The 136881-nt window shown below is 53.9% G+C and overlaps 5 protein-coding genes and 1 non-coding gene across 10 annotated transcripts in view; 2 read left to right on the top strand and 4 right to left on the bottom strand.

Moving 5' to 3' along the window:
* On the bottom strand, positions 21802 to 22767 carry GPR32 (G protein-coupled receptor 32). Its single transcript, XM_018063196.1, is given in 5 exon segments — positions 21802 to 21837; positions 21840 to 21917; positions 21919 to 22079; positions 22082 to 22595; positions 22597 to 22767. Coding segments are annotated over 5 exon segments (960 nt in total).
* On the bottom strand, positions 22950 to 23022 carry TRNAK-CUU. The gene has a single exon. It is a non-coding gene; the product is annotated as a tRNA-Lys (tRNA).
* CLEC11A (C-type lectin domain family 11 member A) lies at positions 48453 to 50996 on the bottom strand. Its single transcript, XM_018062862.1, has 4 exons — positions 50430 to 50996; positions 50006 to 50195; positions 49490 to 49681; positions 48453 to 49128 (listed from the first exon to the last, which is right to left on the bottom strand). Exons 1-4 carry the CDS (start codon positions 50574 to 50576, stop codon positions 48683 to 48685), a joined length of 975 nt encoding a protein of 324 aa, XP_017918351.1. The 5' UTR covers positions 50577 to 50996; the 3' UTR covers positions 48453 to 48682.
* SHANK1 (SH3 and multiple ankyrin repeat domains 1) lies at positions 54276 to 106982 on the top strand. Of its 4 annotated transcripts, XR_001919543.1 has the most exons (26): positions 54276 to 54677; positions 57177 to 57474; positions 57718 to 57921; positions 58636 to 58707; positions 60265 to 60373; positions 60478 to 60629; positions 63247 to 63414; positions 63798 to 63914; positions 70974 to 71051; positions 71264 to 71330; positions 71594 to 71924; positions 72828 to 73021; positions 77351 to 77464; positions 77636 to 77711; positions 78202 to 78228; positions 85996 to 86078; positions 86315 to 86439; positions 87028 to 87163; positions 87611 to 87691; positions 88266 to 88289; positions 88496 to 88564; positions 89026 to 89144; positions 96187 to 96283; positions 98601 to 101727; positions 103177 to 103383; positions 103666 to 103747. XR_001919543.1 is itself a non-coding variant. In XM_018062835.1 (25 exons), the coding sequence occupies exons 2-25, from the start codon at positions 57220 to 57222 to the stop codon at positions 104381 to 104383; spliced, it is 6543 nt and encodes a 2180-aa protein (XP_017918324.1). In that variant the 5' UTR covers positions 54276 to 54677; positions 57177 to 57219; the 3' UTR covers positions 104384 to 106982. The 4 variants fall into 4 exon arrangements, 3 of the variants coding, with proteins under 3 accessions (XP_017918324.1, XP_017918326.1, XP_017918325.1); XM_018062835.1 differs by lacking the exon at positions 103177 to 103383 and having other exon boundaries at positions 96187 to 96284; positions 98602 to 101727; positions 103666 to 106982; XM_018062837.1 differs by lacking the exons at positions 78202 to 78228; positions 103177 to 103383 and having other exon boundaries at positions 103666 to 106982.
* On the bottom strand, positions 105451 to 116771 carry C18H19orf81 (chromosome 18 C19orf81 homolog). Its single transcript, XM_018062900.1, has 5 exons — positions 116705 to 116771; positions 109786 to 109858; positions 109562 to 109682; positions 108338 to 108477; positions 105451 to 107303 (listed from the first exon to the last, which is right to left on the bottom strand). The coding sequence occupies exons 1-5, from the start codon at positions 116769 to 116771 to the stop codon at positions 107108 to 107110; spliced, it is 597 nt and encodes a 198-aa protein (XP_017918389.1). The 3' UTR covers positions 105451 to 107107.
* Positions 125271 to 136881, top strand: part of SYT3 (synaptotagmin 3) — a 14562-nt gene continuing 2951 nt past the window's right edge. The window contains exons 1-7 of one of the 2 annotated variants that reach the window (XM_018062852.1): positions 125271 to 125997; positions 127478 to 127643; positions 130447 to 130972; positions 133171 to 133558; positions 133661 to 133879; positions 136220 to 136340; positions 136642 to 136813. In XM_018062852.1, coding sequence (XP_017918341.1) covers positions 127493 to 127643; positions 130447 to 130972; positions 133171 to 133558; positions 133661 to 133879; positions 136220 to 136340; positions 136642 to 136813 — 1577 coding nt within the window. In that variant the 5' untranslated portion in view covers positions 125271 to 125997; positions 127478 to 127492. Of the gene's footprint in view, positions 125998 to 127472; positions 127644 to 130446; positions 130973 to 133170; positions 133559 to 133660; positions 133880 to 136219; positions 136341 to 136641; positions 136814 to 136881 lie in introns of both variants that reach the window. The other variant, XM_018062853.1, reaches the window with a different exon arrangement.

Here is a 136881-nt window from a genome sequence, read left to right as displayed (position 1 = left end):
GTTCTAATAGATTGGGAGCCCCACTAGCTCACTGGTAATCTGCCTACCAATGCAGGAAATGTAGGAGACGCAGGTTCGATCCCTGGGTGGGGAAGATCCCCCTGAGGAAGAAATGGCAACCCACTCCAGTATTCTTGCCTGAAAAATCCCATGGACAGAGAAACCTGGCAGGCCACAGTCCATGGGGGTTGCAAAAAGTCAGACACAACTAAGCCACTGAGCATTCACGCAACGCAATGCAATATATTCGGCATTACTCCAAGGGTTTACAGAATGACTGCTCAATAGTGTCAGTGATTTATTGCTGGGTAACAGATCACTCTGAAACATTACGAGGACTTCCCTTGTGGTGCAGTGGATAAGAATCCACCCGCCAATGTAGGGACACGGCTTCCAGCTTCGATCCCTGGCCTGGGAAGATTCCACACGCCCTGGAGCAACTAAGCCTGTGTGCCGAGGAACCAGATCCCCGCACACCACAGCTAAAGATCCTGTGTACGGCGACTAAGACCTGGCACAGCCAAGTAAATAAAGGAGACCACAGAGAGCTCCCTGGTCTCTCCCATCTCAAGAGGACACATCAAGTGACTGGCCATCTGTGAACCAAGAAGCCAGCTCTCGCCAGACACCAAATCTGCCAGGACCTTGATCACTGGATCTCCAGCTTCCAGAACTACGAGAAAGAGATTTGTGTTGTTTAGAAGCCACCTCATCTATGGTGTTCTGTTAGAGTGGCCCAAACGGATTAAGACAAGCCCCAACTCAAGATCCTTAACGTAATCATTGCTGCAAAGTCCCTTAAGCCATGTGGGGGTTCTGGGGGTTGGGGTGTGGGCAGTTTGGGGTTATGACTCAGCCCACCACACAAGTAAATAAGGGGTGGCCTGCCTCACCCCTCTGACCCACTTTCTGCCCTTCTCCGCCCTGTATCATACCTTCAAGGAAGCGTCTGTCTTCAGCACCATCCTGGCCCCTCTGCTTTCTGGATCCCCTTTGGGGTCAGCCAGTGAAGGGAGCAGGAACTCCGAGGGTGGTGCTGGCTGTAGTACAGCTTTCTTAGGGGAGGGCCCTGTCTCTTGAGTGTCTGGTGACATGGATCTCACCCCTTGATGCCTATGGTGCATGTGATAAGTCGCTTCAGTCGTGTCCAACTCTTTGCAACCCTATGAACTATAGCCCACCAGGCTCCTCTGTCCATGGGGATTCTCCAGGCAAGAATACTGGAGTGGGTTGCCACGCCCTCCTCCAGGGGATCTTCCTGACCCAGGGATCAAACCTATGGCTCCTGCATTGCCGGTAGAGCCTTTACAGCTGAGCCACCGGGGAAGCCCCCCGATGCCTAGGCGTGTGTATTGATTCGCTAGGGCTGCCATAACAAACGACCGCAAAATGGCTGTTTTAGGCACCAAAAATTAATTAATTTTTAAAAATATTTGTCCGCTTATGCAGCTGTGTCGCGTCTTAGCTGCAGTGTGCGGGCTTCTCCCTAGCTGTGGAGTGCAGGTTTCGTTGCCCCCAGCTTATGGGGTCTTAGTTCCCTGGCCAGGGATCAATGCAGAGTCCCCTGCATTGGAAGGCAGATTCTTAACCACTGGACCACCAGGGAAGTCCCTAGCCATCAGAAATTTATTGTCTCACAGTTCTCGAGGCCAGGAGTCCGAAATCAAGGTGTTGGCAGGAAGTCGGTCCCTCCTGGGAGGAAGGATCGGTTCCCAGGCTCTCCCTAGCTTCCGGGGTCGCTGACAGTCCCTGGCTTTCGGGAGCATCACTCCAGTCTCTGGCAAAACGTGGGCTTCTCCATGTGTGTCTGTCTCTGGGTCTCTTCTCTTCTTATAAAGGACGCCGGCTATGACCTGATCTTAACTGGATTTACATCCACAAAGACCTATTTTCAAATGAAGTCACTTTCACAGGTACCTGGGGAGAAGACTTGAACTGACCTTTGGTGGGGATGGGGGGGATTCAGTTCAATTCCTACCAGGTGGCAGTAGCTCCCCGATCTTTCTAAGCCCAGCACTGCCCCATCCAGCCACCTGTGAACCTGAGCCCTGCATTAAATTCTCTCCAGTCAGACCTTTTGGAACTGCACCTGCCACTTTCTGCTGCAACACTGAAACGGAACATCCTTCCAGATTTTTCAACATATATATATTTTTTAATGTTATTTATTTGCTGTGCTGAGCTGTTATGTAAGATCTTAGTTCCCCGACCAGGAATCGAACCTGTGTCCCCTGCGTTGGGAGCGCAGAGTCTCACCTGCTTTGGGAGCACCATCTTAACCACTGGATCACCAGAGAAGTTCCAACACACATTTTAGAAATATCTGTGTGCTTTTTACTGAAATGAGATCCTGCAGTTTTGTAACAATCTCCTGCTTTTCACGTCAACGGTACTTTCACCGCATCTAATAGCCGCTCTCAGAGGACCCACATGTCTTCCCAAATATCGTGTACAGCTGATATATCCAAGCCAGAACCCAGTTCAAAATCACCCATCGAACCTGGTCATGTGTCTCGTATGGATTTGCTCAAGTGGAGCAAGCCCATGTGCCTTGGGTTTTTTTCTTTGGTTTTGTTTGGGGACACAGACTTCTTGAAGAGACCCTGCCAGTTTCCCTGTTGAATGTCTTATCTTCTTGGTAAGGTATCATTTCACAACCGATTCTTGACACTTCCAGGCTTTATGTTGTATAAATTCACTGGAAACTCTAGATTAGCAAGTACTGAATCATTGCTTCTAGGTGTGTGTGGTGTGTGTGTGTGTGTGTGTGTATCACATAGCTTATAATTTTAAATCCAGAAAGGTACTCATCTGGGCCTTCCCTGGCAGTCCACTGGTTAAGAAGCCACACTTCCACTGCAGGGGGTCATGGGTTCGATCCCTGGTTGAGAAAAGATCCTGTATGCAGTGTGTTATGGCCAAAAACTAGAAAAAAACAAGTATAAAAAACTACTCAGCCAGGTAGATGCTTTTTTTTTTTTTTTTTGCTTTTACTTTTTATTTATAAACTAAAATTTTGCCTAAGGCCACCCCACTCACAAGTGCCAGAGCTGGAATTCAAACCCATCCCATTGGCCCCTGAGCAGGAGTTCCTCCTAGCCCCGCCCTCCCCCTCTTCCTGTCTCCAGCCTCCAGGCTGCTCTCTGCTCACAGCTGAAACAGGAAAACAGAACTATCATCTGGATCAGCCACAACTGGGAACGTGCATGTCCTCAGACTCAAACTGTAGCCACTCTGGGTAGAGATGGAATTGTGGATAATGAGGGCTGACTGCACTGGTATCTCTGTCCTCTGTATCTCTCCTAACCTCGAAATTAGTCCTGAAGGATGGACCCAAAGAGATTCAGGTGTCTACAGACCCCACCTGCTGAGAAGGGGGGCTGGTGGAGTGAACAACAGGGACCCCCGGAGGGCCGTGGGAGTCCCGGCACATCACGGAGCCCTTGGCCCAGAGCTGGGGAAGTTGTTACCTGCGCCGTGATTTCTACCTTCATAACTGGGGCTCCCTGAGATGAAAAGATGCTTGCTCCTTGGAAGGAAAGCTATGACCAGCCTATACAGCGTATTAAAAAGAAGAGGTATCACCTAGACAACGAAGTTCTGTATAGTCAAAGCTGTGGTTTTCCCAGTAGTCATGTATGGATGGGAGAGTTGGACCATAAAGTAGGCTGAGCACTTAAAAAGTGATGCTTTTAAACTGTGGTGCTGGAGAAGACTCTTGAGAGTCCTTTGGACAGCAAGGAGATCCAACCAGTCCATCCTAAAGGAGATCAGTCCTGGGGGTTCACTGGAAGGACTGATGCTGAAGCTGAAGCTCCAGTATGTTGGCCACGTGATGCAAAGAACTGACTCATTGGAAAAGACCCTGAGGCTGGGAAAGATTGAGGGCAGGAGAAGGGGGCGACAGAGGATGAGATGGTTGGATGGCATCACCGACTCAATGAACATGAGTGTGAGCAAGCTCCAGGAGATGGTGAAAGACAGGGAGGCCTGGTGTGCTGCAGTCCATGGGGTCACAAAGAGTCGGGCACAACCGAGAAACTGAACAACTGCTGCTCCCGCCCCCAAAACTGGTGATGGGGCTCCGGAAGGCTCCCCCACTGCTGTGTCTCTCAAGCTTTCGTCTGGTGGACACCACTGGAGGAAATCTTGCTTGGGCCACCTCACCTGCTCTCCTGGCCTGCAGCCTCCTCCTGCTCCTACTCGGAGGTTTCTGCCACTTAGAGCTGATCCTGTTCCTCCCCAGCGCCCTCTGGGGTCGTAGGTCTGGCTTCTCCCATCTAAAATATCCCCATCTCAGAGTTCAGATGCTCCCTGTATCCATCTCCCCCAAAGCCTGCAGGGCCAGGTCCCTTCTACCCAGAATGCCCTTCTCTGGTCACCATGGAAACCATTCTGGTCTCCCCTCAGGGTTCCACCCGCTGGTCTTCTCTGTCTGGCTCAGAGGCTCAGGAAAGGGAGAGGGAGGCCAAGCAACCCAGAGTCTGGAAGTCATGGCCATGAACTTTCAGGAAGTGAGGAGGGGCCCAGCGGGCGGGAGGGTGGTGCCCCAGGGCAGGGGTGGGGGTGAAGGGAAGGGACGGGCCCTGACCTCTGACCCCTCCACCCAGAATGTGACCCTGGCCATGGCCGTATTCACCATCCTCGCTTCCATCTACTTCTTCAACAAGGTGAGTGGGAAGGGGGTGGAGGTGGCAGGCTAGATCTCGGGTGCTTCGGCCTCTGTGTTATCATTTTCGTCTCTCTTCCCTTCCTGTTTCTGTGGATCTTTCTGTCTCTTTTCGTCTTGTAGGCGCAGCAATGAGAAGACACAGCACCACCTAACCCAAGAGTCCTGCCTCTGTCCCGACCATGACTCTGGCCTCTGAGACCAAATAAATGTGACTGAGTCAGCACACCCTGCTCCATTTCACCAGGCCAGCAGGCACACCGCCTCTGGCCAGCTCTGTCTGAGGTCCAGGCTTCTGGGTCAGAGAGAGGAAGCCTGGACTCCTGGGTCTGGGGAAGTTGGGGACTAGCAAGATAGACTTTTAGATTTGAGGCTAGGAGTCCAGTCATCGAGCTGGGTTTTGAAGGATGAGTAGGAGTCTGTCAGAGTTTAGATGGGGGAAGGACATTCCAACCTGTGTGCAAGAGCACAGAGAGGAGAAATAACAGGGCTGATTCCCCACCTGGTACCAACACAGACTGCTGTGTACTTCAGATTTATTTCTTCTCTCTGAGCCTTGGTTTTCTCCTTGGACTCCAAAAGGCTGTAGCAAGGATAACCTGACATGAAAGATGTGAATGGAATTTGCAAGCTACGGAGGGTCTGTAGTGGTCATCTTCACTGTTTCATTGTATCAACACATCTTTCTCTTAGCAAACTCCTATTCAGCCTCACTGCAAATGCCCCTTACTATAAAAGTATCCAGACCTCCAAACACATAGCCAGTTACCCCCTCCCTCACTAGCTGCCTCCTCTCCGCTCCCTGTCTCCATCCCCAGTAGGTGGAATGCCCTGGGTGATACGCTAGCCTTTAGTTGAGCTTTATTCATTTTTTTTCATCAGATAAACATTTCATTTCAATTCAAGATTTGAAAAGGAGACTTCTGAGCAGAGTGACTGAACATCCTGGGTTTCCCAGGGAAGGCCTAGCAAATTCGAATTAGGAATTGATTTATAGTCTTACTATAATTTTGGCTTGCGGAATGCAAAGCACTTTGGGCCAGTTATTCCAGTATAATTGGGAACCGAATCCTCTTTATTTCTTCCTTTTTATTTATTTAGTTTTAGCTGTGCTGGGTCTTCATTGCTTTGAGGGATCTTCTTTAGTTGCAGCGAGCAGGGGCCCCTCTCTAGTTGTGGTGCACAGGCTTCTCATTTCGGGGGCTTCTCTCGTTGCAGAACACAGGCTCTGGGGCTCATGGGCTTCCGTAGTTGCAGCATGTGGGCAGCTAATAGCTGCAGTGCACAGGTTTAGTTGCTCCGCAGCATGTGGGAATCTTCCAGGACTGGGAGTCGAACCCACGTCTCCTGCGCTGGCAGGCGGATCCTTTACCACTGAGCCATCAGGGAAGCCCCTTTCTTTAAGTCTTGAAAGTGGTCTGATTCAAAAGGGAGTCTTACTTACAGAGGGGCTGGCTTCCCAGGTGGCACTAGTGGTAAAGAACCCGCCTGCCAGTGCAAGAGGCTTAAGAGGGCATACATTCGATCCCTGGGTGGGGAAGATCTCCTGGAGGAGGGCATGACAACCCACTCCTGTAATCTTGCCTGGAGAATCCTGTGGCCAGAGGAGCCTGGCAGGCCACAGTCTGTAGGGTCACAAAGAGTCGGACACAACTGAGGAGACTCAGCACACAGCACTTACAGGAGACCTTGTTTGCAAAACTGAGAATGACCACACGGGGGCGGTGTTGGACCATGTTCCCAGCCAGAACTTGGTTCCCCTGGTTAAGTTAGTTGATTTCCGCAAAACCAGAATTCTGTGACCTGGGTGGGGAAGCCTTCCTCGTCCCTGGACCTTCCCCCTGCCCCCCCATCCCTCTCCTCCAGTCCTCCTAAGGGTCCTTCTATAAGCAGAGCTGACCTGTCCTTCCCTGCTCACAGTCCCTCCCCCGGGATAGCTGTCCCAGCCCAACAGACTGGCATCGCAGCAAGGTGTATCTAACCTGACAGCCCTCCAGGCTTTCTTTTTAAAATCTCGCCCACTTCCCATGCCCCTCCTGTAGCACACCCTTGCCCAGCTGCTGAGTCGTGTCTGACTCTTTTGTGACTCCGTGGACTGCAGCCTTCCAGGCTCCTCCGTCCATTACTGGAGTGGGTTGCCATTTCTTTCTCCAGGGGATCTTCCCGCACCAAGGATCGAATCCAGGTCTCCTCAAGTGTGTCTCCTGCATTGGGAGGCAAACTCCACATGTAACTGAGATGGTTTAGAAAAAAGAAAAACACACCCCAGGGCCATTGCACATGCTGTGCTCCCAGCCTGGAGCATCCACCTCTATTTTGTGTCATTTCCACCTGAAAGCCTTCCTAAAACCCCTCCCGATCAGAATCAGGCTCCCTACCCCTCACACCTTCCCTGCTCATCCTTCTCGACAGTGACTGGGAGCCTGAGGGTGGGGCTGCAGAATAAGATCTGACTCCTGTTCAACCCCCAGCATGGGTCTTGGCTATCAGTGTTTGTGAAGCAAACAAATATTGACAAAGAAATTGATCTTTGTGTACTCCTTTACTCCCCCCTCCAGGGTTTTCAGCCATTGAGGGCTGGGTTTTCTCAGTCCCCTGGGAGCTATCGAGGTTGCATTTTCACAACCACAGGCACTTGGAGATGGATGGGGCTCAGCCCACAGCCCTGGGACTCCCTGGGGAGCTTTTGAAACTCCCAGAGCCCAGCTCTATGCTGGACCACTTAAACTACAATGCCTGGGGATGGGGCCCTGGCATTGATTCGCTTTTAAAAGCTCCCCCCAGAGATGCTAATGGGCAGACCAGGGTCAAGAGAGGCATCCCAGCAATGCGTTTTCCAAAGACGGAAGAGAGAGGTTTTCCCCACTGGGGCTTAGTAGGTTTCTAAAGTAGCTCTGTGGATACAACAAAGGACTCAGAATGTGGAGCAAAAATTAACCTTTAGTTTGGAAACATTAGGGAGTTCGAAAAGCAAAGGAGACCAACGACATGCTTCCCCAGAGGCTGGGCCACTGGAGAGATGCTTAGGAAGTGCATGAGTGTTTCAAAAGGCAGCGAGAGAAGGTGAATGATAATGGGTGTCCTGGGGGCCCAGAAAATCCGGTGGCCCAGAGCTGTCCTGTGATGCTCGGTCCTCCCTATGGGGGCCAGGACATCCCAGTGGACGTGAGCCTTACACGGTTTTAGCTCCGAAAGTCCTATAGCCCAGTATAGCATTGCTGAGTCCCGGCAATAACCAGGAGCTACCTGGGAAGCCCTAGCATGGACCACAGCCCACCAGTCTCCTCTGTCCATGGGATTCTCCAGGCAAGAATACTGGAGTGGGGTGCCATTTCCTTCTCCAGGGGAACCTTCCTGACCCAGGGATCAAAGCCGGGTCTCCTGCATTGCAGGCAGATTCTTTACCATCTGAACCACCAGAGAATGGTTGGTTTTGTCTTTAGATCCAGGCCCATGTCTGTGTGTCTGTCTCCCCCGTCCATCTGTCTCTCTCTCCACTCATTCTCCCCTCCTTCCCTTCTAGATGAGTTCTATGTCTACTTCCTCCTGGGTCTTCTGCTGTCCCATCTCCCGCTTGGTCCCTCCCAACAGCCTGACCCGTCTTCTCACCTCCTCTCCTTGCCGTGGCCCCGTCTGTCGCCCGTGCATGTGACGCGGTCACATCTGTGTCAGCGCCCCCTTCTCCCTCCCGGCATCTCTCCCCCCTCCTTGGACTGTTTTCTCTCTGCATCCCTCTCCCCCTCTCTCTAGGTCTCTGTCCTCCTCTCTAAACCTCTCTCTCTCTCAGCATCTCACATTCTCCAGCATTTGATAAGATGGGAGACACCACTCCTCTGTCCCCATAAAAGTCCCCAATCCCTCCAGGGATTTCCTTTCCAGTCCAAACACCAACTGCTTCGGTGCCAGGCCAGAGGATGAGGCTGGCTGACAAGGTTCCCCAGCAGGCGCCCTGTTAGAAGGGTCGGCCCGGCTCACCTGGCCCTCCCAGAGTTCGTAGAGCCTGCGTGCCCAGGACCAGAAGAAGGAAGCAGAACGCCCCGGCCCAGAAAACCGCCCTTCCGGCTGCGCGATGGCTCTGCGCCCAGGCGGGCTGGTGCATCGAGGAGTAGCAGTCCCTGGCCACCACCGTAGAGGGTCAGGAAGGCCAGGCCGGGGTCCAGGTGGCGGAAGATGCCACCCAGGGGCCAGCCAGAGCGCATCCACGTGAGGGTCAAGGGCGGGAGGACGGTGAAGGCGGCTGAACCTGGCAGCTGATGGGGGTGGAGGCAGGAGGGCCCTGCGGCTTGGACGGGCTGGGGCTGGCTACCGCCAGAAGCACGAGGTGAGGGCGGCAGCCGGGGAGTAGAGGAGGAAGAGGGTGGCCTCCGGTGGGCTTGGGGCTCCTGGGGGATGACGGCGGACGAGTCTCCAAAGGGTCCCCCAGGGGCGGGATGATGCTGTCAAGACCGACAGGCCTCCACATCAGCAAGCCCCACATCCAGCACCCCCACTGACTTCCCCATCTCAGGGCCAGCCCCACCATCCACCCAGGCCACAGGCACGGTCCTCCCTCCCTCCCTTCCCCTCTCCCCTCACAGCCTCACCCTGACTCTGTCCTGTACCCTCTGATCCGACCCCACCGTCCTGGCCCAGTGCAGGCTTCCAACTCACCTGGCTGGATGCTGAGCCCAGCCTCCTCCCGGGCCTCCCTGCCTCCAACCATCCCATCCAGTCCAGAGCAAGCCTGTCCCTCCTCCCCTGCTGAGAGACCTCCCCTGGCTCCCTGGGACCCCTGGCCAAAGCCCCAGCCCCTCATCCTAGGGTGGAGACCCCAGGGTGGTCCCCTGGCCCACCCTCCTCTGCAGGCCTTTTCCTGTCCTCAATGCATCGTCGCATCCAACCACTCCCAGAACTAGCGCCTCGCTCCAGGCTTGTGCGATTCGCCCTGCTGTCCTCGTCCATCCTCTCAGGAGACCCATATCCTTCCAGGACTGCAGGGCCCTGGCTGTGCCAAGCCCCACGGGGTGGCTGTACTCTTAACATCCCCGTTTTCCAGATGGGGAAATGGAGGCTTGGGGCAGGGGAATTCACTTGCTCAAAATCCAAGCAGACAAAGCAGAGCCTGGATGTGCACTCACATCTGTGCGACCTCTGAGGCCGGATGTTAGCTCTCGGGGGTCCTGCTCTGTTCGAGGGCCTCCGTCTCCCATCTCTGTCTCCATGTTGTCCTGAGCTCACCGGCAGTTGGGAGGCAAGGGTCTCCCAGGGTGTCTGAGCAGCAGCCCCAGGCCTGGTCTCTCCCAGAGGAGCCAGGATGGGACAGCTCACAAGTGGATAGAAATCAGATTGCTGGAAATCGGAGGGGCCACCACGGAGGTCTGAGCATGCGTCTCAGTTTCCCCATCTGTGAAAGGACGATCAGCTTGTGTGCCTGGGCACTGCCTTCCACCGTCCCCGGGTTGAGATCTGAGCTCCTCAGCCTGGCCTTTGCAGCCCTAACCTGCCGAGGCTCCACCCCCATCACCAGCCGCCAGGCTTACCTGGTCCCTTCCTTCTGCTCTGCAGTTCCTAGAACAAGCCGCGTGGTTTCATGCGCCATCCAGGCTTTCTCCTTGCCATTTCCTCATTCTGGACCACTTTACCCTATGGTTCCCATGCACAAACTCCTACTCAAGCTTCGGAACCCAACTGAGTGCCACCTTCCCTTAGAAACCCTTCCCTCAGAAACCCTTCCCTCCTGCCACACACCACACCTGACTAAACCAGGTATCAGACTTCACTGTGAAGTCTCTGAGAGGTTCAAGCTAAGCCAAGGCAGAAACAAAGTGTCAGCTACGTAGGGGGCAGTGTGCCTTCACAGGCCTCATGTTAATTTAGTCTCTCTTATTTTAAATAGTATACTTTATTTTTTAGAGTACACTTTATTCTTTTTAAAAAAGCTTTTTAAAAATAGCTTATTTGGCTGCATTGGGTCTTAGCTGAGGCATTCAGGATCTTTCATTTTGGACTCTCTAATTGTGGTTCTTGGGCTTAGTCGCCCCAGGTACGTGGGATCCTAGATCCCCCAACGGGGATTGAACCCACGTTCCTTGCATTGCCAGGCAGCTTCTTAACCACTGGACCATCAGGGAAGTCCCATTTTAATTTAATTTAATTCCAAGAACACTGTGAGGACAGTACTATTGCTGTCGTCATTTTATCAAGGGGGGAAGCTGAGGCAAACTTAAATAACTGAGCCATTCAGTCAATGAAACAACTGAGAAAAGAATCCAGGTTGACTGACTCCAGGATCTGAAATCTTAACCATTGTGTTATTTTCCCGAAACAAAGTTAGACTGAGTGAATAAATGCATGAATCATCCTTGAACAACCAACCCACACAATGCCTCATGACATGTTTGTAAAATGAATGAGTGAATGAATGAATGTATTCCCCTCTTTACTTAGCAAACTCCTATTCATACCTCAATTCCCAGTGCAAATGCTTCCTCCTCCAGGATGTTCTCCATGACTTTTCCAGGCACAGTCCTCCTACAGTCTCTCTTCTTCCCTCTAATCCCCTTAATCCCTCCAGACTGGAACTGTCTGTGCCCTATTTTTCTCCTAGAAAAATAGGCTCCCAGAAGGCCAATTCATATCTATGTCCCCAGTACCCCCCAGCTAAGGACCACCCTCGCAGGAAGCCTTAAGATGTATTTGCAGGTGCAGCTCAGGGTCTGGAGACCAACCAGAAGGAAAAAGAGGCTAGAACCCAATGATGAGGAAGACCGACAACACCTCAGGCTGGTCCTCCAGTGAGGAGGTGGCTGAAGCTTCAGGGCCCAGAGCAGGCTGAGTGAGCACTATGCCAGGAGTCCAGAGATAGCCGCCTCCTCATATGACCAGATGCCTCATCCCTGAGCTCCAGTTTTCTCGTTGAAGGGAAAAGGTCCATAGACAATTGGGTAGTGAATAATAAGCACATCACAGGGACTTGCCTGGAGGTCCAGTGGTTAAGAATCCGCCTTCTGATGCAGGAGACACAGGTTCGATCCCTAGTCAGGGAACTAAGATCCCATGAGCTGCATGGTGCAGCTAAAAACAATTTAAAAAAAGTTAATAATGGGCTTCCCTGGTGTCTCAGTGCTAAAGAATCTGCCTGCTAATGCAGGGGACATGGGTTTGATCTCTGGTCTGGGAAGATTCCCACGTGCCCCTGAGCAAATTAAGCCCATGCACCACAACTCGAGAGCCCGGGAGCTGCAACTACTGAGCCCACGCACCGCAGCTGCTGAAGCCCGGGTGCTCTAAGCCTGTACTCCACAAGAGAAGACACCACAGTGAGAAGCCTGTGCACAGCAACTAGAGATAAGCCCGCGCAGCAACCAAGACCCAGCACAGTAAAAAATAATTTTTAAAAATTAATAATAAATGAAGATGCTACCTGCAGGCTTTGAAGACAGAGGAAAGAGCCATGAGTCGCGAAATGAGGGCAACTCCAGGAGCTGGGAAAGAGAGAAAGTGGGTTGTCCTCCAGAGCCTGGTGACACCCATCTCGGACCCCTGGCCTCCGGAATCATGAGATAGATGGATGCTGTTTTAAGCCACTAAGTCCACAGGAATTTGTTACACTGACCATAGGAAAATAATACCCTCCTTTTGTAGACCAGCCACTGGAGCCTTGCTGAGGGCCACACAATTGCTGAGTAGGAGGGGGTAGGAAGTTGGGGACAGTCCTCCAGGAGAGGAGGATGTCTGGACCCCCAAATGGCCAAAGAGGAGGCCTGGAGGGGGTGGCCAGGCTGTGGTGGGAGGGGGGAGCTGACTGTGGAAAGAAGAAGCAGGAGCCAGGGAGGGTGGGTAGGGAGGTGGGGTACCTACTCTGCCAGGCTTCATCTTGTGGCTCCTGTGGGCTTCAAAGCACCCAAGACTGGGAGGCAGGGGTGAGAGGAGGGAGGAGGAGGGGGTCTTGGATTAGAGCCCACTGCCAGCCTCCCCCTCCCTTCCCCCCTCCAGCCCTGTCTGTCCTGCAACCCCCTCCTTCTCCATCCCCACCAGCCGGTCCCTGCTCAGACCTCCTCTTCCATCCCCGGACCTTCTCCCGGTTAGTGTCCATGCCCGCAGGACCGCAGATGGGTCTTTCTACACCCAGGGCTGGTCTCACCCCTCCCCTGCTCACGCTCTGTGGCTCCCCAGCGCCCCTGGACAAAGTCCCAGCCCTTTGGCCTGCTTTTCTCCCACTATTGCCCATCAGAGCCCTCGGTTTCTCTGCCCACGGCATCACCCTAAGCTCTGGGCGCTGCACCCCTGGTACCTGCTCTTTGACTGCCATGACAACCGCGGTCCTCACTGCCTGTGTCCACCTCTGTGGTGAGTCAGTCTCTCTGAGACCAAGGGCCCTGGCCTGACTCCTCCAGGGTCCCCAGCATCACCCACCACAGGGGAGGCATGTGAGAGGAGTGGGTCCCCATTTTCAAGTGAGTGAATCCTTTAACATTCTATAAACCCAGGTCCGGGGCTTCCCTGGTGGCTCAGTGGTAAAGAATCCACCAGGTTCGATCCCTGGGTGGGGAAGATCCCCTGGAGAAGGAAATGGCAACCCACTCCAGCATTCTAGCTGGAGGAATCCCATGGACGGAGAAGCCTAGTGGGCTATAGTCCCTGGGGTTGCAAAGAGTCAGACATGACTGAGCAACTAATACCACAACAACAAAAACAAAAAACAAAAACAAAGCCTAGGTCTGGGTCAGCGTGAATCTGAGGTGGCAGGGAGGGACAGCACACCCATGGACCATGTCCAGGCCTGGGGGACCCTGATGCTGTGGCTGCTCAGTAGCTCAATCATGTCTGACTCCATGTGACCCCGTGGACTGTAGCCCCCCAGGCTCCTCTGTCCAGGGGGAGTCTCCAAGCAAAATACTGGAGTGGGTTGCCGTGCCCTCCTCCAGGGGATCTTCCCGACCCAGGGATCGAACTCGCATCTATTATGTCTCTTGCATTGGAAGTCAGGTTCTTTACCACTAGCGCCACCTGGGAAGCCCACGGAGGACACAGAAACAATGATCGTGCCTTCACTTTATTCCACATGAACAAGAATGGGTGCCCGGAGACCCAGAGCACGGCTCACCGTGTCGCCCACGGTGCTGATTTGAACCCGATCCTTGACATCCTGACCCCGGCTGAGACCTCAAGGAAGTCTCTACCCCAGGTAGGCTGCATACGGACTGGAAAGGATTCGGGTGCTCAGTCAGCAGGGACAGAACCTATGACTCGGCAGCCGCGGAGGGAAGGTTTCAGGTGTCAAGGGGGTGAGCAGTCTCCTGACAGCTATTTTCCGACATGTGATGAGTCTGTCTGTCTCCCACGGCTGGGAACGTCTCAAACCAGGCCAGATCGGGGGCACCGCCTCCCGTCTCTGGGTGCTGAGAGACACAGAGGTGCTGATTAAAAGCGTGCCGTAACTGCATCCCTCCTGACTGGGGGGTAAGTCTCTTTCTGTGCAATCCTACTATTCAGGCTTCTTTCCTAGGCTGGGAGCTGCGTGAGGGGAGAGGCTACGGCCTTGAGAGGCATACTCGAATCCCCAGGAATGGCAGAGATTTATACCTACTGTGTGCTCTGTCAGTACTTTGTGGGAAAGAGCGTGGCAGTATGGGGTGGAGGTGGAGGTTGTGGGTTCTGAAGGGTGGAACCATAGCCCCTCCCCTGGAGTGTTGGCCCCTCCCCTTTGAATGTCAGCCCCGCCCCCCCAGGAATGTCTGCGCCTTCACAATTCGGGAAGTAAAAAAAAAGAATATTTATTTATTTATTGACTGTACAGGGTCTTGGGCTTCCCAGGTGGCGCTAGTGGTTAAGAGCCGGCCTGCCAATGCAAGACATGTAAGACTTGTGGGTTTGATCCTTGGGTGAGGAAGATCCCCTGGAGGAAGGCGTGGCAGCCCACTCCAGTATCCTTGCCTGGAGAATCCCATGGACAGAGGAGCCTGGCGGGCGACAGCCCATAGGGTCGCAGAGAGAGTCAGACAACGACGGAAGCAACTTAGCACGCTTGCAGGCGCCGGGTCTTAGATGTGGCGCGTGGGATCTAATGCCCCCACCAGGGATCAAACCCAGGCCCCCTGCACAGGGGACAGAGTCTGAGCCCCTGGATGACCAGGGAAGTCCCTCTTCTTCACCTTTTATTTTTAGTGCCTAGAACCACGCCCTTCGTCTGACAGGCATTCAATAAACATAAGCGGGTGGACTAGTGGAGACCGCTCAAGTCTTGGGTATCATTTACTTGCTGTGTGACCTCTGATAGGTTACTTTACCTCTCTGAGCTTCGTTTCCTCATCAAGGGGGCATAGTCGTCCGATCGCCCTCATAGGATCAAGTCGCTGGAATTCTCTTGTTTGTAAAGCTCTGCACTAGGACCTGGTATCCAGGACACGTTCAACACCTGTGAGCTCGTACTTATGGGGTGAATCAAGGGGGTGAATCACCCTCTTGGATCCTCATAGAAATCTTTTTAGCAGGATTTTCAGTCCCTGTCTGGCAGAGTGAGAATCCGAGGCTTGGGGCATCCTCCACTTCCCTCTGCCCCTCTTCACGGAGGCTGAACAAGGAAATGCCGATTCCCAAGTCAGGCCTCACCCCCAAAACCCACCTCGCCCACCACGACGGGCTCTCCTGATCAAAGACAACAATCTCCCCAGGAGAGTCCTGCAGCTGCTGTGAAAACCACAGAGTCTCCTCGGAAGACTGCGGAACCGATTTCATTAGGAAATCAATGCAAATTAAAAACCTCGCCCGGATCCCACTATTCTCTGAGAAGGCGGAGATCAAAGAGGCTGACTTCGCGGTTGCATTGGCGAAGCTCCAGGAAACCCGAGCTCCCGGTGGAGGAGTCTTGCTAGCAACATCTAACACGCCCTCTGACCCTGCCCGTCCCCGAGGAAAGATCTATTCTAACAACAGATGACAAGATTGAAGATACCAAATACGTCACACCCCCGCAGTGCCAGGCACGGAACTGAGCGCCTTACCCACAGTAACGCGCCGCATCGAGGCAGTGACTCTGTGAGGGCGGTGCTGTTCTGTTCCCATTTCACGGAGACCGAAACTGAGGTGTAGGGAATGAAAGCAACTTGACGGTGTCCCTGGTGGCTTAGACGGTGAAGCGTCTGACCGCGATATGGGAGACCTGGGTTCGATCCCTGGGTCGGGAAGATCCCTTGGAGAAGGAAATGGCAACCCACTCCAGTACTGTTGCCTAGAATATTCCATGTATGGAGGAGCCTGGTGGGCAACAGTCCATGGGGTTGCAAAGAGTCGTACACGGCTGAGCGACTTCACTCATGCCACTCTGCCTTCATGGAGTGTTCACCAACCTCCACAGGCAGGCGTGTAACAGGATGCTATTGTGGGAGAGAGAGAAAGAACCAATTTCTTTATCAGTTCAGTTCACTTCAGTCGCTCAGTTGTGTCCAACTCTTTGTGACCCCATGGACTGCAGCACGCCAGGCTTCCCTGTCCATCACCAACTCCCAGAGCTTGCTCAAAGTCGTGTCCATCGAGTCGGTGATGCCATCCAACCGTCTCATCCTCTTTCGTCCCCTTCTCCTGCCTTCAATCTTTCCCAGCATCAGGGTCTTTGCCAGTGAGTCAGCTCTTTGCATGCTAAACTTCTCTATGCATGCGTGCTAAGTCACTTCAGTCACGTCCGACTCTTAGCAACCCCATGGACTGCAGCCTGCCAGGCTCCTCCGTCCATGAGATTCTCCAAGCAAGAATACTGGAGCGGGTTGCCATGCCCTCCTCCAGGGGATCTTCCCCACCCAGGAATCGAACCAGCTTCTCTTAGCATCTCCTCCACTGGCAGGCGGGTTCTTTACCACTAGTGCCGCCTTTATATTATCCACGTCTTGTCTTTTTTTGTTGTTAATTTCTGCATTTATATCTATCCATGCTTTCTTTGAGCTTCCCTGGTGGCTCAGATGGTAAAGCGTCTGCCTACAATGCGGGAGACCCAGGTCCGATCCCTGGGTTGGAAAGATCTCCTGGAGAAGGAAATGGCAACCCACTCCAGTACTCTTGCCTGGAGAATCCCACGGACGGAGGAGCCTGGTAGGCTACAGTCCATGGGGTCGCAAAGAGTCGGACACGACTGAGCGACTTCACTTTCACTATGCTTTCTTTCAAATGTTAGTGCATTCAGGGGCTTTCCTGGTGGTTCAGCGGCTAACACTCCTCCCTCCCAATGCAGGGGGCACAGGTTCAATCCCTGGTCAAGCAACTAAGATCCCACAGGCCACATGGCAAATTAATAATAAGGATTCCTCCTATGAAAAATAAAATTTGTTTTAAAAAATCTATAGTGCATTTGCTTTATTGGTCTTTTCCTAGTCTGTTGACTTGTTTTGTTCATTTCTTGTGAGTATTTTTCCTAATTCTCATTTGCAGCTATAGCTTTTCCTCAGAGTTCAGCTTTGGCCCCGCTTCACAAGTTTTGCAGTGTTATATGCTCATTTCTAAGGGCTTCCCGGATGGCTCAGCAGGTAAAGAATCCACCTGCAAAGCAGGTGACAGTCTAAAGGGTCGCAAAGAGTCAGATACAATTCAGCACACGCACACATGCTCATTTCTAAATAACGGACCCTCCAGTTTTATTCTTCCTATTAGCCCAAGAGTTACTTAGAGGGTGTTTTGACATGTGTGAAACATTTGAATGCCTGTGGTTATTCCTTGTTATTAATTGCTAATTGTGGGCGTGGCCTGCACGGTTTCTGCTTTTGGCAATCAACCTGTGCTAAGTTTCTGACTCAGCCTATTCTTGAGGAAAATGGCGACTATCTTTGCAGGACTCTGATTTGTTTTAAGGCTATAAAGTTCATTATTGAGACAGCTAGGACATTTCAAATGTGGATTGGTTTCATTTCCTTCTTTCTTTCTTTTTTTTTTTTTTTTTTTTTTTGCTGCACGTGGACTTTCTGCAGTCACAGCGAACAGAGCTACTCTTCCTTGCAATGTGCAGGCTTCCTGCAGTGACCTCTGCAATTGTGGAGCACAGGCTCTAGACGCATGGGCTTCAGCAGTTTCTGCACATCGGCTCAGTAGTTCTGGCTCTTGGGCTTAGGTGTCCCTCAGCATATGCGGAATTTTCCCAGACTGGGAATCAAACCTGTGTCCCCTGCATTGGGAGGCAGATTCCTATCCACTGTATGACTGGAGAAGTCTGAATATGGATTGTTAATCAGATAATATCAGTGTTAAAGCTCTTGAGGGTGGTGATGATATTATGGATATCCTTAGGAGACTCAGATTACAGAATGTGCAGATAGAATGGCATGATGTCTGCACCTACTATCGAAAGGTTCAAAATATTCTAGAGGTGCCTCTGACCGCTGAGTCCATCAAGAGAGAGCAGCTGTGCTGTGGGCTTCGTCCCTTGGCACCCCCGGACTTCACATCTCCCTGCAGGTCTGTTCATCAGGGCGGATACGTCTCAGTGCGTAAGTGTGTGTGTGGAGAGATTAGATAGACAGGTGTATGTTTAAAGATAAAGATACACAGAGAAGTAGACAGAGAGGAGACACTGACAGAGAAAGACAGAAATAGAAGCAACAGAGAGATACACAGATGAGAAAGTAGTGGGGAGAGGGAGAGAGAGTGGAAGAGAATATAGATGGACATGGGCAAATATTAACGTTTGATAAATTTAGTTGTAAGTTATACTGTATTATTCTTGTAATGGTAGATTTGAGCTGTTTCAAATGAAAAATTTCGGAGGAAAAAGGCAAGCCAAAAAAAAGAAAAGAGAGAGAGAGAGAGAGAGAAGATTTAGGGGCTTCCCAGGTGGCATCAGTGGTAAAGAATCCACCTGCCAGTGCAGAAGACATAAGAGGTGCGGGTTCGATCCCTGGGTCGGGAAGGTCCCCTGGAGGAGGGCACGGCAACCCACTCCAGTATTCTTTCCTGGAGAATCCCATGGACAGAGGAGCCTGGCGGGCTGCAGTCCAAGGGGTCTCACATAGTTGAACACAACTGAAGCAATTTAGCATGCATGCACTGGTGGTCCAGTGGTTAAGACTCCAAGTTTCCAAGGCAGGGGGCATAGGTTCAATCCCCAGTCAGGGAAGTAAGATCCCACACACTGCATGGTGCAGCCAAAAAAAAAAAAAAAATTTTTTTTTCTTTTTTAAGATTTCTTTTAAAAGTTAGGATAGAGGTTATCTCTGAAGGAGATGGAGGAGTGGTTGGGAGGGAGAGGAAGAGGGATGCTGGGGCTGCTGACGGTGCAATTCCATAATGCAACGTTGCATGGATGTTCCGTTCAGTTCAGTCGCTCAGTCACGTCCGACTCTTTGCGACCCCATGAATCGCAGCACTCCCTGTCTATCACCAGCTCCAGGAGTCCACCCAAACTCATGCATGGATGTTCAGTTCATGATATATCAGTTCTCCCACTCCGGTTTCTGTGTTGTTCAAAATGTGGATAACATGGAATAATTTAAAGTTTCCAAGATTCACTGAAGCATACTCAAAGCAACCTAAATGCTCATCAGTAGTGGGTTGATGAAATACCTGTGGTCACAGTATATCCAGACCAGGAAACACTTGCCCATCAGTGCTGAAAAATAACGTCAGACCTCCTGTATTTACATCCAAGCATTTCCAAGATACACTTTTAATGAAACGCATGCACGCCCACAATGTAAGGTAACGTGCACACATGCTCTGTTTAAAAATGCTTATGCAGGCTTACCTAGGATATCTGGAAGGATACACAAGAAACTGACAATAGTCTCTAGTGAAAAGAAGAGGGAAAGGAGGATCTGGAAGGCAGGGGAGAATAATTTTCTTCATCTTTTTTTTTAAGGTTCCTGTATTTATTTTTGGCTGTGCTGGGTCTCCATCGCTGTCTGCAGGCTTTCTCTGGTTGCGGTCAGCGGGGCTTGCTCTTTGCGGCTGTGAGGGGGCTTCTCGTTGCGGTGCTTCTCTTGTTGCAGAGCGTGGGCTCTGGGTGCGAGAATTTCAGTAGTTGCAGCAGGTGGACTCAGTATTTGCAGCTCCCGGGCTCTAGAGCGCAGGCTCAGTAATTGTGGCGCACAGGATTAGTTGCTCTGGGGCACGAGGGATCTTCCAGCACCAAGGATCGAACCCGCATCCCCTGCATTGGCAGGCAAATCCTTAACCACCAGACCACCAGGGAAGCTGCTCATTTTCTTTTTCTTTTTTACTATGTGCCCACATTATCTTAAAGTTTTATTTATTTTTTGATAAACTGATTTCCCAACTTATTTTTAAGCTGCTTCTATCCTTCCTGATGCTCAGACATTGTATCGTTTCATCCTCTCCTTATCTGTGAAATAGGAAAGCATTTGGTCTCATTTTGCGGAGTTGAGAGAACTGAGGTTCCGGGTGGGGAGTTCTCAGGGCTAGTCACAGCAGGACCAGAGCTTGTGCTTCTGATTACAAATAAGGAGGATGCTCACTTTTGATTTGAGTGGGGAAAAAAAATTTTTTTGCCTCTACCTAGAAGCAAGGGAATGGTCCCCTGTGATCAACCACTAGGATTTCTGTTCCCAGAAAGGAGTATTTATTATATGTATCAATAGGCTGCTACTGGATTCCAGTAACAGAAAACCTGACTCCAAAGGGCTTTGACAGTAAGGAGATTTATTATGTCGCTCACACAAGTTCCGAGGTTGGCAGCCTAATAGTTAAGGAATAGATTCAGCAGCTGTAACAGTCACACAAAACAACAACCGCTTCAATGAGCTAGAAATGGAAATCTCTCTCTTCACGGCATGGATGTTAAGTATTCCAGGGCCAGTATGGGAACATGTCACTTTCCATACAGTTCACCAGCACGGATTCCATGGCAGATTGCAAAAATGGCCCCGGTTCTGCATGTTCTTCGGTATCTATACTCCTTTACAATGTCACTTTGCAGATTTTCCCGTTGTGAGGTGGACTCTCTTTTCCCACCCCTTGAAGCTAGTCACACTGAGCAAAGTGTCAAGTGTAGATCTTAGACTTCCCCTCTCACTCTTGTAACCCTTCCCAGCCACCATGTGAAAAAAAAAAAACCCCAGTCAGCCTGCAGGACGATGAGAAATATTAACACATGGCTTGAACAACTCCACCATCCTATCTGAAGGCCAGCCACTCTCCCAGAAACACTCTTAGCTAACCCATTTGTTGTTGTTTTTCAGTAACTCAGTCATGTTCAACTCTTTGCAACCCCATGGACTGCAGCACACCAGATTTCTCTGTCCTTCACTATCTCCCAGAGTTTGCTCAAACTCCTCTCCATTGAGCTGGTGAGGCCATCCAACCGTCTCATCCTCTGTCGTCCGCTTCTCCTCCTGCCTTCAGTCTTTCCCAGGATCAGGGTCTTCTAATGACTCGACTCTTCACATCATGCAGCCAAGGTACTGGAGCTTCAGTTTCAGCATCAGTCCTTCCAATGAATATTCAGGCTTGATTTCCTTTAGGAATAACTGGTTTGATTGCCTTGAAGTCCAAGGGACTCTCAAGAGGCTTCTCCAGCACCACAGCTTGAAAGCATCAATTCTGTGACACTCAGCCTTCTTTATGATCCAACTCTCACATCCATAGCTGACCACAAACGTCTGAGGAAGCCCAGCCAAAACAGAAAACTGCTCAGCTGAGCCCTGCCCAAGGGGATGACGCAACGAAATCACAAAAGGTTATTATCTCAACCCTCTAGATTTGGAGATGGTTTTTTACACTGCAGAGCTAACTGACACACTTTCATTCGACACAATGGAAAGGGTGAAATGGAGGAATGGAGGGCAGGCACCTTCCATTAAGGGCACTTCAAGGAAGTGACATTGATTACTTTCACTCACATGCTATTGGCAGGAAGTAGTCACAGGGCCATCTCTAGTTGCAAGGGACACTGGGGAATGAAGCCTTTTTTCCCTTGACTAACCTTGTGATTAGCCTGAAACAAGTAGGAGTCTCACTTTAAAGGAAGGTGAAATAGATACTGGGGGCGGGGGGGGGGCGGGGAAGCTAGATGTTTCTAATGGAGAGATTTAGATAAGAGATTGCCGGGAAGACTTCCTGAAAGAAGAGGCAGGATTTGGCAGAGTCTCGGAAGTCAGCCTGGGGAAGGGGCTGCAAATTAAGCAGAAGGGCTTCCAGCTTGTATCTGAAGGTTTCCATCATCCCCTGGGGGCTTCACCTTGGGGACAGGCTGATTGAAAAATCCCTCCTCGCCAAATGCCCGGGCCAAGACAGAAGGTAAAGACTGGAAAAACTTCTCTTGGAAATCTCTGCCCAATGAAGACATACAGGAAAGGGTTGAGGCAGCTGTTGAAACAACCCAGAAAGAAGGTAGCTCAGAGGATGGGCCGCAACTTGTATCTGGCTTGCCATTGCCACAGTCGGGCCACCAGCACTGTGTTAAGTGGGAACCAGAAGGCGAAAAAGGTGCTCACAGCACGAGCAGCAGCCTCTTTAGCCGGCGGGCATGGGCACAGCCTTCCTGCCGAAGCCGGGTGCGGATGAGATGGGCGCAGGTACGGATGATCACCAAGGGCGCCAAGAAGCCCAGCAGGATGTGGATGAGGGTCACCACGACTCTCCCCTCCACAGCCTTGGAGTCATTCCTGGCCCTTGTGGCAAACTTGAAGCTGCAGTATTCACATCCCTTCTGGTTTTCAACGTCTCGGAAAATCAAGTCTGGAGAGCAAGTGACAGGAGCCAGGAGCCACACACACACAGCCAGCCAGGCTGCTCGCTGCACGGTGCGGTGGCTTCAGGACCAGACCGGGTAAACGACGGAGATGCAACGGTCCAGGGAGATGAGGACCAGGAGCCAGATGCTGGTGAAGAGGCGGATGGCCAAGAAGGCCGTGTAGAGCTTGCAGGCTGCAGCTGTGAGGGGCCTCTGGCCAGTGACCACGCTGTATATGGTGATTGGCAGTGAGGCCATGAAGTCTGCGAAGGCCAGATGGGAGGAACCAGATGGTGGTGATAGTGCGAGGCATTCGGAAAGCCGTCGTCCAGAGCACCAGCCCGCTGGCCACCACGGCGACCGCAAAGGACACAGACCGCACAGCGATGGTCAGCTGGTGGAGGCCCTGGATCCTCTCAGGCTGGCACTCGGGCTTGGAGGTAGGATTCATCCTTCTAGAGGACGAAGGACCACACGTCAGAGCTACAAGTTCCCTTTCACTGCTTTTCAGAGCCCCAGAGCCCTCTCGGAGACCCTTCCATTCGTTTCTCTGATTCAATACATATTTAAAAAAAACATTTTATTTATTTCTTTAGGCCGTGCCAGGTCTTAGCTGTGGCATGTGGGATCTAGTTCCCTGACCAGGGATTGAACCTGGGCCCCCTGCATTAAGAGTACAGAGTCTTATCCACTGGGCTACCCGGGAAGTCCCCCAATTCAATATATATTTTACTGACTGCCTGTCATGTCACTCTGATACTGCTAGGTAATTGGAGCTGGAATCACATAACAAAACAGGCCGTCATAGAACTTACCTCCTAAAGGGGGTGTCAGAATGGAAATATGATGCATAGGCTAAAGAAATCCGGATGTACTACTTTAGAAGACTGCAAGCCCCGTGGGAAAAGGAACACAAAAGACGAAAAGGAGTGGCCTCTGACTTTCGGTTATGTCAGAGTAGCTTCGTCAGACCGTCTGACATTAAAAAGTTATAACATTCTGGCCAAAAACATTAAAACGTCAGCCCACTGTTTGAAGACATTGGAAACTGATCAAAATCAAGTATAAACTGGAAGAGAGCCTAGCCCTTGATAGGGGGACCTGGGTGAGGTCCCCAGTGTGACTTTGCATCTTTTGGGTGTGAACCTTTTGTAATTGCTGTGTCCTCGCTGGCTTCAGGTATGAGAGGAGAGAGTTGTAAGCCGGCAGACCAGTCAGAAAGTGAAAATAGAGGTAACTGTGGAGGGAAGGGAGGCCCAAGGGCAGGTAAAGTCCAAACTCTGCATATGACGCCATCCAAATCCTTGTTTGACTAAATTATTTAAGCTTGAGGGAGACCCCAGGATGCCTGGTGAAAAAACAAGAGCTGGAATTTGCAAGAACTAAACAGAGATTTCAGTCGTTTGCCCACCACAGAGGTTAGCGTTCGGAGTTTTGAGCAAAGGTTTGAAGGAGGCGAGGAAGAAAGCCGTGTGCATATCCGGAGGAAGAGTGTTGCAGGTAGCTTTAACAGCTGTGCGGAGACCCTAAGGCAGGACCACACCTTCTGAGTCCAAGGAGCAGTGGGAAGGCCAGTGAGCGAAGGGAGAGAGGTTGGAAGTGAGGCGAGAAAGGGGGTGCGGTCAGTTCACACAGCATCCTGGGCCACAGGGAGGACTCCCCCAGCTTTTACCGGGAATGAGGTGGGAGCCACAGGAAAACTCTTGGCAAGTGGAGGGACCGGTTCTCACTTAGATTTTAACAATCGCTGCAGCTTCTGAGTTGAGACTAGACTGAAGGGGGCTAGGATGGAAGCAAGAGACCAGTGAGGAGGTGTCTGCAAAAATCGGGGTGAGCGATGGTGGTGACTGTGATCATGGTGTAAACGTCATAGGAGGGGTGTGTGTGTGTGTGTGTGCGTGCGCGCACACGTGTGCTCAGTTGCATTCAACTCTGCTACCCCATGGATTGTAGCCCACCAGGCTCTTCTGTCCATGGAATTTTCCAGGCAAGAATACTGGAATGGGCCACCATTGGCTACTCCAGGGGATCTTCCCGACCCAGGGATCGAACCCGCGTCTCTTGCGTCTCCTGCATTGCAGGCGATTCTTTACCACTGAGCCACCTGGGACGCCCCATCAGAGGTGGCAGTGAGAAGCATATCTTGGCTGTATCTTGAAGGCAGAGCTGACCAGATTTGCCAATGGGCTGGGTGTGCAGAGTGAGAGGAAGAACAGAGTCAGGGGTGAGCACAAGACGGCTGAACAGCTGGAATCTGGAGCTTCAGTAACTGATGGGGAAGACGCTGTTGAGGTCGGGGTGGGGTGGGGGTGGTGCGAGTTTAGGACAAGACCAGGAGTTGAGTGTTGGATGCACTGAGTTTGCCTGTTAGACACCCAAATAGGTAGTTAGATATTGGCAGTGAGTTTCCAGCTAGAGATATGTGGGCATTATTAAAATTTGTGTTCGTTTTTTTTAAATGCTTTTAAAATTTTATTTACTTTTAACTGAAGGATAATTACAATGTTGTGTTGGTTTCTGCCACACATCACCATGGATCAGTCAAATTGAATATTCTTGTTCTTGAGGCCTTGAGCCTGACTGTGAACATCAAGGGTTAGTGTAGAGAGAGAACAGACATCTGGTGTTGGAGAAAGCATGTGAGCTTAGACGCGGGACAGTCATAGTTGAAATCCTAGTTGAGAGGCTGGCTGTGTGATCTTGGGCAAAGAGCTTTCCTTCTCTGAGCCTCAGTTTTGCTCACCTAAGAAAGGGGTTTAGAATCCTCGAACACCTTTCTCTCTTCCCCTAACTCTAATTCACCACAAAGCCTGGTTGATTTTCCCTCCAAAAAGCCTCTGTGTCTGTACACTTCTTCCTGTGTCCCCAGCCCCTCCATCCAATGGAGGGGAGTGGAGCCCCAGTGTCTCCCACTTACTACCAATCTTTCTGCTCCTATACTTTGGTCCCCTGCAAGCCGTTTGTCACACAAGCCAGAATGATCCTTCAAAAGCCCAACTCAAGGACCTCCCCTTTGGTCCAGTGGTTAAGACTCGGGGCGCTTCCACTGCAGGGGATGTGCGTTCAGTCCCTGGTCAGAAAACTAAGATCCCGCATGCCACGTGGTGCAGCTGAAAAGGGAAAAAAAAAAAAAAACTCCAACTCAAAAGCTGTGCTTTGGGGCTTCCCTGGTGGCTCAGTGGTGAAGAATCCGCCTGCCACTGCAAGAGGCATGAGTTCGATCCCTAGTCCTGGAAGATCCCACCCACCTCAGAGCCACTAAGCCCATTCGCCGCAAGTATTGAGCCTGGGCACTAAAGCCCACAAGCTGCAACTACTGAAGCCCTGACACCCTACGGCCCATGCTCTGTAACAAGAGAAGCCTGCACCCTGAAGCTGGACAGTAGCACCCCAGGCTCCTCTGTCCATGGGGATTCTCCAGGCAAGAATGCTGGAGTGGGTTGCCATGCCCTCCTCCAGGGATCTTCCTGACCCAGGGATCGAACCCATGTCTCCTGCGTCTCCTGCATTGCAGACAGATTCTTTACCCCCTGAGCCGAATGACTGGCAGCAATTAGACCTGAGTTTGTGGGACTCTCTGATTCACGTCTGTCTCCCCCACAAGATTCTGAGCTCCATAAAGGCGCGGCAAGTATGTGACTCATTCACGAGTCCCTAGCACATAGTAAGAACTCAATAAATAATTGAAAACTGATTGTCTAAGGAGGACAGTCTCTCCTTGTCCCCCAGAGGGTGGAGTCATTTATTTAAAAGTCTAAAAATACTCATTGAGCCCACAGCGTATGTCACAGGCTCTAAGCACCGGGGCAGCAGCAGTGATGAAAACAGATATCTCTTTCTTGGTGGAGCCGACATGAAAGGCACGAGAAAGCTCTTCACCTGGAGGAGGTGTTTCAGAGCTTTGCATCTCTTTTGCCGCCACCTCCTTGAACGCCGCCCCCCCCCCCCCCCGCCGCACTTCCCCTGTCCTCGCTGTCACACCTCCCACCCTCTGAGCCCCCTGAGGCTCTTCCCTCCAAACACTAGTTCCCCATGAGCATGACCATTTCCCGCATTCGAGGGCAGGGGTGTCAGGCTGAGGAAACACTCTCTCCTCCATCCGTCCTGGGAAGTCTCCAGCCTTGAGCCCGTGTTGGAGTCAGGGGGCATATGGTCAGAAGATGGTCAGTGAGTTTGGAGCAGATACGATCCAAGAAACAGTCTTGAGCAGGAATCGTGGTGGCCCCAGAGATCAACATGAACCCACGGAGCATCAGTAGATGCGGGTCCTGATAGACTGTGGAGGCTGGGAGCTTGGCGGGGCTAAGAGGAGAGAGGCTCCAGACGGATCATTTTGTTGCACGACTCCAGCCACCCTCGTGTGTCCTTTCTAACACCCCAGCGCCCTACCCCACCTCAGGAAGAAAACCCAGCCTGCCTATCCCTACTTTGGGACGCTCCAGTTGACCTTCTCTTAGGAAATAATAGTGGATGCAGTGGTGGGTAAGATTTTTCCTTGTTCAGCCGCTCAGTCGTATCCGACTCTTAGTGATCCCATGGACTGCAGCACGCCAGGCTTCCCTGTCCTTCACTATCTCCTGGAGTTTGCTCAAATTCATGTCCACTGAACCAGTGATGCTGTCTAACTATCTCATGCTCTGCCACCCCCTTCTCCTTTTGCCTTCCATCTTTCCCAACATCAGAGTCTTTTCCAATGAGTGGCCAAAGTGCTGGAGCTTCAGCTTCAGTGTCAGTCCTTCTAATGAATATTCAGGGTTGGTTTCCTTTAGGGTTGACTGGTCTGATCTCTTTATTGTCCAAGGGACTCTCAAGAGTCTTCTCCAACACCACCAAACTGATGTTTGAAAGCATCAGTTCTTTGGTGCTCAGCCTTCTTTTAAGGCCCAAATCTCACATCTGTCCATGACTACTGGAAAAGCCATAGCTTCGACCATACAGACTTTTGTTGGCAAAGTGACATCTTTGCTTTTTAATACACTGTCTAGGTTTGTCTTAGCTTTCCTTCCAAGGAGCAAGCATCTTTTGATTTCATGGCTGCAGTCACTGTCCACAGTTGGCTTTGTATAAGCCGACACAAAAAATACGTGTCCTCCCTACTAATTTTTTCCCATGCATGGGGTTGGTGGTCCATAGAACCCAAAGCTCGAAGAGGAGTTCCCCCAGATTCCTAGGGTCAGTAGGGCTTTGTAGCAAAGCCCAACACATCAGAACTTCCCACAGAATCAAGAGCAGGAGACATGGTTGTTGTTTTAAGCCGCTGAGTTTTGGGGTGGTTTGTTTGGTGGCAAAACTAACTGATACACATGGGGAACAGCCCCTTTCATTCAAACTTCATTGACTATGTGTTAAGCACCTGCCATGCGCCAGGCACTGGGCTGCATGTTGGGGAGAAGGGGGTAGACACGCAAATCCTGCCTCCAGGAAGTTTTGAGTACTGAGAAAGAGAGAGACATGAAATAATACACCGACAACAAACGCATCTGTTTACAGATGGGGTTAAGCGTCCTGAAGAAACACTTGTTGAGGGTTGCAACAAAGGAGATGGTATCAGGGCTGGAGGTCTGATGAGGAAGTGATACTCAGGGTGAGATCTGAAGGCTGATAGGTTTTCAACAGCCATAGGGGAAGGGAGCAGTGTCCCAGAGAGTGGAAACGGCACGTACAAAGGCCCTGGGGACAGCAGAGACTTCTCTCTTTTTTATCTTGCTGAGGTTTCTTTTATCAGCAGTTTGGGACAGCTGGAATTTCCAAAACCAAGCACCAAAATTGCCTTAGTTGAAAGTGAGAGAAAATAGCAAACCTATAAAGCTGAAAACACAAATCTGGGAAAGAAACACACAAAAGGGATTCCCGGCAAATAGAATACGAAGCGTGAAATGTTTTCATCCACCCAGGAGAAAGTCAAGAAGTCAGCCCTGGGAAGGTCCGATAGTTTAAAAAATCAATTGCCTTTCAGCAGAGAGAAACGTTGAATTGGGATAAGCCCAGCCAACAACAAAACAGACGAAACCTTGTCGGTCTGTCAAAAAAATAAATTCCATTGAGGTTTAATTTATATCTAATAAAATTTCCCATTCTTAGCATACATTCATTTTTTTTTTCTAAAGACATGCATCCATGTGAAAGAGAAACTATTAGTCATTCCACTGTGTCCCACTCTTTGCAACCTGATGAACAGTAGCCAGCAAGGCTCCTCTGTCCATGGGCGTCTCCAGGCAAGGATACTGGTGTGGGTTGCCATGCCCTTCTCCAGGGAATCTTCCTGACCCAGGGATTGAACCCATGTTCCCCACATAATAGGCAGATTCGTACCATCTGAGCCACCAGAGAAGAAACCAACACTGTAATTAAGATCTAGAACATTTCTGTTCCCCAAAGTTCCCCCAGGCCCCAAATGGCCGCTAATCTGTTTTCTAATATTATAGATTATATCAGAAAACTTTTTTAAGTTCCATATAAATATGCAGTCCTTTTAGTGTTTCCAGATTTAACAGGTGAAAATACAGGATGCCTAGTTACATTTTATTTTCAAGTAAGTAAAAATAATTTATTTAAAGATTTCATGGGACATGCTTTTTAACAAGTTGTTCATCTGAAATTCAACTTTAGCTGGACATTTTGTATTTTATCTGGCAACGCTTTTATCTTTATGGCCAGTTTCTTTCACTCAGTACAATGTTTTGAGATTTATCCATGCTGTGTATCAGGAAATGCTTCCTTTTTCATTGCTGAGTAGTATGCCACTATGTGGAGAAGGCAATGGCACCCCACTCCAGTACTCTTGCCTGGAAAATCCCGTGGATGGAGGAACCTGGTAGGCTGCAGTCCATGGGGTCGCTAAGAGTTGGACATGACTTAGCAACTTCACTTTGACTTTTCACTTTCATGCACTGGAGAAGGAAATGGCAGCCCACTCCAGTGTTCTTGCCTGGAGAATCCCAGGGACGGGGGAGCCTCGTGGGCTGCTGTCTCTGGGGTCGCACAGAGTCGGCCACGACTGAAGCAACTTAGCACCAGCAGCAGCATGCCACTATATGGACATAGCACAGTGTGTTTAGGCATTCTCTTGTTAGTGGATGTTTGAGTTGTTTTCAGTTTGAGGCTTTCAGTGGGCTGAACATTCGTGTCCTCCCAATATTCATAAGGGCTTCCCAGGTGGTGCTAGTGGTAAAGGACCTGCCTGCCAATGTAGGAGAGATAAGAGATATGGGTTGGATCCCTGGGTTGGGAAGATCCCCTGGAGGAGGGCATGGCAACCCACTTTAGTATTCTTGCCTGGAGAATCCCAGGGATGGGGGAGCCTGGTGAGCTCTGGTCCATAGTGTCGCACAGAGTCGGACACGACTCAAGTGACTTAGCATGCAATATTCTTATCTTGAAATCCTAACCCCCAAGGTGATGGTATTAGGAGATGATAAGGCCGTGAAGGTAGCATGCTCATGAGTGGGATCAGTGCCCTTATAACAGAGGGCACAGGGAGCAACCCCCACCCCCACCCCCGGCCCCTTTCACCAAGGAGGGACACAGCGAGAAGAAGCAGGAGGAAGCGCTCACCAGACACTGACTCTGCTGGCGCCTTGATCTTAGACTCTCCAGACTCTGAAACTGTGAGAAATACATTTCTATTGCTTATAAGCCCCCGACTATGGTATTGTGGTACAGCAGCCCAAGCTGACTAAGCTCTGAATTCGGCTCTGAATATCCAAGCTCAATATTTAATACCTTCCCCCCGCCCCCCAGATGATGCTGGCGCCCGTGAACTTGCGGTGACCACAGACACAGGTCGTGGAGGACCTGGGTAGTTGCAAAGACAGTGCCTAGAAAGTACACATGTGACTGCGCTCCTAACAAGCTCGTCACTCCCTCTGGCAGGCAGGGCCCTCCCTCAGTCCTGTATCTGCTTTCCCCTCTCTCTGTGCTTTCCGGGGCTGTCGTGACCATGAAATTAATTATTGCCTGCCGAGCGCTAGAACAGTGTCTGGCACACAGAAAGTGCTCAAAACTTGTCAGCTGTCATGATTAACATGAGTGTGTCTTCTGCAGAACATTTCATCAGCTGCATTTCAGCCGTTCTAAGTATGCAGGTCAGGAAGCAACAGTTAGAACTGGACATGGAACAACAGACTGGTTCCAAATAGGAAAAGAAGTACGTCAAGGCTGTATATTGTCACCCTGCCTATTTAACTTATATGCAGAGTACATCATGAGAAACGCTGGACTGGAAGAAACACAAGCTGGAATCAAGATTGCCGGGAGAAATATCAATAACTGCAGATATGCAGATGACACCACCCTTATGGCAGAAAGTGAAGAGGAACTCAAAAGCCTCTTGATGAAAGTGAAAGACGAGAGTGAAAAAGTTGGCTTAAAGCTCAACATTCAGAAAATGAAGATCATGGCATCTGGTCCCATCACTTCATGGCAAATACATGGGGAAACAGTAGAAACAGGGTCAGACTTTATTGTTTTGGGCTCCAAAATCACTGCAGATGGTGACTGCAGCCATGAAATTAAAAGATGCTTATTCCTTGGAAGAAAAGTTATGACCAACCTAGATAATATATTCAAAAGCAGAGACATTACTTTGCCGACTAAGGTCTGCCTAGTCAAGGCTATGGTTTTTCCTGTGGTCATGTATGCATATGAGAGTTGGACTGTGGAGAAGGCTGAGCGCCGAAGAATTGATGCGTTTGAACTGTGGTGTTGGAGAAGACTCTTGAAGGTCCCTTGGGCTGCAAGGAGATCCAACCAGTCCATTCTGAAGGAGATCAACCCTGGGATTTCTTTGGAAGGAATGATGCTAAAGCTGAAGCTCCAGTACTTTGGACACCTCATGCAAAGAGTTGACTCACTGGAAAAGACTCTGATGCTGGGAGAGGTTAGGGGCAGGAGGAGAAGGGGACGACCCAGGATGAGATGGCTGGATGGCATCACGGACTTGATGGGCGTGAGTCTGAGTGAACTCCGGGAGATGATGATGGACAGGGAGGCCTGGTGTGCTGCAATTCATGGGGTCGCAAAGAGTCGGACACGACTGAGCGACTGAACTGAACTGAACTGAACTGAATATATACCATTTTTTTTAAGGCTATACCATTTTACCAACTGGCCAGCTAGCTCAGTTGGTTAGAGCAAGGTACTAAGAACCCATGGTCCAGGTTCGATCCTTTTTGAGCAGTCCAGGTGGTGCTAGCAGTAAAGAACCTGCCTGCCAAGAGATGTGGGTTCGATCCCTGGGAAGACACCCTGGAGTAGGAAATGGCAACCCACTCCAGTATTCTTGCTTGGAGAATCCCATGGAGAGAGGAGCCTGGTGGGCTATAGTCCATGGGGTTGTAAAGAACTGGACATGACTGAGCAAATGTTTCAGTTACAATTACAGTCAGTTGGGCTCCATGAGGCATGAAAAGACATAGCCTGTAAAACAACAAGCACAATGCTTCTTATCACCACCTGCTGCTGCTGCTGCTGCTGCTAAGTCACTTCAGTTGTGTCCAACTCTGTGCGACCCCAGAGACAGCAGCCCACGAGGCTCCCCCGTCCCTGGGATTCTCCAGGCAAGAACACTGGAGTGGGTTGCCATTTCCTTCTCCACCTACACCTATACCTACGCCGCCAGGGAAGCCCAAACTCAGAATGTTACTTTATGTTTATTGAAAGATCTCTTCTAGATGAGTTTCACGCTTGCACAGAGGAAAATATAAGAGAAATTAAGTGTTTGTAGAATTTCGTCCTGATCGAGTGCTTCTTTTGTTGTTTGAAAATTTTCAGACACGTGAAAAGTAGTGAAAACAGTGTAATGACCCTCGCGTGTGCGGATCACTCAGCCTCAGCGATCTCATTTCATCTGTATTCCTGTCCATTCCTCTCCAGCTGGATTATTTGGAAGCAAATTCCAGATATACCATTTTATTACCAAAATTCCAACTTACGTCTCTCAAAGGAAGAGCACCTTTAAAAATATGTAATAGCACCATCACACCTAAAAAGTAACGAGAAACTTCCTTAATATATACAAAATAAGTTCTGTCAATGTTCACATTTCCAGTTGTGTCCTAAATATTATAACGTTTTTTTGAGGGGACTCAATTCTTCCGACGCGAAGAGCTGATTCATTGAAAAAGACCATGATGCTGAAAAGGATTGAGGGCAAGAGGAGAAGGGAATGACAGAGGATGAGATGGTTGGATGGCATCATCGACTTAATGGACATGAGTTTGAATAAACTCCAGGAGATAGTGAAGGACAGGAAAGCCTGGTGTGCTGCAGTCCATGGGGTCACAAAGAGTCGGACACAACTGAACAACTCATGGATCACCAGAGTCAGTAATGTCCGTATATTATAAACAACACCATCCTCTGTCTAGATTTGGTGAGGCAGTGTTTCTTTAAAGATGACCTGGGAAAACTAAAAAAACCCTTTGCTACCGGGCTCTTGAGGCAGCTTTGCAATTACGTACGCTGGCCCATTACTGATTTCTATTTCCAGGGCATTTCCAAACACGACTTGTTCATGACTGATCCCCCCACGCACACCCAGCTGGGTCCCGGGGGCTCAGAGTTGCCCTGCAGGACTTTCTTCCAGGCTTCAGACAGCCCTTCTGCAGAAGTTCGTGCCTTGCCAGGAGCGATCCTGCGGTGCCGGTCGTTGGAAGATGCCTCCTGGTTTCAGACGGGTCAAGATGTGAGGCAGTGTAATTCTTAGAATAGATCAAATACGATACCTTTCTGATGTTCTGCTTTATCAAAGCCAGTTCCTTTTCCCAAAGGGGAGCGCTGCGGGCAGCTGGTAAGATGCTAATTGTTCTCACCAGGTTGCTCTCTGCCTGGATTCAGGGGCTGCTTCCTGCAGTGGTGAAATCCTATATAATATATTCAAGTGGGTAGCTTTGTTCTACATAATTGATTTCCAGAAGTATTTCCCCCATTGCTATAGATGCTTCAACCTTAAAAAAAAAAAAAAATCAGACTGTCCCATGCAGTGATGGTGACATTCTCACACAGTTCCATCCCGGCACAAATTCAAGTTTTTCTCCCTGTCCCCGCCCCTACACCACCATCACAGCCACACCGTGGTTTGTTTTTCTTGGCCGGCTTGTGGGATCTTAGTTCCTCAACCAGGGATCGAGCCCTCAGCAGTCCTAACCACTGGACTGCCAGGGAACACCTGAACAAACTTTTTTTTTTTCCCCACCACGAGTTTTGCTCTTACAGAGAGTGCTGCAAACAGCCTCTTTGGGGATAAAGCTTTTTCCTCCATATTTAGGGTTATTTCTTTGGATTCCCAGAAAGTGAAAGAGGCTCATTCGTGTCTGACTCTTTAGTGGGTGGCCTTTCCCTTCTCCAGGGGATCTTCCCAACCCAGGGATAGAACCCAGGTCTCCCACATTGCAGGCGGATTCTTTACCAGCTGAGCCACAAGGGAAGATTAACAATACTGGAGTGGGTAGCGTATCCCTTCTCCAGGGGATCTTCCCAACCCAGGAATTGAACCAGGGTCTCCTGCCTTGCAGGCAGATTCTTTACCAACTGAGCTATTAGGGAAGCCAGATTGCCCTCAGAGAAGAAAAGACCTTACGGTTGTTTTCCACAAGGATGTACAATAGAGCAGGCCTCTCCTACCAGCTCTGGGTCTTCTAGTTTAAAAAATTTCCCCTGAGGGCTTGCTTCCCTGGTGGCTCAGTGGTTAAGAATCCACCTGCCAATGCAGAAGTGGGTTTGATCCCTGGTCAATGAGGATCCCTCTAACTGTGACTAGAGAGAAGCCCTCGCAGCAACTAAGACCCAGCACAGGAAAAAATAAAGAAATAAAATTATTTAAAAAAAACCTTTTTCCCTGGGTATTGACTTATTGGAATTTTTTAAGTTATTTATTTGCTTTAAATTAATTATTCATTTGTTTCTGGTTGTGCTGGGTCTTCGTTTCTGCAAGCTGGCTCTCTCTAATTGTGGTGAGCAGGCTTCTCTTTGCAGTGGCTTTCCTTGCTGCGGAGCACAGGCTGTAGGGCTTAAGGGTTAAGCAGTTGTGGTACACGCGATCAGTTGCTTCATGGCCCGTGGGATCCTCCTGGACCAGGGATCAAACCCATGTCCCCTGCATTGGCAGGTGGATTCTTAACCACTGGACCACCAGGGAAGTCCCCGGAATTTTTTGATTTCTTGTGTGATACACTGTCTTCCTCTAAGGCTGGTTTACTCCCTATAGTCTCTCTTTGGGGAACTGTCTCTTTACGTATTTTGCCCACTTGCATCCTGGAATCTAACTGTTGTGTTCCCTTTTTCTGTCACTTTATATGATAAGATTATTAACGTTATTTCTGTCACATGTTATTTCTGTACAATTTTTTTTTCAAGTCTGTTTCTTCTCTTTTAATTTTAATGTGAGCTGTTTTTTATACACAGAGCTTTTAAATTTAAGGTTGTCAAATCTGTATCCCTAATACGACGGGGGGAAAAGGAAAAAATCTACAGTAAGTATTTTTATCACAAAAGCATTATTTGCATACAGTACAATCCACGCTTTTAGATTCCGTTCTAGGGTTTTGACAAATGCATACGCTGTGTAACCACCAGCCCAGCCAAGACGCAGAATGGTTCCATCACCCCCGAAATTCCTTGCACCCTTTTCATACTTGTAAGTATTTTGAAACCCAAGAAAGCAAAATGAATTAACCTGATGAATAGGCAAGTCTTATCTTCTAGACACATTAAGTTTTTAGATATTGAACCAAGGACTTCCTTGGTGGCCAGTGGTTAAGAATCTGCCTGCCAGTGTGCAGGGGGGACACGGGTTCGATTCCTGGTCTGGAAAGATTCCACACAGCACGGGACAACTAAACCCGTGCGCCCTAGAACCGTGCCTGTGCAGTGGAAGTAGCCCCCGCTCGCTGCAACTAGAGAAAGCCCAAGCAGCAACAAAGGCCCAGCACAGCCAAAAATAAGTGAGTAAAACTTTAAAATACTGAACCCAAATATAGAAGGTCTCTAGTAGATGTCATAACAGTCCTTGGCATTATAGACACTATTACGCAGGCCAGGAGGAGAAGAGAATGGAGAAGAGTTGGACACAACTCAGCGATTCAACCATCACCACCAATTATGTAATTATAGAAGACAGTACAAATGCATAGTTTTTCTCCTGTATTCTCTCAACTCACTTAAAAACAATTATATAAAGTGGTACGTATCTAATGTATTGTTGGCTTATCACATATAGAAATGTAGTATGAAGTGAAGCGAAGTGAAAGTCGCTCAGTCATGTCTGACTCTTTGCGACCCCATGGACTAGTCCATGGAATTCTCTAGGCCAGAACACTGGAGTGGGTAATACTACAGTGGGTAGCCTTTTCCTTCTCCAGGGGATCTTCCCAACCCAGGGATCAAACCCAGGTCTCCCACATTGCAGGCGAATTCTTTACCAGTGGAGCCACATGGGAAACCCATACCTGCCTATAAAAGCCAAAGGAGGCAAGTGGGGAAAAAGCGATATTGGACTGAGGAAATGATCACAGACTGTAAAATATTAATAACAATGTACTGTTTGGTTTGTAGCATTAATATGTAGAAGAGTAATTTCACAGAAAGAGAAAATGAGGAAATAGAGCTATATAGGAGTGACAATTCTATATCTCACTGAAATTAACCTGGTATAAATCTGAACCTGCCGCTGATCCATTTAAATGTATATGGTAAGCCCCAAGGCAAGAAGTGAAAAAAAAGAATAAGAATACATAAAAAATTCTTACAATTCAATAACAAAAAGACAAGTGGCCTAATTAAAAAAAAATTTTTTTACTCTAGTATAGCTGATTTACACTGTTGTGCTAATTTCCGCTGTACAGCAAAGTGACGCAGTTATACACATATATGCATCCCTTTTTTAACATATTCTTTTCCATTATGATTTATCTCAGAATATTGAATGTAGTTCCCTATGCTATACAGTAGGACTTCATTGTTTATCTGTAACAGCCCATTTCTTTTTAAGGGGAAAAGGACCTGAAAGACATCTCCAAAAGTAGATATACTTAGGTCCAAAAGTACATGAAAATATTAACATCACTGGTGTCGGTGATTAGTTGCTAAGTCATGTCCCACCCTTTTGTGACCCCATGGACTGTAGCCTGCCAGTTTCCTCTGCCCATGGGATTTCCCAGGCAAGAATACTAGAGTGGGTTGCAAATTTCTTCCCCAGGGGATCTTCTCCAGGGATTGAACCCGTGTCTCCTGCATTGCAGGGGGATTCTTTACCCCTGAGCCATCAGGTAACATCATTAGCCATTAGATAAATGCAAATCAAAACCACAATGGGGAAATCACTTCATACCATTAGGATGGCTAGAAGAAAAGGTCAGTTAGTAGCAAGTGTCAGCAAGGTTATGGAAATACTGAAACATTCATACACCGATGGTTGGAGTGTAAACTGTAAAGTGGTGTGGCCACTGTAGAAAGCAGTTTTGCAGTTCCTCAGACAGTTAAACATAGAGGGACCACATGATCCAGAAATTCCCCTCCTAGGTACAGATCCTGAGAACCTGAGTGGAGCCAGTGGTAAAGAATCCGCCTGCCAATACAGCAGAGACAGTTTCAATCCCTGGGTTGGGAAGATGCCCTAGAGAAGGGAATGGCAACCCACTCCAGTGTTCTTGCCTGGGAAAGCCCATGGACAGAGGAGCCTGATGGGCTATGATCCAGGGTGTCCCACAAAAATTGAACTCGACTTCGCAACTCAGAACAATAGGCATAGATCCGAGAGACATGAAAGCAAATGTTCACAGATCTTATAGACTTGTTATAGCAGTGTAATTCATAACAGCCCAAGAAAGGGAAGCAATTTAAAGGTCCATCAAATGATGAATGAATAAACAAAACGTGATATGTACATACGATCAAATGTCATTCAGCATAAAAAAGAATGAGGTACCGATACACACCTCTACCTGGATGAACCTTGAAAACATTACGCTAAGTGAAAGAAGCCAGTCACAAACGACCACATATTTATATGATTCCACTCATATATATGGAAATATCCCCAAATGCAAATCTACAGAGATAGAAAATAGGTTAGTGGTTTCCTAGGGCTGGGAGAAGACAAGGAGATAGGGAGGTGACTGCTGAATGGTATAGGGCTTCTTTTCGGGAGGGTGAAAAATCTTCTAGTTCACTGTGGTGATTGATGGTTGGACATATCTCAGTATACTAAGAGCCATCGAATTGTACACTTAAATTGTGTGAATTGTATATGTGAATCTCAGTTTTGTTGTTCAGTCGCTAAGTCATGTCCCACCCTTTGCCACCCCATGGACTGTGGCACCCCAGGCTTCCCTGTCCTTCACTAACTCCTGCAGCTTGCTCAGATTCATGTCCACTGAGCCAATGATGCTGTTTAACCATCTCATCCTCTACCGCCCCCTTCTCCTTCGGCTTTCAATCTTTCCCAGCATCAGGATCGTTAGCTGTTAAAATAATCCGAGTAGAAATTTGCTTGCAATTGTATTAAACCTATAAATTATTTGTGAGATATTGACATCAATATAATATTTAATCACTTCAACCAAGAGCATAGCATGTCTTTGCTTTTATTCAATTCATGTTGGGGCCCTTTAGTTGTCTCCAGAGAATCTTTTTCCTTCTTATTTGTTAGTTCCTATGTGGCTTCTAGATTTCATTTGGACGGTGAATGGTATCTTTACACTGTATGTTTGTTTATTGTTGGTGTAAACCAAAGGAATTGATTTTTGTGGGTTAACCTTGTAGCTGGGGATTTTGCGATATCTCTTATCTGTTCTCACAGTTTGCTCATTCCATTGGTGTTACTGGGTATATAATTATATCATGTTCAAATAATGACAGCTTTCTCTATTCCCTTTTAGTCTTTACACCTCTACTTTCTTTTTTCTATTTGAATATAAAGTCATATGCTTCATTACTTATTGGTTTATTCAAGTTCTTTATTTTGTGTAATTTTTAGCATGTTATATTTTTCCTTTACTGACAGTTAGTCATAATCACTCTTTTGTACCTTTTTGTATCTCGGCCCTGGCCCGTGTTATTCACTCTGACAGTCTGTGTTCTATCTGCAGCCTGCCTCCTATTTTTAAGTCTGTTTATGACTTTATTTTCGGCCGAGCCGGGTCTTTGTTGCTGCTGCGGGCTGCGTCTGGCTGTGGCGCGTGGCGGCCGCTCCTGCTGCGGTCTGCAGTCTCCTCGTTGCGGAGGTTTCTCCTCGTGCGGAGCGCAGGCTCTGGGGGCGTGGGCTTCACTAGTTGCAGGACCCGGGCTCCCTGCACCAGGGATCGAACCTGTGCCCCCTGCATCGGCAGGTGGATTCTTAACCACTGGACCGCCAGGGAAGTCTTAGCCTATTTTTTCATTCCTATTTGGCTCCGCCAAAAGTCAATTTATCTTAATACCTTTTTCAAAAATTAAACTAGCTTTTGGTTTTGTTCATCTTCTTTTCTTCCCTTATTCATTGATTTTTTCCCATTTTTTTTGTTTCTTTCTCTTTTTCTTTTTTTGCATTTTCAAATGTTTTTTAAATTAATTTATTTATTTTAACTGGAGGCTAATTACTTTACAATATTGTAGTGGTTTTTGCCATACATTGACATGAATCCACCATGGGTGTACAATGTGTTCCCCATCCTGACCCTCCCTCCCACCTCCCTCCCCATCCCATCCCTCAGGGTCGTCCCAGTGCACCAGCCCTGAGCGCCCTGCCTCATGCATCAAACCTGGACTGGCGATCTGTTTCACATATGATAATATACATGTTTCAGCGCTATTCTCTCAAATCATCCCACCCTCGCCTTCTCCCACAGAGTCCAAAAGTCTGTTCTTTATATCTGTGTCTCTTTTGCTGTCTCACATATAGGGTCATTGTTACCATCTTTCTAAATTCCATATACATGTGTTAATATACTATATTGATGTTTTTCTTCATGACTTACTTCACTCTGTATAATGGGCTAATTTTTGCCCATATTTTAAAAATCATTTCTTTTTTTGCTTGTTTCTGTGGTTTTGATTCATGGCTTACTTATTTTCCCACTATTTGAGTTAGATGTTTAACCTATTGCAGAAAAATATATCTATTAAATAAAGTGTTTTTTCTTTTTTTCTTGAATAAAGTTTTTATCAAATGCCTTATCTCCACATGTAGAAATATGTTTCCCTTATTCATACTTTTTTTGACATTTTTGTATTAACACTGTGTCATCTGGGGACAGGGAAGGATTTTTTAAATGAACCTCCCAAGTACCAAGCAAAAACACTTGGAAATTTGACTGCACTAAGTTTAAGAATTTCTAATCAATAGACAACACCATCAAGAAATAAAAAGTGCAAGTCACAGATCTGCAATGCAAAGTGAAAGTTGCTCTGTCAAGACATTAGCCTTGGGAAGATCCAATAGTTTAAAAAATCAATTGCCTTTCAGCAAAGAGAAATGTTGAATTGGGATAAGCCCAGCCAACAACAGAACACATGAAACTTTGTCGGTCAGTCAAAAAAAATCAATTCCATTGAGGCTTAATTTACATATAATAAAATTTCCCATTCTTAGCATACATTCTTTTTTTTCTAAATATATGCATCCACAGGAAAATGAAACTGTTGTTCCGTCGTGTCCCACTCTTTGCAACCCCATGGACTATAGCCCGTGAGGCTTCTCTGTCCACAGAATTCTGGAGTGGGAAGTCGTTCCCTTCTCCAGGGGATCTTCCCAACCCAGATATCAAACAGGGGCCTCCTGCATTGTAGGCAGATTCTTCACCATCTGAGCCACTAGGGAGGTCCTGCATTGCAAAACTGGCAAAGGATTAGTATGCAGAATATATAAAAACTACTGGATTTGGTGATGGACAGGGAGGCCTGGCGTGCTGCAATTCATGGTGTTGCAAAGCGTCGGACACGACCCGACTAACTGAACTGAACTGAACTGAATTAGTAAGAAGAAAATACCACCATAAAAATTTTTCCAAGTGTATTTAAACTTTTGTCTTCAGGTTTTACTGAGATATAATTGACAGGGTAATGATTTGAGTTATATACATCATGAAATGACTACCACAATAAGTGTAGTGAACACCCATCATCCCGTATAGATAGAAAATTAAAGAAACAGGAAAAAATTCCTTGTGATGAGAACTCTGAGGATTTACTCTTTTAACAACTTTCATATAAAATACACAGCTGTGTTAATTATATTTATCATGTTGTACTCTAAAACAGTTGTTGTTTAGTGGTTAAGTCACGTCCAATTCTCTTATGACCGAGTGGACTATAGCCTGCCAAGCTCCTCTGTCCATGGGATTTCCCAGACAAGAATACTGGAGCTTGTTGCCATTTCCTTCTCCCAGGGATCTTCCAGACCCAGGAATCGAACCTGCGTCTGCTGAATTGGCAGGCGGATTCTTTACCACTGAGCCACCAGGGAAGCTCCACTCTTGAATAGAGTGATGGGTTAATAGGTGGTCTTTTTAAGCCTCATATTTACATATCTGTTATTTTACATGTATCAGATATTACAAAATAGGCAAAGAGATTGTTTTCAAGGCAGAGCTGGTGTTCCATTTCCTGTCCCCTCTGCCCCCCCCAGATGTGGCTTTCTGCCCACAAGGCGGCCAGGAGTTGTCACTGCTCAAGATCAGAAACCAAAGCCCGGTTGTACTTGGAATCCGTGGAGAGTTCCAGAGGGGAAGGTTAACTTGCCTTCCCAAGGAGATTTCCAAAACCCACGCTCCCATTGCCACCTGGCCCGGCTCACACAAACCACCTATACTTTGAAAAGAAGCACTTTGCTCCTAAAAATGATGAGGCTGGCACTTTAGGAGGAGATGGGGGCTGGGGGCTGGGGCAGGAGAGAGGTCGTTCAAATGATGAACAGGGGGCTAGCTCAGGAAAAACCCGAGGAAGCCAGGAAGGAGTCCTGTTCACGGAGAACCACTGACAACAGAAAAGTAACTTAAAAGATGCCATCCCATGCTTCACACACTTCTCTCAACTGACCCTTAAAAGGAAGGACACACCTGACATCACACAGTCTGTTGGAGGAACGTATAACCTGAACATAGTCATCATAAGGAAACATCAGGCAAATTCAAGTGAAGAACTTCTATTTTTTTTTTTAAAGGGGGAGAGTTCTTCCAAATTGTCAATATCATAAATATGGAAATGTCCCAGACTCAAGGAGACGCAACAACTAAAGGCAATGCAGGTAATGCCAGGCCGGATCCTGAACTGCACGGGGAAAATGCTATGAAGGGCAGCATCTGGGCCAACTGACAAGACTGGTAAGCCACCACTAGATTAGACAAGTATTATGTAAATGTTACATTTACTGAGGTTGATTACGGCTGGGTCAGGTAAGGCAATATCTCTAATTCTGAAGAAATACACAGAGAGGTATTTAAGGATAAAGGCCGTGATATGTGTAACTAACCCTTACATGCTTCAGAAAATATATGTGTTTTGAGAAATGAAACCGGCTGGGAATAAAACTCTGCTGTCTGTGGACACAGATAAAGCCAGCTGCAAAGGTAACAGGTAACATCTCTCCCAGAGATCTCTCCCACCACGTAGCTGTAGTGTCGAACAACTCCCTTTGTGGGTTACCAGGGTGGCTCAGTGGTAAAGAATCCACCTGGCAAGCAGGAGATGTGAGTTCGATCCCTGGTTGGGGAAGATCCCCTGGAGGAGGAAATGGCAACCCACTCCAGTATTCTTGCCTGGAGAATCCCATGGACAGAGGAGACTGGTGGGCTATAGTCCATGGGGTCGCAAAGAGTCGGACACGACTGAGCAACTCAAACAACAGCAACAACAAAGGACCGAGAAACTGAGTTTACTCACTGAGTTCTCAAAAATCATAAGCTTCTGGAAACTTTGCTATTTGAAAGTATCTCCATAAGAATTACGGAGAAGGCAATGGCAACCCACTCCAGTACTCTTGCCTGGAAAATCCCATGGATGGAGGAGCCTGGTAGGCTGTAGTCCATGGGGTCATGAAGAGTCGGACACTTACTGAGTGACTTCACTTTCACTTTTCACTTTCATGCATTGGAGAAGGAAATGGCAGTGTTCTTGCCTGGAGAATCCCAGGGATGGTGGAGCCTGGTGGGCTGCCATCTGTGGGGTCGCACAGAGTCGGACACGACTGAAGCGACTTAGCAGCAGTAGCAGCCGTAAGAATTAAACAGGGAGTTTCCAGGCGGTCCAGTGGTTAGGACCTGGTGCTTTCACCAGGTGGCCTAGGTTGGATCCCTGGTTGAGGAGCTAGGATCCTGCAAACTGTGCTGCATGGCAAAAAGAAAAATAATAATAATAATAAACATCCTACTCTTGTCTGGAAAATGTAAGTCAGTTTGACACAGACAAGAAGCCTCCATTTCCAGCCCTGACACAGAGCTTTAGATAGAGTTTCCAGACACAACATGCCACATTTGTCTTAACTTTGTAGTTTCCAAGGAAACAGGACCCTGAGACCACTTTGCAGTCCAGACCTGATGTTGACTCATTTATACAAACTTCTGCTTTGCTCCCGAGCTATTAAAACACAGCTTCACTTAAATTTCACTCAAATTCCTCAGTTCAGTTCAGTTCAGTCGCTCATCATGTCTGACTCTTTGCGACCCCATGGACTGCAGCACGCCAGGCTTCCCTGTCCTCCACCAACTCCCAGACTTTGCTCAAACTCACGTCCATCGAGTCGGTGATGCCACCCAACCATCTCATCCTCTGTCATCCCCTTCTCCTCCTGCCTTCAATCTTTCCCAGCATCAGGATCTTTTCCAGTGAGTCAGTTCTTTGCATCAAGTGGCCAAAATATTGGAGTTTCAGCTTCAGCATCAGTTCTTCCAATGAATAATGACTGATTTCCTTTAGGATGGACTGGTTGGATCTCCTTGCAGTCCAAGGGAGTCTTCTCTAACAACACAGTTCAAAACCATCAATTCTTTGGCGCTCAGTTTTCTTCATAGTCCAACTCTCACATCCATATACGACTACTGGAAAAAACATAGCTTTGACTACCTAGACCTTTGTTGGCAAAGTAATGTCTCTGCTTTTTAATATACTGTCTAGATGGGTCATAGCTTTTCTCCCAAGGAGCAATTGTCTTTTAACTTCATGGCTGTAGTCACCATCTGCAGTGATTTTGGAGCCCCCAAAACAAAGCCTCTCACTGTTTCCATTGTTTCCCAATCTATTTGCCATGAAGTGATGGAACAGATGCCATGATATTAGTTTTCCGAATGTTGACTTATAAGCCGAATTCCTCTCCTGCCTCAAATACTATAGCTCGATCCCAGCTCCTTCTCTGGGATGTGGTCTTTTTCACTGCATGGATCCTTTACCATCTGAGCCACCAGAGAAGCACAGCAATAGGTGCATAGCCTATCCCTTCTCCGGGGAATCTTCACAACCCAGGAATCAAATCGGGGTCTCTTGCATTGCAGGTGGATTTTTTACCAGCTCAGCTACCAGGGGATCCCTTCTTTCATTGCAGCAAATTGGTAAACCTGACTTTGGTTTGTCCCTGGTGATCAGGTTAGGATGGAAGGATGAGTGATGAATGGATGGATGGAATGGATAGATGGATAGAATGAAAACAGAAAAAAACCTCATTTAAAATGAATTCAGTAAACCCTGAAGAGCAAGCTCTCATGCACATATTACACATGGTAGCCTTCGTGTGTGTGTGTGTGTGTGTGTGTGTGTGTGTTTTAGTCAGTCAGTTGTGTTTGACTCATTGTGACCCCATGGACTATAGCCTGCCCAGTAGCCTGCATAACCAGAGGGAAAAAGAAAGATAAAAATTATTTTAACAAGGTCTATTTACATAAAATTCTTTATATAAAATTCTCTCCGTCTCAGCTCCTTTTTTATTTATTTCCATGGCTGTGCCAGTCTCAGTCACGGCACGTGGGATGCACAATCTTCACCGCAGCATGCGGAATCATTAGGCGCGGCATGCAGGATCTAGTACCCCAACCAGGGACTGAACCCAGGACCCCTGCATTGGGAGCGCAGTCTTAGCCACTAGACCATAAGGTAAGTCCCTCAACTTATTTACGATGACTAAGAATATTAGAGTTTTCCTCCTGGGACAGGGGAGAGGACATGTTTTCACATGAGAATTTCATCTCCTGATTTTAAGAAGAGGGAGGAGGGTCCCTCCTTGCCCTAGGAACAATGCACTGACCCCTGTTTGCAGTCAACAAGAAACCACCAGCACCCCAAACTCCTGTTCTTCTCCAGTGAACTTTTATTCAAAACAATCCTCCCAAAGAGACGTAGAGAACAGATTTATGAACTTGGGGGGAGGGGAGGAGAGGGTGAGATGTATGGAAAGGGTAACATGGAAACTTACATTGCCATATGTAAAATACATAGCCAATGGGAATTTGCTGTGTGACTCAGGGAGCTCAAACAGGGGCTCTGTATCAACCTAGAGGGGTGTGATGGGGAGGGAGACGGGAGGGGGGTTCAAAAGGGAGGGGATATATATATACCTAAGGCTGATTCACGCTGAGGTTTGACAGAAAGCAACAAAATTCTGTAAAGCAATTATCCTTCAATTAAAAAATAAATTAAATTAAAAAAATCCCCCCCAGTTTTCTCCTGAACCTTAATAAAAGCTGACCGGTTTGTCACCTCTTCAGACTTGTTCACCCCAGCTTTCTTGTTCCAAATTCCAATTCTTCTGCTATTCCCACATAAACTCATTTTGCTGGCAAAATAATTGGCTATTTTATGTTTTCAGGTTGAAAACAGATTGATGATGATAAAGCTAAAGCAATGGGATGAACTGTTAACAATAAATATATCTGGGTACATGGTGTACACAAAACACTATCTGTCCATGGGTCAGATATCTGTCCATTAGTCCATGGGGTCACCTAATGGTGTAGACAAAATACTATCTGTGTTTGTGCAGATTACTTGTAAGTCTGAAACTATTTCCGAATAAAAAGCTTTGATTCTTTTAAACCAGGCTAAATTGGTTTGGACTAGTGTTTATCAGATCTTCAGCAGGCAAAGGAAGAATTTTCATGTTGTGTCTTATATTGTAATTCAGTACAAACGCAAGAACTCGAATTTTGAGAACTATTTCTTTCTATTTTCTCTGCATTTTGATATTTTCTACGAATTGATTTCACTTTTTAAAGAATGGCAATGATACACCAGTGGAAATTCACCAGTATTTTGAAAAAATTCTCGCGGGAAAGATCTTAGCGCCCACTACATTCTAAGGCTAACGGAATGTTGCTGCTGCTGCTGCTAAGTCGCTTCAGTCGTGTCCGACTCTGTGCGACCCCATAGACGGCAGCCCACCAGGCTCCGCCGTCCCTGGGATTCTCCAGGCAAGACCACTGGAGTGGGTTGCCATTTCCTGCTCCAATGCATGAAAGTGAAAAGTGAAAGTGAAGTCGCGCAGTCCTGTCCGACTCTTCGAGACCCCATGGACTGCAGCCCACCAGGCTCCTCTGTCCATGGGATTTTCCAGGCAAGAGTACTGGAGTGGGGTGCCAATTCTGGTTTTCCTACCGGTTGACTCGGGACCGGACTACATTTCCCAAACTACCTCGGGGCGAGGTCCAGTGGCTCGGGAGTCGGGATCTGAGCTCTGATTGGAAACTGGGTGTGGTCCTCCAGTTTGCAGGGAGTGTAGGCAAGTCTTCACATTGGAGAGGGGAAGGAGCTTGCCAGAGGCTCTGCAAGAAGCTCCTGATGGCTTCTAGGAATGTGGTTCTGGGCAGGCCTGCCGCTCAGCCTGCTGGGATTTGTAGTCCTGCCAGGCCTGTGCAGGCCTGGTTCTTTTTCTTCACGATGGGGCATCTCAGGTTTGCCCCCTTCCTCCACCACTTCTCTGGAAACCCTTACCTCATCAATCCCAACCACCTGCTGGGCCGTCTCTTGTCCATGGCTTCAAGCTCTCAAACCGCAGGTGCTCCACGGTGGGCCAGGGAGGTGGCACTGGCAGACTCTGGGCTCTTGAGAGGGCTGGGAGGGCTTCTTGGAGGAGGTAGCAGGGTTCCCCTATGCAGAGCAGAGTCCAGAATCAGCCCAGAATACAACATACAGGTTAGCTGATCTGATGCATAAATAGTCCTTGCAAATGCCATCCATTCCCAACCTCAGCTGTCTCTTGTGTACACAACTCTTTGTCTCTTGACTGGTGTGACAGACACTGACCAAACAATGGCACCTAGGATGATGGAAGGTGTGATAAGGAAAACCCCTGATCCACTGGGAGCCCAAGAGAGGCGCCTGACTGAGGCCTGCACGACACCAAGGAGGAAGAGAAACAGTAAGAAAGTCATCTCAGGGTTCTCACCATAGCGTCACACAGGCATCTTCCTTCATTCAAAGAACTCTCATGCCTGGGATGCTGGGAACAGGGAGCTAGTTATACCAGCTCTGCCCCACAGGGATCCCCAGTATAGCTGATTAGGGCTCTGTCAGGAGAGGAGTCAGCGGTTCTGGAACACCTAAGGCAGTACTTAACACTGCTGGGAAGGGATGCTAGGGGGGCGGTGACTCATTAGCTGATTCTTGGAAGGAGCTTTGCATATGCAGACAGTGTCTGGAGAGAGCAGGCAGAGGTGAAAGTGAGGCTGAAATAGCCAACTGAGGATCAGAGCCCATGCTGCAAAGACCCCTCTGTGTCTGGCACTATTTTAGGATGTAGATCTTATTGCCCCCATTGTACAGATGGGGACATTGAGGAACAGCAAAGTCATGTCTCACTCAAGTTACCCAGTAGGTAAGTGGCCAAGGAAGGATTAGAACCTGGGCCATCTGGCAGGTAACCCCTGAACTGTCCCACCCACTGACTTCCCAGAATGTCAGGTCTGTGAGAGTGGAGCTCTCCCAGGTAGCAGCAGACACTCATCGCTGTCTGCCTCATCTGCCCTTTGAGATGCCCTTATGTGTTCCATAAGACATCCTGCTGCCCTACTGCGACCCTGGGAAACAAACGTAGAGGGGGATGAATTTGGGGCAAAGTCTTCAGTCTCCTGATAGAAGTCTTCCTGACCAGAAGCCACCCCCACTTCTGTGACTCCAATGGGGGCGGTGGGGCTGGGAAATGACTCTTAAAGGGAGTGGGTGGCTTGTGCTCCCTCATTCCACTTCTGGAGATGACACAGTGGCTTGTTCCTCCCACTGGAGAAGCCAATGGTGACACTTTAGGTGGGAGGTGCCATGGCTGACAAAGGGGAAGGGACACAGACGTAAGGACAGACGGTCACACTCTGATTCCTGGGCTCCATGATGGTATAGGGATCAGAATACCATGATGCCTGTACGTGGGGAGACACTGGGTGGGTGTTTCCCAAAGAGTCCTTGCTCCAAAGAGTGCTGTCCAGAGTGCTGAGGCCCAGGCTGGGCCTGGGTGTCCTCACACCCCAGGGGATTAAGGTATGAAAAATGGCCAGGGAGAAGAAAATGTAACGTGTGCCTTATACTCCTCCCTTTCCCAAATGCTCCCTTTCCTGGGCTCATGTGAACATCCTACGAGCCATACAAGGTATGGGTAATAGTGTCTGTGTTCAGATGAGGAAACTGAGGCTCATAGCCAGGAGGGATTAGCTCATGGCCTCAAAGTCAAGGAGTGGAGGGATGGGTTGGGAGGGAGCCTAAGCTTCCAGGCTGAGTAGGTCCTTATGCTTGTGTCTAAACACAGGCCCTGGAGTTGGGGGAAGCAGAAGGGGGCACGGCAGTGCCTGACTTTACATGACATTAAGGTACCACCTGATGAGTCAGGTTTGAGACCCACTTAAAAAAAAAAATTAAATGGGAGTCTTTCCTGCAGGACTTCTCAGAGCCTTTAGCTCCTTTGTGCTTCCCAGATCTCTTTGATCAGGGCCAAGGCCAAGGCCTGGGACAATGACTGACAGGCTCTGGGTCCCAAAGACCTTGAGTAGGGGGCACAATGCAGGCGGAGGTGTTAGCCGCGTGTGCCTTCGTGGACTCCAGACGTCTGTGCACAGGAGCAGATGACCATGCGTACCTATGCACATGTGTTCTCTATCACTCTGATCTGGGGCTCGAATAATACCTGTAAGAGGGGGACAGCCTTTGCCCCGCAAAAAGATAAAAGGTCAAAAGTGCCTCCACTGCCTACTCAAGTGAGATTCCACAACGCTTTATTGGCGCGGGACCTAGCCTCGTGCCCACCGCCTCCGGGTAAGACAGGCAAGGAAGGGATCCCGGCCCCGCAGGAGTCCCCCAGGGATCGGCCAGCCAGGGAAAACACATTTCCATCCGCGGGCAAGGAAGGAACGGTGTCTTTGCGGGGAGCATAGCCCAGGCACAGGGCGGGTAGTGGGGCGGAGTGGAGAGGCGGGGAGCCGGCCTCGCTAATAGGGGAACTCGCAGACGTAGTAGAGGCGCCGATCGCAGTCGTGATCCCACCAGGAGCCATCGTCCGAGGCCTGAGCCACGCAGTTCTCGAGCACGCCGCCGTTGGGCTGGTTGGGACTGAGCGGGTGCGGCGCGGCGCTGGGCCGGGGGCCGGGCTCAGGGCTGGGGGCGCGGTGCCAGGCGAAGAAGGATACGCGCTGGCCGTTCTCGAAGAGGTAGAGGCCCTCGGCGCGCCGGTCGTGCACGCCCAGCCACACGGGCCAGTTGTAGGGGGCGAGCGCCGCGCGCAGGTAGCGGGTGAGCGTCTCCATCTGCCGACTGTCAGCGGGCTGAGCCAGGCTCCCGCCCCGCGCCACGCACCGAGCCTGCGCCGCCGCCTGAGCCTCGAAGTCGCGCGAGAGCAGGAAGCACTTATGGCCAAGACGCGCCCCCTTCAGGCAGCCTGCGGGCGGGGCGAGGCGGGGCCGAGCGGAGGCGGGGTTAGTGCCTCGGGGGCGGGGCGAGGGCGGGACCAGAGCATCCCGGAGCCAGTGACAGAGCCGCCAGGGGGCGTGGCCAGGCCGTGGGGCAGGACCGTAGGGGGCGTGGTGCGGCCGGAGCAGGGTCTGCTCACTAGCACTGTGGGGACCACGTTCACCCTCCCCACCAGCAAGCACACCCCAAATCCTCGAGGGCCGCCCCCCCTAGCCCCTGACACCTAGGGTCCTCACGTCTCAGACACCCTTCGAGGCTCCCCTCTCCCCACCGGTCCGCGGCCTGACCTGGATCGTCCCTCCTTCCCCGCCCGGCGGGATGCGACTCACCCTCTAAGCGGCCATGCTCGCGCTCTGCGCGGCTCTGCGCCTCCTGCAGGGCTTGCACGGCGTCGCGGGTGTCGCCCGCCACTTCCCTCAGCTGCCGCAGCCCCCGAGTAAGCTCGGCCACGCGGGTGTCCAGCGTGTGCAGACGGACGTGCACCTGGTGCAGGCCTGCGTCCAGGCCGGCCAGGCGACCCACTGCGGGTGGACAGGGCGCACGCTGGACGGGGATCCTGGGGGCGGAGCCAGGGGACCGGAGGACCTGGAGGGGACCCGGGACCTACGGCTTCTGGGGCGGAGTTGGGGTGAGGGGTGGGGGCCCTCAAGACTTCTGGAAGGTAGGGGCCGGTGGCCACCCCAGTCTCTTGAGAGGCAAAACCGGGGACCCGGAGCTCCTGGGTGTGAGGGCTCCGAGCTGGGCGGTGGGCAACTGAAAAATCCTGGGGCAGGGAAAGGACGGTTCGTTTTTGTGAAAATGACCACGGAAGCCAAGGGGGCAGGGCGGAGCTAAGGATTACTTACGGATATAAGTGATGGCGTCCTCCGGGGTGGGAGAGGGGCTGGGGCTGACGTGGGGGGTCGATGTGGGTTCCTCCTCGCCTTCCTCCCCCTGCCCGTTCTCCTCGGTCGCCCAGGCCCCCCTGCCTTCAGAGTTTCCCTCGGGATTTTGATCTCCCCTCCTAGCAGGCAGCCCCAGCGCTTCCTGTAAATGCTAAGGCAAGGAGGGTGATCAGGGCCAGGCTGGCAGCTACCTTCAGACTCCCCAGACGCCCCTTTCCAGCTGTCAGCTGGCTGTCTGCCCTCTTCTCTGAACCCATCACCTTCATCCTCCGAGCCTATCCCATCCCTCCCGTTGCCCATTCTTCTAACCCTGGAATACACTCCTCCCAAGCCCACAGTCGCCCACCCGGACCCGCCACTAGAGTCCCAGCAATCTCCAACTCACCTTCAGCATCAGGGCTTCCCTCTCCCGCTCCTCCTCCTGGGCGCCACCCCAGCCCCCCTCCCACTCCCTCTCAGCTCCCTGAGCCCCATGACTGAAGCCCAGGAGCTGGGGTACCACCAGCGCGCCAAGGAGCCAGGCGGCCTGCATCAGGCTGGTCTCGGAGCACCCAAGGCTGCAGAGGGTGTGTCTCGGAGGAGAAGGATGTTTCTGGGGACCTGGAGTGCGTGCTGATTACCAGCCCCCTGTTTCGCGCCTCTCCCAGCTTCTCTCTGGTCCCTCTCCTCCCAACTCTTGTCTCTGTCGTTGGTCTCTGCTCCTCTGTGTGTGTCTCTCCCCGCCTCTCTTGGCTCCCCGGAGGCCCTGCCTCTGTGGCCGGAAACCTCCAACGTTCCAAAGCTTGGATCCCGCCTTGGGTCTCCACACACGCCCTCCTCTTCCCACTTTCCAGAGCTTGCTTCCGTCGCGTCCTGCTCTTCCCTTCTGCCTTGGCCAGAAGCTCCAGAAGGTCAGGAGGATGGAGCCAGCTCCCCAAGGGATCCTGGGGGCTCAGCCTCTGCCCAGGAACCTCCTCAGGGAGTTGACAGGGCTTGGCCCTGCTTCCCTCTCCTCTCCCTGGCCACGCCTCAGGTCAGGGGAGACCTCAAGGTCTTGCTAAGGTTGTTATTATCCTGTGGCCACCGTTGCCCACACACCCTGCGGAAAGAGGCTCTCATAGTATTCTCAGGCTCTTGAGCACCTCCTGCCCCCCAGATCTCCCATCCTGCCCTGCAGGCCCTGCCCCAGATCCAGATGAGCATCTGTGCCTGTCTGTGGGGATCTGTGCAAAGAGCACACGTGTGGCTTGTGTGCAGCCCCCAGAAAGGTGGGGCTCTTGGATCCATCTGCCATGCTTTCCTGGAAGCCTCCTGCAGTCTGGGTCCTGGTTGGGGGTGACACGGGGAATTCCAGCTGTTCACAGACCCCACAGACAGCTCCATCGGGGTGAGGGGCAGGGGCAGAGGAGAGGGTGGAGATTGGGTGGGGTCCGAGAAGCTTTCTCCAGGAGGTGGGTGGGTGGGTGCACAGAGAGCTTTCTCTGTGCTGTGCTGGGTGCACAGAGAGCTCTGAGCGTTGAGAGCTACTTCATCTCCCGCCTGGACCACTGCAGTCCTCTCCTCCTGCCTCTCCCCCTCCTTCCTCCAGAGCCCCTCCAATCCACGCAGCCTGCCGCAGCCAGAGCAATGCTTCCAAACCGTAAATCAGATCACATCACTCCCCACTCCCCTGCTCCCCCCCAGCTTCCCATCATGTGCGGGAGTGAAGCCAAACCCTGGCCTCAGCACAGGCCTGGCCTGCCCAGCCTGGGGGTGGGCAGGGAAGGGTGGGTCCTTTGCACCTCTGCAAACTCATCACCCCCACCCCCTTCACCGCCCCCCTCCAAGCTCCAGCCACACTGATCTCTTTGCTACTTCCTGAATGCTAAGCTCCTTCCCGCTTCAGAGCTTTTGCACCAGCCTTTTCCTCCTTCTAGAAGGCTCTTCTCCCCAGCTCCTTCTCATCACTGAGGTCTCAGCTCAGAGAGGCCTTCCTCGGACAGTTTATTCAAACACCCCCTTTTATCTTTTTGGCTGAATCAAGACCAGCCTTGTCTTGCTGGCTTGTTTACCTGTTTGGTGTCTGTCTCTCGCCAACGAAGGCAGGCATCCCTGTTCATGGCTGTATCCTTGAAGCTAGGACAGGGCCAACCCAGCACATAGTAGGTACTCAGTCAGTTGAACAAGGAAAGGAGCCTTCCCTGGCAGCGGGGTCACAGCTCAGCCAAAAGACTGAACCCTCCGTGAATGTGTTCAAGTGGAAACTCCGGTTTCCTGTGGCCCTGGGGGTGGGGTGGGGGTGCCTGGCGACCAGGGTAGAGGTGATGAGGGCAGTGGTGGGGAGGCTGCAGAGGCAGGAGCAGCAGGAGGCTGGCCATGCCCACTCCATGCCAGACCTGTGAGTCATGTAGGGCTTCCCCAGCATCAGCCAGGCGGGCAGTGCCAGGATCGCAGGGCCCACTCTTCCGGGGGGACACCGAAGCTCAGAGAGGGGACAGCTGGGCCTGCTGGAGGTTACCAGCGCAGCAGCGGCAGCAAGCAGAAGCTTCTGGCTCCTGGCACGAGCAGGGCATCTGCCCTTAGCTGCCGGGAGCCCCAGGATGGGACCTTGGAAATCAACACAGCCAGACTTTTCCATTTTCCAAGAAAGCAAAGGGCAGTGTGACCTTGGGCAGGCTGCCCACTGCCTCAGAGCTCGGGCCTCTCTTGGGCACCCATGAGGAGCCTGGGGACCCCTCACAGAGAGCTGACGTCCAGGCCGAGAAAAGCCTCATAAACCATAGAAAGGGTACATAACCCCTCTCACTGCTGGTGCCGACACACACAAGCAGCTGTTTTCTCCCCAGGCCCAGCTGCTCACCACCTGGGCTGATAGGGGTGAATCTAGAACTGGGTCTCCTGGGGCAGCTGGGCTGGCACCTGTTCCCGCTCATCCCGTGGCACCCCAGAGCCTGCAGCTGGACACGCACCCAGAGGCTGCCTGGAACTGCCCTCCGCAGGTGCCTGGGCTCCAGCTGGTGGCCCCCGGGGGAGCTGTTGGAGCTGGGAGAAGGGTAGGGGCCTGGGCTGTGGCAACGCAATCACCGCTGCCCTATGCGATCAGCCCGGTCTCTGCGGGTGTGTCCCACGCGCCATGCAGAGATGGCTGGGGGGATCGTGTGTGACAAAGAAAGATATGCAGTGGAGATATCATTATGGAGTGGCCAGTAGTGAACCCCAGCACACAGTAGGGGGACTTTGAGCCAGGACATCTGTCTCTGATTCTGGCCACCACCTCTTGCTGGCTGGGTGACCGTGGGCAAATTGCTTAACCTCTCTGGGCCTCAGTTTCCCCCTCTCGTCGTAAATGGGGATGGTGCAAGTCCCTAGCCCGGAGGACTACGGTGTGCAAAGTTGAGGAGTAAACCCAGCGCAGAGCCGGGCACACAGGAAGTGCTCAAGAAATATCAGATAATTATCGGGAAGGAAGCGGTGGTGCAGGGTCGTGCCTCTTGATGGGCGTGTGCACACCTGTGTGATGGCCAGCCAGGGCACGGTGGGTGAATGTGATGGAGACAAAGCACACGTCTCCCTGTGGTTCTGTGTCTCTGTTTCAGGGTTGCGTGTGAGCTGGAGCTCTGAGCAAGCACAGCGGGCTGCGTGCCCGTGTGTGGGGTGGGTAGACGCGTGTGCTCTGCCGTGTGCATGCTCCGACACACGGGTGTGATATGTACATGATGTAGCTGGCTGTGCTCATGGTAATGTATCCTGTGAGAGCCCGCACGCCCTGGAGAAGATGTGTATGTGGAGACGTCTGCAGGGGCAGGGCTGGGGAGCGACTCGCTGCACCTGTGCCTTGCGGGAAGGTGTGTGTGTGCTGGGCGGACAGGACAGGAATCTATAGCTCTCACCATCCAGTTTGGGGGTGTAGAGTCTAGCAACGAATACTTAATTGCACCCTACTGTGTGTAGGGGTGGTGGGGGCGCCCTGGGAAGGGGCGGTCCTGGGGGGGTGCGGGGAGAGGTATCCTTAGGGGGGCGGAGCCCCATCGCCGGGGTACTGGGGCAAGCAGGGGTGGAGTCAGGGTTCGGGGATCTGGCGGCGGAGAGGAGCGGTGGGGGAGGGCAGGGGAGGGGGCGGAGCCGGCGGGGGGGGATGGGCGAGGTTTGGGGGCGCTGGGAGGGGCGATGTCTCCTCCGCCGGCTCCCGGAGGGAGGGGAGAGGGCGGAGGGAGGGAGAGAGGGAGGGAGAGAGAGGGAGAGTCCGGGTGAGGGAGAGACAGCGAGAGCGAGAGAGCGAGCCGGGAGGCAGAGGAGGCGCGGAGCGGGCGGCGGCGGCGGCGGCGGCGGCGGCGGCGGCGGCGGCGGCCTGAGGCCGAGGAGAGGAGCCGGCGAAGACGCGGCGCCCGGAGCCGGCCGGACCGAGCCGGGGGCGGGCTAGCTAGGAGGGGCGCGGCGGCCGCGGCGCAAGGGGGGGCGCTCTGCGGATGGCCAGGCCCGGCCCGCGGGGGGGTGAGGTCCGCGGCCCCCCCGCCCGCCCCCCCGGCCCCCGCCCGCCCCCTCCCCGGGCCCGCTCGCCCTCCGGGGCGGTGGGGCATGGCCTGAGGGTCCCCCGTCTCCGGGGGGGTGGGGGGTGGGGGGAGGGGGGAGGGGCCGCGGGCGCCGCCGACCGGGACTCAGCAGCCCCGCCAGGCAGGTAAGGGGGCCGAAAACCGGGGGTCTGGGTTGGGGGAGGAAGCGCGGGCCCGGGGCCGCGGGCGGGGGCGGGGGCGCCCCGGACGTCCTTGGCCGAGCGCCGGGCTCCCGGCCCGGGTGTGCGGTGGGGGGCGGGGGTGAGGAGGGGAGCGTTGCCCCGGGCGACGCCAATTGGGTTACGCCCGGGTCCCCCGTGCCCCGTCCCGGATCGCGGACTTGCTGGGGCCATGCGGCCCCGTAGCCCCCTGCCCGAACCCGCCTCCCCGCGCTCCGGGGCCGAGGGTTCGGTCGCGGTACCCGCCTCCCGGCCAGCCCGGCCCGGCCACTCCCCCGCCTCGCCCATCGCGGCCCACCTGGGCCTCCTGGACCCCTCCTGCGGCCCCACCCCTCGAGGCCCCTCGCCGAGGTCATTCCGGCGCCCACACCCTCCAGCGGGGATCTGAGCCTCGGCCTCCGCCGCCCCCTTCGACCCCCTGTGGTTTCGGCTTCTCCTTCCAGACTCGTCCAATCCCCTCCCACCCTTTCACGAGCTCCCTGCATCCCAACCCGGTCCCCGCTTCCTTCCCCACCGGCCGGCGCGCCCCCTCGGCTCCAGCCCCCGAGTCCTGCTCCTGGGGGCCTCCGCCCCCTCTCCGCGGACCCGGGCTCTCCCCCACCAGTTTCTCGGCCCCAGCCCGGGCTCCCTCTGCCCGCCTCTCCCCTCCTCTCTCCGCCTCCATTCATTCTCCCGGGCCGGCTCTCGGCCACGCCGGCAGCCTCCCCCCGCCGTACCCCCGCAGCCTCCCAGGGCACCCCCTCTCCCCCCTTTCTTCCCCCCCCCCCGCCGATTCCTCAGCCCGTCTCGGTACCAGCTGCGTGCCAGCTATTCTTAGCCGCGGAGCGTTTGATTCATGCCGCCCCGGCGGAGTGTGCCCGCTCCCTCCCTCGGGGCCTGAGGGGGAGGGGCCCGAGCTGGTCCTGGGGGTTGGGGGCAGCCGCACGCGCCGGGGGACCCGGCGAGCTTTGCTTTCAGGAGTCCGTGGAGGCTGGGGGAGGGGGTCAGCCGGGGTCAGCAGAGGCGGAGTGGCTGCCAGCCCCAGGTCTGGAGGTGGGAGTGGAGTCGCCGGGTAGGAGGAGGCCAGGGGGTCTCCGCCAGGGCCAAGTAGGGGAGGCTCTGCTGGGTACCCAGAAGGGGAGGGGGCCGTGGCCACGCTTAGGGGAGGGGGTGGCCAGCCCATGGCTGGAGGCTGGCTCGCCCACAGTTCTTGAAACTCTCCTCCTCCCCCCGCACGCATTTTGTCCTCCCTCCCCAACCCCCCCCAGCCCATCCCCACTCCCCCAAAGTCAGCAGTACCCTCCACTGCTTCCCATCTCCATGGCAACGTGCAGGAGCCGGGCCTGGTGTTGGGGGGAGGGACCAGACCAGACATTCTGGTTTCCGGTGCTGGGGTGGGAGGGGGGGAGAAAACGCGGAAGAAGGGCCCCATCTGGACTCACCCTTATAAGACCAATTCAGGGGCGAGGAACAGTGGGGATCTGAAAAATAGTGGAGATCTCACCCCCACCCCCCAGACTCTCATCCCACTCCTTAGCCTCCCTCCCAGCCCCCCAGTCTCCCTCAGAGTGGGCCCCCCAGGACCAGGCAATGCCTGTCCTTCCATCCAGCAGCGCCAGGCCTCGAACTCGCCCGCAGGTCACCTACTGACGCCCTACACCCACCCAGGCCACTGCAAGGCTGTCACCCGGACAGCCCTGCCAGGGCCAGTCTCCCCACCCACCCACACACCTTCTCAAGATGCACCCCCCTGGGAAACTCGAAAAGGCCACCTCTTGTGGTTCCCCCCGGGGGACATCTCGTGCCTGGTACTCTCTGCCCCGGCCGGGTGCCCCTGCCCCCTGGGATGCTGGCTCTCCAGCCACCCTCCATACACGCGGTCAGCCACACTTAAGTGAAGTCACCGGCTCCACCCTAGGCTCAGGGCACCTCCCTCTCCCCGTTACTACATCTCAGCCTCCTTGCGGTCATCCAGGAGGCACCAGGAGCAGAAGGCGGGGAGGACCTCGGGAGAGGAGGGGCCAGGCTGGGGCCAGGAGGGCAAGGTGCCGGTGGGTCGCCCACCTGTCTGTCCTGGGCTAATTTTAGCTGCATTATCCCTGGCCTGGCAAAGTGGGCCAGCGGCTCCCGCGGTGATTCTGCGGTTTCTGGGACACCACCGCGCTGGGTCAGCGGCAAAGTGGGGCGCAGGAGGGGCGGGGGGCTGCGAGCAAGGCCAAGGGCAGGGAAGGAGACACGTGCAGGCAGCATGGCAGGGCTGGTGGTGGGGGGGGCGTGTGTGCCGGGAGCTCGGGAGAGAGCTTGGAGGCGGTAGGAGTGTCTGGGGGTGTGTCCAGCCTCCTGCCTGCCTCCCTCGGGCAGCTTGGAGCAGCTGCCCTGGACCGTGTTTGTCCACTGAGTGTGCCCGTGGCCTCCAAAGGGCCTGGGCTCCTGGTCTGACCGCCACCCCGCCCCCTCCCCCGCCAGCCGCCTGTGATGCTGCCGTCCCCCATCGCCCCGTGGCCCCACGATGACCCACAGCCCCGCGTCAAGCGAAGAAGAGGAACGCCACAGTGCCAGCGAGTGTCCCGAGGGGGGCTCAGAGTCCGACAGCTCCCCAGACGGGCCCGGGAGAGGCCCCCAGGGGACCCGGGGCCGGGGCAGCGCAGCACCTGGTAGCCTGGCCTCGATCCGAGGCCTCCAGGGCCGCTCCATGTCCGTCCCAGACGACGCCCACTTCAGCATGATGGTTTTTAGGATCGGCATCCCTGACCTTCACCAGACAGTGAGCGACAGGCCCCTGGCCGGCGGATAGGGGGCGGGGGAGAGTGGCTGGTGGGAGACAGGGACCACCAGAGTCTGCATGGGGAGGGGGGAAGGGGAAGGGGTTCTGGATTCCATCACACATGGCCCCCACTGCCAGACCCCCATGGGTTTCCCCCAGCCCTCTTCTGTCCTGGGAATCACCCACAGCCCTCTGCAGACCACTTCAGGCCCCTTCTCTCTCTCCTGTCGCCTCCTCCACCAGAAATGCCTGCGCTTCAACCCCGATGCCACCATCTGGACGGCCAAGCAGCAGGTGCTCTGTGCCCTGAGCGAGAGCCTCCAGGATGTGCTCAACTATGGCCTGTTCCAGCCGGCCACCTCGGGCCGGGATGCCAACTTCCTGGAGGAGGAGCGACTGCTGCGGGAATATCCCCAGTCCTTCGAGAAGGGGGTGCCCTACCTGGAGGTGAGACCGCCCACAGCCTTCCCAGCCCCTTCGCAGATACGAGCAGGCGTCTGCCCGCTCCCCGTTTTTTCTCCCAGCCCAGCCCTCAGCAAGGGAAAACCCCGTGGGCACTTCTGGCTATAAAGTGCACCCTAAGAATCGCAGGGCTTCCCTGGTGGCTCAGAGGGTAAAGAATCTGCCTGCAATGCAGGAGATGCAGATTCCATCCCTGGGTTGGGAAGATCCCCTGGAGGAGGGAATGGCAACCCACTCCAGTATTCTTGCCTGGAAAATCCCGTGGACAGAGAAGCCTGATGGGCTACAGTCCATTGGGGTTGCAAAGAGTCGGACACGACTGAGTGACTGAACACTTTGACTTAACAATCAGAATCAGAGAGGCCTGCGTTCAAATTAGCAGGTCATTCTTGCCTCTGACTGGTCAGCGGCGTGGCCTTGGGTGAGTCATTTCCCTGCCCCAGGTTTCCCCTGGCCTATCAAAGTGGGAAAGGGTTCCCAATGAGAGTGGTTATTCTAGAGCATTCCCCCGGGGTCCAGACACCTTAGGGGTTGCAGTCCACAGGCCCATAGTGGCCCAGCAGCCCTCTGCCCACCCAGCCAAAACTCTGGGGCTATTTTTCGTCCTGACCCCGCACTAACTCTTCCCTGGCTCAGAAGAGGTTTAGATCCCTGACTCTGAGTCTTTTGTCTCTCCCATCACCCCACCTGTGGCCTCAGTTCCGATACAAGACCCGTGTTTACAAGCAGACCAACCTGGATGAGAAGCAGCTGGCCAAGTTACACACGAAGGTGAGAGGACCCTGCTGGCACTCACGCCACCCCAACCTGGAGCCCCCTTCCCTAACTACTTTCTCTCCTACCTCTTCCTGACAACCCTCCAAACCTTCTTTTCTTCTGCCAGCATCCCCCACTTAACTTGGGATGCTGTGTCATATTTGGGACAACCCCAAATGCACCTGATGTCTCCATCACAGCCTTTGATTTAAAAAAAACAAACTTTTTATTTTGTACTGGAGTATAGCTGATTAACTATTAACTGTGATAGTTTCAGGTGGACAGGGAAAGGACTCAGCCGTACATAGACATGTGTGCATTCTCCCCCAGACTCCTCTCCCATCCAGGCTGGCACATAACGTAGAGCAGAGTTCCATGTGCTGTGCAGTACAGCCTTGTTGGTTATCCATTTTAAACACAGCAATGTGTACAGCACCTTCCCAAAGTCCTTAACTATCCCTTTCCCCCTCTAGCATACATCAGAGCCTTTCTCATCTTCTGTCTTTATGCCTCTGCCCAGGCTCATGCCATTTCCACCTGGCTCCCACTTTCTTCATCCTTGGATTCTCCCCTCTCATCTCCTGCCCCCACCCCCAGCCAACGTGGCCTGCGACTCTGGTATCTAGTGTCCCTCTGTCTAGGGGAAGTTTCATAGACACCCTGCAGTTCACACAATCCCAGAGCCTGAATCTCTACCAGATCCAAGGATACGCTCCTCCACAGCCATTTATCCTCCTGGCATCTTGCTCTCTGGGGCTTCCCTGGTGGCTCAGTGGTAAAGAATCTGCCTGACAATGCAGGGGGCTGATCCCTGGGTGGGGAAGATCCCCTGGAGGAGGAAATGGCATCCCACTCCAGAGAATTCTTTCCTGGAGAATCCCATGGCCAGAGGAGCCTGGCGGGCTACTGTCCGTAGGGCCGCAAAGAGTTGGACACGACTGAGTGACTTAGTTGTGTACTCACACACCTTGCCCTCCAGTCCTCAGGCTGTATGTCGCCTGCATCTCCTCTGGTCCCCTGAAAGCTGGGAGGAAGTCAGGGGGCTGCTTCGGTCAGAAGTGAAATGAACGATCCTTGACACTTGGGAAGAAAGCTCGCTGGCTGCTTCTTATCCTCAGCCCCACCCCACCATGCACTTGTCTCTGTCCTCCCCCCGAACAGTCCGTCCATCCAGACCTGTACCATCTGCGGGAGCAGCCAGCCACATACGGCCCCTGGGGTACCTGTGGTGTACCAGGTCCAAACTGAGCCTCACTATGAGCGTGAAATACACAGCGGATCTTGAAGACTCAGTACCCCTGAAAGTATCTCAGTAATAAATTTCATGTGGATTACCTGTTGAATCAGTAATATTGTGGATATATATGGTAGACTAAAAACAGATAGGTCATCAAAGTGAATTTCAATATAATTGGAAGGTCTTCTTCCTTTAAAAAAGTGGTGACTACTAGGGACCTCTCGATAGCATATGTGGCTTGCTATGTGATTCCACTGGACAGCACTGCTCCAGACCCAGCCTTGCCCCCTTCCTCCCTGACCGCCTGTCTTCTCTCTCTCTCATCTGTGACTCAGACGGGGTTGAAGAAGTTCCTGGAGTACGTGCAGCTTGGGACATCCGATAAGGTGGCACGGCTGCTGGACAAGGGGCTGGACCCCAATTATCACGACTCAGATTCAGGAGGTAGGGAGCGGGCGGCGGGGCGGGGTGCTTTGGGAGGGCTGGGGAGTCAGGGACGCCGAGGCCCAGGGGCTGCACATGACCGGCCTTTCCCCCCCGCCTCCCAGAGACCCCCCTGACGCTGGCTGCTCAGACTGAAGGCTCTGTAGAGGTGATTCGAACCCTATGCCTGGGTGGGGCGCACATCGACTTCCGGGCCCGGGATGGCATGACCGCGCTACACAAGGCCGCCTGTGCCCGCCACTGCCTCGCTCTGACGGTGAGGTTTCAGATCCTCCTGGGACCCTCCCCAGAGCCCAGAGACTCCCGAGTGACCGTGTTCTTCACCCAGACTGCGTTCGGCCAATCCCCCCGGCCCCTCCGTCCACCTACCCCCTCCACAGTCACTCCTCTGGCTGCACCCAAAACCCTCCTGGGACCTATGGGAGCCCCCAGCCTCCCCAGTTCAAGGCTCGTGATCAGCTATGGCCGATGGTCACGCGGACCCTTGCCCTGCCCCCAGGTAGATCATGCTAACTTCCTGATATCCAGAACTTCTCCAGCCCTGCTGAGCCAGCAGTCCACACCTACCTCTGTCTGCCCAAGGTGTAGACTCTTCCTGGTGCCCTTTATTTTTATTTTTTTGGCCGCACGGCACAGCATGTAGGCTCTTAGTTCCCTGACCAGGGATTAATCCCGTGCCCCGTGCACTGGACATGCAGGGTCTTAACCACTGGCCCACCAGGGAAGTCCCCTGGTGCCTTTTAAAATACAGAGTGAGCTTCCCACCGTGCCCCCAGACACCACTGCCCCATCGCTCCTCCCGGACACTGGTTCTCATGCTTCCCAACTCAGCCCTTCCGTTCACTTCTCAACCTACAGCTCACACTCCTAGTACCCCACCTTTACTCACCTGAAATACAGCTACTACTCCAGTTGTTCAGCCACTCAGTCGTGTCCGATTCTTTGTGACCCCATGGACTGCGGCACACCAGGCCTCCCTGTCCATCACCAACTCCTGGAGTTTACTCAAACTCAAGTCCATTGAGTCAGATGCCATCCAGTCATCTCATCCTCTGTCGTCCCCTTCTCCTCCTGCCCTTAATCTTTCCCAGCATCAGAGTCTTTTCCAATGAGTTGGCTCTTTGCATCAGGTGGCCAGAGTGTTGGAGCTTCAGCTTCAGCATCAGTCCTTCCAGTGAATATTCAGGATGGACTTCCTTTAGGATGGACTGGTTTGATCTCCTCACTGCCCCAGTATAGTGCCTAAAATGTGCCTTTACAAGCAGATGAACCTCGTAGACCCTCAGTATATATACATGGGGGCTTCCCAGGTGGCTCAGAGGTAAAGAATCCTCCTGCAATGTAGGAGACTTGGGTTCAATCCATGAGTTGGGAAGATCCCCTGGAGAAGGAAATGGCACTCACTCCAGTATTCCTGCCTGGAAAATTCCATGGATAGTGGAGCCTGGTGGACTGCAGTCCCAAAAGAGTCGCATACCACTGAACGACTGAGTACACACACATACACTCATGGAGTCAGCTTGCCCGATCTTATTTTAAAATGTTCTTTCTCTCCTCCTACCCAAGGGCACTTGCTCCCTCTTCATCCATAGGTCAGGATAGAGTGCCCTGGAAGTTGTTGGTAAACACCATGGTTCATAGATGATCCAGCCTAACCGGCTTTCCCTTCCCTTCTCCAATTCTTCCCTCAAGAACCCTGAAGGCAGTCAGACAGCAGTCCCAAAGGTCTGCCTCACAGCCCTGGAATTGACAGACCCTCTTCATGCACCCCCTCCCCCAGACCCCTTCTCCCACCTGCTTCCCAGGTGGCTCTAGTGGTAAAGAACCCTCCTGCAAAGGCAGGAGACATGAAAGATGTGGGTCCCATCCCTGGGTCTGGAAGGTTCCCCTGGAGAAGGAAATGGCAACCCACTCCAGCATTCTTGGCTGGAGAATCCCCATGGACAGAGGAGCCTGGTGGGCTACAGTCCATGGGGTCGCAAAGAGTCAGACAGGACTGAAGCAACTTAGCAATACACACATACGCACATACCCCCAAACCCCACTCCTGCTCACACCCAATCCCTCCCTCCCAGGCCTGCGCTTGTGCAATCCAGCAGCCACTAGCCACAGGCGGGGGAGGGGGGGCTGTTTAGATTTAAATAGAAGAAAATGAACTAAAATTAAAACTTCCGATTCTCAGGCTTACTAGCCACCTTCCAGCGGCTCGGTAGCCCCCCACGCGGCTGCCATGTTGGATCGTGCGGTTGTAACTATTTCCATCACCGCAAATGTTGGAAATGTGCTGTTGGACTGCGCCACCGCTGACTCTGTTCGCACGGCGCTGGCACCGCCAACACTCCTCACACACTCGAAGCTGCCAGTCTTCCAGGCTCAGATCCATTCCTCAAGGGGGACCACTCCCTGCCCCTACCCCAGCCCCCGGCCCCAGTGAGGCCGAGCCAAGTCGCTTTGACCCGAGCTTGCCCCCTCTCAGATGCTTTCTCTGCCTCTTCTTGCGATCCAAGACCTCACAACACCTCCCACTCACCCAGGGGCCCTCCTGCATCCAGGCGCCCTTCTCTGACTGGTTCCCCACCACCAGCCTGTTGAGTAGGTGGGCACTGGCTCATGGGGGAAGGCTGGGCAGGATTTCAGAGTGGGAAGGAGGGGTCCTCTGGAGGCATCACCCCAGCCCCTCCCTTGTTCACAGAGATGAGAGAGGCCCCAACAGGGCAAGGGCCAGCCTCAAGGTTACTCAAGGGCATTGTGGCAGCATCGGCTCTGGCTCTGACCCTGTGTGGGGTTACCCAAGTCTCTTGGTCCAACTGGCCCTTGATAACGAGCCACTGCTTGTGTGATTATCATCTTTTTTTTTTTTTAACCTTTCCTAGGCGCTCCTGGATCTTGGGGGCTCCCCCAACTACAAGGACCGCCGAGGGCTGACTCCACTGTTCCACACGGCTATGGTGGGGGGTGACCCCCGCTGCTGCGAGCTGCTCCTGTACAACAGGGCCCAGCTGGGCATAGCTGATGAGAACGGCTGGCAGGAGATTCACCAGGTGCTCCCACTCAGCCTAGAGGGGTCGGGGGTGGCATGGGTAGCGCGTGGGCCCTGAGGGTGGGCAGGGATCGGGGACCCTAGTTCAGGGGTCTAGGGCTGTGGGTGCTGGGGTCCTCCCAGGGGACGGAGGTGGGAGTAGCATGGTCCCCAAAGAGGAAGCATAGAGGTGTCACCACCAGGACTCTGAGGAGTTAGCCTGAAGGCCTGAGCCTTGGAATGACTGGTGGCGTTGACAGCGTGGGTCCCTAAGCAAGAATGCGGCCTCAGAGGGGAAGGAAGGGGGAGTGGCGGATGCAGGGCTGCCTGGCCTCCAGGTGAAGGAGAGAGAGACGCTGTGGCCAGGTGGGTCTGACCTGGGCTCTGGCCCCTGGTTCCCTCCAGGCCTGCCAGCGGGGTCATTCTCAGCATCTGGAACATCTGCTCTTCTACGGAGCTGAGCCTGGAGCCCAGAACGCCTCGGGGAACACGGCCCTGCACATCTGTGCCCTCTACAATAAGGTCTGCTCTCCTCCTGACTCCCGTCTCCCACCACCCCCCCGGTGCCCCCCGGCCCGCTCTTCCACTGTTTCATTCATTCGTTCATTCATTCATTCAAGAGAGGTTTCCTGAGCTCCTCCCCTGGGTCAGGCTCAGAGCCGGGGGCTGAGGGGAGAGTAGCGAGCAAGACAACCTCCCATCAAGGGACACACCCTGCCAGGGCGATCCCAAGTGTTCAGAGGGAGGTCACCAGGAATCCAGGTCTCCATGGGGGCCCACATCTGGGCTTGGCCTTGGGTCTGGGTCGGATGGAGGTGGCTCTCAGGAGGATGTCCCATCAGAGCTAAGATGAGCAACAGGTGGTCATGTAGAAGAGGGCAGAAGGGGCATTCTCAGCAGAGGGCACAGTCTGTGCCAAAAAGTCCAGAGGGGAGGGGGTCAGGGTTGTTACTGGAAATGCAGGAAACTACAGTGGTCCTATTTCTTTTCTTTAAAAGTTGGTTAAGGTATATTTATTCATTTGTTTGTTTTTGGCGGTGCTGGGTCTTCGTTGCTGTTGCGCAGGACTTCAGTTGTGGAGCACAGGCTCAGTAGTCTCGGTGCACGGGCTTCATCGCTCCACAGCGTGTGGGATCTTCCCGGACCCGGGATCGAACCCACATCCGCTGAATTGGCAGGCAGATTCTTAACCACTAGACCACCGAGGAAGTCCTCCTTTTTAAAAAATTTTCATTTTCTGTTGGAGTATACCTGATCCACAGTGTTGTGTTAGTTTCAGGCATACAGCAGTGATTCAGTCATATGCAGGCATACATCCCTTCTTTCTCAGGCCTTTTCCCATATAGGTTATTGCAGTCATTGAGTAGAGTCCCCTGTGCTCCACAGTGAGTCTTTGTTGCTTATCCGTTTTATATAGTGTATATGTTGGGCTTCCCAGGTAGCACTAGTAATGAGCCCACCCGCCAGTGCAGGAGATGCAGGTACAATCCCTGGGTCGGGAAGACCCCCTGGAGGAGGGCATGGCAACCCACTCCAGTATTCTTGCTGGGAAAATCCCACGGACAGAGGAGCCTGACGGGCTACAGTCCATGGGGTGGCAAAGAGCCAGACACGACTGAAGCGACTTCACTTGCACGCACACAGTGTGTGTATGTTAATCCCGAAGAGCCCTATTTCTAAGGGGTCTCCGTTCAGCTGCCACTGGGGCACCTTACTGCAGGGGATAAGGGACAGCCCCTGAAGGGACAAGAGTGTGTGGCCCGTTGCGGCGGTTCGGGGCAGGGTGGACGGTCCCCAGCTCGAGCTCTGAATGGAGGGGAGCAGTGAAGAGCTGCATGCCCGCTGCAGCTGTGCTGTCCTGGCTGGTTGGGTTCATGAAAGCTGGGGCTTTTAGCCTGATGACCCCAGCTGGTTTGTCACCAGTGCACCAGGGGATCCTGCGCAAATCAGCCCAGGCCCCGAAGCCCCAGTCTTCCCTGCTTCCCAAGGCTCTCTGCCCTTGGAGGGTCTCCCTGCCCTTGGATGGTTGCCTCGGGGTCTTAGGAGGCCAGGGCCTGACATGCTGCGGCTGATCCATCAGCCTCTTCCCCCCCACTCCAGGAAGTCTCCCAGAACAGCCCCAGGCCCTTCTCTCTCACCAGAACGTACAGTGCCAGGATGTGGCAGGTAGCCACGTGCCGCCTTGTGGCAGCGAGCAGTTTGCTCGCTCGGCACCCGCCGAGCAGGGAGAACGCAGTGTTTGTCAAATTGCCTGTACTTCCCCTCCCCGGTGCGTCTGTCTCTCCTGCTCCCGATGCAGGCCTCATTCCGGATTTTCTGATCCCACAGCCAATGCACAGGCCAGGGCACCCCACGCAAGTCCCCTCCCCACTCTGAGGTTCCATCCGGCTCCCTGAAGTCAGGATAACAGCAGCTGATTGAAGGGGATGAAAGATCATGCGTGATAAGTGCTCATCCCTAGGAGGCAGCTATGCTAATAATAATGATTATTATCATTATCATTACGGGTATCAGTCAGGATCTGGTCAGGAGACAGAAACCATACTGTCAATTTGAAAGGGAAAATGTAGTGTATAGATAGAGAGAGAGAGGGAGAGAGAGGATTCTCAGGTGGCGCTAGTGGTAAAGAATCCACCTGCCAAGCAGGAGACGCAGGTTCAATCCCAGGGTCGGAAGATCCCCTGGAGGAGGGCATGGCAACCTGCTCCAATATTCTTGCCTGGAGAATCCCATGGACAGAGGAGCCTGATGGGCTGCAGTCCATAGGGTCATACAGACAGGGAACAATTACTCCAAGTGGGTCAGATGAGTCAGCCATTTCCCTCGCCTTGAGCTTCTACTTTCTCATCTGTAAAATGGGTCAGTAACCTCTACCTCGCAAAGGATCAAGGGTGTGAACGTTTGGCTCGCTCTCAGTATGGCGCTTAGCAAACAGATGCTTGACCGACACAAGTTCTTCTCCGACTTTCTCTCCCCTCCTCTTCCTTCCCAGACTTTAAGCTTCCCAAAGCCCAGAGCTGGGTCTGAAAGATTTCCTCACTTTCTGCCCCTCTGGTCTTCTGGCCAGCCCATCTAGCCTCTGGTCGTGAGGGTCGGGGCCACATCTGGGTTGTGAACTCCTCAGGGGTAGGGCTTAAGTCTGATCAAGCGCTCTGTCCCAAGGCCGCGGCATATAGTAGGCTTAGATGCATCTTTGTTGAATGAGTGGGAGTGAATGAATGAATGATGGATCAGATACCTTGAATCTCCTGCCAAGACCACACACAGCATCCAGCTCAGAACACTCAACAGGTATTTGCTTCGAGATAGATTGAATGACTCTGGGAATGAATGAATGAATGAATGATTTGAACGAATGACTTTTGCATGACTCAACTCCACGTCCTCATCCTTTCCGGGCCCATTTCCTGAGCACCTACTGTGTGCCGGCACGTGAGATGAATCAGACACAGCATGGTGCCCGTCCTCGGGAGGGTGGGAGAGGGGGAGTTCACAGTCTGGCAAAGAGGCAGATGTGTAAACAAATAATTACAATCCAGTGGGAAGGGTGCTAGCGCTCCAGTATATACAGGGTGCTCAGGGGTGGAGCGAACTGCTGGTTGAGATGAAAGAGATGCTCTTGGGCCTGTGCTAGGCAAGGTGACAGTGGGGGCAGGCAGATATGCAAAAACACACACAGCACCAATTTATCGTCGAGTCGGGGAGACGGCATATGCACACAGGGACACACACTCACACTCACAAACACGCCCGGAAAACGAACCAGGCTAACTTTGCCGTCCAATCGGGGAGCCATCAGACTTGGGCGATCAGTTGTGCTTTCACAGTAGACAGATGAACGCTAGGATCAGAAAGCCTGGTTTGAATCCCAGCTGCCCCAGTGACTGGCTGTGTGACCTTGCCCTCTCTGAGCCTATCCCGTAGGATGGACCCGTACAAGCATCGTTGATGGGTCTGTCACATGAAGCGGGTGAGACCGAGGAAGTGTCTAGTGAATGCTGGTTAGACTGGCATCTGGGCGATTTGGAGTGGAGCTGAGCTGGAGGCCAGGTTGGGTTTGCCCAGGCCAAGACAGAGGAGGAGGACTCCCCTCATCCAGCAACTGTTTATTGAACAGTTCTATGGGCCGGGCACCACGCCAGGCCATCGGTGCCACAGACAAAACCTTGCCTCTCCAAAATAGACAATGGAGTGGGGGAGACATGCTGGAGATGAATAAAATCGAAATGTAATTTCAGGGAGGCAGTATTACAAGGCAAACGAGTTAATTCTGACTTAGAAGAAAGCCCGGCACACAGCAGGTATCATATGAATTAAAATAAAGCCAGGAACAGGTCAAGGGTTTATTTTTGACAGGGTCATCAGAGGGGCCTCTTCTGAAGAATTGGCCTCTGTGCAGAAATGTGAATCAAGTGAGAAAGTGAGCTGTGTGGAGAGCTAGGGGCAGAGAGTCCCAAATCGAGGAAGCAGCAGGTGCAAAGGCCCTGGGGCAGGAGCATGCCTGCCAGAGAAGGGAGGCCAGTGTGCCTGCGGAGTAGGGAGTGAGGAAAGGTGGTAGCAGATGAGGTTGATGAGGCTGGGGCTGGGGGTGGCAGGGCAGGCAGATCAAGCGGGGGGGGGGGGGGCGGCTCCCATCCAGGGCAAGGATGTTGGGTCTGTTATGACTGACACTGGCAAGGAATTGATCTGGACTTGGATGGCATTGTCCGCCCCCTCTGACCATCCAGCCCTGGCCCCCAATGTGTCCTGCCTCCTTCCTTCCGGGTCTAGCAGAGTGTTTGAGTAAGGGCTCAGGAGTCAGACACACCTGGGTTCAAATCCGAGGGCTGATCGTCACCAGCTCCCTTTGAAGCCTTAGTTTCCTCATCTGTAAAACGGGGACAGTCATCTCCATCTCACAGAATTGTCGGGCTAGTCAGTGGCTACTGCCTCTGAGGTGCTCTGATACGCAACACAGTAAGTCCCCCGCCTCAAGAGGTCTGACTTGGTGGCTCTCAAGCTGGATGCTCCTGCACGCTAGGGGACACTTGGCAGTGTCTGTGGATGCTCTCCGCTGCCACCACTGAGGGAGCGCTGCTGGCATCTAGTGGCAGAGACCAGAGGAGGATGCTCCATGCAATGCCCAGGGTGACCCCACTTCAGAGACTTGGCTGGCCCCTAAGCGTCAGTCGTGCTAACGAAAACCCCTGATTGGGAGGTTGGGGCGAGCAGATGCGAGCTATTACATATACAATGGATAAGCAACACAGCCCTACTGTAGAGCGCAGGCAGCTATAGTCAGTCTCCTATGATAAGCCGTTAACCGGGCTTCCCAGGCGGCGCTAGTGGTAAGGAACCTGCCTGCCAGCGCAGGAGACATCAGAGACAGTGGGTTTGATCCCTGGGTCGGGGAGATCCCCTGGAGGAGGGCATGGCAACCCACCCCAGTATTCTTGCCTGGAGAATCTCCATGGACAGAGAGGAGCCTGGCGGGCTACAGTCCGTGGAGTCGCAAAGAGTCAGACATGACTGAAGTGACTTGGCGTGCACGCAGGCAAACCATAATGGAAAAGAATAGCTCCAAAAAATGATATAAATATGTGTGCATGTGTGTATAACAGATTCACTTTGCTCTACAGCAGTAATTAACCCAACATTGTAAATCAACTATACTTCAGTAAAATAGTAATAATAATAATAATAAAATGCTGGTTTAGGTTAGTAGCCATCCAGTACACTATATAAGCCTTTGATTGTGTGGATCACAATAAACTGTGGAAAATTCAGAAAGAGATGGGAATACCAGACCACCTGACCTGCCTCTTGAGAAATCTGTATGCAGGTCAGGAAGTGACAGTTAGAACTGGACATGGAACAACAGACTGGTTCCAAATAGGAAAAGGAGTACATCAAGGCTGCATATTGTCACCCTGCTTATTTAACTTATATGCAGAGTACATCATGAGAAATGCTGGACTGGAAGAAGCACAAGCTGGAGTCAAGATTGCCGGGAGAGATATCAATAACCTCAGATATGCAGATGACACCACCCTTATGGCAGAAAGTGAAGAGGAACTAAAAAGCCTCTTGATGAAAGTGAAAGAGGAGAGTGAAAAAGTTGGCTTAAAGCTCAACATTCAGAAAACTAAGATCATGGCATCTGGTCCCAGCACTTCATGGCAAATACATGGGAAACAGTGGAAACAGTGTCAGACTTTATTTATGGGGGCTCCAAAATCAGTGCAGATGGTGACTGCAGCCATGAAATTAAAAGACACTTACTCTTGGAAGAAAAGTTATGACCAATCTAGATAGCATATTGAAAAGCAGAGACATTACTTTGCTAACAAAGGTCCATCTAGTCAAGGCTATGGTTTTTCTTGTGGTCATGTATGGATGTGAGAGTTGGACTATGAAAAAAGCTGAGCACCAAAGAATTGATGCTTTTGAACTGTGGTGTTGGAGAAGACTCTTGAGAGTCCCTTGGACTGCAAGGAGATCCAACCAGTCCATTCTGAAGGAGATCAGCCCTGGGATTTCTTTGGAGGGAATGATGCTGAAGCTGAAACTCCAGTATTTTGGCCACCTCATACGAAGAGTTGACTCATTGGAAAAGACTCTGATGCTGGGAGGGATTGGGGCAGGAGGAGAAAGGGACGACAGAGGATGCGATGGCTGGATGGCATCACTGACTCGATGGACATGAGTTTGAGTGAACTCCGGGAGATGGTGATGGACAGGGAGGCCTGGCGTGCAGCAATTCATGGGGTCGCAAAGAGTCGGACACAACTGAGCGACTGAACTGAACTGAACTGAATACACTATAACCCAAGTCACAAGTAGTTTTAAATATCCCAGGAGACACTTTTGAAAAAAAAAAAAAAGGTGACATTAATTTTAGTAGCATATTTTGTTTCAAAAATACTATCCTTTCAAGTAATCAGTCTATGGGGTTGCTAATAGTCGGTCGGACACGACTGAGAGACTTCACTTTGACTTTTCACTTTCATGCATTGGAGAAGGAAATGGCAACCCACTCCAGTATTCTTACCTAGAGAATCCCAGGGATGGGGCAGCCTGGTGGGCTGCCGTCTCTGGGGTTGCACAGAGTCGGACACGGCTGAAGCGACTTAGCAGCAGCAGCAATCAGTATAAAAACTATTGTGCTGAGCTCAAGTGTTAGTCACTCAGTCATGTCCGACCCTTTGTGACCCCATGAACTGCAGCCCACCAGGCTCCTCCGTCCATGGGACTCTCCAGGCAAGAATACTGGAGCGGGTTGCCGTTTTCTCCTCCCGGGGATCTTCCCGACCATCTCCTGCATTGGCAGGCAGATTCTTTACCACTGCGCCACCTGAGAAGCCCCCATAAAATCTACTAGAGAGACTGAAGCTACACTTTCGAGCCCTTGGAATCCAGCATGCACTGTGCAGGCACAGCACCTCTGTGTGGCCCGGCCATGTTTAAAGGGCGAGTGGCTACTGTCCCAAGCAGGGCGGGTTCCCGCCAGATGGTTCCAAAGGCTCAGTGCAGTGTCTGTGTCAGCTCGCGGCGACAGTAACTGTTTTTCTCTTCCCTTTCCCCCGTGCCACTGACCACCAGGAGACGTGTGCTAGGATCCTTCTCTACCGAGGGGCCAACAAGGATGTCAAGAATAACAGTGGACAGACCCCCTTCCAGGTCTGTTGGGGCGGGTTGGGGAGGCGTGAAGAACTCAGAGGGGCTGAAGTCTGGGGGGCTGGGAGGGAGGCAGGCAGTCTGGGAGAGAGAGAGGCTGGACTTGCTGGGGTGAAGGCTGGGGGGCCGGGCAGCTGGCTGGAGACCTGATAGTGTTTCCTGTTTGTTTTCCCTCTCTCTCTCCTACCTGGGCCCCCCTTACCCCCTCACGCCAGGTGGCAGTGATCGCTGGGAATTTTGAACTCGGGGAGCTGATCCGAAACCATCGAGAACAGGATGTGGGTGAGTGAGCTAAGGGGAGAAGTCAGGGTCCTGAGGGGGGATGCGTGGTGGGACTGGGGAGTCAGCGAACCTGATCTGGGGGCCAGGATGGGACCAAATAAACCTTAGAGGACCGCAAACACCTGGGCAGCGGGAGGGGTCAGGTTCCAGACGCCCCGCTCTTTCTCATCTGTTTATCCCCTGGTGCCTTCCCCACCCAACCATCTCTTGCCTCCTGTGTGTCTCCCCCTCTGCCCCCCCCCGGCCTCTGTGCCCCACCACAGTGCCCTTCCAGGAGTCCCCCAAGTATGCAGCCCGGCGACGGGGACCCCCGGGCACAGGGCTGACGGTGCCCCCCGCACTGCTGCGGGCCAACAGTGATACCAGCATGGCCCTGCCTGACTGGATGGTGTTTGCTGCTCCGGGGACCTCGTCCGCGGGGGCCCCCGGCCCCACCTCAGGGCCCCAGGGCCAGGCGCAGCCCGCCGCCCCCAGCGCCAAGCTCAGCAGCGGGACCCTGCGAAGTGCCAGCAGCCCCCGAGGGGCCCGGGCCCGCTCCCCGTCCCGCGGGAGGCACCCCGAGGAGGCCAAGCGCCAGCCCCGTGGACGGCCCAGGTAGGGGAGGGCTCAGCCCTGGTCCTGCAGACCCCCCTTCCACCCGAATCCCCTCCTGGGACCCACGGCTGCCCACCACCCCCTACCAGGCCAGCCCAGGTGCCCACCTCCTGTCCCAGAGACAGCTGCCCCCCCCCACCCGCCGCCATCCCGCTGCATCCAACTCTCTGGTCCCCACCTCGGACCACCAGGTCTCCCTCCTGACCCCAAGGCAGCGAGGGCTCCGTGAACCAGGCCAAGTTTAGCTCATCAGCCGCTCCGTGGTCCGGCCGGGGGTGGGGAGGGCACCCAAGAGAAAGGTTGGTTCCAGCCCCTGAGGACAGGCAGGCAGGCAGACAGACAGACAGACAGCCTGGGCAAGGTGAGAGGAAGCTCAACGGAGTTGGGGTGGGCGAGGAGGGAGACTGGAGGGGTTTCCAAGCCTGGAAATGAGGTCCCAGGCGGGGAGGATGAGCAGGGAGCATTGGGGGGAGCCGGCTGGAGGGGGACAGGGAGGGGGTGGGTGGGAGGAAGATGGTGGTAGGCTGGGGATGGCGGGAGAGGCGCTGGACCCAGCCCAGGAGGAAGCTGGGAGTCGCCAAAGGCTCGTGAGCCAGGGATGACACAGGCAGAGCTCAGCTTCAGGAAGCTGAATCAGGCAGGGTGTGCAGGCCCGTGGGAGGGGACAGAGCCGGAAGCCAGGAGGCAGGAAAGGGGGCCGGTGGCCTGCAGGGGCAGGCAGGGGGAGCCCCAAATGCCCTCCTCCCCCCTACCCCCACCCCCGGCCCTCAGAGCTGGAAAAGGCACTCAGACCCCCTCCCCCACCCTGATGCTCCACCTCCCACCCCCCCAAGGACCCCTGTTCTCCCAGAGGCGCCCCCTCCCTCCACTCCCCCTTGCCTCTCACACCCTCTGTGTATGCAGCTCCAGCGGGACACCCCGGGAAGGGCCGGCCGGGGGCACGGGGGGCTCTGGGGGCCCCGGGGGCTCCCTGGGCAGCCGCGGGAGACGCAGGAAGCTCTACTCGGCGGTCCCCGGACGCTCCTTCATGGCCGTGAAGTCCTACCAGGCCCAAGCCGAGGGGGAGATCTCCCTGAGCAAGGGCGAAAAGATCAAAGGTAAAGGGGCAGGGTGCAGCCGGGCTGTGGGCAAGGGTCGGCAGGTGAACTCACCCGCCGCTCAGGGAGGGGCTGGCCCGCGACCAACAGTTGTCCAGGACCTGGAATGTCCAGGACACGCTGGAGACCTCAGAGAGGCCTAGGTGCCCCTTCCGCCTCGGAGGAGCAAACAGTGGAGCTCAGATGCTGCTGAGGAGCATGCTGAGGAGGTGGGGTCCAGGCAAAAGAGAGGAGACGAGCATCTCTAGGACATCGACCCCACGAGGTCCCATCTTGCTCACCGTCACCCTTGAAGGCGGGTGTCTGGAGCCCATTGTACAGTTGAAGGGGCAGAGCCTTGCACGGGTGAAGCAACTTGCCTGAGGTCCCCAGTCCGAACCCACAGTTCTTCTTGCTCTCTTGTGCGGAGAGTGAGGGACACGCCACCTTGACTTCACCTCCTGCCTCTGCCAGGCGTCTTCATCTGAGACACGGGGTGGTGGTGCCCACTTCCCCGGGCTCTGATGAGATGGGCTGTAGGTGAAGCCAGTCCCTGCCGAGGGCTTCCTGAAGAGAGGCTGCTGTCACGGGGCTTGCCTCTCTCCTGTTTCCCTGCCTTCCTCTGGAAAACCATGCCAGGATCCCCCGCGTGCAGACTTCACAAGGCTGCGGATATGTGTTCTTGGACAGAATGGTGCTTTGGAGACTGGAAGTACCCTGCCGTAGTTCATTCAAGGCGGGGGAGCAATTCTTTGCCCGACTCTAGGCCGGCAGACGGGCCGAGTTGCGTAGGGGTTGAGAACCAGGCTGTCTGGGTTCAAGTCCCAGCTCTTGCACTTCCTAGCAGGGCGGCCTCAGGCGAGTGACTTCTCCAGGGTTCAGTGTTCTCATCTGTACAATGGGACCTTTGCGAGGATTAAGAGTCAGCTCTTGGAAAGCCCACAGAACAGTGATTCATACCTAATAAGGCCAGCTGTCATTATCATACTCGGCCCACACTAGGGGCACTTAAAAGGGAGAGACCCTAGGCCCTGGGGGAAGCTGAGTCTGGGGGTGGAGTGGGGGGGTCTTCCCACAGGAGACATGGTTTAAGTGGGCCTTGAAGAGCATGCCAGGGTCAGAGTGTTAGTGTGGTTGTGTAGTTACGTCTGTCTTGTAGTCTGTCTCCCTGGTGCCTGAGTTTCTGAAGATGAGGTCACGTGTCACCAGGGGCCGCATCATCAGGGCCCAGGTTAATGACCCAGCACACAGAGGGCCTCAGTGCACATCTGCTGAGTGAATGAGTGAATGGATGAATGGCCGAATGCAGGAGCTAACTGTAGGGGCCAGGCAGGGGCAGTGCCTCTGGCAGGGGGACAGCGTGCCAGGGGAGAGTGTGTATGTGTGTGTATGGCTGGGTGGGGGGTCAGTTCAGTCGCTCAGTCGTGTCCAACTTTTTGCAACCCCATGAACTGCAGCACACAAGGCCTCCCTGTCCATCACCAACTGCCGGAGTTTACTCAAACTCATGTCCATTGAGTCGGTGATGCCATCCAACCATCTCATCCTCTGTCATCCCCTTCTCCTCCCGCCTTCAGTCTTTCCCAGCATCAGGGTCTTTTCCATTGAGTCAGTTCTTTGCATCAGGTGGCCAAAGTATTGGGAGTTTCAGCTTCAGCATCAGCCCTTCCAGTGAACACCCAGGACTGATTTCCTTTAGGATGGACTGGTTGGATCTCCTTGCTGTCCAAGGGACTCTCAGGAGTGGGGGTCAGGTCTGTGCAAAAGAAGAAAGGGAAGCTGAGGTCGGAGGTGAGGGACCCTCCCACAGGCAGAGGGCCATGGGCTGCATCTTCTCTGTGTCTTTCTGAATGTCAAGCCCAGTCATCCGATGCACTGCCCTGACTTCATATCCTTTCCTTAAAAGTTCCCTGATTGCCTCAGAGCACACCCACATCCATGATGTCACTGGGCTTCTTCCTAGCCCGATTAAGGTAGCAGACTCCTTCTGCCCTCAGGATCAAAGCCTAGGGCCTCAGCCTGGCCTGCAAGCCCCTCCTCTGCCCACCCTGCCCCCGACACAGCCTCATCTCAGGCTACTCTTTGCTTCACCTGCAGGGTTCCAGGGACCTTAGCCTCCTCCTCCTTCCTCAAACGCCCCAAGTCCTTTTCCACCCTAAACTCTTTGCACATGCTATTCCTTCTGCCCGGAAAGCCTATGCCCCCTCTCTCTGCCTCCTGCACTCCCCGCATCCTTCAGGTCTCAGCCCATATGTCACATCCTCTCAGACACCTTCCGGATCCCCCCGTGCCTTCAGATTTATTTGTTTATAAAGATTTTTTTTGAAGTGGACCATTTTTAAAGTCTTTACAGTATTTGTTAGAATACTGCTTCTGTTTTATGGTTTATGTAGAACCTTAGCTCCTCGACCAGGGATCAAACCCACACCCCCTGCATTGGAAGGCGAAGTCTTAACCTCTAGGACCACCAGGGAAGTCCCCTCATCAGATTTATATACTCCTATCTGGTCTTTATCCAAACACCCCCTCTTTTTCCCCCTCAAGCCCTGACCTCAGTTTTCCAATCATGGGGTCACTTGTAGAGTTCTGACTCTACTGCTGCCAGTCTGGAAGCTCCGTGAGGACAGGAGTGAGTAGTGCTGTGTCTGTGTCTGACAGCTCTACTCACTTCCCTGGTGGTGGCTCAGACAGTAAAGAATCTGCCTGCAATGCTAGAGGAGACCCAGGTTTGATCCTTGGGTTAGGAAGATCCCCTGGAGAAGGGCATGGCAACCCACTCTGGTATTCTTGCCTGGAGAATCCCATGGACAGAGGAGCCTGCTGGGCTATAGTCCACAGGGTCACAAAGAGTCAGACACGACTGAGCGACTAACACAACAGCTCTACTCGGGTCCTAGCCTGATGTCTGACTCATGACTGGCACAAAATACATATTTTTTTTAGTGAACAAATGATTGATTCCCAGATCATCCAGCCGGGCAAGGCAGAGTCAGCCAAGAGCCCAGACCTTTTGACACACATCTGCTCTCTTCCATGACCTTGAGCATCTCCTGGCTGGGGTTTCCCCAGACCCTCTCAGAAGAGGGGGTCGGTGCAGGGCAAAGCATCAGGTGACCCCAATCCCAACCCTAGCATGGCTCAAGCCACCCCTGGGCAAGAGGTTTTTCTACTTTAGCTTCAACTTCATCTATAAAATGGGAAATCAGTTGTTACCTACTGAGGTGTAAGGATAGAGTGAGTGAAGAATGTGAAGGGCCAAGTGGGCACAGAGCTGTGAAAGATGCTGGCGAGGTGGGTGGCTGTGGGCTTGTTACTGTCGCTCTCGTCATGATCAGGAACAGCAGCAGCAAAGCACTGGAACAGAGAGGTAGCAAGACCGGAGTGTTCAAATCCAGGCTGCAAAACCTGGGGCAAACAAGCCTGAATTCCTCCGAGCCTCTGTTTCTCCATCAGTAAAATGGGGCCAATGTCAGTGCCCCCTCTTAGGGTCCTGGCCCCAGTGAGAGCTGGATAGACATTAGCTGTCCCTACTGCCCATCACTGTAGGTCAATGTAAGCTTGATGTCTAAGAGGTAGGGGTGGTAGGCAGGGGCCTCTGGTAACAAGCAGGGGAGAAGAGAGACGATTCTAATCTCCCATCTAGAGCCAGGGGAAGCAGAGAGAGACAGAAAGAGGGATCTGGGAACAGATGACGAAAGGTTAAGGGGCAAGGAGACTGCAGGAGGTGGCAGGGGTAGTGATGAGGTAAACACGTGACCTAGGAGCCTAGTGGGGTTTAGGGAAATTACGGAGTAAGTGAGTTGTGACTGGTTACCAGGGGAGATGAGAGCCAGCTGTGGACATGTCCCTAACTTGCAAGGACCATGTCATGGGACACAGCCCTTCTCCCCAGTGCCTCTCGGTGTCCCCATTGTGTTCAGGAAGCTACTGTGCAGGAGTGACTATCTCCCACTTCCCCCTTGTGGGGCTTCCCCGATGGCTAAACAGCAAAGAATCCATCTGCAATGCAGAAGACAATGCAGATTCAATCCCTGGGTCCCGAAGATCCCCTGGAGGAGGAAATGGCAACCCACTCTAGTATTCTTGCCTGGGAAATCTCAAGGACAGAGGAGCCTGGCGGGCTGCCGTTCATGGGGCTGCAAAGATTCGGATATGACTGAGCGACTGAGCAGACACACACACTCCCCCCTTGCGCCTTCCTAAGGCTGCCCTTGGGCCAGGTTCTGGGCAAGGTGCTGAGAATTGTGGGAAGGCTGTGCATCAAATGTTGGGAGTGGGCAGGGCAGGGGAGGTGTGGGCAGCACGGAAATGCAGAAATATTTCTATTCTATGTCCCCACTTCCCATCCAGTGCTTAGCATCGGGGAAGGAGGCTTCTGGGAAGGCCAGGTCAAAGGTCGCGTCGGCTGGTTCCCCTCTGACTGCCTGGAAGAGGTGGCCAACCGCTCCCAGGAAGCAAAGCAAGGTAACAAGGAACCCCCAGGTGTCCCCGACTTACTCTAGATTCTCATGTCCCTTCCTTTCCCCCTCCTGGTGGGGGTGGGAGGTCGAAGGGAAGGCTTGGGCCAGGACCCCAGGGGGTGAACCCATGATTTCCAGAGTAGAAGGTCCAAGGTCATCCTCTGTCCCCCTGCAGAAAGCCGAAGTGACAAGGCAAAGAGACTCTTCCGGCATTATACCGTGGGCTCCTACGACAGCTTTGATGCCCCAAGGTAAATGTCCTTACACCCTCGGGCACCCCACCCACCCAAAATCCCTCCCACTTCACCTTTTAAATATTTCCTCCACCTTCTAAATATTTCCGCCACCCTGAAGCCCCCTCTCTTGTCTGCTCCCTCTAGCGTTTGATCCGGGGTAGAGGGAGGCAGGGTTAGCTTCAGACCACACAACCCAACCCCAAACCGTCCTTGGCAGCCACTGAGACTGCCCAGCTCTGGGGTAGCCAGAGACCAATGAGGTGGACTGGGGCAAGGTGGGGATGCCGGGGGCGCTGGGGAGCTCACCTGTATGGTGGCTGGAGGCTCCTGTCTCCACATGCTGCATCTCTGTGAAGTCCTGTGCAGCGGAAGTGTGTGCATCCCACGCTGGCATGTTGGGGGGGTTGGGGGGGGACAAGCAGAGCCGGCCAGGCGGGGTGGGGGCAGGGAGAAGGCACACTGACACCTTTCCCCTCCCTGGCTGCTGGCTGACTTGCTTCTGAAGCTTGATGGATGGGATTGGCCCAGGGAGGTGAGAGGGGAGGGGAAGGGAGGAAACGGGGTCAGGAATGGGAAGGAAGGGGTGCCTGGGGCCGTATGGATGTGCGTGTGTACCCCCAGAGCTAAAGTCCCCCTGTGCGTGACCGTCTCACACAGTCGGCGAGCATCTCTGTACAGATTCCCCAGGCGTGTTCTCGCCCATGTGCCTCTGTAGGTGTGCATGACACGTGTCTGTGTGCATGTGTGGCCGGAGGCCCTTGGAGTTCTAGCCCCGTGCACATGCCCGTGACAATGAGAGGGTGTGTCCCGCTCGGTACTGATGGGTGCCTTTGTGGCTGTCATTTCTGGGTGCACGATTGTGGCTCATTGTGCAGCTGGCTCTCTCTGCACCTCTCTTTCCCCGAATCCGTGTGTCCGAGAATGAGGGCCAGGGTTTTTCAGAGATGTCCAGTGTGTCTGCCTACCCGCTGGGGACCGGTGGTGGGTCCCTGCACATGCCTGTCCCTCTTCATGCACGTCGCTGAGTGTGCGCATTAACGCATGAAGTGTGTGCATGCATGTGTCTATCTGATTGATCTGGAATTCAGGACCTGGGGTGTTGGGGGAGGGGAGGGAGGAACAGGGGAGGACTCCAGGGCTTGAGCTTCCAGAAGGGCCAGGCTGTGGGGGAGGGATGGTCATAACTGGGCATCTGAAAGATGACATCCCCCCCCACACCGCTCCCCCTAATCCAGGGAAGGGTCTCCTTGTTCGTAGCATCCTTCCATTAAATGTGTCCAAACCTACGTGTCTGTGTTCTGGCCAGTGGGGATGGATCGGGGCGGGGGAGGGCCGGGGGAGGAGTGGGGAGGAGAGAAATGACAATATGGGAAGAGAGGGTGGGACTGGGGTGCCACCCTGCTCCCCAAGTGTCCGAGGCGCTTGACCATTGTGCGTGTTCGCCTGGCACGTCTCCGGCTCTGGGCACTGGGTGAGTATCGAGGCCCCCCCCCACCACCGGAGTCTCCCCATCAGCCTCTGCTTCTTGTCTCTTGTCAGTGTCTCTGGGTCTCCCCTTGGCTTTGGTTTGGGGATCGTTTGCTCTACCAGCTGGATGAGGGTGGTCGCTCAGCTTCTTTCTCCTCTTTCCTCTGCTTGTCAAGTGCGTTGCCCCCTCTCTCCCTCCCTTCCTGCCCGCTGGCATGTGCTGCCCTGCATGTCTGAGCTTCTCCTCCCCACACCCCCACCCTCCGCTGTCCCCAGCCCTGTCTGGGGTGGCCTGGCCCGTGCTGTGACCCTGCCTCCCTGCCGGAGCTGTGTCTTCCCGCCGCGTGTAACCCCTCTTGGCCTCTGCTGCCCTCTCTCCTCTCCCCGGGGGTCTGCGGCTCCCTCTCTCTGGCGGGGAGCCGTGGTGCGTGGAGCGTGGATGTCCCTCCGCCTGGACTTCTTTGCGGGGAGGGGTGTCTCTCCCTGCCCTGGCGCCCAGTCTAAACGTCCTGGCTCTCCCTTTCCGGCCTCTTCCAGACTGTGTCGGGGAGCATCGTGCGTCTATGTGCCGCGGGGGGCGTGGGGGAGAGCTGTGCGTCCCCTCTCGGGGTCTCTCTCGCCGCGCCGTCCCCCCGGCTCGGGAAGTGGGGCTCGGTGTCCGCGCGTCCCTCGCACGCGGTTGCGAGGCGTCTCGTGTGATGTTGTGCGTCCCTCTCCCCGCGCTCCCTCGCTCTGCACCTGCGCGGGAGGGCTCGGGAGGGGGGAGGGGGCGAAGCGGGGGGACCCAGACCGGAAGTGCCTCCCCTTCTCCTCCCCCCGCGCTCGCCCCTCCCCCGTCTCCCGCCAAGGGGGCCCCCGCGCTCCCCTGCCAGCCCCCTCCCCCCGGCCCGGCCCCCTCCCCCGCCCGGCGCAGGACGCCAAGGGGTTAAGCCTCGCGCCCGCCGCCCGCCTCCGGAGCTGTCCGCGGTGCTGAAGCCGGCGCCGTCCGCGGTCCTCGCGCTCTCGCCGCGGCCCGACCCCGCGGCCCGCGCCCCCGCGGCCCCCCGGCATGTGAGCCCCCGGCCCTGCCCTCCCTCCCGCGGGAGGGCGCGCGCCCCCTCCCCCTCCCCCTCCCGGCGCGGGTCAGCATGAGGCGGGGCCTGGGGGCCCGGACACGGGGGTTCGGCCGAGCGGGGACGGGGACGCGGCGGCGGCGGCGGCGGCGGGGGCGGCCGGCACCGGGGCCGGGGCCGGGGCCGCGGCGGCGATGGCTCTGTCAGCGGTCGGCGGCGGCGGCGGCGGCGGGGGTCTCGGGGGCGGCCCCGGGGGGGGCTCCCTGCCGCAGCCGCCCCCCGCGCTCTCCTCCAGCTGGCCGGCCCTGGGGCCCCGGCGGCGCAGCGTCTGGTATATCTACAGGTAACGGAGCGTGCCGCCCCTTTTCCCCCCGCGGCCCGATCCGGAGGCCCCGGCCGCGGTGACGACCCTCCCCCAGCCGCTGATCCCCCATCCCCCAGGCTCCCTCCCCGCCCCCAAGCCTCCCGCCCCCTCCGCCCTTCTCCCCTAACCTCTCGGCACTAAGCCCTTTCCGGACCCCTCTTCTCTCCCCTTCGTTTTCTCATTACCCCCAACCCGAGCCTCTCTCCCCGACCCCCCCCACCACCACCCCCCCCACACACACACACAGGCACACACACACTCCTCCAGCCCTTCGTAGGCCCTTCTAGGCTCCCTTCAGCTCCTTCTCCAGGACGTCCCTCCTAAGGAGGCCCTCCAAACGGACTCCACTCCGGGATTAGGGCCCCGCTTGTCCTTTCTGCCACCCTTACCTCCCCCACTCTAGAGCCCTCCCTTCAGGCATCTGCACCCCAGGCCCGCGTTCCTCTGATTCCTGTGTCCCCGCGCCCCTTCACGGAGTTGGCAAGTCCCCCCATTCATACCCCTCTCTCCCATTCACAGTCATCTCCCCCCCATCACACACGCATCCCGCCCCCGTCTCCCCTCCCCTCCTCTTTTTCCGCTGCGTGTCACTGTGCGACGGTGCGTGTGTTCCTGTGGCTGTGGCGGTGTGCGTGCGTGTGTATGACTGCCTGCAGCCCTGTGTGTGTGTGTGTGTGTGTGTGTGTGTGTGTAAGCGAGAGAGAGAGAGAGAGAGAGAGAGAGAGAGAGAGAGAGAGAGAGAGAGAGAGAGAGAGAGAGAGAGAGATGGTGGGCTCCCGGCCCACCTCCCCAACTGTGTCCATCTGTATGTCCCTGTTTGCCGGCGTCTATCTCTGTGTGTGACTTGGAGCGATAGCGAGGCTGTCTGGGGACTAGTGTGTTTGCGTCGGGGAGGGGGGGGGTCTGTCCCAGAGACTGCGGCTGTGTTTCCCAACACCCACCCTCCTTGACCAGGCCTGTCCCCTCCCCCCCAACCACCCTTCACCGGTCCCCATCCCCACGCACCCCTCTCCCTGCCCCCAGGGGTCTGTGCCTGTGTGGGGCACGTGTGCTGAGACACGGTTGAGCTTCTGCACGGGAACTGCATCTGCTTCTGTGTGTCACTTCTCAGCATGGAAGGGGGCTTTCTTCCCTGCGGGCACAGGGGGAGGCTCTGGGCAGGCCGTGGAGAGGCCCCGTGGAGCGGCCCCGTGGAGCTGGGACACGGGGAGGGGCTGAGTGGCAGAGGGGGCGCTATGTACAGCAGGAGGCTCTGGGCTGTGGGATGCTGGGTGTGCGAGAGGGACCTTCGGTGTGGGGGTGGGGGGAGTGGAGGCTGCTGCAGTCCCTGTGTGTGGGATCTGGTGAACAAGAGCTGGCCGCTGAGCTCCAGAGGCCGCTCAGGGTCGCCGACGGATGGCCTGGGGCGGAGCATTGTGTGTGCTCCTGCAGGGCAGGTAGTCAGCCCTACGGGAGCATGAATGGGGTGCTGCGTGGGTCGCGAACGGTAGGGCAGGGGGCGGGGCTAGAGGGTCTGGGTAGGAGGGTGGCAGGACAGAAAGGGAACAGGGGGGAGTGGGGGATACTGAAGTCGGGGGAGGAATGGGGAAAGCCGGAGCAGAGGAGCAGAGCGTGTGCGCGGGGCCAACGGAGGAATGGGGTAAGGAGGGGGTGCAGGAAGTGTGAAGAGAATTGGGGGGCGGGGATTCAGGCAGTTCAGGGAGAGCACAGAGAGGAGATGCAGGGAATGTAAATGAAATGCAGCTGCCAGTGAAAGGAGACGGAAGGAAGGGTGAAGTGAATTGAGGATGCGAAAGTCGGAGGAGGCTTCCACGGATGAGAATGGGGTGGGGGCGGGGAACTGGAGTAGGAAAGAAACCTAGGATGCTGTAGGGGATACAGTGGGGTTCTATACTGAGGCTCAAGAGGCTGTGGGAGGGATGAGGGCAAAGGGGAGAGAGAGCTGGCCTGAGAGGGGGTGAGGAGGCCACAGAAATCTGTGGGAGACAACTTTGGGAAAGGGGATGTGGGGTGTGCAAGGGCAAAATGGGAGGTGGGGGGACAGCCCCGTGGGGTGTAATGCGGGCTTGCAGAGGTGAGAGCTGGTGGGGAGGGGGTTAGGGTCCTGGGGAGCTTTCAGACGACTTGAGGGGGGTTCCAGGTGCAGAGCCAGAAGGTATACACAGGAGTAGAGGAGAAGGAATACCCAGTTGTAGGGAGTTATGAGCACAAGAGGGCAACTGCGCAATTCAAGGAGTGTGAGGGAGACTGCACACAGAGCTGGGGGTTGCGTTGGAAAGTCATGGCAAGGAGAGGCAGATGTCCAGGATGGGGAGACTCGAGAGGAAGGGGTGGGGTGATCTGCTGGTGTTTGGATATTATTGGGGTATATGCTTTCCTACCACTCCAGTATTCTTGCCTGGAGAATCCCATGGACAGAGGAGCCTGGTGGGCTGTTGTCCATGCGGTCCCACAGAGTCAGACACGACTGAAGTGACTTAGCATGTATGCATGCATAGGTTGCCTATGGGGAATTCAAATCTTGGATGTGACATTTTTTTCTGACAGGTGTGATCTTGAGCAAATTTATTTCTCTGTGCCTCAGTTTCTTCATCTATAAAATGGGAGTGATAACAGCCAGCCCCTCCCAGGGGGTGTCATGAGGACTGAATGAATACATAAACATAAAGTGCTTGGAATGCCGTCTGGCATTCAGCAGCGGTTCATAAATGTTACTTATTGTGCTACAGGCATAGCCTGGGATAAATTTCAGGAACTGGAGGGGCACGTTCATGGTGAACTGGAGCAAACGTATATGTGCTGGGGTTTTTGGTTTCAGTGGAGTGGAGGTTGTTACTATTGCAACTACCCGGGTATTTTCTTGGGAATTGTTGAAGAATGTTGTTCACTGTGTGAGCTCAGGCAAATTGCTTGACCTTTCTGTGCTTTTGTTTCCTCATTTGTAAAGTGGAAATGGTACTCATGCCTACCTAGAGGCTGGCCGTGGGAGATGATGGATGGAGTCATTTACCTGTGAGGGGCTTCAGATACTGATTGACACATAGCATGGGCTTTTTCTTCGCATTTAATGGATAAAGGAGCCTTACTGAATTGTATTAGGGGCTGGATGTTTGGGGGAAGCTTATGTGTGAAATGTGAGGAGAGAGTGGGGGTGAAAGATGGAGGGGGATGGGGGAAAGGTAGGGTTTGTGGGATGAATGAAATGAAAGTGAAACTGCTGTAAATGAGGAATAAAGGGGATCTGAAGAGCATTACTGGCCACTGGAGGGCCCTGGAGATCCGGAAGAGCTATGGGGCAGCGAGGGCATGAGGGCTCAGAGGAGATTGTCAGGCTACATGGTGGGCCCAGAGCTGGGGACAAGGATGCTACAGAGTTCGTGGTCAGACACAGGCAGCTCTAACCTCTCAACCCATTTCTATTGGCCCCATCGTTCACCCATTCAAGGAGCCTTCTTGACCTCTTTCCTCCCCTTCTTCATCGCTTTCAACCCCTTTCCTCCTTCTCTTCCAACATTCTGTCCACTCAGATACAAGGAGATCGATCCCTGGGTTGAATACAAGGTCTAGAAGACATAGTGGATATTGTGTAGACATGTTTACTGGAGCATCGTCAGCTCTGAGCCAGGGCAGTTATGGGCTGTGTCTACATGTGTGTGCCTGCTGTTGGGCCCATGGGGTTCTAATAGTGGCTGGGAGCAGGGCTGGGGCCAGGGCACATGTGCAGAACACTGTCCCTATGGTACAAATGTATGGATTCAACTGTGGACATGTTGGGGGTCATGGGAATATCCAGCAGGGCTTGCATGTGTGGAGGGGGTTGGTGCCAAAATACAGTAGGAACACATTAAGTATTATTGGCGTGTGCTAGTTTGTGTTCAGGGGGCGTGTTATGGGAATAGACTGAGATCAGAGTGTGGGGGAGTTATTATTGGAGCATACTGGGATGTGTGGGGGAGGGGGTTGCTGAAATATACTGGAGTATTTGTGGAGGGCTGTTTTGCCAAACCTGTGGGGGTAGGTAATTGGAATGCGCAGGGAGCATGCTTGTCTATTATGGGAGTGTGTTGGGGCCTGCTGATATTACTGGGGTATTCTGAGGGGGCTGCGTGTGCGCTGGGCCAGGTTTCAGACGTGACTGCAGGGTGTCTGGACGCTGCAAGGCATGCTGCCTCTGGGGACAGGGGTGGGGGATAGTGGGTATTCTGAAAAGCCTGGAGCCGGGTGCCTGGGTAATCCTGCTTATACTGGGGCTCCTGGAATGGAATGGATGTGCAGTCCTGATATACAGCGTGGTGATGTCTAGGGTTTGTGGCTGTTACCTGAGTGAGCCCGGGGCCAGTGTTGAGAAGACATGAAATAGGTCTGCGTTTGACTGAACCTTCCTGGCTATGTGAGCATCCCCTAAATACACTGGTGGGCTCTGGTGGCCTTACAGGGAACCCTCCACGTATTCACATGCAGTTTTCATTTTGCTAGAATCCTCTGACCGCATGAAGGAGATCCATTTGAGTATGCCAGGAAGTAGATGTCATTGCTGCACGCTAGAATTTTCTGTGGCGATGGAGATGTTCCGTATCTGGGCCATCCAGAGTGGTAGCCACTAACCGTATGTGGCTGCTGGGCCCTTGGAAACGTGGCTAGTGAGGCTGAGGAACTGAATTTTTCCATTTAATTTTTAATTAATTTGCATATAAATAGACACAGGCAGCTAGCGGCCACCATATTGGATAGCTGCTGAATAAGCAGTGTTACAGTTTGCTCAGGGACCTGGGGAGATGTTACTGTAGCATGTATATATGTGTGTGTGTATATAGTCCGGGAGTTGGGAGAGGTATCATCCAAGTACAGTTGTCCCCTGGACCAAAAGACTTGACCAAAGACAGAACACATCCTCCTGCGTCTGAGCGCTGTATGCAGCACTCTGCTGAATACTGTGTACACTCTAGATTAGGGAACTCACCGTGACCCTGTCAGGTGGGGTCTGTCATCGTCCGCTGCGATAGACAAGGCAACCGAGGCCCCAGAGGTTAAAGTCAGGGCTCAAGGTCACAGGCAGGAAGTGGCCAGCAGGGCCTCCAGTCAGGCTGTCTGGCATGTGGCAGTTGTACCTCTGCGTTCCTCCCGCCGTGCTTGCTGAATGGATGGGTGGATGGATGCACTGATGGATGAATGAGGAAAGAGTGAGTGGGAGACGGCGCACCCCGGGCTCTGAGGGGGAGAGGCCTGTCAGCGCTGCTGCAAGCAGACGCACGTGGAGTGGGTGAGGAGGCTCCTGGGAGGAGGAGGGGGGCGGGACGAAGGGTTCCGGAGCTTAGGCTCAGGTCACCAGGTGGCTGGTGGGGCACCAGGTGGCTCCGTGTCTCATGATCCCTTTTCCACCCACCCCACCCCGCCCCTCCCCCACCCTCCCCACCAGCGATTACATCATCAAAGAGAAGACAGTTCTGCTGCAGAAGAAGGACAGTGAGGGGTTTGGGTTCGTGCTCCGGGGCGCCAAGGGTGAGTGCCGGCCGGGGAGGGCACGGGAGAAGGGCTCTCTGACCCAGGGGGATGGACAAGGGAAGGGACCCCCACCCACCTCTCAGGAACCCTCCCCCGACCTGCCCACCACCCCACCCCGGGGTGCTGGTCCCTCAGCTACTGTGAGGCCTCCGTGACTTGGGTCTGAGCCCCATCCCCTGCTCGGCCTCTCCACCCTCTCCCCTCCGACCCCGCCGGCTCCTCCCCATCTGCAGCGCAGACCCCCATCGAGGAGTTCACCCCCACCCCAGCCTTCCCGGCACTGCAGTATCTGGAGTCGGTGGACGAGGGTGGCGTGGCATGGCGGGCTGGACTGCGAATGGGAGACTTCCTCATCGAGGTGAGTCCTGGCCCCCAGCCTCCCAGGGGCTTCTCCCAAGACCCAGGGCCTGGCCCACCTGCCACAGACACCATGCTTTCCCCTGGGACCCTAGCAACAAACCCCCAGAACCCTAGTGATCCATGCCAAGATGCTGCTGCCCAGAACCAGATTCTCCTTTGGCACCAAGCTTTCCAGCCCCATGCCCTGCCCTTCCCCCCGCCCCCCAGCAGCTAGCCAGCCTCTTCAGTGATTCCATCTGAAAGCCTCTCTGAAGCATATCAGAAGATAACAGACCTGTCCCCAGGGTGTAGGTGCGCACACGTGTGTGTATGTAGGCAGGCACGCGCATGTGCACACACACACAGCTGGAGGATAAGGAGGGAGAGAGGCAAATAGGGTGGGCCCAGCCCCTTCCCCAACCCTGAGGCCCTAAGAGTTACAGGAGTGGAGAGGTAGGGGCTTGCAAGGGGGCGGGGGGAGGAGAAGAGTGACCGACCGCACCACAGACAGGGCCAGGCAGGAGGAGGCCACTTCAGCAGAGACCCAGAAGCAGAAAGCATCCCACCCCTCACATATCAGCTGTGGTTGGGGGTGTCTGTGCCACAGGTGAACGGGCAGAACGTGGTGAAGGTCGGCCACCGGCAGGTGGTGAACATGATCCGACAAGGGGGCAACACGCTGATGGTCAAGGTGGTGATGGTCACCAGGCACCCGGACATGGATGAAGCTGTTCACAAGAAAGGTGCTCCTCCCCCTGCCTTGTGTGGTCAGGCTTGGACACTCCCCGCGCCCGCCGCTGCCACTGGATTAAGACTCTCTGCAGCCCTAATGACCCAATGGTCCCATCACCAGCAGCAGCCTCCCCCCTCCCCAAGGCTGCTTGCTCATGACCCTCAGGAGAGGAGCTGAGCGCAAGCGTAACTTGCTGGAAGCTCCCCTGGAGAAGGAAATGGCAACTCACTCCAGAATCCTTGCCTGGAGAATCCCATGGACAGAGGCGCCTGGTGGGCTAGCTACAGTCTGTGGGGTCTCCAAAGAGTGGGACACGACTTAGCGACTAAACGCCATCAGCCATCACCGGCACCTCTTCTCTGAGCTCTGGGAGCGCCGCAGTGGTTGGGGGTGGGGTGGGCCTGGAGGGTTTCTGTCCATGGTGCCGATGTCTGACCTCACTGTCATTTTTTTCCAGCACCCCAGCAAGCTAAGAGGCTGCCGCCCCCAGCCATCTCCTTGCGTTCCAAGTCTATGACCTCCGAGCTGGAGGAGATGGGTGAGCTGGTGGGGCTGCCGGGGACCAGGTGCTGCGGAGGGAGAGGGGGCCGAGGGCGGCTGGACCAGCCCTGCGTTTGTTAGTGTTAGTGACCAGGGGCTCTCGTCCTCCTGTCCTCATCGCGTCCCCCAGCCCACGGGTCAGACGCCCTCTGACCTGCGTGTGTGTCGCTGGGAACGGGCGTCTGAGAGTCAGCTTTCCCTGTTTCCATCTGTTTCTCTGTCGGGTGTCTCTCTGGGTCTGTAACGTTCCTCTGCGGGTCCCGGTTTCCTTTCTAGCCCCTCTCCGTCTGTCCCAGCCCCACCCGCACCCTCCATTTCTCCCTCTACCAGCTCCCCGCACTCCCACTAACAGAAGGGAAGGCGAGCCCCCTCCCTCCAGGCAAGGCCGAGTGGACCCGGGGGGTCCGGATCCCCGCTCCCCCCCCCCCCGCCGCCCCGCCGGAGCGGATCGGGGCAGCCGAGCGCCCCCCACCCCGGGTCCCTGAGGGAGGCGGGCGTTCCAGAAAGGGGGCCCCTCGCCTCCCCACGAAGTCCTAACTCTTGGCTCCTCTACTGCCTCCCCCCCGGGCTAGTCTCCCCCTGGAAGAAGAAGAGTGGTGAGTGGGCACAGGACTGGCGGGAGGGCCCCCGTCCCGTTCCCGCCGGCGGACTCGCCCCTCCCCGCCCCCGGCCCCTCACCGCCCCACTCGCGCTTGCGCACGCCCGCCGGCCACGCCCGCCGGCCACGCCCGCCGCCGGCCGAGCCCGCGCCGCCCCGCCCCCGGGGGCTCCCCTGGGCTTCATCCGCCTCCTTTGCCCACAGAGTACGAGCAGCAGCCGCCGCCGGTGCCCAGCATGGAGAAAAAGAGGACTGTGTATCAGATGGCTCTCAGTAAGTTGGCCCAGCCCTGCTCCCCGCGGGGCGGCCCCAGCTCCCCCGACCCCACGCCCCCTGGGGTGCCGCATCCGCCCCCCATCCCTCTCGCTTCTACCCCGCGCCGCCTTCAGCCACTTCCACGCTGATCGTACACAAACCCCAGCTTTGCACCAGCTGTTACGGTTAAGCACCCACCTCTGTCCTGAGGCTCTTCGCAGCCCCTTCTGCCTCCGCTCCACCCTCCCTCGTAGGATGTCTGTTCCCCGCCCTCAGCCCTTTACATCGCTGCATCCTGCCTGTCTTGCCCGGCTGGACCGTGTGTCTCCGAGGAGGCCCACCCGGAGGGAGATGGAGATGCCCTTCGCTGGTTCATACAAGTCACTGAATGGGGCACCCAGCAGCTCTGTCTCTGTGGCTGCCAGGCCGAAGCCAACTTCATTTCGCTGTCTCTCTGCCCCTCTTCCGCCTTCTCCTAGACAAACTGGATGAAATCTTGGCGGCAGCTCAGCAGACCATCAGTGCAAGTGAGAGTCCTGGGCCTGGTGGCCTGGCGTCTCTGGGCAAACACCGACCCAAAGGCTTCTTTACCACTGAGGTAGGCAGCCCGGTCTGTGGAACTGGGGAACCTGGGGGACTTGGGGGGAGGGAAGGTTGAGGGGTAGACAGGGCAACTTGTAGCCTTTATCCCTCCCTCTATGAACCCTTTGTGATTCCACTGTGTTGAGTGCTCTGCCTAAGGGGCACCGGATTTTCTGGGATGCCTCATTGCTCCCCACTCTGGGGGGTCCCCTTTCCTCTCTACCGGTCCTCCTCCTCCTTTATCCCCCCAGATCCCATCTCTGTCCCCTCCCCCCACTCCCCATCCCCAAACTTCATTGCTCCCTCTCTGGCCCACCTCTTTCTGTCCATCTCCGACCTGCCTTAAGGATCTCAAGGAAGGTAAATGGAGGTCAGGGATGGCACTCCCTGGCACAGGCACAGCGCATAATAATAGGTGCTCAACAAGTGGTAGTTATTAAAATATTAATTATCGTCTCTGTCTCCGCTCTGCCCGCTCACCTACAGTGGGTGTTGATCACATTTCTGACACTGTTTTTAACATGGATTATCTCATTCATTCCTTGGAATCATCCTGGAAGGTGCACTTGGTTGTGATACAGAAGGGAAACTGAGGCTCAAAGAGGGAGCCAGGATTTCAGCCCCAGGCAATTCGGCAACTGGATCCACGGTCCAGCCACGGCCCTGTTGTTTCTGGTGCAGACCTGCTGGTCCCTCACTGGACTGTGCCCCTTTCACGGAGACACATCCCCACCACTACTCTCCAGTTCTCTGCCCAGGCCCTCCCTGCCCTCTGAGTGCACCCTCTGACTCCCTCTTTCAGTAGGCCACACCCACCACCTGGTGGCCAGGAGGCCACTGACTCTAAAAAACCCTGTGCTTTGACTTTGGAGGGATTGTGGACCCTTTTAGGCTGGCCTAGTCCTCCGAATAATACTCCAAATTAATACTCTGAATAATGTATAAAATAAAATACATAATCCATAAGGGTCAAAACCCTTGATAGCTCAGCTGGTAAAGAATCCTCCTGCAATGCAGGAGACCCCGATTCAATTCCTGGGTTGGAAAGATCCACTGAAGAAGGGATAGGCTATCCCTTCCAGTATCCTTGGGCCTCCCTTGTGGCTCAGCTGGTAAAGAATTGCCTGCAAAAAGGGAGATCTGGGTTCAATCCCTGGGTTGGGAAGATCCCCTGGAAAAGGGAAAGGCTACCCACTCCAGTATTCTGGTCTGGAGAATTCCATGGACTGTATAGTCCATGAGGTTGCAAAGAGTCGGACACGACTGAATGACTTTCACTTCACAAGGGTCAAGAACAGTACATCACCATGGGGAGTGACAATGGAAGAGGGTAGCCCCTCAGAGCAGTACAAGCCTCACCGAAAAGAATTCAACTCTTGTGAGCAGATGAAGTGAGGTTACAAGCCCCTTGAACCAAAAATTAAAGTAAAATATAATATATGATAACAAAAGAAGCCAGGTACACAGAAAAACAGTTATCAAAACATTTTAAAGTTTTTATTAATATTTATTTTTATTTATTTATTTGATTGTGTCGCATCTTAGTTGCTGCACGTAGGATCTAGTTCCCTGACCAGAGATGGAACCCCGGCCCCCTGCATTGGGAGTTCAGAGTCTAAGCCACTAGACCACCAGAGAAGTCCCTCAAAACACTTTTAAAAGCAGAATTTGTGGTACAGTCATGTCGGTGCCTTTTCTTCAACACAGTAGCCAGCAAGTTCCGGTGGGGGATCTAGACTACTCTAATTTCAAAGTTTCAAAGAAGCATAAACACTGTTTAGCGAAATGTGCCGTGAAGAAAGCTCTGCCATGAAGCAGGCAGAAATACCTGTGATTTCTGATATAGTCACGTTTTGCTAAGACTGGCACGGTCTGTGGCCGACATCCTTAATTGAGGAAATGTTGTGTTTTAGTTGAAGGCTAATGAAAATCAAGATGTAGGGAGTTTTCTCTCCATCCTAGTGCACAGCCCCCACCCCCCACCCCCAAAATCTATCCACAGCCCTCCCAAGGGTTCAAACACCTACTCTGGAAGGGTCAGTACTCTTACCAGAGCCAAATGCAGCTGGCAGATTTTGTATTCAGAATTTCTTTCTGATTTAAAGGCAGAGGGTCCTTGGCCACTTCTCAGGGCTGGGCACAGGGCCCTGCATGCAGGAGGCCCTTCCTTCACACCTGTCCTTGGTTTCTCAAAGAATCTGAAATCTCTCAGCCTGGGATTTCCCTGATGATCTGGTTGTTAAGACTTCCACTGCAGGAAGCCCTGATGATCTGGTTGTTAAGACTTCCACTGCAAGAAGCACAGGTTAGATCCCTGGTCAGGGAGATTAAGATCTCGCATGCCACGTGGCCAATAATAATAACCTATAGTGGAAAAGAACCTGTAAGAGAACAAACACATACACGTATATCATTTTGCTGTACACCTGAAACTAACACAACATTAAATCATTGTAAATCATTGTAAATCAATTCATTGTAAATCAGCCATACTTCAATTTAAAAAAGCACATGGGCAGTAGAGCCAGGCAAACCTGGCTTCAAAGCCTGACTCCCTCTAACTCTGTCACTTGGGCCATGCTTTATAATTTTTCTGTGCCTCAATTTCCTGTTCTGTAAAATATGGCTTAAGTCAGTCTTGCTGGCTTTTAGGAGGACTGAATGAGATCAGCTTCTAGCAGAGGCTCTCAAGAGATGGTGAGCACCCCTAGCCACCATAATCTAACTGGAGCCCCCACTGTGACCCCAGCCTGCACCCCCAGAGATGAACCCACAACAACATCCCAGGCTCAATATGGAGTCTCTAGTAACAGATTAGGGCCAATCCTGTTCTCATTTATTCAACAAATGCATGGAGTACCCACCAAGTGCCAGGTTGCCAGCTCCTCTTTGCATGAACCTGCGTTACAAGACAGACGAGATCCTGGCTCCAAAGACACCCCCTCCACCAGGGACCAGACACTAGCCAGTAATAAAACCAGCTACCTGCCCACCCCCATCACCGAGAAATAAAACGCCAGAGGTCTTCATGGGGCCTTCTTTTCTTCTGGGTCCTGGAGGCCAGTGGTCATTTCCCTTTTTCTTTTCTTTCCTTCTCCCTCCTGGGGTCTGTTCCTGGGCCTCCCCCAAGCCCTCCCTCTCATGTTGCAGGCTGTCTCTGTCACCATCTCTGCCCCCCTCCTCCCACCAGCCATCCTGATCTTTCTCAGCCCCTGAGACACAGGGGCTCCTCCGTGTCCTTCCTGTGTCTCTATGACCTTCCTGTGTCTCTCTGCCTCTTTCAGTGGGTGGTCTTGTTCTCATCTGTGTCTCCATCTCCCATCTGTTCTGGCTTCTCTCCCCTTTCCCAGCTGGACTCTGCTGCGTTTAAACCAGGGGGACAAGCAGGCAGTGTGGAAGCCCAGTGCAGACCCCAAGGCTCCTTTTAACAGGGGCCTGTACCACAATGGACAGAGTTCTCTGAAAGATACACCTCTGGGTTAAACGTAAGGGGGGCTAGGGAGGATCCACCGCGCCAACAGGGGGGCTGCAGACCCCTGGCAGATCCACTGAAGGTCAAGATCCCTCTTGGGCTCTGTCTCTTCCTAGGGCTTTGCTGTTCGTCTCTCTGTTCTCTCCTCTGTGCGGCCTTGGTTTTCTTGGCTATTGTCTCTGTTACCTGGTCACTGATCCCCTCTTCCCAGGGGTCCCCTGCTCCCTGTCCCCCACATCTTGGACTGGGTGGTCCAGGTTCTAGTTTCAGCTTCTCTCTGGACTCAGTTTCTCCCTCTGGTTATTTTTTCCATATCCTCTTGGTTGCATTCTCTGCCTCTCCCCCTCCCGGGGCATCTCCGACCCTTCTGACTGCATGTTTTCCCCTCCTAGGCTGGCCCTGGCCCTCTCCATGGCAGGACCTCACAGGACCACCTTTTTCTCGCTGCCTTGCTGTTTCAAGTCCCCTCCTGTCTCTCCCGCGCACCTCTGGACCCCCATATCTGTCTTTTGTCTAGCTCTGTCTCTCCATCAGCCTCCTACGCCGGTCTCTTTCCCCTCACCCCTTTCCGGGGCTGGCTCCCTAACGTGAATTTCCCAGCCTATCTTCAGCCTTTAGCCTGTGCACAGCGCCTGGGCACGCTCTCCTGTGGAGGCACCGGACCCTCAGCTGACCCGGGAGGTAGCGCACAGGAGGGCGGGACCTCTGGCCGACTTCCTGGGGAGAAATCTGCCAGGCAGTCGGTGACGTCACGGCACCTGGCGCCCTCTGATTGGCTGTCCTCACTGCGCGGGACAGGATGCGTCCAGTTTGTCGACTGAGGTCAGCCTGTTCCACCTTGAGTTGGTCTGCCCCTCAAACAGTCATTCCTAGCCTCCTCGGACGCTATTATGCCTCCTCTGTCAATCTGGCACCTCCTCTGCCACTCTGATCCCTCTTGGTGCCGAACTAACCCATTCTTTGATCCCTCTGTTCCCCACACTTAGAAGGTCTACCAGTGTGCCAATATCAGACACCTCTCCCTTGAGCCTGGCTCCTCTTCGGTTAGGGGAACTCTTCCTCTGTCACCCTAACCCCCTGCTTTTATTCCGCCCCCTCCATTGCCTCCTCCTGCTTTGACTTCTCGGTCACTGTGATCCACCTCCCATCAGTCTCTCGGAGATCTAGGGTTACATCATCGGTGGCTTGCCACACCTTGTCAGGATGTCCTTCATTCTGCAAATCTATTGAGCACCTACTGTGTGCTGGACCTGCTGCTGAGTCCTGGTAGTACAGGAGGGAACCTGTCAAATTTACTTCCTTTAGAGAATTTACACTGGCAGAGGAAGTGGTGGTATTTTGGGGGAACTGGGTTCCACGGTAAGAGAAATCTCCAAATAACAGTGGTTTGAACAAGATAAATGCTTATATCTGTCATGTTGAACAAATCAGGAGTAAGGTGTCTAAGGGACCTGTGGTACCCTCTATGGTCATGAAGATCCTTATGTCTTCTGATTGGCTGCCCTCTCTGCGCGGGACAGGATGCTTCCAGTTTGGGTCTAGGATCCTTCACATCCCAGACACAAAATTCCCTCATAGTCCACAATGGCTGCTGGAGCTCCAGCTATTGGACCAGGATTCCAGATAGCAGGAACAAGGAACAGTGGAAAGACAGGAGTGCAAAGGAGGGCACATTGTTGCTTCTTGGGTTACCTCTAATGAGACTTTCCAGAAATAGCACACAACACTTCCACTTTTGCATTTGGGCCTGCACCTAGTCGCAAGGGAGGTTGGGAAATACAGTCTGTTAATTAAGTGCCAAAGAAGATCAGGCTGTTCTTATCGAGTAGAATGGGTATTGGGTAGGCCACATGCCGAGGAAGACAACAAAGTAAGCAAATAATTATAATGACTCTAACCTGGGGTGAATGTTATCCAGGCTGAACTGTATTCAAGTCTCCTTCCTATCTGAAAAGAAATGAAAACATTTCTCCTTCAGAATTATCAAGCCCTTGACCCTGTACCCATAGTGCCTGGGATAATGTCTGGTGCCTTCAGGAAGCCAACATTCTAGCTGGGGAGACAGACAGTAAACAAGTAAACCAGATCATTTCAGATGGAGAGAAGTGCCTTGAAGAAGACAGGACAGGGAAATGCAGTAGGCTGTGACAGGGAGGGATGTTTGAGCAGAAGAGGTAACGATGGAAAAGAATCTGTGATGATTAGGAGGAAAACACTGGAGAGAGAAGGTCCAGGACTTGTAAGTGTCCTAAACAGGGATGGACCTTGGGACATCGAAGGAGCAAGAAAAGGTGGGCATGGTGGGACCAGAGCGGGAGATGTAGGCAAGGGCTAGATCATACATAGTGTCTTAGTTTGGGTTTCCTAGAATCAGAGTCAGAGATACTGATGCTCGAGAAGATGATTTCTTAAGGGGGGACCTGTAAAGGCGTGGGGGAGACAGGATGAGCTGCAGAGTTCAGCAAGCCTGATCTCCACTGAATTTCCCCTTCAGCCTGATCTCTCACAGACCTCTGGAGTGTGAATGACAGGATGGAGTTAATCCCGCCTTAGACCTTCATGTCACTGGGCTGCGGGCTGCTGCTCCCAGGAGTGGGGACACCTAACTGCTTGGGCACATCAGCTCCTTTGGGGGAGGGTGATTCTTCAGAACAAGGTGCCGCCAAGTGCTGCAGGCAGGTGACACTGCAGCTGGGTTCGGGCACAGCATCCTGGCCAAGAAGATAACTGGGTGAGCACAGGCAGGGCCTACTGCAGGGGGATTTGAAGATCAGACTCGGGAATCCGGATCCCCTCTGAACTGATGTGAGATGTTGTAGTAGGATTTTAAGCAGGGCAATAGCATGATCTGAGTTTCTTTTAGAAAGATCCCTCACTTTTTTTTTTTAAGATTGATTGATTTTTATTTATTTGGCTGTGCTGGGTCTTTGTTGCTGCGTGGGTTTTTCTCTAGTTGCGATACACAGACTTCTCACTGCGGTGGCTTCTCTTGTAGCGCAGTACCAACTCTAGAGTGCCCTGGCTTCAGTTGTGGTGCACAGGCTCAGTAATCTCAGCTCTTGGGCTCAGTTGCGCCACAGCACATGGTGTCTTCCCAGATCAGGGATCGGACCGGTGTCCCTTGCATTATAAGACAGATTCTTAGCCACTGGACCACCAGGGAAGCCCGCCTCTGACTCTTGTGTGAAAAGTAGATTAGAAAGGGGTGTCAGGACAGGGCTGGCAGCCAGGAGCCAAGGAAGAGGCTACTGCAGCCATCCCGGCAAGTGATAACTTGGACCTGAGCAGTGACAACATGAGTGGAGAAAATGTGCCCAGATTAGTGATCGGTTGGAAGCAGAGCAGACTCAGTTGATAATCTGCCTACCCTCCCCCCCATTTCTTCCTCCCCACTGCTGCCATCAGGATTCAGAAATCTTTCTCTTCCCCAGAATTCCCTTCCGTTTCCTTCATGCCCCTCTCCCTTCCTGCAGAGGCTGGAGAAGGGAAGGAGGATGGCCATGGGGGGAAATCCATGGATTTCCATGCCCTGACTGATCTTTCCCTGCTCTCTTTTCTCTCCCCTCCTCTGACCACCAACCCAAAGTCGAGCTTTGATCCCCACCACCGCTCCCAGCCAAGTTACGAACGTCCTTCCTACCTGCCTCCTGGACCCGGGCTCATGCTCCGGCAAAAATCTATTGGTATGTCACCTGTAGGGGAGGGCATAAGGGATGCTGGAGGGGAAAGGGGAGGCTGGGAGGGTGATGCTTTATGGGGAAAACAAGGGAGCCTGGGGATGTTCTTTTCTCTTTCCGTATGTGACAATGAAGTTGGGGAAAGAGCTCAGGCTTTGTTGCTGGGCAAACCTGGGTTTAAATCCTGGTTCTTGTCCATCCCAGCTGTGTGGTCGGGGGCAGGTGGCTTCACTTCTCTGGGCCTGGGGCTCTGCATCTAGAAAATGGGGGCATCACTGCCCCTGCCTGGATGCAGTAAGTCAAAGCTCCCACCACAGACTCTGGTTCATTCTCTCATAGCTGACTCCATTTATTTATTCATTTATTTTACAGATGTTTATTGAGCACTACCATATGCCAGGCTAGACTACTGGGGATTTGTCAGGAAAGAAAACAGACTAAAGGGTCCTGCCCTCATGGAAATTACCTTCTAGCAGGGGAAGACAGACAACAGATTATAAGGATGAAAAATAAGAAAATGATATAGTATGTTAATTGTGGTGAGTGCTATGGGGGGAAAAAAAAGTAGAATGAGAGATGTCAGGCGTGCTGGGGGGGCAGGTTTGAGCTGAAAGTTGGAGATGAGCAGGGAGCCGTGGAGATATCTGGAGATAAGGCATTCCATGGAGCAGGCACAGTCAGTGCAAAGGTCCTGAGGCAGGTGTGGGGGACTGAGCTGCCATTTGCTGAGAGAGCAGCTTGGGAAGATAACAGGAGAGATCAGGAGCTCAGTTTAGGGTCTGCTGAGCTTGAGATGCCAATGAGACATCCAAAAGGATGCAACATTTGGATACAGGAGCCCAGAGCTCAGGGGCAAAGATGGGTCTAAGACAAGCATGGAAGTCTTCAGCAGGGAAGTCATGAGTGAAGTGGTGACATTGGTTGAGATAGTCAAGGGAGAGAGAGAAGTCAGAGGTGAAGAGAGAGTCGAGGACTGCGCCCTGGCAGTTGATCAGTAGGCGAAAGATTTCACTCCTCCGGTTTTCTCCAAGTTGGCTTGCTGTTTGAATCTAGCTTTTCCCCAACTTCGGGGTCCACAGTCCACCAATGTGTGTTATTTTCCTAGTAACAGCTACCTTTACATCCACCTGACATTGCTTACCTATAAATTGGCTCCCTCTTTTAAAATATTAACCTCATCCTGAGTTCCATCTGTGAAATCACAGATTTGATGTGCTAATTACATTTCTTTTCTGCCTGTACAAGAAAAGAAATCGAGAACTATGCACATAACAAGGTATCTCTTCCTGGCCCAAGCCAGTTTTGCTCACCTCAACAGACCCCTGGTGGTGGTGGTGGTGGTGGTGTAGTCACTAAGTAGTGTCCGACTCTTGCGACCCCATGGACTGTAGCTAGCCAGGCTCCTCTGCCCATGGGATTCTCCAGGCAAGAATACTGGGGTTGCCATTTCCTTCTCCAAAGAGACCCCTGCTGCTGCTGCTGCTGCTAAGTCGCTTCAGTCGTGTCCGACTCTGCGACCCCATGGATGGCAGCCCACCAGGCTCCTCTGTCCCTGGGATTCTCCAGGCAAGAATACTGGAGTGGGTTGCCACTTCCTTCTCCAATGCATGCATGCATGCTAAGTTGCTTCAGTCATGTCCGACTCTGTGCGACCTCATAGACAGCAGCCCACCAGGCTCTTCTGTTCCTGGGATTCTCCAGGCAAGAATATTGGAGTGGGTTGCCATTTCTTTAGCCTATGTTATACCTTTGGACTTAGAAAAGGCTCCCCCTCCTGGCCTGGGAAGGAAGTACATCTGAATTTCGCTCCACCTCTCTTGCTCCCTCTGCTGTTCGCTGTTGTGCAGTGCACAACCTGAATTACTGTATCGAGCGGATTTGCATTTACCACAGCTGGGGAAGAAAGCTCTGGACTAATGTTCCTCTTCAACGCCTACTGGGTGAAGGCAATGGCACCCCACTCCAGTACTCTTGCCTGGAAAATCCCAAGGACAGAGGAACCTAGTCGGCTGCGGTCCATGGGGTCGCTAAGAGTCAGACGTGACTGAGCTACTTCACTTTCACTTTTCACTTTCATGCACTGTAGAAGGAAATGGCAGCCCACTCCAGTGTTCTTGCCTGGAGAGTCCCGGGGACGGGGGAGCCTGGGGGGCTGCCGTCTATGGGGTCGCACAGAGTTGGACACGACTGCAGCGACTTAGCAGCAGCAGGGTGTCACCATCAGTATCATCATGGCTGCTGTTGTAATACTGTAGCTCTACAGGATTAGGGGAGACCACCCCTCCCACCCCCGCCCTGCTCCTGGATCCTCTGTGTCTTCCCAGGGCTGCAGAAGACGATAGACCCTACCTAGCACCCCCAGCCATGAAGTTCAGCCGCAGTCTGTCTGTGCCTGGTTCGGAGGACATCCCCCCGCCGCCCACCACGTCCCCACCAGAGCCCCCCTACAGCACGCCTCCAGCTCCGTCCTCCTCCGGCCGCCTCACTCCCTCTCCCCGGGGTGGGCCCTTCAATCCCAGCTCAGGTGGCACCCACCCAGCCTCGTCCCCGGCGTCCTTCGATGGGCCCGGCCCCCCTGACACCCGGATAGGGAGCCGAGAGAAGAGCCTGTATCACAGCGGGCCCCTGCCCCCAGCCCACCACCACCCGCCCCACCACCACCACCACCACGCCCCGCCCCCGCAGCCCCACCACCACCACGCCCACCCGCCTCACCCGCCGGAGATGGAGACCGGCGGCTCCCCCGACGACCCCCCACCCCGCCTGGCTCTGGGGCCCCAGCCCAGCCTACGAGGCTGGCGGGGCGGCGGGCCCAGCCCGACCCCAGGGGCCCTGTCCCCGTCGCACCACGGCAGCGGGGGCGGCGCCGGCGGCCCCTCCCAGGCTCCGGCGCTGCGCTACTTCCAGCTGCCTCCGCGGGCGGCCAGCGCGGCCATGTACGTGCCTGCCCGTTCCGGCCGCGGGCGCAAGGGCCCGCTGGTCAAGCAGACCAAAGTCGTCGAAGGCGAGCCCCAGAAGGGCGGCGGCCTCCCGCCCGCCCCCTCGCCCACGTCTCCGGCGTCCCCGCAGCCGCCGCCGCCGCCGCCGCCGGCCGCGGCCGCGCCGTCGGAAAAGAACTCCATCCCTATCCCCACAATCATCATCAAGGCGCCGTCCACCAGTAGCAGCGGCCGCAGCAGCCAGGGGAGCAGCACCGAGGCGGAGCCCCCGAGCCAGCCCGAGGCCGCGGGCGGCGGGGGCGGCGGCGGCGGCTCTTCCGCGCCCAGCCCCGCCCCGGCCGTGTCGCCCGTGCCGCCGTCCCCCTCGCCCGTGCCCACCCCCGCCTCGCCCAGCGGCCCGGCCACCCTGGATTTCACCAGCCAGTTCGGAGCGGCCCTGGTGGGGGCGGCTCGAAGGGAAGGGGGCTGGCAGAACGAAGCCCGCCGGCGGTCCACGCTCTTCCTCTCCACCGACGCGGGGGACGAGCCCGACGGCGGCGACAGCTCGCTGGGCCCAGGGGCGCCCCCAGGCCCCCGGCTGCGCCACTCCAAGTCCATCGACGAAGGCATGTTTTCGGCCGAGCCCTACCTCCGGCTGGAGTCGGCGGGCGCCGGCAGCAGCTACGCGGGCTACGCGGCCGGCAGCCGAGCCTACGGGGGCAGCAGCGCCTTCACCAGCTTCCTGCCGCCGCGACCCCTGGTCCACCCGCTGACCGGCAAGGCCCTGGACCCGGCCTCCCCGCTCGGGCTGGCCCTGGCCGCCCGGGAGCGGGCGCTGAAGGAGTCCTCGGAGGGCGGTGGGCCCCCCCAGCCCCCTCCAAGGCCTCCATCGCCCCGCTGCGAGGCCCCGCCGCCCACGCCGCACCGCCACTCGCCCCACGCCCGCCACGAGCCAGTGCTGCGCCTCTGGGGAGCCTCGCCCCCGGACCCGGCCCGCCGGGAGCTGGGGTACCGGGCGGGGCTGGGCGGCCAGGAGAAGCCCCTTCCGGCCAGCCCACCGGCGGCCCGACGCTCCTTGCTGCACCGCCTGCCTCCCACAGCTCCCGGGGTCGGGCCCCTGCTTCTGCAGCTGGGGCCCGAGCCTCCCGCCCCGCACCCCGGGGTGAGCAAGCCCTGGAGATCCGGCGCCCCCCCGGAGGAGCCCGAGCGGCTGCCCCTCCACGTGCGGTTCCTGGAGAACTGCCAGCCCCGGGCCGGGGGGGCGGGTGGAAGGGCCCCCCCCTCGGAGGACGGGCCGGGGGTCCCGCCGCCCAGCCCGCGCCGCTCTGTGCCGCCCTCGCCGACCTCCCCGCGGGGCAGTGAAGAGAACGGGCTCCCCCTGCTGGTCCTGCCGCCGCCCGCCCCCTCGGTGGACGTGGAAGACGGCGAGTTCCTCTTTGTGGAGCCGCTGCCCCCGCCCCTCGAGTTTTCCAATAGTTTCGAGAAGCCGGAGTCGCCTCTCACGCCGGGGCCTCCCCACCCGCTGCCGGACCCACCCACCCCGACCACCCCCTTGCCCCCTGTGCCGCCCCCGGCCGTGGCCGCCGCCCCTCCCACCCTGGACTCGACCGCATCCAGCCTGACTTCCTATGACAGCGAGGTCGCAACGCTGACCCAGGGGGCCCCCGCGGCTCCTGGGGACCCCCCTCCGCCAGGCCCGCCCGCCCCAGCCGCCCCGGCTCCCCCACCCCCCCAGCCTGGCCCAGACCCTCCCCCGGGCACGGATTCTGGTATTGAGGAGGTGGACAGTCGGAGCAGCAGCGACCACCCCCTGGAGACCATCAGCAGCGCCTCCACGCTGAGCAGCCTGTCCGCTGAAGGCGGGGGCGGCGCAGGGGGCGGAACTGGCAGCGTTGGAGGTGGTGGTGGCGCCAGCGTGGCCGGTGGGCCAGAGCTCCTGGACACCTACGTGGCCTACCTGGATGGCCAGGCGTTCGGGGGCAGTGGCACTCCTGGCCCTCCATACCCCCCGCAGCTCATGACCCCCTCTAAGCTCCGGGGCCGGGCGCTCGGGGCCGGCGGAGGCCTGCGGCCGGGACCCGGTGGGGGACTCCGAGACCCTGTCACTCCCACCAGCCCCACTGTCTCAGTGACGGGGGCGGGAACCGATGGGCTGCTGGCCCTGAGCGGTTGTCCGGGATCCTCGACGGCAGGCGTGGCTGGCGGCCCCGTGCCTGTAGAGCCAGAAGGTCCGCCAGTGCCCTTGCCATCGGCCTCCTCCCTGCCTCGGAAGCTGCTGCCCTGGGAGGAGGGCCCGGGCCCGCCGCCGCCCCCTCTGCCGGGGCCCTTAGCCCAGCCTCAGGCCTCAGCCTTGGCCACTGTAAAAGCCAGCATCATCAGTGAACTCAGCTCCAAGCTTCAGCAGTTTGGGGGCTCCTCGGCAGCTGGTGGCGCTCTGCCGTGGGCCCGGGGAGGCAGCGGGGGAAGCGGGGACAGCCACCACGGGGGAGCCAGCTACGTCCCCGAGCGGACTTCCTCCCTGCAGCGGCAGAGGTGAGCAGGGTGCGGGGCTGGCGGTTGGCAGTGGAAGACAGAGGGGCTGATGCTGTGGGTACTGGAGTCCACCTCCCGCATCAACCCTGTCCCTTTAGGCGGTAGAAAGAAAACAGAAACCGGGCTGGCTTGGAGAAGTTTGCCCTTAGAGAAGCATGCTTTTCCAGGCACTCGAAATTTCCCTTTATCTCAGTAGCTTCTGTGATCTCCTCCCATCACCATGACAACCCACACTCCATGATGAACAAAGAGTGATGAACACAGGAGATTGGAGCACAACTTGCTGGTGTCCTTTCCTTGGTGGGTTGTCAGTTCTGACAACCCCTGAAATCTTCGAGTCCCTTTGAGCCCAGTGTTGGTTGAAGACAAGAGGCTTTAGGGCATGGTTGTCCTAAAGCCATGTCCAAGCATGGTTCTGGAGCTAGGTTTTGTTTTGTTTTGTTTTGTTTGGGGGGGGGGGGCTGCTTCCAGCCCTGCACTTGCTAACTGGGTGACCTTCAGCAAAGGAATCTACCTTTCTGTAGAAGGAGGAAGGCATAGAACTCACCTAAAAGGGTTTTTGAGGCCAACTGTACCATGAGATGGAGGAGAGGAGGGGGGGGGGGTCTCTTAAAAGGCCAATCAGGTATAGATGGAGGAATCTGGGAAGACGCAGAAGTTTTCCAAAGCAGCTAGCTAGTTGGAATCAGCTCAAAGTTCAAGCCCTTCTAATCTAAGGGAAAGTATAGTCACATTCCTGACCCAGACACACAGAGCGAGTGGAGAGAGGATTTTTAACCCTCTTGTCCTTCAGAGCTTACTCTAATTCTGCTCAAGGGTTTGATATCCTTACAGTGATATTCTAAGGTGGTTTCTAAGGTCTTTGAGATCTTAAGGCATCTCACAGATGACAGAGGAAAGGATGCTTAATTTAGTTGACCCATCCACCAATGACTGACTTGCCATCTCTGTTACCCGGTGCCCTTCAGGGGGAGAGGGAGGGAATCCCGAAATGGACAAAACAAGCAAAGCATATCTCTTATAGAGTTCACAGCCTGATAAGCAGAGGTGGAGGTCAGACAGGAAACAGTGATTGCAGTCATCCTAGGGAAAAAATACAATAATGGGATGGTTCAGGAGAGGTGTCTCAAATAAAAGGCAAGCTGAACAGAGACTGGAGGAGGGAAGGGAGCGAACTGTATGGCTCCTGGAGGGAAAAGAGCGCTAAGCTGAGGGAACCGTTCAAAGGCCCCGAGGCAGGGACTGTTGTGGAGGGAGCTAAAGGGATGAGGGGAATCCTTTTCTCCCCTCGTTTCTTCTCTCTTTCATCGCCCTCTCCTCATCTCTCTCTCTCTCTCTGTCCCCTGTCCCCTTCCATCTCTCTCCCCTGAATGCTCCTCCTCTTTTTTTGTTCCTCTCTCACCGTCTCCCTGTCTTCCACTCTGCTGTGACTTGGCCATACCCCAAAAGGCAGTATAGGGGAGTGGTTAAGAGCTCAGACTTTGGTGCCATATAACTGGGCTCTGCTACTTCCTGGCTGTGTGTCCTTAGGCAAGTTACTTAACCTCTCTGTGCTGCTGATAATAATAGTAACCTGCATCAGGGCTGTCACGGGGATTCCATTGAGATGCGATCTGTAAAAGCACTTAGAACAATGCCTGGCACACGTGAGCATCAGTAAGTGGTGGCGATTATTATTATTATCACTTAATGTCTCTTTTTCTTTCATCTCTCTCGACTGTCGCCCTCCCTGTCCTCTCACTTTTCTCTCCCTTCATTTTCTGTCCTGACATCCATCTTACCCCCTCGCTCGCTCCTTCCATCTCTTCCCATCTCTCTACCCCGCGCCCCTGGTCTCTCTTCCTCTCTCCCTGTATCTTGACCTCTGCCTCTTTCTCGCCCCACCCTCGCCCCCCACCCCACCCTTCTCTTCCACCCCCGCCCCGTATCACATTCCAGACTCTCGGAAGACTCCCAGTCCTCGCTCCTCTCCAAACCTGTGAGCAGCCTGTTTCAGAACTGGTCCAAACCACCTCTGCCGCCACTCCCCACGGGAACCGCGGTGTCCCCTTCAGCCGCTGCAGCCCCGGGGGCCACCTCCCCATCGGCTTCCTCCTCCTCCACGTCCGCCCGCCACCTCCAGGGCGTGGAGTTCGAGATGCGCCCACCTTTGCTCCGCCGGGCCCCCAGCCCCTCATTGCTGCCCGCCTCGGAGCACAAGGTCAGCCCTGCGCCCCGGCCCTCGTCCCTACCCATCCTGCCTTCCGGACCCCTCTACCCGGGCCTCTTTGACATCCGAGGCTCCCCCACCGGAGGGGCAGGAGGCTCGGCTGACCCCTTCGCCCCCGTCTTTGTACCGCCGCACCCCGGGATGTCCGGGAGTCTCGGCGGGGCCTTGTCAGGGGCCTCCCGCTCCCTCTCACCGACCCGCCTGCTTTCCCTGCCCCCGGACAAGCCGTTCGGCGCTAAACCTCTGGGCTTCTGGACCAAGTTCGATGTGGCTGACTGGCTAGAGTGGCTGGGCTTGGCCGAACACCGGGCCCGGTTCCTGGACCACGAGATCGATGGCTCCCACCTTCCCGCCTTGACCAAGGAGGACTACGTCGATTTGGGGGTGACCAGGGTGGGACACCGCATGAACATCGACCGGGCTCTCAAGTTTTTCCTGGAGAGGTGATGGCTGGCCTGGACGGACCAGCCCGTCCACAGAACCCTTGAGCCTGCTGGCCTCTTGACCTCTGACCGCCCCTCCCACCCAACCCAACCGTCCTTCTCTCCCCGGGCCAGGGACTCTGCTAGAACTGCGCCCTGACCCTTGTCTCCCAAGGCCGGAGGTCACCAGGTGGCCTGATCCCGGCCAGACATTTGCACCTCACAGGAGGGGGCAGCTGACACGAGGCGGTGTGTGTGTGTGTGTGTGTGTGTGAAGGGGTAGGGGGAGCGGAGGGGCGGTGGAGGAAATCAGAGAGGGGGTGGAGAAGGAGGGAAGGGTCGATTCTGGGGAGCGGGGGACAGACAGAGCCATAGAGGGCCAGCCCTGAGCCTGACCGCTTGGGGGTCGTCCCCCAGGCCGCAGAGGAAGGGGCCGCCCTCAGATTCCACCATCTGCCGCCCCTCTAACCACCCTTCCCCCCTTCTCTAAGCCCCTGGCTCTCCCCACCCTCCCCTCTCCCCAGCACACACAGCAGCCCCCGCCCCCCAGGCTCTTGCACGCTCCTTTGCACGCCTGCTCACCTCTCTCCCCTTCCTGGGCTACAATTTTGCACAAATGCGCCCTCTGGCTGTCTTGCGCGCTCCGCCTTGGCTTCCTCCGCCTGCCTTTGCTTCCGGCTCGCTCGGCTTCCCTGGCACACCACAGCGTCTGTCTCCCCACGCTCCACACCCCCTTGGTCTCAGACTCTTCCCACGGGCGCCCTCCCCCACTCCCACCCCCACCCCCACCCCTCTCTCCTGAAGAATCTCTGGGCCCTTGCTGCAGACACACTTGGGACACCCTTTCCCTCGCCCTCTCTCAGACCGTGCGCCTCCCCCTAAACTTGCGCCTCCGTTCTCCTGAAGCACCCTCTCCCCTTAATCCTGCACCCCCACATTCTCACTCTACCCACCCCTCCGTCTCACAGTGACACTCCCACGCTACCTACTTGCCCCTCCCCCCACCCACTGTTGCTTGCACCCTCGCCTCCCAGGAACCATATCTTCTCCTCTTTGCCAGGCTTCCCCACTCCCTCGCCCCGTCGTTTCCCAGCTCCTTGTCCATCTCCACTGTCAATTCTTTGATGCAGCTTCTTGCACGCCCGCTCTTGCACACGCATTCTCCCCAGCACGTCCCCTGCTCTCTTGAAGCCGTCTTTTCGTCCTTAACTAGGCTCTTGCACCCCGCAGCCCTGCCTTGCACGCTCATGCTTGAATTTCTGGTTGTTCTTGGGTAACTTTTACCATCTCTTGGAGAACTCTGCAGCCTCTTTCCTTTTGCACACTCATCCCATTCCACACGCTCTTGAGCCTGTATTATTGTTTCTTTTCCTGGCAGTTTTTTTTTCCTGCCCCCAAAGATCAGATCATTTGCACTCTGCCTGTTCTCTTAGCTCTGGACACTTTTTCTGTCAAGAGAAGACCCTGTGCACTCTCAGTTCCTGCCCACTTTGCTTCCTCGCTTCCTCCTCTCCCCGCCCCAGTCTGCCATCTCAGCTCCTCCCTCCTCTGACTTCCCGTCCATCCATTTTGCACGACGACACCGCCTCCCCCCCATCTCCTAAAACTTTCCGTCTCTCCCAGAAACTCCTCCCTCCAGCATGGCTGTCCCTTCCTGCACGCTTCCCTGTCCCTCTATTCCTAGGGCTTGGAAATTCTAAGCCACCCCCTTCCCCTGGAAAGCCCCCTCGCCTACTGTGGGCAAAAGGGGGAGGGCATCGCCCCTGATCCCCACCATGTTCAGCTGCCAAAGAAGGGAGCTCCCCCTCCTTCCCCCAAGCCCATTCCCCCTCTGCTGCCCCCTACCCCCGAGTGGGGGGGGGCGCTCCGTCCTTGGGGGGAGGGTGCTTGCAACCCTCCCTCCTTACCACGTCAGGGATCTGCGGGGAACCTTGTGGGAGGGTCGTGGGAGGGGGGAGGGGTGGCGAGGAGAGGGGCGGAGGTCGCGCTGGGCCCCTACCCGCCCCCTCCCCCTTGTCGGATGCCCCCCGTCCGCAGGGGGCCTGCGCGGCGCTCGTCTATCAAGGGCTTGTTCATTCTGGATGGGTGCCGCGGGGTTGGGGAGGGTGTGGGGGGTGGGGAGGGGGGTAGGAGAGGTTGGGCTGGGGAGGGGGAAGGTACTGGATTGGGGGCTGCGCGGGGCGGAGAGAAGCGACAAAGCAAAAAGAGGAACAATAACAAAAGAAAATACAAAAAAAAAAAAACCTAGAACACAAAAAAAAATCCAGAAAAAAAAAAAAAAAAACCTGAAATAAAGCCCGAGAATTGTCTTCCAAGGGGGGTTGGGAGGAGGAAAAGGGGGGCGGATGAGGACGTCTGGTTCTCGTTGGGACAGGGATCACACGCGTTCAAATCCACGGGGCCCCGGTCTTCCCTCTCACGGGCCTCGGAATTCACCCCTCAAGGGGTTGCGACCCAGGCGTCCATTCGCAGGGACTAGGGGAAGACTAGGGAGGCAGAATTATATCATGGGGGTTCGTCTCTACCCCCCGTCACCACCCTCCCCCTGACTCCCCACCAAGATTTTGCAGAGAGAAATGGCTTTTGTACCAGGTCATTCTTTATAATTAAACTCACAGTATCCACCCCCTCGAGCCGACCCCGCCTCCTTCCTGGGGAGGCAACTCCCCTTTTCCTCTGAGGTTCCGGGTGGGTATCCCGAGCCAGCGGGGCAGTGCGCAAGCGCAGCCGGGGCCCGCCCCCCTAAATGTCAGTCTTCCTCGGTCGGCTCCGCCCCGAGAGCCTCGAGCATGCGCCGTCGGACCAGGGAGCGGCGCAGGTGCAGCCGGTAATCGCTCAGCAGCAGTTCGTCGTGGCGCACGAGAGGATGCAGGTTCCCGCGGAGTCGAAGCCCCGAGCGCAGCAGGCGCGAGCGAGTCTGGAAGTCCGTGACCATGATGAGCCACCTGTGACGGGACAAGGCCAAGGGGAGAGAAGCGGGGCGGAGACAGAGGGGGAATCGCTGGCGGCCCCAGCCCCGCCTCTGGTTGCTGAAGAGTCCTTGCCTGATCCCTGAGTTCGTTTACCGACCGACTCGTCCCTCAACCCGTCGCTGCGTCCCTAAACTCGCCAGGCCTGCACTCTCGTCGGGGTCAATCTGTTCTTTGACCCTCAGGGGGGTCAGTCTAGGCTCTGTCTTCCCTCAGCCCGGTTCTGTCGAGTCTCCATATTTCTAAACCGCCACTGCACTGGCCGCCCCGCCCCTTCAGTGCTGCTCTCAGGCCTGGTCCCGCCCTCCACCAGACAGTCTAGACCCCCGGGATCACTCTGACCCCGCCCTGCAAGGTGCTCAGGCTCATAGCTGCTGTCCGGTGTTCAGACCCCCACTCCTCGGTCTTGCGCATCCCCGTCACCACCTGGGTCACTGAAAGTCTGGCTCCTCTCTCCAGATCCCGCCTTCTTTTCCGATCTCACCTGGCCCTGCTCCCCCACCGCACCCACTCTTGGCTTCGCTCCTTCTAGGCTCCCGTGTGGGTGCATACAAAGTCGTTTCAGTAGTGACCGACTCTGGTCCCTTATGGACCGTAGCCCATCAGGTTCCACTAGCGCGCCAGGCTCCTCTGTCCATGGGATTCTCCAGGCAAGAATACTGGAGTGCGTTGCCATGCCCTCCTTCAAGGGACCATCCCCACCCAGGGATGGAACCCGTGTCTCTTCTGCATTGGCAGGCGGGTTCTTTACCGCTAGTGCCGCCTTTCAGCCAGGTAGGGGTCCTTCTATCTACCACAACCTTCACTGGGGGCTCCAGGCCCCGCCCTCTCACTGTCTGTTCCCTCCCCGCCCCGCCCCTTGATGCGCTTCCTGTTGGCCCGCACCTCCTGGCCACGCCCACCCAAAGTCCCCGCCCCACCTCTCTCCGCCCTCACTCCCGGCTCCGCCCCCTCATCGTGTTCACTGCGGGCCTACCACTCCAGGCCCTTCACCCCCGCCAAGGACTCACCGGTCCCGGCGTCCGGCAGTCCCACAGATGACGTTCATGTTCTCAAAGCGGATGCTGCTCACGCGCCCACTCTCCATGGCCCCGGGGAACTCGGCTTCCAGGGCCTCCAGCACCTCCACGTGGGTAAGGTCCTCTTCAGGCTGGGGATGTCGGGCCGAGTTAAGTCCAGGTGCAAAAGTCCCCACCCTAGACCCCACCTGCAGAACCTGCCAGAGCGAGGAGGATAGGAATCTTTCAGGTAGAAAGGCATCTGCTGCCATTCTAGGTCATTCTCAGACAAAAGAATCAATCCTCACCAAGCCGATTTGCCAGAAGTCAATGAACAGTCGGCTGAATGATTCACCAGTTGGCCAACTTTGCCTATCTATTGAAAACTTTTCCAGAAACCTGCGTTGGATGGTGAAGTTTTGGCAGCCCTTGAAGATTTCCGCAAGGATTTAAGCTGTACATTTTTCTTTTTATAGTCATATTAGCATTTTAAGGACTGTTCCTTTGTCAATAAATAAGGATCGTGGGGGAGGGGTTGACATCTTGTCAATCTATTTAACATTCAGAAAACACACTGATCACTAACCACGTTTCAGTCTCAGATTGCAGTGTGGAGGGTGATAGCATATGTCATATATAAAACTGCCAAGAAGCTACAGTGAAATCAAGAAATTGGTCACCTCCTGCTAGACTTGGGTGTGTATGTTGAGCAGCGGAGGCGGGGATGGGGTTGTTTCATGTTCAAAGACACGAAGAGAAGCAATGGAGTGTGGACTGGCCTTGTCAACAAGAACGGTGATCCCTTCGTCAGGGTAAAGTGACACAGATCAGCCGAGGGAACATTCAGAGGCTTGTGCTGGCAAGCCTCATTTAATTCTCAAATTAAAGGGTAAGACCTTAATAGCTACCTCTGCTGAAGCAGGAATAGCCACAGAAACCATACACGGCGTAACCACTTCACTGAATCTGTCAAACACCTAAGCTTTTTAAAAATGAGTTTTTGCACTATCTGTCCATTTTACAGATTTTCCTAGTAAACGGATTAGCAGGATTCCCCCTGTCCTCTGTCTCCCTTCTCTCCGCCTCTCTCAGCGACGGCCCCTTTGACAAATTCACATTTTCAGCCATTTATCCTGGCGCCAGGCCCTCAGCTGCTAAGCTGTGGACCTTGGATTCAAGTCCTGTCCACCGCCCCAGCAGGGATCTGGGGTCACGGGCTGGGGGAGGGCCACTCACCGAGGTCTCCATGCACAGACAAAGCGGCTGAGCGGCAGGTGGCATAGGGAACTTCCGGATGCACGGGAGCTCTCGGTCCAGCGCCTCGTATTCTGCAATGACCTGACGCAGATACTGTTTCCTGGGAAAACAGCCAGCGGACAGGGACCTCCCAAGGTCAGGGGTCGGTGCCCTCAAGCTTAGAGAAGCTGAGGTCAGAAATCACGGGGCCAAGGACCACTCACGAGGATTTGACAGGTCTGCCCAGGCTCCGCGCCTGCATCTCCTCTGGGGTCTCTCGATCCACAAGGAGCACTCCTGGGGATGGAAAACCCAAGTACATCGGTTGCCCTGAGCACTCCTCACACCTTATTCTGCTTAAATGACATCACCGAGTGACTGGCTATGCCACTCCCAGGATAGCTCCTCTGCCAGTTATTCGGCTGTTGTGTCAGCCCCAGATTCCACCCTGCCCCACCCAGCTGTGGGATACCCCAGAGCTGGGACTCGCTACTAACCCCATTTCCCTTCCGACTTTTGGGGTCCCCTTCAGTTCAGTTCAGTCGCTCAGTCATGTCCGACTCTTTGCGACCCCATGAATCGCAGCACACCAGGCCTCCCTGTCCATCACCAACTCCCGGAGTTCACTCAGACTCACGTCCATCGAGTTGGTGATGCCATCCAGCCATCTCATCCTCTGTCGTCCCCTTCTCCTCCTGCCCCCAATCCCTCCCAGCATCAGAGTCTTTTCCAATGAGTCAACTCTTCGCATGACGTGGCCAAAGTACTGGAGTTTCAGCTTCAGCATCATTCCCTCCAAAGAAACCCCAGGGCTGATCTCCTTCAGAATGGACTGGTTGGATCTCCTTGCAGTCCAAGGGACTCTCAAGAGTCTTCTCCAACACCACAGTTCAAAAGCATCAATTCTTCAGCGCTCAGCTTTCTTCACAGTCCAACTCTCACATCCATACATGACCACTGGAAAAACCATAGCCTTGACTAGACGGACCTTTGTTGGCAAAGTAATGTCTCTGCTTTTCAATATGCTCTCTAGGTTGGTCATAACTTTTCTTCCAAGGAGTAAGCGTCTTTTAATTTCATGGCTGCAGTCACCATCTGCACTGATTTTGGAGCCCCCCAAAATAAAGTCTGACACTGTTTCCACTGTTTCCCCATCTATTTCCCATGAAGTGATGGGACCAGATGCCATGATCTTCATTTTCTGAATGTTGAGCTTTAAGCCAACTTTTTCACTCTCCACTTCACTTTCATCAAGAGGCTTTTTAGTTCCTCTTCACTTTCTGCCATATGGGTGGTGCAATTTGCATATCTGAGGTTATTGCTATTTCTCCCAGCAATCTTGATTCCAGCTTGTGCTTCTTCCACCCCAGCGTTTCTCATGATGTACTCTCAGAGACTCACAAATTTCCAGAGGCTTTCTCTTGCCTTCAGGATAAAGTCCTCCCCTGCTATGGGGACTCATTCCTCAATGTGTGGTCTGGGGGAGCCTCTCAGGGTCCCCTCCAGACCTACGGGATGAGAATCTGCATTTTAAACAGATCCCCTCTGAGAACCACCTGCCCTGCATCACGTATGGTCCCTCTGCTGAGCTCTCTGCATTTCTATCTGGCCATCCTGGCCTCCCTTCCATCCTTCCAATGCAGTAATCTCCTTCTCAAGTCTGTCCACTTAACAATAACTACATGTTTACAGTCCCTTTTGCAAAGCCAAACACCTTTTAAAGTTCTTTCCACTGAATCCTCACAACAACTTCTGAGGTAGTGTAGTTTAAGTTCAGTTCAGTTCAGTTGCTCAGTGTCCGACTCTTTGCGACCCCATGGACTGCAGCACGCCAGGCTTCCCTGTCCATCATCAACTCCCAGAGCTTGCTCAAACTCATGTCCATAGAGTCAGTAACGCGATCTAAGCATCTCATCCTGTCATCCCCTTCTCCTCCTGCCTTCAATCATTCCCAGCATTAGGGTGTTTTCAAATAAGTCAGTTCATCACATCAGGATGTATAATGAACCCAAATGTTCCAATACCTAGCTTCAGTCAATATCGATATTTTGCCAATCTTGTTTCATCTAGGGACTTCCCCACCACACAGAGAAGCACAGAGAAGTTAAGTGATTTTCTCAAGGTCACACAGCCCAAGCGATAGAATCATGATAAAAATCGAGCCATCTGGATCCAGAACATGTTCTCAATCCCCCAGGCTGCTGCCTCTCATCCCACTATTGTCTACACAACAGCTTCCTAACTTCTCAGCCTCTCTGTCTCTCTCCTTCATTCATCCCATCAGAATAGCACTTTTTGCTACTGTTTCTTGGTTTGTTTTATAGCTATTTATTTATTTGGAGCGATGCTGGCTCTTCATTGCTACATGGGTTTTGCTCTAGTTGCAGAGAGCACGGGCTACTTCCTAGTTGTGGTGCGCAGGCTTCTCACTGCAGTGGCTTTTATTGTGGACCATGGGCTCTAGGCATGCAGGCTTCAATCGTCACAGCACACAGCCTCAGTAGTTGTGGCCCACAGGCTTAGTTGTCCCAGGGCATGTGGGGTCTTCCCGTGGGATCTTCGCATGTGATCTCCTGCATTGGCAGGTGGATTCTTTACCATTGAGCCACTAGGGAAGCCTCAGAATACCATTTTGAAATGTAGATCCGACCACATCACCACCTCCACTTTCCTCAAAACCCTCCCAGGACTTCTCATTGTCTTCGGGATAAATTAAGACCGAGACCACATAGGACCAGACCCTGCTGATGTCTCAAGCCTGATTAGACAACATCGACCTCCTCACTTGCTGCATTCCAGAAACATCACCCTTCTGTGACTTGAACTCTCCATGCGCCCCCTCCTGCCACAGGACCTTGACACATGCTGTAAATCCACGTGGTGCTCTCTTCCCCCTCACTTAGCTCATCACGTCTCCCTGAGCATGTGAAGGGTTCCTGTCTTGAATGCATAATACCACGTACTGGCTGTCATCACAGCTGCCTTTTTACATTTATTTCTATGAGTCTCTAATTATAATGTGAACAACATAAGGTCAGGGGCTTGTCTTCTGCTCTGGGCACCTAGCAAAGCACCAGGCACCTACCTGTAAGAATTTACTGGATGAAGACTGAAGGGATATAATCATCAAATGCATTACAATATCTTTGTTTGGATCTTAATTAAAACAAACCAACTGTAAAAAATGAAAGTTTTTAATAATTAGGGAAATTCAAATAGATCCTAGATGAGATGATATTCAAGAAAAATTTATAAATTTTTGCTGGTTGTAATTAATGGCATGGTAGGTCTGTTTTCTAAAACTTGTTTTAAAACAAATTCGTCCTATAGAATGTCCCCCCAAAAATTGTGTGTGTGGGTGTCTAGGTGCAACAAGATTAGCAAAATATTGACAGTTATTGAAGTTAGGTATTGGAATGCATGGATTTATTAAACATTTTCTCTATTTTTGTGAATGTTTGAATTTTTCCATAGTAGAGAAAAATCTTTTAAATTCCTATCACAGACAACTTAGAAATAAAATTATATGCCCTGGAAAAGTGTGTGAAATGACTTGGAAAATGACTCTAGCAACATCAAAGTGATATGTTTAAAATGTGAATAAAACTGTTTCTTGTGAAATGTGGCATTGGAAATAAAGATTCCTAAATTACAACCATGATTTTAATATATTTGTTTCAATGTATATCCATAACTTAATAAAGGTGTACATTTATAAATGAGTACTTATTGAATAATTGAGTAAACATAATACTTCCAAACATCAAGAGACACCTCCAAGGCCTCCTGTGTGCCCTGAAGGATGATGCAGACAAAGAGATTAATGAGACCTCCACCCTTCCCTCAAAGAGCTTTTGGTGTGGTGGGGAAAGCGGTCACCGTAAAGTGCAGTACTTGCTACAGTGGAGGTGTCACAAGGTGGACAGTCTGGGGGCAATCAAGGAAGGCTCCTTGGAGGGGGTGATGTCTACCATGAGACTTAAGGGATACAAGAGGAATTTGCCAAATAAAGAAATGGCAGAGACCCTCCTTGTTAAAAAAAAAAGAAAGAAAGAAATTGCAAAGAAAGGGATATTTTATGCAGAAGCATCACAGGTTGTGTGGGTGGGGCACTAAGGCCTTTAAGCAAAAGAGAATATTCCCAGAATTCTCTTCAGGCCCAAAGCTAAAGAGTACTTCTTGCAATTGTAGGTTATTAATTATTTGTGAGATAACGTGTGTCATGTCTGCCTTCCTTGCATGAGAACAGCCTGGGTCATTTCATTCATTACTACAGGCAAACCACTTGGGACCCACAGGCTTTCTAATGGCCTAAGCCAAAATTTGCAACCTGACAAGCTAAAAATGTTACTGGCTCCAAAATACCACAAAGAAAATAGAGAAACTGAAATGGACAAATATTGATCTACAAAATGTTCCAACTGGTCAACTCAATGCCACTCACATTTTTCTAGAGCTATACATAAAGTTTTGATGCTTTCGGACTGTTAGAGTTCTATTGGTGTTAGAGAAGACTCTTGAGAGTCCATTGAGTTGCAAGGAGATCAAACCAATCAATCCTAAAGGAAATTAGTCGTGAATTATTCATTGGAAGGACTGATGCTGAAGCTGAAGCTCCAATACTTTAGCCACTTGATACGAATAACCGACTCATTGGAAAAGACCCTGATACTGGGAAAGATTGAAGGCAGGAGGAGAAGGTGATGATAGAGGATGAGATGGTTGGATGGCATTACCGACTGAATAAACATGAATTTGAGCAAACTCCAGGCTATCGAGAAGGTCGGGGAAGCCTGTCGTGCTGCAGTCCATGGGGTGGCAAAGAGTCGGACATGACTGAAGTGAACTAGCACAGCAGGGAGAAAACTCTTGAGAGTCCCTTGGACTGCAAAGAGATCAAACCAGTCAATCCTAAAGGAAATCATCCCTGAATATTCATTGGAAGGACTGATGCTGAAGCTGAAACTCCAATACTTTGGCCACCTGATGTAAAGAACTAACTCCTTGGAAAAGGCCCTGACGCTAGGAAAGACTGAAGGCAGGAGGAGAAGGAGACGACAGAGGATGAGATGGTTGAATGTCATCACCAACTTGACGGACATGAGTTTGAGAAAACTCCGGGAGTTGCTGATGAACAGGGAAGCCTGGCATGCTGCAGTCCATGGGGTCGCAAAAGAGTCAGACATGACTGAGTGACTGAACTGAATTGATAAATAAAGTATACTTATCAGGTGGGTGCCTCAGTCTAGGTTAGAGATGATGTGGGATTGGGGGAGGTCTCCAAACAGAAGAGGTTTTCAAAGGCACTAACAGAGACTGGAGGACAGAGAAACTGTCCATTTTGCCACTAGAGCATTTGCTGTGCCTAGCCTAGCACCTGGCACAGAGTAGGTGCTTACAGCCAACACCCAGAAAGGAGACCATGTCAATGATTTCCGTCCTTATTCCTCACTTGAGGAGTGTCCATTCCCCACCCATGGGAGAGATGGGAAGGGAACCAGGTGAGGCTCACCAATCACCAGGATCCTCAGAAATATCTCATCCAGTGTAAACCAATGCCTTCGACCCCTATGGCTCATCATAATTGCCTGGCAAGCAGTCAAAAACTATAGATGCTAGGGCCCCAGTCCTAGAAATCCTGGTTAACTGGAATCTGAAGTAGGATTAGATATAAATTCTTTTAAAACTTTCTCCCACCTGATGCATAGACCCAATGACTAAAATAATCATTATAATTTCATTCTTTTTCCCAGGCATTGAGACGAGAGTGAGTGGGTGCTTAGTGCCGGCCCATGAGATGTGAGGAGAGATTATTTGGAATTCTTAAGATTAAAACCTTTGGAAGTGATGCCTGGAACTTTGGCAGCCATTTGGTGACCATGAGGTATGCAAGCTAGTGTGCAAAAGGGATATATCCCAGTCTAAAAAGCAGGGAAACAGAAATCGGCTTCTTAATAACATTCACTGAGCTGCTGATCCACCCAAATACAAACCCTGCTCCATCTATAGTCTTTTACAGTGAGATAATGTCTTTCCTATTCTTTATACTGGGCTTCCCACATGGCTCAGTGGTAAAGAATCTCCTGCCGCCAAGCAGGAGACATGGGCTTGATCCCTGGGTTGGGAAGATCCCCTGGAGAAGGAAACGGTAACCCACTCCAGTATCCTTGCCTGGGAAATCCCACGGATAGAGGCTGGCGGGCTATAGTTCATGGGATCGTAAAGAGTCAGGCACAACTTAGCAACTGAACAACAATTCTTTATACTTCCTTAAGTCCAATTCTGTATTACCTGCTAGCCAAATGAACTGTCACCAAGATATTACTTTAGAAATGTTCAATGAGAAAATGAATGAAGGCATGAGCTGTGCTAAAGTAGAGCGGAAATAGGCAGCCCTGGAAGATGAGCCTGACAGCTGGCACAGGCTACACAGGGCCTCAAACACTGGATTGAGGGGCTGGCGCCCTATCCTGGGAGTGATGGGGAACATGGAAGAGCTGCGAGCAAGGGAGAGAAAGGGTTAGTGCTGGGTGTCAGAAAGTTTTCTCTGGAGCTATGTAGGGGATGGGCGGGAGGGAAGAAACTGGAGGCCAGGGAGTCAGGTGGAGAAAGTGTCCATTGGAAGATGACAAGCCCTGAGCTGGGGATGTGTGGACGGGGCAGAGAGAATGAGAACGAAGACAGGGTTAGGGACTGATGGCAGTGGGAGGAAACGGGAGTCGGCGGAACAATGCCTGGGGTCTGGATTGGGTTGGTCGTAGGGTTATTCAAAGATAGGAAGCAGGGAGAAGGAGTAGCTTCGGGAGAAGATGCTAAGTCCGGTGGTGGAGACAAAAAGGGTGTGAGGGGCCAGGGCAGGGAGTCTCTAGGGGCTCATGTCCTCCAGAAGAGTTGTTAAGGCCCCAGAGACTCATGGGAAATGTAGTTCCGGGTCCAGACCATTGGCCAAGGAACTGCAAAGGCTCACGGGAAATGGCGGTTTGCGGTCTTAAAGGGTACTGCCTAGTGGACACAAGAAGTTGGGGGTAGCTCTCTCTTTGGAAGGCCAGTAACTCACTCACGGCCAGGCCGCAAGGCAGGCTGTGACACAATGCTCGGATGACGGCCCTCCACCCCCACGCTTGCTTACAAACGCACAGTTACCTGCGTCCCTGTGCATGCCGGGGTTGCCCATGGCGGAGGAGCACAGGGGCTCCACCTCCTGTTGCATCCTGGGAAGGCGGGTGGGGGTTGTCTCAGGAGGACGGGGAGAAGAGCTCTGACTGGGCCACCCGCCCCAGCTCTGTCTCCCCGCTGCTTCCTCCCTCTTGTTCTTGAAGGCCCGGGGGAAAAATGTGGACGGCTGAGTCCACATGGGCATCCGGTTTCCTTTCATCTCTGGGACCCTCTGTGTGTCCCACTTCCTTCTTGCCCAGCTTCCTTTTTCTTCCTCAACGTCCCCCGGTCTCCTCGAGCCTCTTTCCCCACTCCTGACACTCGCACAGTCTTCCTCATCTGCTCCCCATGTCTCTATCCCACTCCCTTCCTCCCTCTTTCCCCATTTCTTTATCCTGACTTCGCCCTGTCGCTCTCCCCATCTCCCCTCTACTCTTTCCCTCGTTTTCTCTGCCCTCTTTCTCCCCACATCTCTCCCCTTCCCTTCTTCCATCTCCCCAATCTCCCCCATCAGTTTCCCCAACATCGCCCCATCCCCCCTTCCCTCTCTGTCTTCATTGTTTTCTGGCTCTCTCTAACCCTATCCCCCCTCTCTGGCTCCCTACCTCTCTCCCCATCTCTCCCAGCCTCCTTTTTCCCTCTTTCCCCATCTCTCTTCTCTCATAGCTGCCTCTGTCGGGCCCCTTGTCCTCCCCCCCTCTGTCATCCCTTTTCTGTTCCCACTTGCCCTCCGCTCATCCCTGTTTCACGCAGGAACTGGTTAGATACAGGCTAGATTCAAACAGAAACTGGGTTCTATATAGGGGAGGGAAAGGTGAGCAGGGGGCCTGGTTGCCATGGTACCTCCAGTGGATGGGGGAGGGGCTAGGAGTGAAGGAGGTTAGCCACAGAGGTGCCCACAGGGCATCTCTTCTTTGTGTCTGCTGAGCTCTCAGCAGGGGAGAGAAGCCTAGGCTTTCCCCCTTATTTTGTCTTTCTCAGTCTGTGTCTGTTCCCTGTATCTCAAGCCTTCTCTCCACTTCAACTGGTCGTTGCCTTAACTTCCTGCTTGATAAGCATTGGTTCTCTGCTTTTTAGTAGTAGCACCTCGATTTTCTGAGTCACTAATATTTGTGGTGTTGGAGAAGACTCTTGAGAGTCCCTTGGGCTGCAAGGAGATCAAACCAGCCAATCCTAAAGGAAATCAGTCCTGAATATTCGTTGGAAGGACTGATGCTGAAGCTGAAACTCCAATACTTTGGCCACCTGATTTGAAGAACTGACTCATTTGAAAACACTCTGATGCTGGGAAAGATTGAAGGCGGGAGTGTTGTAGCCACATGTTCCAGGAAACAAACTCACGCAGAAGGACAATGCAGATAGTGAAGGGCAGTTTATTATACTGGCGGGCCCAAGGCAGAGTCTCCTGTTAGCCAAGGACCCCCAACCAGTTTTTGTGAAAACCTTATATACCCTAAGTGTAAGTGCCCAAACCCATCTCCCCAAATTCCCTGAAACTAGTCTGAACAAAGGAAGAGAAAGATACAAAGTTAACCCGTGATTCATATGCCTTAAGCCTAGGTAGTTAACAGTGGACAATTATCAATAGGCCTGTGGTCATACCCCAATAAGCATAATAGAATTTATGATTCTATTTGGTTACACAGATAATTAAGGTATTCTATTAGGCAATGGAGAGTCTAGTTATGAGCCCTGCAGTTCTTCCATCCAGGAGGTCTGGTTTTCCAGTTGGTATGTCATTTCCATAGATACCGGGCATATAGCTCAAAGTCCACAGTCCGACCCAAGATGGAGTCCTGCTTTCAACACAGAGCCTGTTCTGTCTGTTTCCTCCTACAGGAGGAGAGGGGGACAACAGAGGATGAGATGCTTGGATGGCATCACCAACTCTATGGACATAAGTTTGAGTAAGCTGCGGGAGTTGGTGATGGACAGGGAAGCCTGGCGTGCTGCAGTCCATGGAAGCACAAAGAGTTGGACATGACTGAGGGACTGAACTAAACTGAGCCTGAAAAGCAATCTAGGATCGTCAACCTTGGACTTTTGCCAGATCCATTATACAACAGGGTCTTTCTTTTTCCGGTGAGGTTAAAAGGCTGGTTTGAGCTGCTGGGGACCATCACATTGCCATATGCGGAGAGAGCCTGCCTGAATGCAAAGACAACAGGAGGAGAGCAGAAACCAAAGATACAAACACTCAGGTTCCTGATGATGTTTGAGGCATCTAGATCTAGCTGTGCCTGAAGCCGTCACTCACTCAATTAATTCTGTGTTATTGCTTAGGTTATTTGAGTTTCTGTCATTGGTAATTACAACAGTCCAGACTTCAGTGGACTCATTTCCAGACCCAGTTCCTTTGCAGCCCAGACTCCCTCTCAGCATCCTTATGTCTTTTTCTCTCCCATCAGACTGTCCTTTACTTCTAGTTGCCAAGTTCATCCCTATAGGAGAGGACACATTTTTCATCCTAATGGCCACAGGCACACCCAGCCTGCACAGCCCATCAGTCTCCAAACTCTATCCCTTCTGCTTCCTGACTCCACTCTTTCTTCTCTTTATTCCTAAAGCCCAATACCCACTCTGGTGTCAAGGTCCTTTCTTGCCTGGACCCTCCCGCCGCAGACTCCTTCTTGCCCTCACATGCTCCAGTCTCTTCCCCACAAGGTTTCAGAGGGGTCTTTCAGCACTCAGAGCTGACCCCTCCCCTGTACTCAGCCCTCCTATGGCTCCTCAGCACCTTGGACAACGTTTCAGGCAGGCGTTTGACAGATACATGATCTGGTCCTAGCTTCCTCTCTCACCTCGTACCTTCAAAACACTCTTCAGCTACCTTTTACTAATTACTTTATTTAATTAATCCCTCACCTCTGTCTCCACTCTCCACATGGTGCCTTTTCCTGGTGCCCAAATCCCCTCATCCTTTCAAAAGAAGCTCAAGTGCCCCCTCCTCCAGGAAGCCTTCCCTGACTCCTCCTCCTATCAGTTATGTTTTCTGTCTCCTCTCTGCGCACATTCTTTATCTGCTTCCCCACCGCCCCCCACCCACCCCAGGCCTCTGAACATGGTGCGCTCTGCCTGTCTTGCTTGGGGATTTGGGTCTTTGTCTGCCTTCCACTCCAGACCATCCCTGACTCCTCTCTGGTTCTCCAACATCAGGAAAGTGTGGAACATGACTGTTGAATGAATGAATGAGGGACGATTCCCCTCTATTACTGTGACCTGCACTCAGCAACCCCCAAGCCCACTGCCCTCTCTCTGTTGGTCCACATGATGTAACATAGAATGAAGAAGCGAGTATAGACTCTGGAGTCAAACAGACTAGCATCAAATGCCATGTCCAGGCTGTGGAACCTTGGGCAAATGTCTTCTTCTCTTAGAGCCTTTGTTTCCTCCTCTCTTGCCAATAATGCTGCCTTGAAGGGCTGCTGCTGCTGCTGCTGCGGCTGCTGCTGCTGCTGCTGCTGCTAAGTCACTTCAGTCGTATCCGACTCTGTGCAACCCAATAGACGGCAGCCCACCAGGCTCCCCTGTCCCTGGGATTCTCCAAGCAAGTACACGAGTGGGTTGCCATTTCCTTCTCCAATGCATGAAGGTGAAAAATGAAAGTGAAGTCATGTCCGACTCCTAGCAACCCCATGGAATGCAGCCTACCAGGCTCCTCCGTCCATGGGATTAACCAGGCAAGAGTACTGGAGTAGCTTGAAGGGCTGCTGCTGCTAAGTCGCTTCAGTCGTGTCCTACTCTGTGCGACCCCATAGACAGCAGCCCACTAGGCTCCTCTGTCCCAGGGATTCTCCAGGCAAGAATACTGGAGTGGGTTGCCATTTCCTTCTCCAATGCATGAAAATGAAAAGTGAAAGGGAAGTCACTCAGTCGTGCCCGACTCTTCACGGCCCCATGGACTGCAGCCTACCAGGCTCCTCTGTCCATGGGATTTTCCAGGCAACAGTACTGGAGTGGGGTGCCATTGCCTTCCCCACTTGAAGGGCTAATGGTGCTTAAATAAAGCAAGATACAGCAAAGCACCCACATGTGAGCCAGACACAAAAGAGACACTCAGTTGAAGGTTGCTCCCTTTCCCAGTTCTTAGCCTCAGGCTTTAGCTGCCTCTTTTGGGGCTCTCTCTTTCTTCTCTCTTTGGGTGTCTCTCTCTCTGCATCTCTGGGTGTCTGTCTGTCTCTTCTTCCCTCTGGCATCTGGATCTCTTAAATTCCCATCTCTCCGTGTCTTCATTTTTCTCTGTGATTTGTTCTTCTTTTCTCCCTACCTGTCTGTCTCTGGAACCCTGCCTCATTCATCTCTCTGTGTGCCTGAGTTTGAATTGCTCTGTCACGTGCCTCTGGCTTTCTTTGTCTGCCTCCCATTCTCTGGGTCTCTGTGCCTTTCTGTGTGTCTCTGTCTCTGTCTCTGTGTCTCTCTGTCTCCATCGCTTTATTTGCTCTCTGTTTCTATCTCTCTACCCCGTTCCCTGTGTTTCTGCCTTAGCCCCACCTGTCTGCCACTGCCACTCACCCCAACTCTCTAGGATCATCTCTGTCCCACTCCCTGGCCTGGCGTGCAGCCCAGGACACAAATCCCTGAATCAGCATTTTCTTTCTAGTCCAGAAATTATGTCAGCGCCGCAGCAGGGGTTGGGCTAGTTGTAGCTCTGGTTAGAGGGTTTGCCTTCCTGGACCCTTGTCCACACAGGCCCTGGCCAGCATGGTCTACCTCCGTTCTTATCGTTGGTTCTCCCACGGGAGCACCAGGAGAAATGGTGAGCCTGTGTTTACACACACTGTGCATGTCTCTGGGTGTGTGTGTCTGCATGTGTCTGCAGGCACTGTGGGTGTGGGTCTGTAGGTACTTCGCAAACTCATCCGTTCATTCATGCCTGCATCTATCCATCCACCCATGTAATGATATACTCATTCACCCACTCAGCTATCCATCCGTTCCTCCAACCATCCATCCATCCACCCATCCATCCATCCACCCATCCATCCACCTATCCACTGATCCATCCATTCACCTGTCCAACTCATAAATACATACACGCGAGTGTGTGGGCTCAGTCGTGTCTGACTCTCTGCGACCCCATGCACTGTAGCCTGCCAGGCTCCTCTGTCCATGGAATTTTCTAGGCAAGAATACTGGAGTACCACATCGCCATTTCCTACTCCAGGGGCTATACCTCACCCAGGGATCGAACTCGCGTCTCTAGCGCCTCCTGCACTGGCGAGCGGATCCTTTATCACTATGCCACCTGGAAAGTCCATACACATACATACACTTCTCTGTTTATCCATCCACTCGTTCATTCATTCAGCCAGCCAGTATTTACTGAGTGCCTACTGTGTGCGAGGCACTGTGTCAGGCAGCAAGGACAGAGCTGTAAACAAAACGGCTCCCCCGTGGAGCTTATGTGCTCATCAGCCCTCCTCCCTGTGCCAAGCTTCCTCCTTCCAGGCTTTGCACAGACTGAGTCTTCTCCCCGGAGGAGTCCTCTCCCCTCCCTTATCTTCACCTGGTTTATGCCAACTCAAATATGACTTGCTCAGAGAAGTCTTCCGTGACCTCCTTCTCAGACACAGCACCCTGGACTTTCCTTCATGAATGTTGATCCTCAGATGGAGTTATTTAATGACCATCTGTCTCCACCGCTAGATCATGAGCCTGCCTTTCCAAGGCTGGGCTTCTCGTCTGCTTTGTTCCCAGTCAAATCCTTAGTGCCTAGAACAGTGCCTGGCGCTCAGTAGATGCTCAGTATCTGCCGAATAGCTGCGTGGATTGAATTGAATGCATGTCTCTGTCTCCTGCTTTCCTGTCCAGTGCTCTGCACTCTTCTACACCCCCTAGTGGTGATAACAGACAAGGTCCTCAAACTTCCTGGAAGCAAACAATGTAGTGGCTGAAAGCGGGGAGTCTAGAGTCAGACCACGTGGCTTTGAATCAACTCTGACACCTCCCAGCTGTGTGACCTTGGGCAGGGCACTTTCCCTCTCTGAGCCTCAATTTGCTCACTTGGAAAATGACATTAAACAGTCCATGAGCAGGGAAGCAGGGACTTCCTCCTGGTGATCCAGGGGTAAAGAATTTGCCCTGCGATGTGGGTTGGATCCCTGGTTTGTGAACGAAGACGCCACATGCTGCAGAGCTATGGTGCCCACATATCACAGCTAGAGAGTCCATCACCGCATGGAAAGATCCCGAGTCCCAAAGTAAATAAATAAGCAAACCAAGAAAAAAAAGACTCCATGAGCCAATGCATGTAATTACTAATTACGACAACAGTAAACATTAACCCATTTTCTCTGAATCGCTGGTGAATTAATCCTCAAAACAACCTAATGAGGTGGAATCTGGGTTTAAAAAAAGATCACCCTCCCAATTAAAAAAAAGGGGAAAAAAAGGTTACCCTCACTTATAGATGGGGAAATGGAGGCACCAAGAATGTAAGTCATTCACCCAAGGCCACAGGTGATGGGAAAGCAGGGCTGGGGTTTGAACCCACGCTCCCCACTCCCAAAGTCACACATAGTCAATGCACTGCAGCTGTTCTTGATGCCTGAGGGCCTCTTTGGGAACATGTCATGGGGGTCTGGCAAGCCCACCTGCATACACAACTCTGATTGTGTGCGTTACTGCATGCTGCTGTGTGTCTCTCCCTGCCTGTGGACCCTGGGTGGAGGTCTGGCTGTGACAGTGGTATTTGGGGTGCTTGTACTTCCATGCACACGTCTGCGGGTGCACCTCCTCCCATGCAAGCTTTCTTGGGTGCAAATGTAGGTCTGTCTGGGAGAAAGCAAGGAGCACTGAGGATAGGATTTGGAGAGAACTCGAAAGGCAATTCTGGGAGATTCAGCAGTATGATTTGTTGTTTAGTCGCTCAATCATGTCCGACTGTTTGCGACCCCATGGACTGCAGCACGCAAGGCTTCCCCATCCTTCACCATCTCCCAGAGTTTGCTCAAACTCATGTCCATTGAATCAGTGATGCCATCCAACCATCTCAAACTCTCTTGCCCCCTTCTCCTCCCGCCCTCAATCTCTCCCAGCATCAGGGTCTTTTCCAATGAGTTGGCTCTTCTCATCAGGTGACCAGAGTATTGCAGCTTCAGCGTTAGTCCTTCCAGTAAATATTCAGGGTTGATTTCTTTTAGGATTGACTGGTTGGATCTCCTTGCTGTCCAAGGGACTCTCAAGAGGCTTCTCCAGCACCACAGTGCGAAAGCACCAGTTCTTGGGCTCTCAACTTTCATTATGGTCCAGCTCTCACATCCGTACATGACAACTGGAAAAACTTTGGCTAGACGGACCTTTGTTGGCAGTGATGTCTCTGCTTTTTAATACACTGTCTAGGTTTGTCATAGATTTTCTTCCAAGGAGGAAGCATCTTTTAATCAGCAGTATGATGGTGGCTGCAAAATGTATACATAGGCAAAAATTGGGGGGGTCATCTAATTAAAGGGAGACGTGCCTCGGAGACATGTCTTAAAGTGTTTGCAATTTTTCACTTTGAGATTATATTTATATGGGTGTCACTGGGAGGCAGGGGGCAGCACTGAGAAAGACTGGGAGGAGCCCTCCAAGTCACCCCTGTGGGCTGCACCCAGATTAGGTAGTTCTGGACCTTCCTCAAGGGATTTCACCTCTGTGGGCCTCAGTTGGCTCCTCTGTGAAATGGGAATAACATAATTGCCCCCCACCTGATAGGGCCAAAGTGAAGATTAACTCAGAGAATGCTTTCAAAGCATTGAACCCTGGTGCGACTGTCATTAATTGCTGCTTTGAAAAATTATTCATTAAGCACCTCGTTGATGCAAACTCTCTATATATACTGACTGGCTTTTCAAATCTCTGGGTCCCTTAGGAAATGGGTCTTTTGTCTGTATTTTGGTGATGAGGAAACTGGAACTCAGAACAAACAGGGCAAGGTCACAAAGGTAGGAACAGACCCAGGAAGAATTCGAGTCCAAGTCCTTGCTTCCACCTCCGCAGCGGGCTCTGAGTGTCTGCCTCCCCTCCCAGAACCAGCCCTCAGAGCCCCTCTACCGGGAGGACTGGAAGTCCTGGGTCCTGCGAAAAAGCGGGGTGGGGAGTCGGGGGTCCTGCATTCCCAAGGGAGGAGGAGCAGGAGAGGTGAATTGCTGCATCTAAGAACGGAGGGGGTTGGGAGCTCAGTACCCAGGGTCCTTGGGGAAGAGATGACCCGGGTCCCTGACTTCTCTAGGAGAGGAGGGGCTGGGGGCTGGGGCCCTTGGATCTCGGGGGGGAGCAGAGGGTCCTGATCTCCGGTCTCTGTCTCCTCGGCGGTGAAAGTGCGCTGCGTCTCAGACGCCTCGGCCGGGGAAAGCTCCCTCCTTCCTCTCTGCGGCCGCGCGATTTCGGCTTGAAAGCCGCAGGTTCGAAAGGGAAGAAGGAGGGGGGGCGAGGGGAGGAGCCGAGGACCTGCGACAGGGGCGGGGGGAGGAGCCGAGCTGGCACCGCGGCCGGCGCGCGGGGCTGCGGCGGCGGCGGCAGGGGCAGCTCCGGGTGAGTCCGCTCCTCCCCCTCCCCCTGCCAGAGCCCCCGCCCCAGCCCCATCCCGGGGGGCGGCCCGGGCGCATGGGGGCGCGGGTAGGGGGCAGAGGTGCGCGGATCTCCGACCCGGGAGTGGGAGTGCTGCAGCGTCTCCTGGCTGTCCCGGGGGAGGGGCACGTGGTTCTGGAAGGGGGGGGTCCCGAAACACCTGGGTCCACCCCAACCTCGCCCACCGATCCCCCGGGCGTGGGGATGGTTTACCCACTCCATGGCCCCTCCGGACTTCGGACTCCGCGGCTTCTCGAGGTCCCAGACATTATTCCTCTCCCCGGCTGCGCCTTGGGACCCCGGCATCTCATAACCGCCCCCCCACCTCCAAAAAAATTCCCATCCTCTCTGCAGCCGGGAGAGGCACTAAGGACTCCAACTCCCATCAGTCCCTGCAGTGCCTGGTCTATGAAGCCGCAGCAACGCGAGCGCAAGGCCTGCCGGGAATTGTAGTCTTTTAAGCTTAACGGGAGCTGGGGGCCCGAAGGTGGGAAGGGGGTGGCCAGACCTCCCGGGGGTCGCCTGGGGTCGAGCAGCTGGCCCGAGTAGGACAAGATGTGAGGCTCAGGCTGAGCTTTTTCTCACGGCCACGGCCCCCAGATCCGGCCCCCCCTCCCACCACCTGGTTCTTGGGGACAGTTCCGCAGCCCCTTATCCACCCTACAACCCCCATGGCCTACCGCCAGCCGCCGCCTCCGCTGCCATCCAGGACAAGGCAGGGATAAGCGCAGGTGAGTCTGACTATGCCCGTCTCAGAGTCCTGGCCTTCTGCAGCACCCCACGACACCTGTCCATCTGTGAGCCCTGATCTGTCCGTCCCTATTTTCCCCTGCACCCTCCTTCCAGTCTATCTCTGATGTCTAGCTCCAAACCATGTGTCGCTAATTCCCCTTCTCCCCACAGCCACCTATTTCTCCCTGTCCTTTATGAATCACCCCCCCCCCAGTCCAACCTTCCTTCTGCCCCCATGACTGTCTGCTTAGTCCTCCATCCACTGTATCCTTTTGTCCATCTGTGATCTCTGGCCATTATTTTTCTGTCCTTTATTTCTGCACCCTATCCATTCTCCTGTCCACTATTTGTCTCTCAAAGATATTTCAGTCCACTCTCTTGCCTGGCACTTATCACTGCCTGCTCGGTCCATGCATCTCTCACACTCCCATGGATTACACACCAGCTTATTCTTTATGGCTTGTCCATCCCAAGTCTCAATCCTTGACTTTCCCTCCGTCTGTCTGTTCATCTGTCCCTCTCTTCCAGGCCCCAGTTTGCCCTTCCCATTATCTCTGTCTCCCCTCCCCTTCTCTCTCCCTCTTTCAACTTGGTCCTTATCTCTGCATCCTTCGCCTTCATCTCTCCACCGCCAGCATCAGACAACCACCTCCTCTCTCTCTGCCCCCATCCACCTCCTTCTCGCTCCCCCTCTCCTCTCCTTGTCTACACCTTCCTGTTCCCTGGACCTCCCGAGCCCTTGCCCACCCTGGGCCATTGCTCACGTTCTTCACGCTGTTTTGAATGGTTTTCCTCACTCCAGCCCCTCTGCCCACTGTCCGGGGCTGGCTCCGTCTCATCTTCCAGGTTTCAGGGAAGTCCCCCGATGACCCACCTCTGGGTCCCTTTGAGACACATCCTTCTTTTAGGGCGCTTCTCACAGTCTGAGGGCTCTATGTTGATATGTTTATGTGAGTGTGTTTGTCGATCTGTATGTTCCTTATGTCCTCTCGTTGGACGGTGACACCAGGAAGCCAGGGACCGAGTGGGGCTTGTTCCCTGCTGGATCTGCAACAGCCCACACAGGGCCTCACGTGTAGTTGGTGCCCAGTGAATATCTGTTGAATGCACGAAGGACAAATGGCCGTTCCATTGTCTCTCCATCCCTAAGCTCCGTCCCTGCATCTGTGCAACCCTAATCTTTGTCTCCTTGTCTGTCCAACCCTTTATCTGTGCAGCCTGAATCTCTGCCCCTTGACTGGCCTTCCCAGTCTCTTCCTCCTTGTCCATTTCCTCCCAGTCTCTTCTCCCTTGTTCATTGCCCCCCAATCTCCATCCCCTTGTCCCTCCATCCCCCAATCTCTGTCCCTTTGTCATTCCACTCCCAATCACTGCCCCTTGCCTATCCTCTTTCGTTCTCTTTCCACCCCTTATCCACCCCCTCTCTCTCCCCCATCCCATTCCCCATCTGTACCCTTGCCCGGCCCCTCCCAAGCACAGGACTTGCTGGCCACCATGTCAGGAGACTACGAGGATGACCTCTGCCGTCGGGCGCTCATCCTGGTCTCGGACCTCTGTGCGCGGGTCCGAGATGCCGACACCAGTGACAGGTGCCAAGAGTTCAACGACCTGCGGATCAGAGGCTATCCCCGGGGCCCAGATGCAGGTCAGCACCCCCAGCCATGTTGGCCAGCCCCCTGCTTGCACCATAGGCCGAACTGTTAGAGATTTAGAGCAGCCTTGCTCAGCTTCCTATGCCTTATGGAGCCAGTCCCTCTTAGAGTCTTGCTTCCATCCTGCCTGTTGCTGATCCCCCTAACCTCTAATCTAAGGAGAAGGAGCTATGTGATCCTTTTGACCCATGGCCTTTTGAGTTTTGCCCTGCGAGCCTCCTATCCACCCTCCCCACCCCCACTCCACTGCTGCCACACCCCCTTCAAGTGTCTTCGTGCATCTCACATAGTGCTTAGACGCTCAGGCTCTAAATCAGTCTGTCTGACTTGTCTGGGTTCAAATCCCACCTCCCCCACTTATTAAATGCATGGGTTCTTCTGTACCTCAGTTTCCTCATCTGGAAAATGGGAATAATAAAAGTGACTACTCCATGGAGCAGCTGAGAGACTCAAATGATATAACACATGTGACTTGCTAAAAACAAGCTGGGCACACAGTGGGCATTCCATAAATGTTGAAATATACTTACTGAGCACCAATTGTGTGCCAGGCAGTATGCAAGGTCCTTCACATATCTCATCAACTATTCATGATGACCCTTTGTGATACATATAATCCCTATCTTCTGTTTTTTTTAATCTTATTTTTAAATTTTTTAATTGAAGTACAGTTGATTTACAATGATTCATGTGTATGGCAAAGTGATTCAGATATAGATAGATATTGACGTATATATTTTTTCAGATTCCTTTCCATTATATGTTATTATAAGACACTGAATACAGTTATAATCCTTATTTTCAATGGGGGAAACTGAGGTTCAGATGGAGTGGTTGGTCCCCCAGCTAGAGAGCAGTAGGGTTCTGAGAGCTAGGAAATATCATGAGCGCCTTCATCCAGATGAGAAACCTTCACAAAGCAGGAGCTGGAACCTTAGGATGACAGTCACACTCGCTGAGCGCCAGGGCGGGGCTCAGTATCTTAAGTGCAGGATGTCCAGGGGCCGGTGATAAGGGATGAGGCCCAGAGAGCTGCAGCAGCTGGCTCAGAGTCTCATGGTTTGTATGCAGAAGAGCCCGACTGTGGCCCCAGGAAGTCTAGCACACTACTGCAATTTGGCGAGCTGGGGGTGGGGTGTCTCAGGACCACCCTCAAATTCAGTAATTCCTAGGACTTTGACTTGGAGAGAGTCTGGGTCAGGCTAACAGTGGGGGACGGCATCTATCCAACTTTTCTCCCCCTTCTCTTCAAAACAACCTCTTTTGCTCAGTTCTTACCATGTTCAGAAGGCTGGGGAGTTCTCGCTCTGGTTTCTAACAGGCCTCAAGAACTCCAAGTAGGTGCTGATCATTTCAAAACGGACACCCTAAGGGGTTGGGGTGGGGTGGAAAACTCAGAACCCTGCCACTGCCTGCCGAATGGCCCTGCAGGGTCACTTCCTGTCTCTCTGAGCCTCAGTTGCCTTATCCGTAAAATAGGATCAATCACCCCCAGGGGTATAGTGTCACGACGATGAACATCAGGGACCACTGACTTAGATCCACTGGGCAGTTCAGGACTGAAGCGCATCCCCTTGTCACCAAGCGCTCCCTGGAGGGACAGGACACAGCGCTTCCACCCTGCTGTCCTTGCTGCCAATGCTTTGGTGACCTGCTCCTCCCCCGTGCGCCCCATAACCCACCGTCTGTACTGAGCATGAATTTCCCTCTGTGATCCACTTCATGGAGACCCAAGAGTCAACCCCCAAAACAAACTCACACGTCCTGGAAAAACCCCACTCCTGGCACCAATTACTGAACGAACCTTCGGTTCAAGATCTGGGCTGTCCCGGGTTTCTCTGAAAGGCATATCAGCGCACAGCAAGCATTCAGAATGTGTTAGTGGTGGGAGTGATGGTGTCGGACGCAGGTGGCAGTACTAGGATTTATCATCCTAACAAACAGTCCTGCTTGAACCGCCATTCACTGGGAAACACTGAATTGCGGCAGGCCAGTGGTGAAGGTGGTGGGCTCCGGAGCCAGGAGCCCTGGACCCAGACTCTGCTTCCTCCACTCCACCTACAGGACTTCGTGTCTGTGGTAACTTCATGTCTCTAGGTCTGTTTCCTTTTGTGAAAAGTACTAACGGGCATAATCATGTTGCCAAGCTCCTAGGGTGCCCGTGAGGCATAAGGAAGCTAATGTCTATAAAGCACAGTAACCTCTCGAGAAATGCTTGCCATTATCTTCCCCAGCTTCCTCTGTGAGCCGTTCACTCCCTCCATTCTTTAAACCTGCTATAACAGGCAGAACAAGAGTTTCCCCATTGCACAAAAGGGGCGGGTCAAGCTCAGAGAGGTGAAGATATGTTCCCAAAGCCACACAGCGAGCTGGAATTTGAACCCTGACCTACCTAACTGTGCCATGCGGTCTCCCCTCTCTTTGATCACCTCTGAGCATTTGGGGGAAGCTTGGTTCTAAATTGGAGGATGTACCCACTTATAGGAGAGGCAGTGCAATCAAGAGAATAAAAAAGGATGAAATTTGAAGACAGACTGCTGGTTCCAATCCCAGATCTGTCATGGAATAGCTGTGTAGCCTTAGACAAGTCACCCAACCTCGCAGTTTCCCCGTCTTTAAAATGGGTAGACGGAAACCCCGACGTCGCGTAGCCGTGGAGTCTGTACTGAGTAGTATGTGTAATGTGTTTAGGATGGTGAGAGGCCAACACTGAAGCTTAGCTTTTTCGGGGAGAGCAGCGGGAGGCTAAATTCTGACCCCACCCTGACCCCTGACCTTTGTCCTCACTCTCTCCAGACATCTCCGTGAGCCTGCTGTCGGTCATCGTGACGTTCTGTGGCATTGTCCTTCTGGGTGTCTCCCTCTTCGTGTCGTGGAAGCTGTGCTGGGTGCCCTGGCGGGACAAGGGAGGCTCAACTGTAGGCGGTGGTCCCTTGCGCAAAGACCTAGGCCCCGGGGTCGGGCTGGCAGGCCTGGTAGGCGGCGGCGGGCACCACCTGGGGGCCGGCTTGGGTGGCCATCCCCTGCTGGGGGGCCCGCACCACCATGCCCACACGGCCCACCATCCGCCCTTCGCCGAGCTGCTGGAGCCAGGCAGCCTAGGGGGGTCTGACCCCCCTGAGCCCTCTTACTTGGACATGGACTCCTACCCAGAGGCCGCAGCTGCTGCAGTAGCCGCAGGGGTCAAACCGAGCCAGACATCTCCCGAGCTGCCCTCGGAGGGCGGGGCAGGCTCAGGGCTGCTCCTGCTGCCCCCCAGTGGTGGGGGTCTGCCCAGTGCCCAGTCGCATCAGCAGGTCACAAGCCTGGCACCCACCACCAGGTGAGACAGGCCACCGGGCTGGGGGCCCACTGACCTTCCTTTCCTCTTCCGTGTCGCCTTGCCATCTGCGGCACTCCCGAGTCCTGGGAAAGGAGAGAACTTGGGGCATGGAGTCCTGGATCCTGGAGAAAGATGAAGCTGGGACCCAGACTCCTGAGTTTGAGGGAGGAGGGGGCTAGAGGTCTGAGCTCTTAAAACCAGAAGAAGGAGGAAGATAGGGACAGGACTTGGAGATCAGGAAGGTGGGAGAGAATGGAGATTAGAGAGTCCCTGCAGCACAGAGCGATTCATCATTGGCGGGACCTGCAGTTCTCTGATCCACTGACCCTGATCCTATGCATGCATTTTGAGCGCCTAATATGACCAAGACCTGAGCTGGGTGTTGGGGAAAAAGTAGAGGTGAGCACTGCACACAGACCTTCATGTCACTCCCAGTCCAGGGGAAGTGGTTCCCAAGATCAGCCTGTCCTGAGCCAGCCAGGCCAGGGCTGCAGAAAGGCAGCCTAGGGGACACAGGTGGGACCGGATCACACAGGCTCCTGGATGCTGGATTGAGGGTCTGGGATGTTGTCCTGGGACGCTGGGGAGCCACGGAGGGCTTGAGCAGAGGAGGTCAGCTCTGGGTATAGAAAGACCTCTCTGGGGCCACACAGGGGCAGACTGGACGCCGAGAGTCCAGGCAGGAGAGGACAAGGCTGTGCTGAGGTCACGGGGCGGTGAAGACGGAGATGAGCTAGAGAGAGTCAGGGGGCAGCGAGTCGGGGGGATGGAACCGGGGGCTGACGGCTGCGGGTAGGAGAGGGTCGGAGGAGGTAAGGACAGCACCCAGGGGTCTGGCCTGGTGATCAGGTGGATGGTGGGGCTATCAGAGGACCTAGGAAGAGAGGAGGGTTTGGGGAAGACCCTGAGCTTATCTGGATCTTGTTGAACAGGAGGGACCTGGGGGAGCATCTGGGGGGAACTGCCTTCTAGAAGGATTGTCTCGGGCCCCAGAGGTTCATAGGTGGTTCTCCTCCAGGTAGGGGCTGGTCAGGGGCTCATGGAAAATGTAGTCTGAAGTCTCTGGGGAAGCCCTCCAGAGGTTGATGGATACACTGGTTCTGAGTTCCTCATTACCCCATTATACCTATGAAGAAACTGAGGCTCAGAGGGTGTTAATGACCTGCTCAAAGTCTCTCTGGGAGCAGGGAACAGTGCACTGATCAGTAGCTGGAGGCATCTCACCCCGCATCCCTTTTCATGGCGCCGTGCTCCCCACCCCCCCCACTCCTCCCAGCCCCGTGCCTGCCTCTCGGTGCATCTGGCGCTGCCCTGTCCAGTTGTCACTAGGGGCCCTACCACGTGGACTTCACCATGGGTGCAATGGTCCATGCAGGAAAGGATGGATGAGCAGGGACCGTGGGGGTGGGAAAATTCCGGAGATGGGAGGGAGGGGTTTGAGGGGAGAGAGGAGGTGAGGTTGGCCCCAGGTATCTGACCTGCAGGCCGAGGTGGATTGTAGAGGGCTGGGAGAGGGAGTGGGCTGGGGAGAAGGGAGTGAGCCCAGTGGGGAACACAAGAAGTATGTGGTGTCTGATGGGGCTGGGAGGCTGAACCTGGCTGGAGCCCAGGAGACACTTAGCAGACAGAGGCTGCTGGTGGTCGTGGAAACCTGGGGGCACAGATGAGCTTGTTCAGGGAAAGCATACGGGTGAGAAGGGAAGATGATGGCCAAGATGGTTAAGGATGGACCTGTGGGCTTCCATAGTGTTCCGCAAGCACAGAAAAGACAGTTGAGAGAGAAAGAGCAGGGCAAGGGGAGCAATGGCCAGGTGGGAGAGGGTGAGGATGGGCCGGGGAAATTTGGAGAAGGGCAGATGGGGGTTGGATAGTCTGGGCTGTGTGAAGCCCCAGGGTTCCACAGAGAAGTTATTCAGGGTCACTCCTGGAGGTCAGATGGAAGCTTTGAGAGGCTGGTGAGAGCCCACGTGTGGGCTGGAGCTATCTTAGAGCAGGGGATGGCCACCACCCCCATACAGATGGGGAAACTGAAGCTCAGAGAATTCAAGCGCCCTGCCCAAGGTCACAGTGGGCAAAGGTGGGGGTCTGCGGGCCCCTGGCTGTGGGGTTTGAGGAGGAGGCCAGGAAGGGCCCCCCAGGTCTTCAGGTGCAGTCAGAGACCAGAGCCACTGACCATCTGTCTTCCTCACCCCCTACAGGTACCCCGCCCTACCCCGGCCCCTTACCCAGCAGACCCTGACCCCGCAGCCAGACCCGGGCAGTGAGGAGCGGCCGCCCGCCCTACCCTTACCCCTGCCGGGCGGAGAAGAAAAGGCCAAGCTCATTGGACAGATCAAGCCGGAGCTGTACCAGGGGACTGGACCCGGCGGCCGGCGGGGCGGCGGGGGCCCTGGCTCTGGAGAGGCCAGCGCGGGGGCGCCCTGTGGCCGCATCAGCTTCGCCCTGCGGTATCTCTACGGCTCCGACCAGCTGGTGGTGCGGATCCTGCAGGCCTTGGACCTCCCGGCCAAGGACTCCAATGGCTTCTCAGATCCCTACGTCAAGATCTACCTGCTGCCTGACCGCAAGAAGAAGTTTCAGACCAAGGTCTGGAGTGGAGGGCTGGCTATCCGGGTGCCAGGGAGGGAGGGCCCGAGGGAGGAGGGGCCGGTGGGCATGGTGTCGGTCTCCCTCGCCCGCCCCCTGCAGGTGCACAGGAAGACCCTGAACCCCGTCTTCAACGAGACGTTTCAGTTCTCGGTGCCGCTGGCTGAGTTGGCGCAGCGCAAACTGCACTTCAGCGTCTATGACTTTGACCGCTTCTCCCGGCACGACCTCATCGGCCAGGTGGTGCTGGACAACCTCCTGGAGCTGGCCGAGCAGCCCCCCGACCGCCCGCTGTGGAGGGACATAGTGGAGGGCGGCTCGGTCAGTGACCCCTGCACCCCCTCCCCAGGGGCCCAGGACCCCTCAGCTTGCCCTCTCCTTGCCCCCCCCCACTACTTCTCAACCTCACAACTCCTGGGTCCTGGAATTGTCTTTTTAACTTTATTTTACTGCAAAATATTGCAAACGTACAAGCAGGAACGGAGAATGGTATAATGGGCTCCCACTCCCCTTCTGCACTTAGTTAAATATTAACATCAGAACCAGGCTCCAGATTTCCCAACTTCTGACCCCACCTTGACATCTGATGGTAACCATTAAGAAAACTATAACAGATGCCACCCGTTTTATCAAAACTCCAGGCTGTGACCCCATGACTTCTGCCCTCTGAGCCCGGATTCCTGACCCTCCAACTTCCCAAGCCTAGAGTTCCCAGTTTTTGTTTATCAAACTTCCTTCCCCCCTTACAACCTCCTCATTTTTCAATTCCCAGTCTTCCTGAGACACCCCCCCAGCCCCTCTGATCTCTGAACATTTTGTTTCAAAGCCCCGACCCTCAAGCTCTCTAATTTAATCTAATCCTCTGTGTCTCCATGGTCTCCACTGGAACCCTGATAGTGTGATTCGCTAGAGCCTCACACTGGAATCCCCAATGTCCTGACATCTCCCCAGTGCCCCCAACAGCCCCACTGGCCCCTTCCTCCTGTCTTGCAGCCTCGTTCTCCTGTACATCCAATCCTTCCCCAAGCCCAGCTCCTAGGTCTTTGTTTGAGTGTCCTGACCCTTTCCGCACCCCGAACTTCGCACTGTCCCAATTCCTCAGTCCTCTCAGTTCCAGTCCTTGGGTTTCCCAACACTCCAGCTCTCTGTTGATCTGGGGAAGCTGTGTGTGAGTGGAGAAGGGTGTGAGCCCCGTCCTCATATCTCAAGAGGGCTGGTTTTGCCCACTCGATGGCCCAACTCAAGCTCCTTCCTATCTCTAAGCCTCCGTTTCCCCCTATGTACAAGGACATGGTTGAACCAGGCGCATATGGCTCTTCCTAAGGTCCCCTTCACCTGAGGGGACCACAGCCCGCTTGCTCTGTCCCCCAAGCTCAGGCTCTGAGAACTACCTGCCTAGTTGTAGGGTCCTGGCCCAGCTCCCTGTTGTTCCCGAAGGCCACCCTGCTCGGGCCCCCTCCTGCATCCATCCTTGTCTCCTCCGTCACCTCACATTTTCTCTTCTGCTCCTGATTACTCCAGGCCTAGGTGGTCACACAGGGGCCAACATCATGGGGACGCCTGCGGGGAGTCTTTGCTCAGGGCAGCAGGGAGTCTGGGAGTCTGTGGGAAGAGGTGACAGCTAAGCTGAGGCTTGATGACTGAGAGGCGACAGGGAGGGTGGGTACTCTCGCTGAGGACACAGCTGAGGCACAGCCTCAGGGAAGCCAGTGGGAAGTCCAGGGACCTGGGCTCCGGCCGCGTGGGTTGGGAGCGAGGCGCTGAGATGAGGCTGAAGACCAGGGCAGCCAGGGCATAGGGCCCCTCGCCCTGGCCACCGCTCCAGGTCCCTCTGCGTGTGTCGAGGCAAGGGATCTGTCTCCCTTGTAACCTCATGCTGGCTCTTGTCTGTCTCCTGCCCCAAGACTGACTTCTCCCTGTGTCTTTTCTCACCTTCCTGGGCCTCTGTCCCACCTCTCTGGATCTCTGTCCCTTCTCCATGTAGGTCTCTGCCTCTGTTCCTCTCTCCTCCTGCACCCTCCTCCCCCGCCTTTTTCCCTCCCCTCTCATTCTGGGTCTCTGTCACTCGCTGGGTTTCCATATGTGGTAGTCGCTTCAGCCGTATCTGACTCTTTGCAACCCCATGGACTGTAGCCCACCAGCCTCCTCTGTCCATGGGATTCTCCAGGCCGGAATATGGGAGTGGGTTGCCATTCCCTTCTCCAGGGGATCTTCCCGACCCAGGGATCGAAGCCGAGTCTCCTGCATTGCAGGCAGATTCTTTCCTGTCTGCACCAGGGACCCCACACCAACAGCCCGCCCGCCCCGCTCTGCTCTGGGTCTTTCTGACTCTAGACTTCTGTGGGTCTGTCATTCTGTGGGTTTGCATCTCTGTCTCAGCCGATTTCTCACAGTGTTCTCTCTGCTTCCCTCTTTCTGTCCTTCTCCCCCCAGCCACGCCTCTTCCAGTTTTCCCCACAGAACAAATAGGCTTTGACGGTGGTGGGCCGCTGTGGCCGGGGAGTTTACCAGGTTTTGGCCCGGAGTCAGATTGTTAAGTGGATCGGAAACCTGAGTCCTGCAAATCGGGGAGGAGAGCTGGAGGCTGGAGATGGGGAAGTCAGGGAGAGGCTGGGGGAAGGCTGAGACAGCGCACTGCTGGCCCCCTTTCCCCCGCTGCAGGAAAAGGCAGATCTTGGGGAGCTCAACTTCTCACTCTGCTACCTCCCCACGGCCGGCCGCCTCACCGTGACCATCATCAAAGCCTCTAACCTCAAAGCGATGGACCTCACCGGCTTCTCAGGTGGGTTCCGGAAAGGCGCAGGCTTCTGAGGGGCGGAGAGGAGGGTGAGACTCCTGGGTCTGAGCCAGGATGGGGCTGGAAGCCCCGACTCCACAGGGTCCTGAGAGAGGAGGGGAGGGGGGTCCAGACCCCCTAAGTCTGGGAGACTAGAGTCTGGGGTCTGGGCTCCTGGATCTGAGGGGCTAGGAGAGAAAAGGTTGGGGAACCAAATGCTTGGGTCTGGGAGAAAGGTCTGGGGTCCGTGATGGGGTCCGAGGGTCAAAGACCCGGTTCAGCGCCCTCCCTCCACGCCCGCCCCCAGACCCCTATGTGAAGGCCTCTCTAATCAGCGAGGGGCGGCGTCTGAAGAAGCGGAAAACCTCCATCAAGAAGAACACGCTGAACCCCACGTACAACGAGGCGCTGGTGTTCGACGTGGCCCCCGAGAGCGTGGAGAACGTGGGGCTCAGCATCGCGGTGGTGGACTACGACTGGTGAGGCGGGGGACGGGGTGAGAGCGGGGCGTGGGGCCCGGCCTGCCGGCCTCTGGCGTGCTCACCGG

Source organism: Capra hircus, chromosome 18 (assembly GCF_001704415.2).
Source record: "Capra hircus breed San Clemente chromosome 18, ASM170441v1, whole genome shotgun sequence".
Classification (NCBI taxonomy): Eukaryota; Metazoa; Chordata; class Mammalia; order Artiodactyla; family Bovidae; genus Capra; species Capra hircus.
This window is presented reverse-complemented; position numbering and strand designations above follow the sequence as displayed.

Excerpts from the sequence above, each read along its gene's own strand:
- CLEC11A (XM_018062862.1), bottom strand. The coding sequence starts at position 50,576 with ATGCAGGCCGCCTGGCTCCTTGGCGCGCTGGTGGTACCCCAGCTCCTG. Across the intron at positions 50,196-50,429 it reads GGGAAGCCCTGATGCTGAAG|CATTTACAGGAAGCGCTGGG; the intron begins GTGAGTTGGAGA and ends TCCTTGCCTTAG. Across the intron at positions 49,129-49,489 it reads CGAGCATGGCCGCTTAGAGG|GCTGCCTGAAGGGGGCGCGT; the intron begins GTGAGTCGCATC and ends CCCCGCCCGCAG.
- SHANK1 (XM_018062835.1), top strand. The coding sequence starts at position 57,220 with ATGACCCACAGCCCCGCGTCAAGCGAAGAAGAGGAACGCCACAGTGCC. Across the intron at positions 77,712-78,201 it reads GACAGCTTTGATGCCCCAAG|CTTGATGGATGGGATTGGCC; the intron begins GTAAATGTCCTT and ends TTGCTTCTGAAG. Across the intron at positions 88,565-89,025 it reads TGTGTATCAGATGGCTCTCA|ACAAACTGGATGAAATCTTG; the intron begins GTAAGTTGGCCC and ends GCCTTCTCCTAG.
- C18H19orf81 (XM_018062900.1), bottom strand. The coding sequence starts at position 116,771 with ATGCAACAGGAGGTGGAGCCCCTGTGCTCCTCCGCCATGGGCAACCCC. Across the intron at positions 109,683-109,785 it reads GGCAGACCTGTCAAATCCTC|GAAACAGTATCTGCGTCAGG; the intron begins GTGAGTGGTCCT and ends CTGTTTTCCCAG. Across the intron at positions 108,478-109,561 it reads GTCTGTGCATGGAGACCTCG|CCTGAAGAGGACCTTACCCA; the intron begins GTGAGTGGCCCT and ends CGACATCCCCAG.